Genomic DNA, 144,179 nt, shown 5'->3' with positions numbered 1-144,179 from the left:
ATATCATGTGGTTTCTTTTTTTTTTTTTGGTCGATCGACTCAGTTTGCTTATGTTTCTCCCCCGTACAAGTAACAGAAGATAGCGTGTAAAAATACGACACCACGACGAGAAACGCCATCCTCACTTCATTAATCTAACTCAATGTCTTGCGGTGCGTCACCTACACGGTTGAGTATGGAAGGAAGGGAAATCGAGGATGGTACAATGGTGGTCGTAACAACATGATAAGCATAAATTCGCCATCGAATTGAAGTTTATTGTGTGTCGCGCAAACTTCCGCCTTTTACAGGTAGCCCAGAAGCGGAAGTGATAGTACTGCGATGTCTTCAATTGCCCGAGACCTCCTGCGTGTGTTAAAAAAGGAGGAGATATAATATTGCAGATTCGTGGCACGTTTCGTAGCTCGAATACCTATGGATGACAATCGAAAACATAACAAATAATTTGTAATATAAAACAAGCACGAAGGATGCCGAGAATGATTTTAAAAAGGGACACCCTGTGTGTGGTTGATGAAGAGGAAAATTTTTAAATGGATTACCAGAGCACCTGAATGTTTTGAAATAAAATATTCGAGATCAAAATTATAAAATAAGCAATGAAAAATTGAATCAATATTCTTAACAAACCCTTTTGTCACGCGGTTTGCAATACTTTCAGGAGCGATTCGTTATTTTATTATAGCTTCCTGGATAAATGTATGCAATTTGCATTACACAATTACACTCGTTACGAACATCTGCTAAACGTTTGTTTACCCTTCTTTTTAAGGGCAAAACAAGTTGTTAACAATGTGTGAAATTTAACACAAAATGTAAGTACCTTCCATTCTCCTTAGCTAAACATTTGTACATGACTAACAGCACCCCGGATCAAAGCGCCATAAAAACGTGTTCCCTCCACTGCTGCAGACTCGCGAATCCATCATCGGCGTAAGTCCGTGACGAATGGAGATCCCTTCCCTCAGGGGACCCACCCTACCAACAGTGCCCTACTGGCATGCCAGCACTGCGCCAAAGTGACACTGACAGCAAAACAAAAGACTCCGATTTTAATGAGTATTTGCAATTCATCAGAAGTGAAAATTTAATGAATCGCAAACTTTCCGGAAGAAGTAAACAATGAGTGTTTTCTCTCAATGGCCGGTAGGATGGAGGAGATTCCGGGGATTGGATGGCCGGGTGGTGGAGAGCATCGTTTTCCCTGCCAACCAAGATCAAGAAAGAAGAAAACCGATGTATAAATACACTGTAAATAGGGAAATTTATCAACCGACCCGATTCTTTGTCTCGCCGGCCAGCATTCCTGCGGGTTTTTCGCTGCCTAATCGTGGGGAGCCATTGCCGTCTTTGATGCCGTGCTGATTTTGCATGGAATTCACAAATCGGCACTTTATCGAAGTTTCGTGATTGTGCGTTATGCCTACAGCAAAAAAAAACCCCCGACCCATGCCAATTAAATGCGGCGGAAGTAACGACACTGCGATGAAGGTCGGTTCGGATGGAATCGGAAATGAGTCATCTTCGCGCCTGGCTGCCTTCGGTAATGGATCACAAATGCGATGATGCCGGTTGTTGATGTGCTGTTTTTTCCCTCTATATTGATGTACTGTCTGGAATGCGTTACTCTTATGCGGGTCATCTTCCTGCTACGCACACACAATGGATGGCAATGAAGGTGAACGTCGCGTATTTACGATTAGAATGAAGTTTTATCAACTTTGCATTGAATTACCCCCAAGGATTTTAACATGACATTATCAGAAAGTTTGTCCAAGGTATGTTTCCCACCCCGGAAGAATGTCCGTGTTATCGGGTAGAGCTTCGGAAATCGGTCCTCTTTGAGCTCCATTCTAGTACAGTGTCGTTCGGTAAACTTCCCTCCCGATACTACCGATACACTGTGCACGAAAGGAAGACCCTCACTCGCAGGAATACTCCCTCGAGAGCCTACATCAACCGTTCCACTCAACCGGTATCGGATCGCCGGAATTTATACGATAAACTTAAACGATAAAATTATAAAACTTATTTATGAAACTATATTTTCTCGTCCCCATGTGTGCATGTTTAACTCCACTCGCAAGCTCACCAGCCTTGTACGAAAGCGGTACACCTGCTTTCATGTCGGCACCATAACTCCAAGGGAACTCCACACAAAGCCTTACGAGTGTGAGAGAAAGCGAAAAGGGAGCTAAATATCCAATGGGTAACAAGGAAATAAAAAGGGTCCCTGTTTCTGGCACCTGCACCACGTAAAATAGGTTATGTTGCAGGTGAACGAGTAAAAATTTCAATATATATACGATACATGCACCACACCGAACACCGCTGCCGTCTCTTCTACTGGGGAAACTGCTGCATCGAGACACCGGCAGGTCCTACGGAAAGCCCCAAGGGCTAACCTCTGTCTTTCTGGCAGCATGATTCATGGCGCTCTGCATGCCGCAGTGTCCCGGCATGGTGTTACCCACTTGTCCCGACTGCAGCACAAGATTGCCTGCGGTTGGACATTGCACTCTGTCTGATCACATTAAGGGGCAAAAACCAACGCCGATCAAACTGGACTGGACCATCTCACGGCGGTGGCAGCAGTAGGCCCATCGGTCCTTTCGGGGTGAACGTTTCCTATTGGGATAGCATTATTTGTTCGATTTCATTCTAATGGCTTCCTTGTGTAGCAGGAAGTTTCTGGTTTGGGTTTAGTAATTGCCAATGGAAACTTGTTGTGTATCAATTTGGTGATACACGATTGATCGGATAATAAATATGAAAATATCCGAACATACAGTATATTTAACATCCAATTTTGTCATGCGAATTGCATACTTTGAGGCTTATTTTTTAAATAAGTTAGTATAAGCAAATTTTATGCAGAAAATTTTGTAGCAAATTATGTCTATCTTTGAGCAAGAGTGTAATGTACAGCATCAAAGAGCATTTCAATTCAAACGCCTAAATTTATGCAATCTGTTGGACAGTAATATTTTTATCGCTCTATCGACAGCTTCTCTGCAGCATCAATACCTCGTTTACGTGCTTATCATTCCTAGCTTCTAAGAATTGTTTTTCCTAAACCTTTTTCCAATATAAAGACTGTATACTTAGAACCGACTGATGTTTACTCCGAGCATTCAATTTCATGTTCTGATGTAGGTAAATCTAATAAACTCCTCCAGTAAACAATTCCAACTCTTTTCGCATCCCTCGACACCAGTTATCTAATCCTGCTAATCGTGTGTTGGTGTGCGTTTTGCTTATGCATGTAAACGATAGCTTATTTACCTTTGTGCTTGGAAATTATGTTCGATTTTAAAAACAACAACTCCATGCCTGTACCAACCATTCCCACGTGGCTTAGTTTTACCGGGTAACTGCTACGGCCATCTTTGCTCTATCGTGCACAGTACAAACAGTTCTCGAAGTTTTTCGTACCATAACTTCAAACCAAACAACATGTCCCGGTTTCCCAGGTTAGTTTTTCCATCGCAAATCAAATATTGTAATCATTGCACGAGCGCAAACATTGGCATACTGCGCAAGACGTACTGCATCCTCGCCTCACCCTTCTCGCAATGGACGAAGTTAATCTTTCTGATGGAGGTAACACCATGGTAACGCACGTTGATGAAGATGTTTACATACACTGTTTGAGAGATGGAAAATCAGCCGGAAAAATAATAAAACTCTAAGCACACACGCCATCCAGGTACTTTGTGGGTGCTCAGGAATCTAATGTTTACATTAGACTCAAAAAATCAATCAACCTACGTATTAATATATTTCTTTTTTGAAGAAAAAAAATTATTACACCTGCGATGGTATATCTTAGAACAAAATGTTATCCAAACATTCGCAACACATGTCTCGGACACAGAGCCGGGTGAAAAAGCTTTCAGAAAGCTTTACAGAGGGTGTATGTGTTCCACTCTCTCGAAGAAATACTATCCCATTAGCTCGTATCCCACACGTGCCACTAAACGGGTAAGTCAGTGATCTTTTTCGCTGTGGAAAGTTCGCTAACCATAAAAATTGCTGCAAGCTGGCAGTCGGGCGTGCATAACATCCAGAAGCGTCATAAATATTTTGTCAAGCGATATTGGATCGGTTTGTTGCATGCAGGGGCGTGTTTTTTTCGCCCTTATCCGTTTGCATCAAACCCACACTTACCTGCTACTGGTTGTGTCTCGGACAGCTTTACAAATACCACCTTTTCGGTTGCTTTCCTGGAACACATTTAGAAATATTGCCACCAGCGCACCGCGATGAATTGTTGTGACACTTCATAACCTTTTCTCGAACGTACTCGAGTTGGCGCTCAGTCGAGACGTTTACGATGCATAATGTTGTGATTTCTTTCACCCGTTTATACCATTCTTTTTTCTAAGGAACTCCCACGCAAAACGGGTAGAATCAAGCCATCGCCATTTCTTTTGTTGAGGTGAAATTAGAAACACGATGAGAAAGCCATTTGTTTTGAAGTTTGTTTCGCGATGTCGACACCACTTGGTAAGTGTTTCCGAATCTCTGCTCACATTTACTATTTATAGTCTCATCCACAATTTGAAGTGACACGTTTGGATTGGTTTGTTTCGTTGATTTGAAATAAATTTGACTTTATTGCATTATCTTGAACTGCGTCACAATGTGAGACACATTTTAAACTTGTTTAGGGGGAGATAAAATTAAATTATTTGAATACAATCCGACTTTTTCAACAATTTAAAGCATTATTTTTTAACTTTGAATTGTTTCAACCTGAAAGTATGCAATTCGCTATACATAGATGCATCTACAAGGATGTCGCCGGGTCGCCCGCCATTATTTTCGATTACAATGAGACACGTGCACTGCAAGACGATGCATTCGGCGAAGAAATATGATTAAATGCTGCTCCTTCCACCAGGCTGCAAATCTGCCTCGAAAGCACAACTGCTCCAAATCGATCTTTCATCGCATACATCCAGGCGTCTTGTTCCCGGACAGTATGTGCATGCAGCCGACATGGCGTCATGTTTTGCTCCGAAATTGCTGTCAGAATCGCTAGAATCGCTTTGCAACGGCTTACAACCCCCCGCTCGGTGCAACAATATTGGCCATTCGTTATCCATTATGAAAATGAATGACACTGTACGCGGTGCACGGTTGCTCTTCTTGTTTTGCGTGAATCTGTGTGTTTTTTTTTTTGTTTATCCCACACCGGTGGCTTTATTTGGAAAATATTTTTGCAAGATTAAGCAATTTATTTGCTGCCAACCGTACTGCCAATTAGCGTTCTATTCCCTCTACCAAATCCCATTAGCATTCGCATCGACAGCCACCATTAACTGTGGTGCGGCTGCTGCAAATGTAACTTTAATGGTAACTAATGTGCGTTCAACGCCAACACCCTACCATTGGTGCCGTGCGAATAAATCATCGATGCTACTTTTTTCGTACGTTCTCTAATGTATCATAATATGGCCACAACAGTAAGCGTACAACAACATAAAAAATACTGCACCCAAAATAAATAGATACGAATGCAGCACCCGTTTGCAGCAAGATAAACCGAAAATCGTTCCGGTTTGCTTTTTCGGGATGGTATCACAAACAAACTCACAGCACAGATCTTTACGCTATTTAGCAGTCCCAAGCGTTTCGCTTGACCGATGCATTCGGAAATGGGGTTGGGCCAGCAGGTTCCATTTTTCTACTCTTAATTTTTGAAATGGAGTGTGAAAAACTGAAACACCATCATAATCCCACCGTGGGTTTTGGCACAGCAAAATGGAGCTAAATGAAACGATTTTTTCACTTCTTTTTGTTCTATACCCTCCGCCGTCGTTGCAAATTACAATTTAATGTACAGTTCTCGTGTCACCAATCTGCCTTCACGCGCCATATTTACCTTTGCCGCCCAATGCCAGTGGTTAAATCATTTGTCGTAAGCGGAAAAGGGAGTTTTTTCTTGTTCCGTTTTCTGTTTTTCTTTTTATATTTCCAGTGTAGCACTCGTTAAGTCATAGCATTAGGCTGGTACCACTTAATCAGCGACAATTAACCACCGGTCAGTGTGTTTCATCCGGTTTCACGACCATGCGACCCGTACCAAAACGTTTACCGTGAGAATTCTAATAAGCGATTTTCTTTCGAGCTATCGAAATATGGTTTTCAAATAGTTAACGGTTCAAATAGTAGTAAAACAGAAAAAAATTTAAACGAAAACGTTTCTTTGCTATTCATTTAGACATCAAACTTCTGTAAAAATGTCCAGTTTTTTATGGTTTCAAACGATAAATTAAGAGAGCTCTTAGCGTCAGGAACATTTGGTGCATTAATTAGGGTCGTATATGTTGTATTTGTTTGTGTGCAAAGATCGGTAAAATCGAGTAGAATGATTAGCATATCTAATTTACATAATTATCATTTTAATGGTTGCTTTACTGATCCAATTTACGATAAATTTCTAAAAGAAATACGTTAGAATTTGTTTTTGAACGAAATTCCAAGAAAACAAAGAAGAAACCGAACATTTTGATATGAAAAAATAGATTTTTATTATTCAGACATCTCCGGTATTTTTAAGATGATCAAATGAAAATAGTATTAGATTTACTATTTACCCCCACGATTTTAGCTAATTTTAGAATGATAAAAATTATCTTCTGCTTGCATATTGCATACTTTCAGGCGTGTTACAAAATCTTGGAACATAGCATCGAGAAACGCCTAAGTTTATGCAATCCGTGTTCAATGTGTTCTTATATGCTTCTTGAAACACACGTCGGTTTATTCTAAAATTAAACAAATCATTAGAAATCACACCCAACACTTCCATCGATCTTGAATTTCCCAAACTCTTCAGATTCTATCGAACCGTCAGAATCCTACACCATCACAATAGTGCCATGCCTTTTCTGCACCCGAGATAGAAAACTTCCCGCAACCATGGCAACGAACCGAGAAGCATGAAATTTATTCACATTCACTTGATTAGCTTTCGTCGTACTGCCGATGAATGCTGAACGGGCTGTGCGTATCGGAAAGTGCTGCCAGTGATATGTTCACACTCGACACACGCAAACAGTTCCGACGGCGTGTGACGGCAAACCTGTCCCGCAACAGTGTGCAACAATTTCCTCCCCCAAAAACGAGATTAATATTCAGCCAATAGCATGGTTAGATTAAATTATTGTTATTGAAAGTGTATTTGCCATTCGCTAGCTTGCGAGTGTTTGTGTGCTATTCTACTCACCAGAAAACCCGGTTCACGTACTATCATGAACGCGTGTCGAACGTGAAATTTTGCTGACACGAAAAGCGTAAAAATATCAATCCTCTTTCAGCGGGAATTTGCCATCTTGAAGCGGTTGGTGAAAGTGATGCAAAAAAAAAAACCACACGATAAGGACGACCTCAACAATCGAAAGTGTGTTGGTGTTGGATGGTATAATTGAAAAATTGGTTGCAACTCCGTTTATCAACGCACGGAACGGGGTACGGGATTTTCCCACCGGAGATGGTTCACGCAATCTCACCGGAACACGGATCACGTCCTGGCGGTGAGAAGACATTCAGGTTTTTTGGAGTTTCTTTCAATACAAACAAATCCCACCGGTAGCACCTCGTTCCTTGGCTTGTGTCGTCAAGTTTTATAATAACTTTCCAAGTGTTTTTTTTTTCTCTTTGCTTATATTTTCCACACCTCTTATAGTACACGACGCCACCAAGACGCTCCACACTGTCCGTGAAGAGCTTCGCTAGTTCATAAATTTGACTCTCGACAGGGAGCTTTCAGTGAGGGTTTGCTTTTACGTACACTTTTCTATGCGAGTCCATTCCTGAGAAATGCGAAAAAGTGAAGCGTTTGCTGTGAGTAAATATTAAAACAGTCCACTGACGAGCGGTAACGTTGCGACCACTTCCATTCCGGTCACGTAAGATTTTTCCATTACCGATCCAGAATGTTGGCGCTGCTGCCGGGGAGTTTATGGCCGTGTGCTGCCAGTAACGTACGAGAGCAGGTTTATATGGATCTCGAGGTAAACGCATGAGGCTGGAGTTCTCTTCTTTATTTTGGCGCATTTGGTACAGTTTTATTTGTCTCCGTTCCGTGGAGCGTCTTCGATTGGAAGGTGGGAAAAGTGTAAGCGTAAATTCCATCAACCCATCTGACGTTTGGCCATCTGTAGGCAAGGGACAATACGCTATGACAACGGAAAGAATAGATTCGTGGGCCGCTGACACATTGTGTACAAATATTGAACATTTTTGTGACGTTGAAACAGTTTGAGAATTGGCAGAGTTAGGAAGATAGTAATTTAAAACTGAATTTACATATTTTTCAGTTACTTTTGAAGAACATATCACTTGCAGTCATTCTGTTGCTACTGAAACAGCGATTAGACCCTAGCAGAATGTATACGCCTACATGTATGCAACAAATGCACATGTCGAAGGTACGTTGAAATTTTCTTATCGCAAAATTGAAAAAGTGTAAGCAGATTTTATTTTGATTCTAAATTGATATTTACTTTTATACTTTTGCAATAAAAAATCAATTAACAACATCATATACTGTCCTAACAATTCTTACCCTAACGGTCCCGTGCCTGCACATGATGTTTTTGATTGAAAATAATGCCCTTTCACCATACACGAAATAGGTGCTACCCACCTTATTGCTGACCATTACAAAGCACCGTCACTTCATCCATATCAATTGTTTGACCATTGCAACTCGTGCAACTTTTTCTCCATTACAAAAGAAAAAAATGCAACAACTTCTAGCACAACGGTAGAATCTCACCCCTCCCACACATTGTCTACCTACAGGAGGCTGTCGGCGAAAAAGTTCTCAATCCCAAGGCCCCACATATTTATGGAGAAGTTTATGGTCGAAAACACACGAAACCCAATCGCTGAACGTGCACAACCGGACATGACAATCATCTCGCCAAACGATGCACTAGCAAAGGTTTTCTCATCCATTCTATCGGCTGCTGCTTATCGCAGCAGGACGAAACATAATAACGACCGTGATCATGACTACGTTGGCGCCAAAAAGGGTGACGAACGATGCACAGAGACGCCGACGACGGTTATGATTTCGATTACGAATACCAAGCATCTTGCCGCGCTGTGCCCAGAATACGTGAGCAGTGGGGACTTGGGTTTCGAGGTTCGGGATTGTCGTACCCGGCTACCCTCGTTATGATGGACAATTTCCATTTTAATCGACTGCAAAAGAATGCGTTTAGGAGTGACCGCCGGAACAGGGGACTTGCCTATGTGTGAATGCAGAAAGGATAATCAAAATTCTACCAGCATATGTTAGTGAAGTAGTTTAACACCCGTGCATAATAGTTGCTGCCTGCAATAGAACTATGTTTATGTGTTCAATAACAGTCAACGTATTGATGTTGATCGTTTTAACTCTTGAATGAAGCAGCACAAACGTTCTACATCATTCAACCTCAACGAAGCACTGTTGTTGGGTAAAATTCATGTTTTCTCGCATTCGGAATAATCCATTCCGGATACACATTCCAGCGTCAACTCGAGATCAACTATGATATAGTGAGCGGGTGTGGGCTATTACAGACAAGTTACATCCAGTGCTCCTGCAGTCCTCTAAAACCCACGGAAAACAACGCAAACAGCCGTACTATAAGCTATGGAGACGCAAAAGAGGATTTTACTGGTAAACATCACATCACTGCTGGTAAACTGTAAAAATCTTCAAGGAAACTTAAGAAAACATCATCAGAATGTTGGAAAACCTGTTGAAGATTACTGAAAAATGAAAAGTCAACTCCGAAGTCGAATCCGGAGTCAACTCCGTAGGCAAATCCGGGGTCAACTACAGAGTCAACTAAAGATTCAAAGTCGGAGTCAACAATAGAGTCAAATCCGGAGCTGGCAAACTGTAAAAATCTTCAACAAAATTTAGTAAAACATAAAAAATTTAACCTATTATAAACGTTTTAAAATTAGAAACCTTAGGTGTAAGTGTATATGTATATATCTTAAGAACTGTCAGTTTTGACAGCAATATGAACTGTCAAAAAACGACGTGGAAATAAAGGCAGAACCATTTGAAACTTAAAACGGAGAACATCTTCAGCCTTCAGTAAGTTGATTTTGGAGCTTGTTACACTATGAAACATTTTACCTATGGAAAACTATGAAAACTGTTGGAAAATCCGTTGAGGATTACTGACAAAAATTAAAGCCAACTCCGGAGTAAAATCAGGAGGCAACTCCATAGTCAAATCCGGGTTCAACTCCAAAGTCAACTACAGAGTCAAAGTCGGAGTCGACCATAGAGTCTAATCAGGAATCAAATCCGATGTCAAACTCCGGAGTGTACTCCAGTGTTCATATCAGTGTTAACTCCGGTGCAATTTGAAGTGAAGTCCGAAGTCAAATACGGAGTAAAATCCTTATTCAAATCCGGAGTCAACCCCAGAGGTAACTCATAAGTCAGTTCCAAAGTCAACTCCAGATTCAAAACATTATTAATTCTGGAGTATTTTGGAGTCAAATCCGGAGTCGTGTTCATAGTAATCCGAAACAGCAGCGGATCATCTTGATCCTGCCACTACTGCCAAGCCTTAAGCGGCTACTACTGAGTACACGCGAAGGTAGTTAGAATAATAGTAGCAATTGAATTTTGAAGAAATAATATCACTTACTAAACCGTCTAAACAACCCACCTTGACACCCGCTATCACGCTTCTGTCAAGGATGAGTATTTAATCGTTTTTTTTTTTCTCTCTTTCTGCCCCAGCTTATTGCTCTGTGGGCTGTAAGGAGCAGTAAATAACCCCACCAAAGCAAGCGCAATGAAAACAACATACGTTGGCCCATAAAACTTTCAATGCGCAATTTGAACAAACTCCCGCATGGGGACCCTGCAGCACCGCGCTTGTACAACCTACTGCTACGTGACGTTTTGACTCCGCGCGTGTAAGAGCGTGCGGGCATATGTTTTTTCCATGGCCCTCCTGCTGATCCATTTTGTTGTTTCTGGGTAAAAATATTTATAGAAATACATACACACAAACCTGCAAGTGGGGGCAAATAAATAAATAGAAAAAAAAGTACAAAGAGTAGCGTTGATTTTGGGGTGGTTCGTGAAAAACTGTTCGGAAAAAAGCTCCCTTACTCCTCCGGTTTTTTTTTTTTTTGCTTCCACTTGACAGTACTTTGTAGGAGCGAATAAAAGGGGAAGAAAGAAAACATTACCAAAAACAAAACAAAAAAAACGGAAAAAACCTCAAAACATCAAAATCAAACCGAAAGAGTAACACGGTGCACGGAGATGGGTAAAGGAAAATAATAATAAAAAAACACGCGCGCACACACACACACACCTACATGCCACAGCCGGAAAACTCACAACCGGTCGTGTAGAATGATATACACAAAAGGCCAAAACCGAGCCATTTCCCGGCCTGCGCCCTTTCCCCGCCTTGGGAAAGCCTGCCCGGCAACAGTAAAACAAGCAGCCCCGAGGAAACACGTCCCAACCGCACCGGGGAAAACTCGGGAAAGCTAATACGCGGCACAACCAAAATGGGATGGAATGGTAGGGGAAGGGGAGTGGTTTCGATGCCTTTTTTCTACTATTATTTTGGCAGGATTTTAAGAAGGAACGGGACAAGGAATGGGGGTTGTGGAATGGGAACCCTGCAGAAAGCAGGGTTGGCAATAAAATTTGAATAAATTGCAGATGTTCATGGCGCTTCCTGTCATCGAGCTTTCCGCTTTTCATTTCAACTTTCATTTCCTGTCTGGACGGATGCTTCTCGTTTCGGGTTTCGTCAGTGCCACCGCCAGTCTCGCGGCGGCTGTCCCTTTCCTTATAGATGCACACACCCACACACACTCACCCACACAGATACACTCACAAACACAAGCGTTTGTTTAGGTGGGGAGGCCATATTGTTTTTTTTTATTCGTTTTCGATTTTGTTTTTTCCTCCTTACCTTTTTCTTTCTCCAAACAGCAAGGCCTGGCCTGGAGCGGGAAGAATGCGAATAGCCTACCGAATACTACCCGCCACCGGTAGCAGCTCTTGGTTCAATTTCCGGAAAAGCTGTTCCTTGTTGCCGGAAAACCGGTGCAGGTTTGCTTTGCACCCTTCGGCACTGCGAACAGCACGCCTCCGGTTGGCAGCAGTCGACGGATTCCTTTCATACTTCGCACACTGCCGAGGCACATGCCGCGCCTGCTTGAATTTACTCGAGTCATATGAAGGCCCCTTTTTAAACCGTCAGGTGTTTTGCGGATTAATAGTAGATCCAGCCAGTACAGTCGGACATAAACTTTCCCTGTCGATATGTCGCCCTTCTCATCGATCATTCGTTGGATCTTCTCCAACTTATCTGCCTATGTCGCATTTAACGATCAATTGACAGGTTTTGCCTAGCTTGATACTGGATGGAAACGAAGTAGTAGATAAAACATTAAAAAGCATTTAACGTGTGGTTGTGATGCAAGTTGCAAAGGAGCAGCGTAAAAGCAGCTGCTAAACAGCTGGCAGCGTGAAAACCATGATAGGTTCAAATTAATTTGAGAGACGAATGTACCTTTAGAAACTTAAAGCCTCTATAAGTAAACTACATAAATACTATTTGAAACAAAAATGATTCAAAATTGGTCCACAGTACAATACAGTCATAAAGTATAAAGTGTCAGTTTGTATATGCGATTCAAATTTCCCAATTGCAAAACTTCAAAATTTCCCAACAACACGTTACATTTTAATGTTATAAAAATTCTCATTGTCCAAAAGCGGTAATTGCCGAAATAAACGTAAACAATATGCAAACAGAATTTGCCTCGTAACGTGAAAAGCAACAATCAATCCCGGAATACTTAAAATAAACAATATTATAAAGGGAATTCGATTTACACCAAAATGCGAGTTACGCCATTTTCCATGGCATTCCACGCGAATTACCCCTAAAGGTATGCAACCATAAGCACGATACCTCATCGACGATTTCTAATGGTTTATCAAATAATCACAATTGATATTTTGAACTTTTTCTAAATAGCATTTAAACGAACTGTTCACCAAAAATTCAAAAGTGCTGCAAATTCATTCATATTTAGTTGCACATGCTTCTCCCATAGGAAACAAAATCAATAACACATTTCACAGTGTACACTGTTTTGACAGCTGTCACTTTGACAGCTAGTGCAGCGCACCAGAACGGCAAAACTTTTAGTACAGCATACTTCGTTTGCAGCACGAAATCACTCTACCAGTGTACCGGGTGATCGTGTTCAGGCACGAATGAAGTTTAAATGCAGTTGACGGTTGCCGCGTCCCTTCGCAACCGCCATCGTTTATCCTATTTGTTTCTTTTTTTCCTGTTATCTTCCACTTTCCCACAGCAGGTCGACAGGAAGTCACGTTTTACCGAAACTATTCATTTTTCTCCCCTTGTTTGATGCTAGATGCTTCTTGCACAATACGGTTTTCATCGTTTAGCTTCTTTTGCTTCTTACTTCACATGCCTGATGACTGTCATCTTGCACGATGTTTGTCTTGGTTGAAGCGTTGAAGAAGTTTTTAGCCTCCCCACACATGGGAGCCGCTTTGTTGATGGAGACGCCTTGCCTTCTTTACTGCCGTCTTGCGTCTTCCGAGGCCCATCCCTTCGCTGCTCACTCCTTACGGTAGCCAATTTTCACATCCCAATCGCATTCGTATGCGAAAAATAGACAGTTAGTGGCGTATTGTGACTGCATTTGCATATGCTTTACGTTTCCTTGGTACGGTGTCACGAGGACCCGGACATGCGGATAAAAACACGACACAACTGCAAACAATGCAGCATTTCTCCGGGGTTGAAATAGTTTCAGTTTTTACTTCTGCTGAGTAGCTTTCCAACCCGATGCTGTGAGTGCTGGTGTGAAGTTGCCACTATGACTCATACCAGAAAATGAGCAAACCCAAAAAAAAGGCGGTGGTTGTGTGCATCCCATTTGGCGCAAATAATAAAACCCCTACATATCTGCATCGGGCCCACCGCAAGCACTGCAAACCAATATGTCTCATGTCCCTGGGTTTTTCAGTTATTATCAGTCTATTTTCACACTTCCCGGTTTTTGTTTGTGCATGCCGAGAAAAAAGAAGCTTATCGAACCTGCAAGCTGTCCCTTATCATTTTCCACACCCATCCAAGGTGGTGTGAACATTTGATCAATTTTCCCAAAAAACCACCGGAAACGATGCGAAAGCGAAAGAATGAATTTCCCCACCAAAAAAAAAGGAGACACCTTTATGTGCTTTCAATTCCGTATCATGATATTTAATGCTCGAGTGGAAAAATAAGCTTCCTTTTACGGATTTAGAATGCAATAGTTGTCATTCCGGTTCAATAGCGCGAAAAGCTCGTAACCGAACCATTCGCCATTGCACTCGATGCCAATTTTGTTGCACTCTTCGATTGCACCGGAATAAGCGTGCAACCAGTCAGGTAACACTTCCGGATGATAGTTGCCAGTAAGCAGTGGCATCTACCTGCAGCAAGGCGGGAGAAAAAGCTGAAAAATTCACCGAATTGGATGTTGCAGTGGAAATGAATTTTTGTTACATTTTTATCGTGCGCATTTCCACCGGAACGGGAGGGCCAGTTGCATAATGTTGGTCCCGAAATGCAATCGTACCATTGCTGATGGTTTCCGTTATGGATTGGGAACCCATTTTTGTGGGGAAGATTATTACAGGATGGTAGTAGGAAGGAAGCATTCACGCGATTTCATTACAAAACTTCTGTCAACGAGCTTTTCCAATCAACCAATCGGGATTGGCGATAGAAAAGACCAACAATCATGCTGTAAGAAAAAAAATACTTTTTGTGGGTGATCGATATTTTATCTTTGACATTTGTTTTGAAGAATGTTATTAAATAATTTTTAATTCAGTCTGGCGTTATGCACGTGGGAAAATAATTGTAGCAAGCCAAAAATGGCAGGGGTCGTGATACCGATAATAAGAAGACTCCTTTTCTTTATGTGGTTTAAACAGCGCTTTAGAGAACAAATCTTGAGCAGGAAGTACGAGAAGAAGATGCTTAGAGGGATTGTTGGCACCGCATATGTGGAAAGACAATGGATGAGCCACTACAATTATGAGCTATACGAGCTGTACGATGTACTCACTGTCGTCTAGGGGATTAGCTTTGCCAGGCTCTAGTGGGCTGGTCACGTCATGAGAATGACACCGGACGACCCAGTCCGTAAAGTCCTTTTAGATCGTTCACATGAACAGTAGATTGATGATGGAGTGATGGCGTTGATGAGTCCACCAGAAAGTCCAAGACGACTGCACTCGACCGTGAGTAGATTAGAGGACTCCTGGCTCAGACTAATACCGTGAAGTGGTTGAAGCGTCTGATAGGTCAATGAAGAAGAAAATTTTATAACAATAATACGACTCGTAACACATTGGAGCTCCAGATTGCTCAAGAATACTCCGAATTGCTCTGTGCTGTTCTGCTCAGAACTGATCCGGACTGCTCCATACTTGTCCTACAACTCCTTAACGTCATTTTCTAGAGCCTTAAAGTATATAATCACTCTACTAAGGATCACTCTTTCACTTTGTAAGAGTCACAAAATACTGATAGCCGCCTGTGTGCAGGAATAACCTTGCATAATTCAACCCAGTGGTTAGTGTTGTTCTAATCATTTTTACTTCTTTTATTTCACTACAACATATAAAGACTAACAATACATCATTGTATTCTTCCGACTCTTCATAAACTTTAGGAGCTACTTATACGATTATAATCAGTCTTAAACTACTCTTTCACTCCCGTTCCATCCCGCGTCAATGATGCAAGTTCCTCCGTCCGATGCCCTTACGCATCTGGAACAGCTCCTTCGGCAACTTGTGATTGCTGAAGAAACACTTGTACATTTGATAGGCCGTGTCGCACTCGTCCGTCCCTTCCACGGTGCACTTCTTGATCAGATCGTTCACCTTGCCCGCTTCCAGACCAACCGCAAGCTTCTCCCGAATCACATCCTGCTGGATCGCACCGTCCTCATCGATGAATCCGGCCTTATCCAGAAAACACTTCACGAAGCACTAATCACGGAGAGTGAAGTATAAATTACCATGCACCCGACGGAAAGTAAACACATGCTTCCCCAACTAACCTTCGCCTTCATGGTGTCGACGGAAAAGTCTCCGCTCAGCACGCGGAATGCGTTCTTGGGCAGTATCCCCGTCTCCTTCACACACTCCCGTGCGTTCTGGTGGATGCGCCGCACCTGATCAGCCTCCATCCGGGCACCCTGTGCAAGATAGGAAGCGAAAAAGATAATTTCAATCACTGCTTATTTTAACCAAAATGGGGGCGAAAACACTCCCCCATCTGCACTCTCACCTTTACGACGGTCCCGGTGCACGCAAGTACCACCAGCAGCGCAAAGGTTACGATCGATTCGTTGCACCTCATTGTGATCGTGGCTGTGTGTATTTCCCACCCGGTGTGGTTTATGCTCGCACTTTAACTGAATTTAATTGCCTCCAGCCAGTCCAGCACTCACTCACTATGCGCGGGTTTGCCTCCATTCACAGAGCGCGGTCAACGGTACTTATAGCTCCGCCGTGTAGGTCACACCGCGTCGTCTAAGATGGAGTTCCCTCCCGGTCGGGTGGTGCCGTGGCGCGGCGTGGCGTGGAGGTTTACAGTAAACAATTCAATTTTCATGCTGATTCATTGGGTTCTTCCGCCGGCCCTCGGAGGCGTACCCTTGGCGGTCGAGAACGCGTGCAAGTAGCAAGGTAAGTGAAATGTTTCACCTTTAACCACCCGTGGGATGTTCACTTCTCCTCGCATCATAATTTTGCATGCCTGGTCGAGGTTATCCCTGAGGGCTTTTACCTTCTAGTTTTCTTCGATTTAAACCTTTGAAGTAAAATTGGGATTTTTAATCTAGAACGTTTTTTATAAATATTTTTTTACTTGACATTTACGATTGGTCACAAAAACTTCGGTATAATAACAGCTTAAAAAATAATATTTTTTTAAGTATAATGGAATTGTAGTAGTGACACGTAAGTTGAATTTATGGAAGATTTGAAGGAATTAAAATCTCTTTTATAAATATCATTTAATATTTGAGTAAAAATCAAAATCACCTGAAATATACTACTAAATCTTCAAGAATCTCGGAATATACCAGAATCTTCACTGATTTCCCTTAATTTGTTTTAAAACTGTTGTTGCAATACTTCTAAACTTAAAACTGTTACTTTCGTATTTTTGCAATACTTCTAACTGCTCGTTGTTTGATCGAAAACACCCGAAATAAGATGTCTTTACACTGATCGGAGATTGGAAATGCATCCAAACTAATGTGAATGGTACTTTAGATTAAGATTCTTGTACATTTAACCAGTACAGCCTGGTTGTTCTTCATGAAAACAAATAAAACTACTCATTTCACATTGTACTCTTCATTGGAAATGTATCACTCTTCGTCTGACGATTTGCAACTCTTAAAATGAGCCCAAACGCCAAACGTCGTATGCAGTCCTTTACATACCTGTTGATTGTGGCGCCCTCTTCTGTTAAAGCAATCGAAGCTCCTACTTGAGTGTGCCAAATACGTAGACAGCAATGTTAATGATTTAGTTTTTTATCAGCAACTGCTAACAAATTAAATTTCATCTGATTCAGTCGATGCAATCAGAGGCTAACAGTGCCGGAGACATTTCATATGTCTGATTGCAGAAACTAAAAAAAATTAAAGAGTACGATCTTCACTATATAAAGTTTCATGAACCAGTCAAAATTATTTGCAGTTTTTTTTTACATACCTTTGAATGGGCTAATAATTGAATTGATTCTTCAATGAAAATATGGCTAACTGCTTCTCTAAGGCTGAATTTATCACATCCCTTGTTCTGTTAGACTCATTTCGTAGCTAAAATTGCATACTTTTAGGCGAATTTGTAACGGAAGACGCCATTAGTACATTATGTAACGCAAACTCGCATTGCAACCAAACAAGCCATCCAAGGGTTAAATGAAACCCTCGGTAATTTTCACCCCCCGGAGCATAACTTCATCGCAAACAGGGGTAAATGGTAAAGTTTTGCAACTTGTCTCCCTCTCTTCCCACCGGTAACACCGCAAGAAAAAGTTCCTCTAATAAGCGTAACGCAACCATACAATGCCCTTGGACACAATGAACCACAACAATAATATTATGCCACACACACGCACACACACACGCATGGTGGATGTGTTACAGAAGAACCGGGCGCACAAAATGGCAAGCATTTAGCAAACATGCAAACTGCACCGACCAGAACCGGTAAGCGACCGAACCTCTGCTGCACCTGCTACAGCCACACGTTCGATTTTGATCGTTTTACGTGCGAAATGTAAACTAGTCACATGTGGTTGTGTCACGTGATGAGCATCCGGACCGGATGGAGGCTGCGAAACGTAACACACACACACACACGAAAGGGAAAACTTTCCTTCCCCTCCAGTGAAACGTGATGGAAAGTTTGTGATGGAAAAAAATATTACAACAAAAAACAACTCCCAATGCAAATAAACATCTTCGAGTTAGTGAAATGCTCTTACAGAAAAAGTTAAGAACAAAAATATTGTGATCCATTCGTTCCATACGTGTGCAACATGTAAACATGATTAAAGCCATAAATTGAAAGGCTAACAGACTGTTCGGTTGCAACCCATCAGCTCCGGGTTCGGAGTGGTCCTTAAATTTTGAATGTAATTTGCACCACTTCTGCGGGACAAATTATTGAACTGCGGGCAAAAACTGCATCCATCCTAGGCACCTAGAGCACCACGGAGGAGTAGCCAGTCGTTACACCAATCCATACCACCGTTCAATTATGTATCGCCAGTTGCTACCTTCACGGCCAGGGCCGGGCTTTAAAAGGGCTTTCTCTGGAACCCCGGTTGAAGCTGCATAGGAAATTAGTGTTCGTACCCTTTGACTGGTGTAAATTTGCAGCATTCACCCGCGTGTGTGAGTGTTTGCATTCTTGCTTTGTGCGCTTGGGATCTTGGGGAGCAATGGGAATGCATTCGGACGGGTTTGCCCGTAATTAATGATTCCGAGATAGCAAGTACGGAATGGAACGAACCGGCACACGAACAGAAGTAACATGAACTTGAACTGTTAAAAGCTTGCTAAACACATGTACCTGCGTGCTGGACATAAGGTACTCATCTCTGGGTACTGGGTTTCTGGGGAGATATCCCACGAAAAAGGGTGGGATTTGCTAGTATATAATGCATTGGATTAGGTCAGTGGGCTATCAGAACATTGCCGAGTTTCAGCACAAATCATCGAGCCCTTTGCCATACATCCAATTTCCACAATGAAGCCATCCGTATCCATCCTCACCGTTTCATTCCTGCTCGTAGCATCAGTAAACGTAAGTATACACACTTGGTCGAAATATTTCACCATCTCAGTAATCTCGTTGCACAAAATATTCAATTAACGATTGTTTTTCCTACACCGCAGGCATTCACCTTGCGCCAGCAGAAGATGGTAAGCATTTTCGCGCTCGAATGCATGGCCGAGACGGGCATCGGTGCGGATTCGCTGGCGAAGCTGCGCGACGGTGATCTATCCACGAACGATCGTGCGGCGAAATGTTTCATGAAATGTTTCTTCGAGAAGGAAAACTTTATCGATGCGCAGGGACAGTTGCAGCTGGAAGCGATTGCGGCGGCACTGGAGAAGGATTACGAGCGGGCCAAGATCGACGAGATGCTTGCGCAGTGTGGCGTACAGAAGGAGGATGCGTGCGAGACGGCATTCCACGCGTACGAGTGCTATCACAATCACTACCAGAATCTGTAGATGGTGGGTCATTTTTGATGATTGGCGTCTTGAGCTCCTCATAGCAAATAAAATTAACCAATTTAAAAAAAAGCATTTGGACAAATGACTTTCCCTGAGGAACTGCAGGTGACAATACCTGTAGATAAAAGGGAATCTTCTACTTTACATAATCATCTGATTCCTCCTTGGAAGATTCCCACAATATAAGCTTATAAACGGATAACATCATTAGACTGACGGTATTGTGAAGTGCCATGCGTCACAAAGCTTCATCTCAAAGTAAGATGTATTCAGCGACAGTCACCGCATAAAGCTTACTCGTTCGTTTATCATCAGCTTCACCGCTGCAGCGAACAAGATTGTCGGAGATGTCGGCGTAATGCACAACTGCAAGTAGTCAACTACTGTTGGCCGACCGTCTCTGATTATGCAGTAGGGATTATTATGAGCGGCAGCTGCTATGACTTTTGCTCGTTTTGTCCCGAGCCGTGGTGGCAAAGGTCACGAAGGAAGTGTGCAACCATTGCAGTGAACCATTTATCACCTGCATATGCGAACATTAAACTCTCTCTCTCTCTCTCTCTTTCTCTCTCTACACTTACTTAATGGTATGCAGATGTACATGCTAAGGAATTTTACTACCCCAACAATAAAGGCTCTGTAGTAATGGGTACATATTTTCTTTTCCGAAAATGATGTTTCACACCTAAAGTTAGGCAATGAGGATTTCATGATCAAACAGTGTGACATTGTTTTTAATATAATTTTTATATTATTTTCCTGTTAACAGTTTTATATTCTTGGCTTTACTGTAAGTGTTTGGTTTATTGTTGATACATTAAAAATCGACATGTTCGTACAATTGATTGCATACGTTTAGGCGTATAAATTGTGCTAGGGTCATGGCACTGTTTGAACCGTTACTTAAATCGATGGTAACACTTTTTTTTCAATGTTAAGCACTAATTGCATAAAAAAAAGATTTAAAATAAAATAGTGCAAAACTTTTCAGCGTATACGAACTAGACAAATCACCAGTATAGTTAAAAGAGTAAAATATAATCGTAAAAATCCTTTGCTTTTTCAACGCTAACATTTTGTAGTAACAATTTATACAATGAACTAATAATAGCTTCATTTTGAAAGAAATATTTCAAAAGATATAAGAAACTGATAAAGAAATATTTGAAAATATATGGCTAAATTCATAATTTGTCGACGGAACAATTTGTACGCCTGTGCGTATGCAATCTACAGTTTTATCCGCTTTTTAATGTTATAGTTCTATGTATTTACTGTTACTCTCTCTCTCTCTCTCTCTCTCTCTCTCTTTCTTTTTTTTTCTATTACTTATTATTTTACTAGAGCCTATAAAACCTTAAATTTAATTGAAATCGTACTTATCGTCTGCTTAACATTCAGTTTTCCATTCTCCATCCATAATTCCGTCTGTTGCTGTATATCTGTTAGTACTAACAAGTGTACTAATTAAATTTTCAAGCACATCCGTTTCACCCGCAAAACGCCAAACCTTCTACCTTCTTTTCGTTTACCATTCATCCTGTCCGTCTATGTTCACTTTCTTTGCATGATCAACAACATCAACCAAACAAACCCACAAAAAAGGTGGAAGCAATATTGCCCCTCAAAATGCCCTCGAGATGCTGCATCTATGCATTCCGTGTTTCCAGTGCCGAGATGGGTGGGTGGGTTTAAAGCTTCAAACTTTCGTCCTTCACAAATTCGGTAACGAACCATTTTCGACAACGGGATGTCCATTGTTCCGTACGGTGACGGACGGTTTTCCTATCCCGTCGAAAAAGAAAAGACACCGGATTCCACCTCCCGTGCACTTCGGCCAATTTTGCCGAGCTCGCCTCGTGTTGTGCAGCTGTAGATCTGTTCTCGAGCTGCACTATTTGCATTGTGTTTCGCCTGGCTGCACATCTTCAAAAGGCTGTCAAAATTACCCCGTCAAAGAAAGGGGCATCGTTCGGTCGGGATCTGGGAAACTGTCTAACACCAACCAACCCCGGTTCGGGTTGATCCCGGCGAAGAAAGCGAGTGTCTGGTATTGTCGTGGAAGACCGGAGCACAACGTGAAGACACTCTCGTTTCGGATGTTATTGTTGTTTTCACGGCATGATGATGGAGGGTTGCAGGAATTTGCAAAAAAAAAAAAATCCTCCTTCATAGGGTTCCGGGCGACCGTTTTCTCGCCATTTCGCCAGAAAGGAAAGTTTTCCATGACGAAGCAGTTGCTATGATGAATAGCCCGGTTTTGAGGTATTGCAGTGAGCATTACAAATGACATACTTGAAAAACAAAGCTGACAACAGCTTGGTATTAAAGCGGAGGTTTTCGTTCAGAAAGGAAGAAACTATGAAGAACTCCACGAAACTTCGTTCATCATTATAAACTCATCATAAATGAAATCGAATAACCTGTAATTAACACAATCTCCCGCATGTCCCGTGATGAACATAAGCGAAATCGAACACGAATCAATTAAAGAGCATTTAAACCATTCGGAACTATTCTTCCACTTCACTAACCTAGTCCAGTCCGCAAGGGTTTCATTTCACATCGATTAAAGTTTATCGCACCGATTCCACTTTCGGCCTTCTCGCAATAAGCAAATGTATTCCCATTACGCATGCACATAATTAATAATTGGATCCCTAACCCTAAGATCCCAACCCTATCTAGAAAGCCAATTCAACCGGCCCAGATACAATTTCATGTCACCTTGCTGTGGATCCGCTCGTTGTCGGAGACAAAAGCAATTGCAGCACCTGCACGAACATGCCAACGTGTAGCAATGATGACACCTTTCGGCCAATACACCCATCCAACGTTGATGGAACTTCCATCAATCTATCCCGGTTGCTGATTGAGATGTGGGTGGAGCAAAAAAAAACAAAACGGAACCTCAGCAACGATCTTCACCGTTGGATCCACAGCTTCCATCACGCAGCAGCTTGCAAGCAGAAGGCTGTAAAAGAAGCAACTTTCAGCTGGCTGCGTGTCTCATCTTACACGCCAGTGTGTTACAATGTAACCGTAACAAATGACATGTTTTCCCGTGCTCCGTGACCATTTCCATTCCATCACACAAACTGGGGCGGGTCGGGCCCCAGGATAAGACGGTGACAGACCTCACTCTCCGGTCTTATTTATGTAACCTATTAAAACTCATCTAGCACGGAGAACATTTTCCGTCCCTCCCCCCATAGGGTTCCGAAAGGGGGCGAAACAAAAGCCGACCGAGACGGAATGAATCCATTTTTGCCGGAACAGGCAATATTCACATCAATCGCATCAGGATCACACCGGCGACCTCCGATGTGCGACAACACAGCGCTGTGATAACATGCGTCACGTTTTTGTGCGGCCACAGATTGACAGCTTTTGTCTTCCAGCATCGAGGCGATTGCTGGCCGGCGGTGTATTGCTACGGCCGACCGGCACACAACAAAGCGGATGGCTGGGAAGCATACATTGTACAACGTGTCTTCTGTGGCCGTTCCGACTGCTCCTGTCGTAGCATCAGCAAAGGATGTGTGTTGCAATTGTTAGACTGGAATTAATTATCCCGATTGGATTATTCGATTGCAGCAGGTTTCGACGAAGCGAAATAATCTTTTCGCAAAAGAGAGAGAGAGAGAAAGAGAGCGAGAACAATATTTATTGTTATGTAATATGTAACTTTCACTGAAGAGTATCTCCATTGTTATGTAATTGTATTATTTTGAAAATGATCGTTGCATATCAAGCACATTTTAATCTCTCGTTCAATTCAGTGAAATTTCAGACTACATAATATACTGCAAGATCTGCTCATTTAAGATCAGAACTTCAGAACAAGATAAGATATGGATCCAATATAGATAGTGTATGAAAGTCTGATGACAACTATCGTCGAGCTAATACATTGGGAGCCTTAACTGTACGAACATTTAAGGACAAACATTTTAAGAGAAACATAATAGAACATCGATTATCTCTGGATTGATTATCCGGCGATCGGATAATCCGTGACCCTAAATCTAGTCCTAGGTCTAGTCCAGGTTTTTCTAATGGACGCATCAACACCACCGCTCCTTCTCAATTATCGGTCCATGTGGACGATCTAAAATGACTTGGCACGGGATGGGTCGTTCGGTGTCATTCTCTGGACATGACCAGCCCACCGGAGCCCGTCGAGTTTAATCCACTTTAGTTCGTCGTACACCTCATAGAGCTAGTCATTGTAGCGGCTTTTCCAAATCCTTCTGGACATCTTCGTCTCGAACTCGGCTAAGAGAGTTTCGTCAGTTTTGGACAAAGTCCATGTCTCAGAGGCATATTTCAGTAGTCGAACTATATAAATTCTATATAGACTCAGCTTCGTTTGTCGCGCCAGATGTTTTAAGTAGACAAGTTTCCTTAGGCTGTAGAACGACCAGTAGACAGTCAATGCTGTTGTCCGTGTTGTCCTTTGACCCAAGGTAATCGAATTTTTGGACGGCTTCAAAGTAATGGTCACTTCTCTGTGATCTAACGCTGGGAAAGGGTAGCTCCCGAAACTTCTTGAAGGCCCCACAAGCCACTCCTTCCCAATTCATAAACAGAAGAGTGGTTGGTAGACCAAGTTTGTGAGCTACCGGTACGTCAGGGAGACGGCCAGAAACTAAACCAAGCTGTCAAGAGACCCTACCGAGGTACTTGGAGTGATTGCAAACACACATATACAGCTCAGAAATAGTCTAGAGAACTACCGAAAGTTCGAGTCCAGCTACACGATTAGTTAAAATTAATTAGATTAGATTAGTAACAGGAATTATAGAGCAAGTCCAATTGGAAGAAATTTATATCATCTACCGAAGAGTTCAACGAATGGAAAGTTATTTAAACGATTCCACTTGTCCCGACAACTGTTCAACCATCGATCCCACAGCTATGTTGGATACTAATAATATTGCATACATCTAGGCGTATGAACAAAAAAATTTGCCTTGAACTCGACTCTTTAAAAATTATTCTAATTTCAACAATATAACTTTAGAGCCACTTTGTTCAGGGCAATTTTACACATTCCAAGTCCACAATCTAAAGAACTTTAACTTCTCACAAGTGCGCAATAAGATATCAAATTTTTTGCACATATAAAATAGTTGGACAATTGTAGCAAGGCACGCAATCTACAGATAATCACGTTGGAAGGGCAGTTCCTAGAAAACAAGCGTTTCAACTTGCTTTTAAAATAAACCAAACTCAAACTTTCAGTGTGTGTGCAGCTGTTTACAAAATCCACAACGAAACCCCCTAAAAAAAAAGAACAGCTGCCGATAAGAGCTGTATCGCGAAAAGGTGTGAACCTTTCCAAGCAAACGATAGCCCTCTGCATTTCGGTGGCCTTTGTCCATCGAGCTTTACCGATCGGAATAAAACGCTGGATAACATCTACCGACAGGTAGGGAATCATGGAAGCGTGTAATGGTTGGCGGAACTATCCGTCATCGTACTCGATTGCCATCTTCTTGGAACGTACCTCCGGATGTCCGCATGAATCAATTGCATTCTCCAAAAAAGCCGCACACACTTTGCTTGCCGCGTGTGTATCTACGAACACTACCATCAATGTGCGAAGGGCGCTGATAAGAACCGACCCCGGCTGATAAGCTTCAGACGAAGAAACCCCTTGAATAATCAGTTGCCGATATCACACCGAGGTGGTTGCAACACTCGCTGTTCCGCATAGACATTTTTTTTTCGTCGTACGTATTATCGTTCGAAAGATAACTCGTAACACGAACGGGAGAACTTGCCAAAGCAGGAAGGTTAGTGCTTTTTTTCCAATGTGCGCATTATAAGATCCACCAGTTGATGGAAGAACTGGAGACCGAAGCCTTCGAAACGTCGTCGGACCAGTGTGTGGTTGACGTTAGTGAACTTTGGGCTGATTTTAATCAACGTGCAACGCTTGCTCAGTGTCGATTTTTTCCCGCCAGATGGACCCACAGCAGGAGTGAACAAAAATCAATATCTTTAAATGAGTCGGTGATAAGAACGAACCTTCATTAAAGGAACTGCCACAACAGAAACTTCCCTTCCCGTGGATTAATATTTGTGTGTAACGCTGTGGAAAGTAATTATCTTCCTTTCGCCAAGTGTCGCGGTCTCGTAGTGTCAGTGAGTGAGAGGCTACCTTCCCCCGGCCCCGCCCGTTCGGTGGTCAAATATTTGATTTGAGCTGTGATAATTTTTAATGAAAAGTCTCCCAACCACCGCCCGGCACGATTAGATCTAGCGAAGCTGTGAGTGTCAGTGAAAATGAACCGCACCGTGTTGCTGGCCGTTCTGGTCGTCTGCGTGCAAGTGTTACGCGCACAGAAGGAAGATTCGGTAGTGCCGGAGGTGCGTGTTATCGTGTCGCATCTTTGCCACTTTAAAAAGCCACTGCAGGATCCGACCGATATTGATGGCGATCAGTACTGCGATTGCGATGTGCACAACTTGCCTACGGGTCTTCCGGAGGTAACGATCGACTGTAGAAAGCATCAGCTGGGGGATGACTTCTGGCAGGATTATGAACAGTTACCCCAGGGCACAACCCATCTGGACCTATCCCTTAACGGGCTGTCGCTCGTGCCGCGCCTTAGTGGGGAGAAGCTCGTCTATCTAAACATCGGCCACAATCAGATAGCGGCAATCCCCGATAAGGTGTTCGCCAATGTGTCGCTGCTAGAGGAGTTGGATCTAAGCAGCAATCGCATCGAAACACTTACCACCGATGCGTTGGCCGGACTGGCCAACCTCAAGACGATCGATTTGAGTGGCAATCGGCTCGGTTCGATCGAGGTGAACGCATTCTCGAACGCACTCCAGCTGAACGTGCTCATCCTTTCGAACAACTCGCTCGGTACGTTCTTCAATCGAACCGAGTCGGACCTTTACCTCCGACTCGGGGTCACCAACAGGCTGGCGGTGTTGAAGATGGAACGCTGTAACCTCACCGACATCAACCTCTCCAGTGGCGTTGGTCTCGAGCAAGCCCTGCTCGGTTACAACCAGCTGCAGCAGCTCACCAGGCTGCCCAAACAGCTCACCTACCTGGACCTCAGCGGCACTCCGATCCGAAGCATTCCCGCCAAGTTCCTGCCCCATCTGCTGCATCTCCAGTCGCTCATCCTGCGGGACATGCCCATCCTCTACACGCTGGAACAGTACGCGCTCTACGGGTTGCCGCGCTTGGCCTACCTGGACCTCCGGGGATCCCGCAACCTTTCCACCATCCATCCGCACGTCTTCGGCCAGAACGTTGTGCGCAACGAAACGGACACGGTACTCCAGCGTCTCATCCTGAAGGGCACCAACATCCGCACGCTCAACTCCACGCTGCGGTTTGCGTTCGAGAATCTGCGCGTGCTGGACATCCGCGGTGCACCGTTGCGCTGTGACTGTCAGTTGCGTTGGTTGCGGGAACTTCCGCTCCTGCGAACGACCGGCAGCTGTGCCAAACCGAACGCACTGCGTGCGACCATCTTCGGCAACGTGCAGCCGAACCAGTTCCAGTGCCGTGCGGAACAGTTCTGGATCTACACCGTGTTCAACGTGCTGTTGGCGATTCTGCTGATTGTGCTCGTGTCGATCGGTATCTTCCTGATCGTGAGGGCTATCCGGCCAAAGCCACACGTCCAGTTGCGGATGGTCGGTGCCACGAGTCCGTATGCGCGCGTAACGATCGAACCGAACCGGGCAGAGGTGTTGTAGAAGTGCGGCTGTGGGGTCATCGCAGTCGATGTGTACATAATAACGCCATAAGTTAATAGTTTCTTTTTAATTGTGTGGAAGAGAATGAAAGATTGTGACAATTGGAATTGATTAAAATTCACGTAAGAATAGAATGTAAATGTAAATGTAGAATATGCTTCTTTAAGAGTGAGTTAAGAAATTCGATCCCAATAAAATGTAACATTTTTTTTTTTAATAAAAGTGGTATTTTCTTCTTTCATTTACGGGTGTTTTGGGTTTAACAATGTCACGTTCCGGTACTTTTATCCTCTAATTTCATATCAGCAGCCAATTAATGTATTCCGTTTGTTCTTGTGAGTACATTCGCATGATATATCGTTGAATAACTCCAGAAACTCTTGTACTTGTGGCGGTTGTCATGCACTGACATTCGTTTCTCGAATCTCGATCCAATGATTTGCTTGGCATTCTCAAATTCTGGAGCTATTTCAGGATTCCTGGACGAATTCTTCCAGGGCACATCAAACAATTCATATAGGTTCATTTAGTAATAGGTAAGAATTCAGATTCAAGCGATCAAATCTCTTCGTCAATTGCACTTCTGTGAGTTCAAATGCTGCCACAAATACACTAATATAGGTCTCCAAGGCGATACTATCTGTTCTATAATGAAGGTTTTCAACTATGTAGCTTACTCCATTCTACTCGTTAAGCTCGATGTAATACCTATACCTCTGATGAGTTACCTATATCTCCAAATCCTCAGACTCAGATGTCAGATGTCGCATTCGAATCGACCGTTGAATAATATTCAACACATTGGGTACGTATTCCTTACCGTCCTTAAGTATTTATGTATCTTTACAATATTAACGGAATTCTCCAGCATCTTGATTAATAATCGATCAAACAAACATTTGATTATTAATTCTATGCTTTCAGCGTAATGCTGTGGTACAATTTTCCTACGTTCACTTCAATTCCTTGGCTTTGCAGGTGTCATCGACGTCATCGAACGGACATTAGCGTTCACCAATCGGATCTAATCGGAGCATTGAAGGGAGGATCAATCCGACGAAGGCAAAGTACCTGCTTGACCGTGAAAGCGCCCACCAGGGGAGCGGAGTACCAGTTACTATCGGTGACTCGGTATACGGTGACTATCTCCATGTAGTAGAGTAGTTCTCCTACCTTGGTACGAACGGAACTTCAGATAACAACCTATACAACGAAATCGGAAAGCGTATTGTGGCGAGAAACCATACTTACTATGAACTCCACGAACTCCTACGATCCAGAACACTCCAACAAGACACGAAATGCAGTATAAAGAATATCCTGATACATGCTAGCTTTTCATGGCTAGGAGTTCTGGACAATGTGGGCTGTCTTTGGAGATATCTGTGAGTAGGGCGTGTGGAGAAATAGAATGAACCGCGAGCCTGCTGAGATGATTATTGAAGCAAACATCATGTGATGTGGTTGGGACTCATGCCAGGACCTGGAATAGGACCACAGCGATCAAGTGGAGCTTAACCGGTTGGAGATTGGATGCAACCAAGGAGTGGAGGAGAGCAGCCCTTCAGACCAAGTTTCTTAAGAACTGATTAATTACCTGGCCAACTTGAAGATAATAGGAACACGCCAATGCCCTCCCTATGCGTTCACTGGAAATAATGCTACCCAAGACATGGAAGGACTTCCAACATGCTGAAGAAGGCAAAAGATATTGTGAAGGTATAAGCTTACACAATTCAATAGTTTCTTATAGCAATCTGTTGCTTTTCAACGCAAATGGATGAAGTTGTAACTCCCTCAAACTTCCATTTTTGTGCATTAATATGTTTCACGTTCGACTTCTTTTTAAACTTCCAAGTTGTAAGGGGCTCAATGAAAGTAACGTCCAAAAATCAATGTGACAGTGAGTAACCTTTACCTCAGCGGTCGTAAAACTTCGTACCAACAGAAAGGGAAATAAAACACCCATCAACAAAAAAACCGATTCGCACCGGTCTTTAAACCCCGTTACGTTGACCGGTGGAAGTGGAGAAGCAAAAGAAACAAAAAAACAAACTGAAAAGGGTGGGAACTTTATTAGGCGACGCACAGTGGTGGGCCATTTAATTGGTTGTTAAAAGGAAAGTACATGCAATCGTGCAATCACCACACCGCTGCGGTTATCTGTTGCTTTCCACCAAATTATAACCTCGGGCCAACGCTTCTAAATCCCACTGTGCCTCTCGGGGGTCTATCGCTTCGAAGCTTTCGCGTGGCACCTGCACCTGACTTCTCCGACTGTACATCCCAACATTCCGAAACGGTGGAAGTTTTTGCCTTTTGCTTTTCCAGTCGCCTTGACCCTTCGCGGGCCGGTAGCTAGCCGAAGGCTTCGAATTTCGTCTATCAACATCTTTTTCACCCACATTCTGGCGTTGAAGCTTGATCGAGTTGTCTTCTTTTAACTTCCACAGCCCCCAGAAAGGGGAACACACCTGTCCCAGGCCCTATCCCTTCGGTGGCCCACTTTTGTGGCTGTGGTTTTTATTCTGGTTTGGAATTTGCCCACGTCAACAAACTGGACGGCTCAACCTCGGCTGGAATAGACAGAAACGCACACAAACACACACACGCGCAAGCTAAAAAATGGGGAAGCTTTCAACGGAAGCGAGAGCTGCGCGAGTGCTCATTTGCTTGTCAGCTGTTAGATCGTGAAGATCTCGACGAGCTTGGCAAAGAGATGCTACGCTCACGCAAACGCTCACCCCATCGTCTTGCGAGAGAACTCCCCCCAAAGATGGGTGCGCCAGTCCCGGGGGGACCTATGTGGGATGCCAGTACGGTGTCGGCTGGGATTTAGCCCCCCCCATCCGGGTGTATGCAAGACAGAGACACACCGTGAACGTCCGTGATCTTGCGCTCTTCAAAGCGATCGCGAAACCGCGCGTGAGGCAATTATCTAACGCCACGAGGAGAACTCCGAACTTGAGATGCCGAAGGCGACCGCGCGCGCACGCCCGAGACTTGCCACAGTTTTGCTCGGTTGCTCGAAACCGTACGATCGCAGTCGTTCCCGTGGCCGGCCGCGGTACACGGTCGCGTTTCATTATTTTTTTTTTCGGTGTTGTTTACGCACAGGTTCGGTGTGTTTACATGGACGTGTTCCCTTCAGGTTGTAACTACTGCAACAGTGGCCCACATTTGCACCCCCTTCGCAGGAGGTCGTGATTGCACCCCAAACTACCCCTCAGCAAGAAACCGAACGCGGGTTGGCTTTTAATTTCGGCCACGAGATCTCATTTCCAGCGACGCATTCGACTGCCACCCTGAAACAACCGTTACCGAAACGCGTCGTCGAAGGCGTCAGCTACTTTTGGGGTGTTTTTTTCCCCCGTACCATGCCTACGTAGATCGCATACAAACACACACGCACCCCAGTCGCTTGTTTTGCCTTTCTTGAAAGGTTCTGTGTGTTTGCAAAGTTCCTAAATCCGGGGCCTCTAGAGACCTTCTCTTCACGTTCGGTTCGCTTACGGGGAGGTGACGGCATTGGCATCATTCGGGGTGGGAAACGATTCCCCAAGTGCACCGGTTTGTGTGTAACCATGGTGACAGCAATGTGACGTTTGGCTTTGGCGTGCGAATGTCAGTACACCGTGGTCTACTACGACCAACGACATCCGAACAGTGACAGACGTGTGATAATTGGTGGACCACCCTGTGTTTGTAATGGCCCCAGGAAGATGTAAAGGTGTACACGACTAATTGGACTTCCCGAATTGTTGATGCGAGTGTGAAGTTTGGAAAGTGATTTCTCCCAGAAGCAAACGAGACACATCGCCATCGCCGTCACCTAGAATAGTTGCAGCAACCCGACCCGAATTGCGGGAGACACAATGCGCTTGGCGCATCGAATTGTGAACAGCAGCAGCGCCATCTACCAACAACCACCAAGGGAGCTGTTACGCCACCGGAAACAGCAGCTAGATCTTACGTGCCGTTGCTAGCCGGTTAGTGCCAAACAGCGAACCAATTACCGAACCGAACGGGAACCGTTCGCATAATGCCCTGCCCGGTGTCCTGTTGTTCCTTTGCCGGGCGAGCCGACCACGGTAGCGGAAGTTCCACCGGACCGGACAGCAATACCCACGTAACAGGTACAGTGTAATAATCGAACCAGTGTCACACCGTTGGCCGCTTGTCTCCGAGGCAACGGGCATTGGACATGGCACCAAACACACAGTGCGATTTGCAAACGAGCACTTTGCATCCTCATCGATGACTTCGATGAATGAGCGGCGCTTTCGCTGTACTGGTCGCTGAGATGCAAAGATTATCTTTCTGCTGGCACAGCGAATTGTTGCACCTTCGTGCTGTCGCAGTTCGTTTGGACAGCAGAGTTCTTTTTGTTTTGCAACCTTTCTTTGTATCACAGCGAGGAGAAGGTTTTTTTTTTTTGGGTGGTTAGTAAAACGTGACGAGAGTGAAAATATTATCCCCACCGGTTCCAAACCTGATCGGAGCACGAAGAATGTGTTACACAACCGTCAATTGCTCGACAGGTACTCAAGGCTGAGTGACTCCGGACATTAATTTAACCTCCGTATTTTTTTATGTTATTGCTACAACATTTTACCGGCACGCTTGTTTTACGGTTGCCAATGAAAGGCAACTTCGTTTCAAGCTTACTTTGATGTTAAATAATTCCACGAAGTAAAACACTGCCGGTGCCTTCAGGGTGGATCGTGGAATAGCTATCGAGAGTTCGAGTCGTTCGTGTGTAATGGACACTGTCAGGACTGGCCTCAGCACCAATAAAAAGCCATCCCACCACGGTCCGGACTGATTAGAAACTTGTTAAACCTAACCTCACCAAACATCACTCTACCGCCGGCATAAACCGATACTCGTTATCCAATAAATTCCATTTCGCACCGTACCGTACGGTCCGCGAATTGGGTGGACCACTCCGAAACACACCCAACTCCCATCAGCCGTCCCTCGCTCAAACATCCCAATATCGCGGTGGCCATGTGGCACTGTTCAGCGAGGTTCATGTTCCCGCATGTAGAAGTACCTCCCCGGGTGTACGGCCGGAAACGGCAGCTCCGGCTCCGAATGTAAGGTCGTGGCAAAACTACTCTACAAGACGACACTCTCTGCTCGGTCCCTCCCCCCTTCAAACCATCGTTACACCGTTACGAACATGTGTTGCCGCGCTGTGCACCGAAATTAATGCCGATGCACCGTCAACAAGCGCGGCAAAACGGTTTTGCCTTCTCCCTGGGTCGTATGGGTCCAGTCCAGTAAGTCGGTCACCTAGCAGCTGGGACAGGGTGATGGTGACTGTTGCTTTTATGATGACGATTTTCTCCCAACGCTGCGACGTCTACATATTGTGATCAAAACGGTCCGGTCGACAGGCGGACGACCCGCGACGGGGGTTCGCAGGGAATGCAAATTCGCGACATTGCACCATTCGTTGCCCGGGGCCCGGGGGCAAGCGAGCGTTAAATCGAAATTTCGCTACCGACCGACGGTGTTGTCCGGCGAAACATTCGTTCAGGGATGTTTAGGGACGTTTACAGGACAGGTTGGTTATGTTTCTTAATTAGCCAAACCCCGACTCGAGACCATTCTCGATCGTGTTTAAAGTGCATCGATCTAGTAAAGCATTCATGTTTGCTAGATGAATTATTTATTTGGATATTTTTTTGTACTAAAATTGTACTAAACATATTAGAAACATTTAAAATGTATGATTTTTGTAGGAGAAACATTTAAAATGTAGGAATCTCAATTGGTATAAAACGTGTTGAAAACAAAGTATTAAAAAGAATCCAAACAGTACCGAATAAATCTATCATTCCCCTAAATACTCGTTAGAAATCTTCAACTAGACTCTAAATATAACTTCTTTATAGGTCATGCCTGATATTTTAGTATAGCAAATTAGGACTACCATAAAAAAAATCTCTACAAATAATGCAATTACCAATATGAATAAACGGGTCTGCAAAATAAAGTTGTGCACTTGGTGGGACTAACTAAGGGTTGTGTATTATGAGCTACTCTACGGATGCTTTTATTTATTACATTTTATTTCTGGTTTATTTATTTGTATCTATGCGCAAGCCCTACTGATCGTACATGTTTGCAGTAATATTAATCACAAAATGAAGATGTTTCTTTTATCCGTGAAATCCAGTTTTCCGGTCAGCGGGCCTAGTACTGATGTGCACGGATAATCGGCGTTCCACAGCATTCACAGGCATCGGTCCCTAATATGGAGGAATCGATCCTTATTGGTTTTAAACTCCTAATTTGTAGTATATTTGAGAGTTCGTTTAACATAGGACCTACTTCAAGTTCTCTTATACAGCTTTCAACCTAATGTCTGTGGGTGGGATTAATTAGAGCTTGTGCATTATGAGCTACTCTAGCACAACGATCGTAAGCTAACGACTCGGGACGCACTCTTGGGTCACTTTTGAGCAAACCCAAATTTGGGCGACGCAGACAATTTCCAATGGCTCTCGTCACCAAAATATGGGTGACGCTCTTTTATACTTAGAATAAATTATTTATGAATGTTCTCGTGTTGATAAGAATTATAAACAACAACTCATCCCTCTGTTTTTAATACTCGCTTCAGAAAGCAATTATATTTCATCTGACAGCCAATTCAGTTTAGCTCCAATTTGCTGCACATAAAAACAACCTTTGTCTATTTTGTGCATTACAAAAAGTTGTCCAATTTCATCTTTTCGTGCCCGTTTTGTCATGCTGTTTAACAGCAATCAATGAGATGTTCTCACCCGTCGTCACTAATTAATCCATCCAATCGGTGGATGATGAGAGCCTCCACCATCCACCCGCCCGTTCCGTACCCAGCAGCGGCAAAAAGAAACAAATGCACATAACCCGTGACATATCAACAGTTGCTGCACCAACATTGCTTTTCTTTTGTGGCATTTGTCCGTAAAGCAAAAAAAAAGTTTGTATCTCGCTTGCCGTATGATAAGTTGTGTACGTTCGCAAGCCAGACGGACAAGAAAATTGATGAGAAAATGGACGGAAAAGCGACCAAAGGAAAATGACCAAAACCGGCACCGGCAGGCAGATTCGGGAATGGACACTCTGCTTGTGTGTGTGTGTGTGTGTGTGTGGGTTTTTTGTTCGTCTTCTTCTCGCAAATTAACCTCCCGCTTATCCTTTGACTTTGCGAGACACGATGAACACGGGAACTCGCCAACGACAGCAGCATGTCGTCAAAGTACAGCCACCACCAAACCAAAAGCGTGACGCAACTGTGACCGACAGTGGTGCTTTGCTTTGCTCCCATCCGACCGTTGGGGGGGTGTGTGCCACGTGTCGCTATCTTCCAGCATTTTCCGGCCTCCTTTTGTACTCCCGGCCGGCAGGACTGTAATTAAAAGTTCGTCCACGTTGTCCACGTGATGTCGTCGGAGCTGTCGGCGACAAAAGCGGTGCACAATAAAAACCGACCCTTTAAGGCAGAACCCGAAATGTCCGAGGGCTTCCGAAACTGGCGAACTTTAACCTGCTTTTGGATGGCGGTGTAGTTTTTCCTTCTGCTCAACCCGAGCTCCAACAAACCGTCTCGCCGTCGTCCGCTTTCCATAGGTGGCGCGGGAACATTTGTCGAAACATGTTACAAAATCGCTCCGAAACGACTGTCCATCGTTCCCGAGGTTGTGGGGTTTGTGAGGTTCCTTTTTTTGCGTGAGGATGATATTGAAAAGAATAAATTTCGTGTGCCCGGATACCGCCGTTCCATCCGCCAAACACCGGATGTCACAGGGGCAGCCGAAGATAGCTGCTCCGGAAACTCAATGGCAAGTGTGGCACAAATTGGACCGGTGGGTAGAAGAGAGGCCTGTAATTTAGCACTCTTCCCCCCCATTCCCACCCACGATCATGCCTGGTAGAGCTCAGCTTTTTATTCTACTGATTACAGGATGGAACGCCACGTTCGGTTCGGTTGAATTCGGTCAGCAGAAAATATAGGTTTTAATTAGTCCGGTGTGTCCCCGGCCGGACGAACGTTGGCTGTTGCTGGAGCCGCACAAGCCGAAGGATGAAAATTGGACGACCTTTCGATAAATGGGGGGGGGGAGAGTTTCTGGAACAAAGACACATCCAGTGCATGCATCCACAGCGTGAGTGCATTCGGTTTTAATTAATGTAACGTGCATCTTTTCACTGTGGCTGTGTTTTGTGTGGCCCTGTGATGTTCATGATCGAAAGATGCATTAGAACATTAGTCTATTATGTTGGCTACCAAGAGATGTAATCAACCTGGGGAGTACCCAGAATGGGAAAAAAACAATGTCCCTGCTCTACAGGCTTTATTCAAGCTGCCATAATAGAGGCACGGGGAAAAACGAATGTTCGGGTACTTCTTGAGGTTTCAACGAGACAGAAAACATTTTCGGTCGAATGAAGGCGTTACCTCTTCTACTGCTATTTAAGAATAATGCTAGACAATATTTACCTGCTAATATACACGCTGCTGCCGGTAGACATCTTCTGGACAGAGACAGCAAAGGATGTTTCCACCAGGTACAACAGCCCCCTAAGTTCGGTATAAATGAAGGCTCTAACTATACGTTTGCTTTAGTTCGTTGTCAAGCGTCTTGTGCGGTGCTGTGTTGCTTCACGATGAAGCTTTTTACCGTTGTGCTTTGGTGCCTGTGCGCCGCATCCAGTGCCGAAGGATACGTTTTGTCGCGTCCCAAACGCGAAGTGATCATACAATCGATCGACCCAAGTGAGGCTGATGTTTCTAATGCGTGGTACGAGGTGACATCGGACGATGAAGATGCGGCCAGAACATTGACGCGCAAACGAGACGAAAGAAAGGTTCTACTCGAGCTGTATTACCTCGCGAAGGTTATCCGCGCTTATCGACGGCCGTGGGCCTTTGGGAGTCCCGTGTTCAAGAGCGCCCTCGAGCGAATTACCAACCCGGAGCTCCTCGAACAGCTGGAGCGTAAGCTTCGCAAAGAGAACGGGTTTGAAGAGCTGTCCCGCATCGGATCCGATGGAACCGTACCGGATCGGATGCATGTCCAGCTGGCGAACGATTACCGACTGCTGGCCCCAATCGTGGTGCGAACGTTGCGTAAAATTTTGGCTCTAAAGCACCGCACAGGAGGGTTGGACATTAGCGACAAGGAAGACGTGATTGGAGAGCTGCTGCGTGATCAGCAACGCGAGTGGCAAAGTTTGCAGCAGGCTGTGAAAAGCATAAAAGGCGACGGAGTGGTAGCTGTGGTCGTACCGGAAAAGCATAAAGCTCCGGTATATTACGAAAACAACGAGGTGGAAGTGGGCCATGCAGCACCGGAACCAGTAGAAGTTCATCAGCTACCGATTGAACCAGTGGAAGCGAGTGAGAATGATCTTGATCAAGGATATCAGTGGGCCGATGTGAAGGAACCGGCATGGGAACCGCACACCATCCAGTGGGGACCGCGCCCGCATACTTTCGATTCCGAAACGTACTACAGCCTATTCCCGGGGTACAAACCATCGTCGTCGCTGTGGGAAAGTGTTTATGGTCCAACGGGTGCGGGAGATGTCACCGAGATTGACGATACGGAGAGCACAGCGCTAGACGAACATGAGCCGGTAAACTTAATTGATGATCAGGAGGAGATACCGCTGGACGAGCTGGAACCGGAAGTTGTGCTAGAGAGTGTGCAGCATATTCCCGAAGATATGGTGTTTGAATCGGTGAGTGACAAACACGAAGAACCGGAGCATCTTTCCGTCCAGGAAGCGGAAGTTCATGTTGGCGAGGAGGTAACGCTTGCTCCGTTGGTTAACTTTGAGCTACCGGAGGAATCTGACTCAGATGGCGAGGGAGATATTCCGGAGGATATGGTTGTGGGACAGTTTGTGAGCGGTGATCTGGAAGAGAATGAAGAGTCGGGGTTCGAAGGTGCTACAGATCTTCCTCTCATCGATACGGAACAATCGTCGGAGGCAAACCCTGAACATGACATTCCAGAAGATATGGTATTTGGAGCACTCATAGACAACAGCGAGGATAGCGTTGATGCAGAGACGGAAACGCCTTGGGACAAGGGCGACGACGAAACGGCACCCGACGTCCCGGAAGACATCGCAGAGGATATGGTGCTTGGAGCGCTTGTCGCTACAACCGAAACACCTCCCTACGACTTCAACGCGCAACAGTACGCAAATGCACCGGCGAATGACGATGAGGGTCGTCGCAATACCAACCGCAGAAGGCCGCAACATGCTCAACAGCAGCAACCGCAAGTCCCGGTGGTAATTATACAGCAAACGACGACGGTGTCCGAGGTACCACCGTCCGCAACGGTACTGAACGAGCAGATCGAACGGGCCGCCCGAGAGCTGATCGCCATCGAGCTGGATAAATTCCTGCTGCTGCTGGAGGAAATATCGGGCGTGGATGGCATTTCGGAGGAGTTCGACCGTGCCGACCGGACGCGTATGATCGGTTGGGTGAACCAGGGCTTCTCGCCTACGATCGGGCTGGATCAACGGGATCTCGTGAAGGCGATGTTCAAGCTGCTCAACATCAAGGAACTCAGTCGCGGTCGGATCGATCTGCTCGCCGCCCTGGAGTTCCTGCAGTCGCAGCTGGAGAGTGAAGCACGAGAAGAGAAGCTAGCACCGAATGAAGCGGTGGCCCCGAACGAGGATGATTATTTCGCACGCTATTATGGCGTGAATGGTGCAGCGGCGGAGGACACTCTCCGAAACGCACCACAGGAGGACGTGGTTGCAGGGGACGACGGCACGCCCGCTCCGGAAGTGAATGACGATTTAAAAAGCGATAGTAAAGCCGACTCCGAACGCTAAGGATGAGACGGTGGTAAGGCGCGTACCGCGTATAGACGGTTTTCCGGATGTGAAGCGCAACTTTTGGAAGTGGGTTGGGACGCTAGTGGAAAAGGTTTTTGTGTCTTAGCGTTCGAGTCATGTATATAGCAAAAACACATCGTATTGTAATAAAGAATGCCAATCTTGTAACCGAAACAAAGGTACAAATAAATAACTTACAGCAGCAACGACTCTCTGTAACGACTTTTTAGGTAACGAGAACGAGCCGATTTCAGGTATATCGAAGGAACGGACGCACAAGGGTAATCTTCATTTTATGAGCACATTAGCTCCTCTACCTGTTGGGTTATGAGTCTGCGGTTAAGCCTTGTCCTGCAGATGCATTAGTTTTCTAAAGATCGTCAAAATGAGAACATCTTACCTCTTGCTGTGCTTCGTTTTAATACACCCCGCAATAGAAGGATACATAATTTCACGTGGAAAGCGAGAAGTGATCATACAATCAGCGATCGACCCAAGTGAGACTGATGTTCATAACTCGAGGTACGAAGTGACATCAGAGGATGAAGCAAGAACACTCACGCGAAAACGAAACGAAAGAAAGGTTCTACTCGAGCTGTACTACCTCGCGAAGGTTATCCGCGCTTATCGACGGCCGTGGGCCTTTGGGAGTCCCGTGTTCAAGAGTGCCCTCGAACGAATTACCACCAAGGAGCTTCTTGATCGTTTGGAACGTAAACTTCGCAAAGAGAATGGATTTGAAGAGCTGTCCCGCATCGGGGCCGTTGGAACTGTCCCGAATGAACTGCAGGTACATCTTGCGAATGATTATCGACTGCTTGCCCCTGTACTAATTCGCACATTGCGCCGACTCTGGAAGCTGAAGAAGTCTCATGTTGGTGAAGATAGCAGCGAATTCATCGAAGATCTCGAGCGAGATATGAAGAGAGCGTGGAAAAATAGTCAAGCTATTGAGGTTGAGGTGAAGTCTTTCGAATACCAAAAGCGATTGAGTGTGGAAGTATTTCCAGATAACGTTCTGCAGTACAGTGGGATACAGGAAGGTTCCTCGCAACGAATTCTTCACGATTATGAGTCATCCTACGAAGATACGGCAGTGGACAACGAACATTCAGACGAAATCAAAGAAAGAGGAGAGGATCTTAATATAACTCACCTAGAAAACAGCACTGAAGATGGAATTCTTCAACCATTAAGCATTACCGATGATGAAGATACTGGTAGAAGCATTGTATTATCTACCTCCGAGGATCATGTAGACTTTAACAGCACTGAAGCTGATGTCCCACACATTTCTGATGCGATCGTGGCTCTAATTGCAAACGAGTTGGACCAGTTTCTTCTAGTCATCGAAGAATTGTCCGGGGTGGCCGGGCTCGCCGCAGAGTTTGATCCCGCCGATAGATCCCGCATGATCGACGAAGTAAAGCAGCGCTACAATCCATCGGTTGGGCTTGATCAGAGATACTTCATTGAGGCAGTTCGTACGTTGCTGGCGGTGAAACAACTCTACGAAGGACGGTTTGAGCTGTTCGAGACACTTGATTACATCCAGACGCAGCTAGACTTATTGGAGCTGACCGAGAAGCAAGGTTATGATTACCCGTAAACCCGCCTGCAAATAGAAAACTTTAGCTTAATGAAGAATAAAACTTGGAAATAAACGTATCTTTCGTCTATTAGAACAACCATATTGAAGCTGTTACGAGCATCTTTCTACTATTCCACAATCAAAAATGCACCTGTGGTCACGTTCTGCCACTGCTCTATCAGACCGTTCGTGACAACTGTCAGTTGCAAAGTTGCACAAAGCCAATAAAGCCGTTACACACCACATCGTGCTCATTCGTTGTGCCAATTCTCACCAAAAAACCGATCTATTCCTTTCTGCCATTTAATTGTGACCTAATTTTCTACTCCCCCCCCCCCACCCCCACCTTATCCATCTTCTTCTCAGAGAAACGCTACGGTTGCTACAAGGCGGGCATCTTCTTTGCCCTGGCCATTATATTGCTGCTTCTGGTCGGTTGTCTGCCCGTCTTTATGCTCACTACCAACAACAACCTGATCCTGCTGATCCTGCTCGTGACGCTCCTGTTCATCGGTCTTGCCACCTTCATCTACTTCCGATGGCAGCGAAATCGGGCACTCGCGATGCGACGCACGTACGAGCAGCAAAAGTTTGCCCTGACACGCGTCCATCATTCTTCCGGCCCGGCGGCACCGGTCACCACCGACTCGTCCAAGGATAATGGTGTGGTGGGGTCGAAAAACAACACCCCAACCACACCGTACGGGCTGGTACGTAACGATGTTTGGGTGTGTGGTGATAAATTGTATTCCAAATAATTAACCTAATTAACGTGGACACCGTGTGGCGTACCGTTTCGGTTTTCTCTTTCCTTCCCGCTCAACAGCATACAGCATCCAAATTAAACGAACCATCCAGGGTGGGAACAATGCAACCGGGGACCGGTATCAAACCCGACCCGACGATAGCGGAAGGGACGGTGCAACGATCCACAAAAAGTCCACCACGATATTCATTCATCTGAACGCGGAACAGTGCGTGGACATATAAAAAGGGCAACAAAACAAGGAAAGAATCGGTGTGCTATAATGTTGATAAATAATGTGCACAACAGTGTGTGGTTACCAATAGCTCTCTCTCTCTTTCTCTTCTAATGTTCTCTCTATCTATTAGTAGTTTTTTGCATTTCAAACACGGTTGAACATTAATTGCACACTTTCGCTCCAACGAAACGTTGTTGCCTGGGTCTGTCAATATTTTATACCGCAACCCGGTAATCAAACCTCAAACAAAAATAAATCGGTAAAGTAACATTGGAACATAGTTAGAGACCTAGTTAGGGGCCTATTAATAGGAGGGAAAAAATGGGAAACGAATTCCAAATTTCTGTTTGAAGTTGATCAGGGCCGTCATGTTATTTTTTTCCTCCCAAACGATGCTCTCGTGCATTGCTTTATTTAATTTATATCCTGCTCGGTGAAGCATTCCGCATGCGGTTAATTACGTTAGTGGTGGGCTTACAGGGTAACGTTCAATGTGTTGTCGTCCCTTGTGTATTGAGCTTTTTTGTTTTTCATTCCATTTAAATTCAATTGTTGCTGCTGTCGAACTGCATGCTTTGACAATTAATAGCAACGAGGTACGATAGGTTATCGATCAACAATTGAACAATCCGCGATTGTAATGTAATTTACACTTATAAATACAATTGTTACAATAAATTTATATTTAAAGAACTGTTTTTAAATACACGTTAACCGTTTGACTTTTCACTGCCGAAAGTGAGATTATGTACGGCTTCCCGTATCCAATCGCCATAAAAGTTTACATCCGTACAAACGATTGGTCCCGCACCGCACACCCGCATGCCGTGGGAAACCAACCCAACCAACCAATCAATACCATCGATCGTACCCACGACGGGACCACCGGAATCACCCTGACAGGCGGTCGCACCCGGACTTCCAACACAGAACGCACCCAGATCCGCATGCCGTTCGCATTCGTGCGGTGGATGAAGACTGCACTGCACCACGCGCAACCGTTCGGGAAGCGTATCATCGTGGTCGATCTTACCAAATCCGATCACATCCGCTTTAAACGGGTGGTCGTAATAAGCTGGTAGCAGTGGAATGATAGCCACCTGAACACCGTCCACTAGGAACGGGTCCTCTACCATGGCTAGTGCAATATCATGTGGTCCAGTAGTACCATCCTGTACGTATCGTCTGTGTGCCACCATCCGTGTGACATTTCTTCGTTGACCTTCAGCATTTGAATTTCGCCACACTGTACCGGTTAGAGCTTGCAGCTTTAAGGACACTGTGGCACAGTGCGCTGCCGTAAGAATGTAGCTCGCCGTTAGCAGCGAACCACCGCAATGGTGTACGTAGCTAACAACCATAAGCTGTTGCAACTGCACCATGTAAGGGTACCGATATTCCGGCGCATCTCCACCGACGGCCACTTCCGGATCAAGGTCTACAAATAAACGAGAATAAACATTAAAAAAAACTATTGCGAGGTTTAAGTACTTTAAACGTATCTACATATACACCTGACCAGGGCGAGATTACTCAACAATGCTAGCGCATATACGGCAGCAACCATACTGAAGGTCCGATATTCGAAACCAACCAACCTTTACAAGCTTTATAGAAAAAAAACGAAAGAATCCAAACTAAAAATCTAATTAAACGTATGTTCTCAACATTTCTTAATAACCTCTTAATTATTAATTAACACTTCTTCGCATGTTTGTTATACGTTTGCTTATTACTGTGTGTTTTTTTGTTGCTGTTCTTCTTTATTTACCCCCGTTTGGCTCGGTTACGCTTGATTTGGAGAGGGTCTTATTTTCCCTACCCCATTATTAGCAAAACGAGCTTTGCTGCCGATTGGCCGGTACTGGTATTTAGCCATCTACCGCGAATCTGTTAACAATATCCGTTATCTATCTTGCATATCCATGTTAGCTTTCTGTTATTGTAACGCCACACACACACACACACCGAGTGTTTCGAGTTGTTTTTTTTTTTTGTTTGTTCTGGTTTGTCTCTTATGCGTTTTCTACACACCGAACGAATTCGAATCTGCCCGCTCTACAGGCTCTCCTCCGGTATGTACGTACTCTTGTTATGGAAATAGGGGGCTAAGGAGAAGAGAAAGATTACTATATTGCATTAGTTTATATGGCTTTTGTCATATGTCATAGTATCATGGATCCAATTCGTACAATATGACAAACGGATACGCTACAAACTACACCCCCACGCCGGGAAACGAATGCGTCTTTTGGCTCAATTTCTTCTTTTCTGTTTTTTCTGCCTAGTAGTTGTGGCTGTGTGTGTCAACGTGTCCTTTCGTACTGTTTTACTTTCACGAGCAAAAAAAAAACTATTTCCATATCGTTATGGTGTGTATGGTGAGTGTTTTTTTTTCTAACGTCCCCATCCTTGCTTAATCACCATTTTACAGCTTCCATTTCTAGTACTATTTAATTGGCGACCCTAGCAGCAGCTTGTCACCGTCTCGTGAGCAAGCGAATTCGTCCTTATCCTCTATCCCCTAACACGAACGTAATTATTCCGTAATTTATCAGATTTCACTACTACATTAATGCAATTGTTCTTCTCTACTAGTTTGATTTGTTACATTGTTTACAAAAAGACATTCCTGCCATTTCTTCCACGTATAAAGCAAACGGAATGACGAATTTGTCACCCTACTCTCGCGTATTGCATTTATATTGCAATACACAGTGGTTATTCACCTTCTTCTACTATTTAGAGGACGACAAACGAAAAAAAAAACTAAACAACCATTTTCCTTATTAAAATTTTACCTAAATAACAAATAACTCAAACGAACCCTCTTGACCTAGTCTCCCCATTGTGGGAAGGGCGGTGGCGAACACAAAAACATAAACGTAAAATAAGAAAACAAAACCAATATGCACCATCCTGGACCTGGGGTTGATGAATCATGGAGGAACCCACGCACAAAAACTCGCACATATGAAAACAATCATCACACCCGGAATCGCCGGGTTTAACGCCGGCCACGTCCACCTTTCGTCTAAGGAACACAAAATGGTCAAAAAGAAGTGAGGGCGCAATGGATAACACAGCTTCTTCCGCTCCCTCTTTCTACAGTTCACCAGCACGAATCGCGGGACTCCCACGATCGCTACTGCCCGACGAGGAGGACGCCCGGGCCGACTAGCTCTTGGTGATTGGAATGCCCTGCGGGAGGTTTTTATACAGCTGCAGCAACTGTTCCGGTGGCAGGCTTTGCAGGTAGAGGCCCGGATTGGCGTACAGCGGCAGGTAGATGGGATCGAACGGGGGTGGAAAAGCGGCTCCAGCACCGGGCGGAAGCCCCGCCAGTACACCGGCGGACGGTGGTGGTACGACCGGAATGCGCGGTACCGACACGGGGGAAGGTGGCATTGCCAGGGGCGGTGTTCCCGGCAAGGGTGAACCGGCGCCAACGGTCGAAACCGGAGACACGGGAGAACCCTGGCTCGGGGAGGGTTGTTGCTTCTGGGCGTACTGCTGGTACATTTGCAGCTTCTGCTGTTCCTCCGATGCTTTCTGCTGGAAGAACTTTTGCTGCTGCTGGAGCTGTACCTGCTGGAGCAGCTTGATCTGCTGGCTGAGCGGATGGTTGGCGGACGTGGGTGAATCAGCCTGCGGTGGATGATGTTGTGGGGATGGCGAGTTGGATTGTAGCATGCCTGGTGGCATTATGTTCAAATTTCCCGGGGGCATCGGGAACGGTGGCAGCGAAGGGACGTTGCCGGGTGGAACACCACCCGTACCGGCCGATGGAACGTTGGGTGGTGGCGCGTTTGGAACGGAACTGGCTGCAGCAGCTGCTGCGGCTGCGGCCGCCGCCTGTGAGTTGGATCGTCGCCGTTGCGTCTTCTTCGCGGTCGGTGGTGCTAGCGGCGATTGATCGGCAAGCGTACCGAGAAGCTGCGTTAGTCCCGGTATGGATGACTTCGAGATGCCGGACGAGGACAGTATGCTGGCCATCAGTACCGGGTTCACCTTCTGCAGGTTGGCAAGCGTTTCAAGCAGGTTGTTTGGCGATGCGGCAGCAGCACCCATCAGTCCCAGCTGGCTGGCGGACGGTGGTGGTGGTGGCGGAATGATGGTACCGTTCGTGGAACTGGACGAAGAGGACGACGAAGACGATGGACCGATCGTTACCTTGGGACTCGGTTCCTTCATTGGAGCTGTAACACCACCAGCGCCGTCTCGTAATGGCACAATTTCATACGCTTTCGATTTCTTGTGTCCCATGGAGGAGGATGACGCTGCTGTCTGCTGACTTGGCACCGGTACGGGAATATTCAGCGGGGTCATCATTGGTGGTGGAAGACCGGGAACACCACCAGCGTTGGTGTGATTATTAGAAGGCCCTGGCACCAACGTAATCTGCAGGCTAGGTGCCGTCCGGGAAGCCGGTCCTGTGCGGGCATTCTGACGCACATTACCCCCAGCGGAGAAATCCATACCGGGCAGCGATGGTTGGCTTTTGCCGGAAAGGTTGGCAATGCTATCTACACCCACCATACCCATGCCCATGCGGCCGGTCAAATCGAGCAGATCCGGTGCGGGTATGGGTGCACGCGGCGGTACCAGCTCCTTCGGATCGCCGAATATCTTTTCGGTGCGTGTGTACATACAGTGCGTCTGGAACTCGAGTGGAGTCGGAATGCATTTGCGTGGCTGATCGTTCCGTTTCGCTACCTCTGGCCGTGGTGGGGTCGTGTTCAGTTCGGCAGTGATGTTGATACGCATCGGATTTGGAGGTCCCGTACTTTTGCCGAGACTCGAGAAGATACTGGCCCCGTTTGAGATCGGTGTTACCTCGAGACCACCCTCGCGTAAAATATCCAGCTTGCGCTTCTTCATCGGGGGCAGCAGCGAGGGAATGGGACGCATCGCCTGACCTGCTTGCTTACGGTTGGCGGACGATTCTGGTCCTCCCGACGGCAAACTATCGTTTTCGTTATCACTATCAACCAGATCGATCACTTCCGTTGCTGCCGGTGTTTGCTGCTGTTGCTGCTTGCCGGAGTGTTCCAGATCCATTGAAGAGCGGCCACCCGAACCCCCAACAGCACCATGGCCAAGAAACCCTCCTGCCATCATCATGTTAGCCGGAATCGGGGTGATGGTGGTTAGACTCTGGCCACCGAACAAACTCGCCGATCCAACACCACCACCAAGCAGTGGAATGTTCTCCTTCTGACTAGCACCCATAAATCCTCCAGCATCCATTAGCATCCCACCGGAACCGCCCTTGCGATCATTCTTCATTCGCACATGTCGCAGCGAGCTCGTCTTGGAGGGTGTGGTTGGCACGCACGCACTGGACGTGATGGACAGGGTTCCACTGGTTGGACACACCGAAACTTCCTTTATCGTTAGATCCGGATCAGTACCCTGTCGGTTTAGCGGGAATAGACTCAGTGATGATGCACCCTCGGACGGTGATCCAGCTCCTGAAGCGATTGTGGTGGAGCTTGACTTCGGCGTCGTTGCGGCCGGTTCGATGTTCAGCTCTTGACCCGATTTGTCCTGTTTGAAGCTATACTTGAACTGTCCCGCAGATTCATTCGGGCTTCCGGTGCCGGCTCCCGTTAAACTACCAGGTCCGTTCTTATCATTCGACTGTACCGTGATCTGTTGGATCTGGATCTGATTGGTGATCTGTATCTGGTTCGTGATGTGCTGCGGACTCTGTCCACTCATCGCACCGTGTTGGTGATGATGATTGCTATTTGGCTGGCTGGTGTGATGATGGTGATTGGCATTGTGCGGATGGATCGTTGTCTGGTGTACCGTGATCGTCGTGTGCGGTTGCTTGATCTGTATCTGGGACGACTTTTGATCCTTTTCATCGAGATTTGGACGAACGATAACCGTCAGCGGTACCGATACTGGGGACATTCCGAGATGTACGCCACCATTCGGACTACCACCACCACCGCCGGATCCATTGCTGTCCTCTTTAAGCCCACACTTCCCGTACAGCTCATCCTTCGCCACCAGCTCCCGCTTTACCGAGTAATCCAACCCAGCGTTGCCGTTGTTCTCTATCAGCGCGAGTGATTTACTGTCCGGATCACGCTTCTCCAGCTTTACATCGCGCAGCAAACGAAGCTTACTGTCCAATTCGTCTACGTCCAGCAGCAGTAACGTCGTTTTCCGTTTCAAATCCGAATCTTGATCGGCGACCAGCTCGCGCAAATGTTTCTCGAACGGCAGCACAATCTTCTCGTACTTCCGCCGGCTAAGAACTCCATTGTCAGCACCCGTTCCTTGCAGCAGTTGGTTCCACACCTCCTTATCCGTCACCGCACTGTAGCCACCGATCTTTTGCACCTTCGCATACACCGCGTACAGGCTCACTGTTTGGGAGGAAAGAGAACAAGGTTAGTATAAACTGTGTTGTGTTTGTTTTATTGCGGTAAAAGTATCAACGTACCATTTTTCAGCGAAACAGCCTGGCTGTCCGCATACTGGAGCGCCCGTGGATCGAGGAATTCTTGCAACCGCTGCAGGAACTCACGCTCGGACGAACTCATCCGTTCGTTCACCCGGAACAGATTATCATCTTCCTCTTCCTCGTCCTCCTCGTAGTCCATCTCCTCCTCGTCTTCGTCCGCCTCATCTTCCCGGTCACGATCCTTCGATGTGCCCCGCGCAGACGACGACCCACCATCCTCACCGTCCTCATCTCCCTCCTCTTCATCCTCCTCCGATTCGCCACCAGCTCCGGCAGCTGCCAGGGATGAGTTGGAGGACGAGGAGGACGATTTCTTGCCGCTGCCTGGACGACCCACTTTGCGTGCCGCTTTCGTGGCTGATTTCGACTTCTTGGAGGTTTTCGACTTGGACGTGGATTTGGACCGATTGCGCTGGGATAGATGGTTCCCGGTGCCCGGTTTGACCGTACCGGCGGACGCAGAAATAACCACACTGATCGGTTCCTGCTTCGTTTGGGAGGATCCGCGCGATGGTCGGGGATTGTAGCGCGGGGTAGGATGGAGATCGATAACCTTCTTGCCGGGAGACACCTAAAAGAAATGAGAAATATTAGTAAGCATGTTCTACCCGCTTAAACGTGCATTTTCCTTACTTTGCTGTAAGAATAGTCCGAAATGTCCGATTCGTTTGATTCACTCTCGTCCGTACAGCCTTCCTTCTTGGTGTACTGTGACGAGTCGGACAGCGTTTTCTTTCGCTTGCCGCGTGGCCTTCCCTTTAGCTTTGGCGCTAGATGATTGCACAGCAGCTCGTGTGTTTCCAGCTCTGGATAGTCGAACGTTTCTTTGCAGAACATAATCCGCATGTTGGGGACGGGCGCGACAAACCCGCCAAGCGTTTCCACCAGCGCATTTCGTAGCCACGCGTGCTGAACACCTTCCAAGCGCTTCAGCAGCGCCCGGTAACGACAATACCTTGAAAAGCTTAACACTGCCACTTTCGAGACAATGTTTTCACCTATCGGGAAACAAGAAAATTACAAACAGATCAAGGTTAGCAAGGTTTATCATTCCCTCAACTCAATGTTGTCGATAAATTTGTCAGATCTTGGCTTCATCGTCCCATCTGCAAACCCATTTCCAGAACGGTTACCCTCCATCCGCACTCGTTACCTTCATTTACCAACAGCATAGCTATCTCATCATCATCATCAACATCACCACTTCGCACCAGTAGTAAAGTAAAATAAACACCCCTTGTGTCTACACATGCCTTTGGCACCGTGCCTTCCATCCGCCCGTCCTACTCAAAAACATTTGCCGGCATGTTTTTCGCTGATCAAGCATTAGGTCAACCACATTAGCACACGCACACAAACAGGCCCGCGTACTCGGGTGTGCTCTTGGAGAACCATTCCACGGTGTTGTTTTTTTTTCGGTATCAGCGCAGTTATTGCAAGACTTCTTTTACGGCCGGTCGTGTTTCGCGAAGATGACGGCGCAATGAAATCATGTTCGATTGTCGGTGAGCTGTGAAAGAGTACTGCAGGAAAAAGGAATTCCACATAGCCGCGAATTCGCCCCCAGAGACAGTGTTGTGTCGATTTCTTCACCAACATAGTTAAAAGTGTACATGCGAGAGCGGCGGTAATAGAAGTGCTATCGGTGTGAGATCGAGTGTAGACAGTGTATACAGGCGTGGACGTTTTGTTGCCACAACATACAACGTTGTGGCCTTCCTCCGCCCATAGCAGCAACCATACACACACCCGAAAACGGTGCAAAACATTACGTAGCACCCGGCACGTTTTGCAGAATATAACGACCACAGCTACATATTGGCGCGTTGAGGAATTCGTGAGCAGCGTTAGCGTTGGCGTTTTCGGCAAACGCACACACGTCCCACACACCGCATGTAAAGGGTCGTCGCGTAGCTCTGGATACGCAAAAAACGGTCGCGCCAGTAAGAGTGTACGCGTCCAATAAACAGGACCGCAAGACCGTCTTGTGTGTTCTCCCGTCCAAACGTCCATCTGTAGAGGATGGCTTCCTTACGGGGACTACTCGCCCTGGTGGCGTTCTCGATCGTCGTCCTGCTCGGTGACAACCAACCGAACTACCGTGCCGGCGTTGACGCTAGCATGATCTACACCGGCATAAAGCTACCATTCCCGCGGCATCGTACGTTCTACAAATCGGTCGGCGAACACAAGATCGGACCGAATCTGTACGAGGTCAGCACGATCATCCAGGAGGACATACTGTTGCGCAAACGGTGTGAATGCATGCCGCGGTACCGGTGTCGCGTACCGCGCAACATCTTCTACCTATCGAAGTGAGTGTGTACCGAACACAGGAACGCTTCCTGCCCTGAATCGCCAAAATGAAATCATCCATGAAGCGAAACGTGCTTCGTATTTATAGCCACAGGGCCCGTCACAACACACCAACAACAAATACTCGTGTGCGCGTCGTAGCCGGCAGTGAAATTCTTTCGCGATACACATTTCGGTTCTCCTATCTTTCCGGCACACAAGCGTGCGATCGGCTAATTGATTTGTGCTACATTTACGCACTTCTACCTCTCCGCTTGATGAATTCTCGTTTTCTTCTTTTTGCCTGTTTTGTTTGCTTGCAGCCGCGATTGCCATCATCGGGAAAAAGTGTGCTGCGAATTGCTGGAAAATGCGTTCGAGTCGACCAACGATACCGCGATCGAGCAGATGGGTTTCGTGAACGATAATGAGATTTAAGTCCCGCGTGCGGTGAATATTACTAGCCGGTGTGATCGATCAACTAACCCGAATGCTTCTCCTTATCGACATCGCCAAAGTCCAGCGACGAGTTCTTGCTGAGATGTCGCGTCATTCCGAGGCAATCCTTGGCACTGTACTCGTCGAACAGCGTTAGCAGACCCCAGCTCCATTCCTGCTCGGTATCGATCCAGTTGAGGAGGTCTTCTGCCCGCAGTATCACCTTGTCGGAGATCGCAAGTACCTCGTCCTGGAAAACAGAAGAAGATTAAGGAATTCATTAGTAACATCCATTTAAGCACAAGTTGTAACAATAGATCTAGGCTTTGAAAAAAAAAAACAAAACAAAACTAGCATTTATTACACGTCACTTACATTTTCTTCCAAAACGATTTCAAAATGTATTTAAAACAAAAAATCTGAGATTTTAAAAGCTGATTAAATGTTATTTTTAAAATTAATAAATCTATACTTAAAACGATAAATCATTTAGCTTTCTGAACTTCAATTAAGTAAACTAATCATAATAAAAATCAAATACATTTCCAAATTAAACATAACATAAATATGAACGTGGTTTTGTTCACAACAGTAGCTCAGTTTGTCACAGTATTATTCGAACGTGATGCGCGCCCTCTAGCGGAGGATAGCGGAACATCGTTGTGCGCATCACCCAAGACACAGTTTCCACAATGGGCGCTATTTTGAGTGAGCTACTCCACAATAGGTCGACAAAACAGAATATTTATTCTATCAGTTCATAACTCATTTTCTTCACGAAGGTGTTACTGGTTTCTTAATTATTGGAGCCACGTCTATAAAATAGTTCGTATTTTAATAAATCTCGTCTATATAATAGTTCGGTACAATGCCATGTACGGTAATAATTTATTCAACAGCTTAAACACAGAGGTCACAAATTATTTTTCTTTAATTTTACAACACATGTCAGGATTCATATTGATTATTTGATGCTACCAGTGCTTATAGCAGAGAAATAAAAAACCGAACGAAAAAAAATCCTAACGATGCTCCAAAAACGGCATCCACTCCAATGAACAATCAAAATTAATTGAGAAAAACTCAACGGGAAAGGGCACCCGGAGCGCAGCAATTGAACGAAACGCGTCCGATTTGCATCGTTTCGCTACATGGACTAACAACGCCCCTGTCTGTGTGTTCGTCGGGTTCGGTTCACAAGCTGTTCAGTGTGTTAAATAAAAATAAATTCATCTAATTTTAGACATTAGTGCACACTACTAAATGCTCGGCCCCCTTTTCAAACGAACGCGCAATCAATGCAAATCGCTAATATCAACTACAAGATGGCAACATATTTTGGCTGTAGTTTTGTAAACACGCAACAATGGTGGAATTGGATGCGTTTTGCGAGAAAAAAAAAGAAAACAAACTTAGCCGGTGTTACACACGCACATTGTAAGGACGAGATTGAATACAGTACTTTTTTTCGTGGTTGAAAATGGATTTGTTATTCTTATGTGGTAGTTATTAAATTTATCCATCAATACCAGATCCAATGTACAGATAAAAATAACACTTTGATGAATTAAATTAATTTTCCATTTGATTATCGTCACTCGTGTCCTTCAAAAAATGTTTCCACTTGGAGCTGACAAAAAGGCACACATTAAAGTAAATAAAAGATGACACAAACTGCGAAAATCCGCATCAATTAGCATACACGCACGCATACACATAAAACCGTGGTACCCTTCTCCCTTCGTTTGAGTTCACTGACTCCTTGCTGTACCGGAATGGATGGGCAAGTTCGACGTGCGCACGCAATATTTCCCTCCTCCCCCATCCCAACAATCTGTCAATGGGCTTGGGCTCTGGGGGTAGCCGTCGATTCGGCCGTTTGCGGTGTGTTAAAATGTTAGGCAAACACAACACACAATTCGAAGCGAGGGCCCCACCAGCAAGCCAGTTGATTTTGACACACTTTTTGTCCTAAAACAAAATAACATTCGCAGAATGGTAACAAGAAAACGCACCTCGGGGGTGGTTGAGTGTGTACGGAAATACGGTGCGAGGAATATAATCAAACAGGCAGAGAACGACGCGTAGGCGGTCTGGTTGGCGAGCGCAATGCCAAAAATGTTGGAGAAAAAACGCAAAACGGAGGGTCGGTCTTTTGCACAATGGATCAAACACAATATCTTTGCTGGCGGAAAACTTCACACCCGCGACATATTCGGTGGGATGGAAAACAAAACCTCACACATGCTTGCACTAATAAGGGTTTGAAATAAGAAAAAAAAAACCTATTGAAGCGATTTTAATAAGAAACAAATTGAGTGCGAAATATGAAAAAATAAGAGAAAGTTGAGAAATGTTTAAAAGAAGTAGAAATCCAAACGCAAACATTAACAAGTTGCTAATAATTAATAAACATCAAACGTCAAAATAATACTGTGTGGCAATAGAAAAAAATAAAAAAAATAAAAAGAAATGCAAAAACAGAAGAAAACAAACAAACGAACTGCTAAAAACAAAAAAAAAACACAAACAAAAATTTAAAAAAAAAAAAACAAAAAAAACATCATAAAAAACATAACAAATAAAGGTATGAATACTGAACAATGAAAAACAGCACAACGTACAAAGTGTAAATAATATGTCAAGCCCTACTTAAGTTAAGGTACCAATTGCGTCTTTAACAATAGATTGCATTTACTTCCATTTATAGTTCTATTTATCATTTACTTCTTATGTACAATCCCTGATTGTTCACTCTGAGCTGTTTTGTTTTATTATTTCACACATCTTTTACCCCTAGCCAGGCATGTGTCAACTTTGATCTCATTAAAATGTTTTATTTGCTTAGTTTTAGCTTTTTCCGAAATTCAATCACATCTCTACCGGAGAGCACGATCACAAAAGCATCGAGAGCCCCACATCATCACTGCCCCAAAAAAAAAAACGCCATAAACAAGCAAAAACACACCGCCCTCCGAAAAGCCATAAAATTCTGCACCGGTCCTTAATCTACTTCGAGAGTTGCTGGTTTGTGCTGGGGAGGTACACTAGTGGGTGACCCTCGCAGGGATGAAGCAGGGAGAAAGCGAAACCAGTTACAGTAGCAACAAACAAACGTCTCGATTTCACGAACTATTCACCTTCAGCTTCTTCTGAACTGCAACTCAACTAAACCCTCGCACGGTATTTCCTCTCGTGCGTTCCACACACACAGCGCGGGCAGGGCAAAGTTCCACTGACGCTTCTTCAAATGTTTTGCACTGCATTTCATTCCACAGGAAAAATAGACACTAGCCAGTCGAATGGGAGAGCAGAGGGGACAAAAAATCGACCTGGAACAACGAGAAGTCTCCAATATGCGAAAGGAAGTAATGTCGGTGGAAAAGGTGCGGCGGCATGGTTTGTTGGTCCACATAGTGAACATGCAAAAGGCAAGAAGGAGGCGCGAGTGTAATGTACTGAAAATAGAACAAACTGAGACCATCTGAGGGCTAGCCAGGGTGGAAAGGTTTTTTTTTCTAGTTCGAAAGGATGATCGGTTCCGCAGAGCTGGTGTTTGTGTGTGGAAACAAAAAACGCTCCGAAACAGGGGGGAAAAATCGAGATTTTCCTCTGTCCCAGTTGTTCCTCCAAAAGGCCTTCCCCGTACACTTGAGGAGGTCGAAAAATCGAACCATTCGCAAACAAATTTCGATCGATAGTTGAATCCAATCGTGGGGATAACGCACTGTATTACCGGCGACCTGAAGTGTTGTAAGTGATTGTGCTTTATCACGGAAAGGGAGTGTTACCCCTGTTGATGCATAATGGTTGCTTGTGGAAAACCACTTACGAATATTCTAACGTCTCTTATCAAACTCATAAAAAGGTAAATAATAAACTCGGGCCATTCGTCTGTGGCCTTCCAGTTGCAGTCGAAGCAATTTATTGCATGATGTTTTGGCTAATCAACCCGCACGCCTTATCGATGCCTTATCATCTCGGTGCCTTATCAGTGAGCACGTGATTTAAGATTATGGCAGCAACTTTTGTCTTTCCGATATGCTTTTTTTTAGTGCCAAAAGGTGCCATTGCTGAAGAGTATTTTTAGACAAAAGAGAATCATAAAACTGATAAGCGATTACTTCATCTAATTATGTTGATAGTGAAGCAGAAGAAAAAAAAATACAACATTCATCACCCCACTATCACAACACACAAGAACATCGTAACCGCATATCACGAAAAAAAAACACTCACCAGATAAAAGAGATAAAAGAGAAAATAGCAAATCATCACCAGGGTAAGCACGGCAGAAGCACCGGCACCACATTTCGGTTGCGTGGTGGTGGATGCAGCACGAATGTCTGATCCGTGGAACCGGTTATCGACCTCCGGGCGGTACCAACGATACCAACCATCGCCCGTTGTTGCTCGGGAGCATCGCGTCATTCTGTTTCGCCCAGCATTTTTAAGGACGACATCTGTTACTACAGGAAGGAGTGATGAAAGAGGACGGGAGGAAGGGGGAGGGGAAGGGGGGTAAAAATGGTAAGAGACAAAAAGCAAGTTTTTCTGTCCATCGAATGTGCAACAAAAAGTGCACATCTGCGGTGACGACGACCGAGACAAGCATAAAAAAGTAAGGTAAAACAATATTTATATGCAAAATGTCCTTTAAGAGGAACCACTCTCACCAGTGTGCATGTGTGTGTTTTTTTTTTTTTTATTAACGTGCGATGTTGTTTTTCTGATATAAAACGTCTTTTATTTCAGAAGAACAAAAAATCAAGTGCGCGCTATAAAAAAGAGATGTGAAAAGTGTTCCATTTGATATGGCAAACTAACCAGTATTTATATGAAACTTTGTGACATGCACACATGCAGCTTTTCTTGCTTCTCATTAGTAGTTTAAATCAGAGTCTTGATAAAATTCAACAACTGTTTACATCTTACCACAACATTAGTGTAAACTAGAAATAATACCACTATAAGCCGAAGATTAAGCTCAAATTTAGATCAAAATTTTCTTCTTCTTCTGCTTGGCGTTCAGGCTTGCTCGAATGGTCATGTCAGCCATTTCTGGCTTTCCAGACTTATTTTGCAACGTAGCCGGAGTTTCGCTCATGACGCGCGTCATGACAGACGCAAAGATAGACGAACAAACAAAACCACAAAGTGTGCCATTTGATATGACAAACTGTGCAGTAGTTAAGGCGAATAAAGTAATGAGAACTTTCTTTACTCATTTACACAGTTATTTTAATAGTTATATAAAGTTACTAATTTAAACCTCAATTTATTACAAAATTTATATGTTACCACAATATTAGCATTACAAAGAATAAGCCGAAGATTAAGCTTAAATTATTATTAAGTATTTAGTAAAGTGCATGTGGATTTCTGAAAATAATAAAATAACTAAACCTGTCTTATTATTTTATTGTTGCGCTATTGTTCTACCATTATAGAAGCGATTAATTTTGGACTTAATAAACCTGATAAGATTGCCGTAAAGTCTGCTTGTTTCGGGTAAAATACTGATTTTGTTGACAACATTCATTAGAACCTTGTGACATATGGAAAATATATGATATTCAGCGCTAATTAACAAATAACCTTTCCCGTCCGTAACTTCGAACAGCCTAGCCTATAACTACCTTCATCAATTCAAAACGCGAATCGAACGCCAAACCGGCCATGTGAGAACGACACAAATTATGTGTGCGGGACACAAAGAAATAGCATTTCGCGTTGCATCCGGCAGTATCAATTGCAACCGAGCGGGGAGGGGGGGGTGGGGTGGCGAGCGTTGTTTTATTTTTACACCGTTTCGGCTCGTTGGCGTGGTGGTGGTTGATTGTGGTTCCTGCTCGCGTCCATCGCACACGACCGCCCACTACAGCTCGACTCCCACACGCTGCCCACCGAAACGGAAGAAAGTGACGCTGCACAGCGCAGCAGCAGTACACACATGGCGGTAGTGGCTGATAAATACCGACAAATAAAAAAGACAAAAGCTATGCATAAAATCTCACGCGCATAAGTCAATCGTGAAAATGTGCGCTGCGTACACTCATGCCGAGCGTATACAAGAGCAATACACAGGTGAACTATCTGCCAGAGCGGGGAAGAGTGGAGAAGCGTGAGTGGTAATCATATTTGCAGCAACCACCACGCGAATCCACCCGACACCCGGCCAGCTCCGGGGAGCTTCGTCACGGTATAGGGATAATGGGGCAGCAGAATGCGAAGAGCGCGAGATAATGATCAAATCATTCATCAAACATCCGTTTGCTATTTTTACTGTCAGTGAGATGTTTTTTCCCCCCTACTCTGTTGCTACTTAAAGTCTTATCTGAGCGATTAGCATCGCGGATCGTCTTATTTTAAGGTCGTATTTTTAAGTAGCATTAATTGAGTATGTAACAAATGTGGACAAAGTACGCAATGAACCTCATTACGCTCGTAAACATAACAGAACGTTGTAAAAATAGTAAAAAAAGGAAACTCACATTAACGAAAATGATGCAAATAATTAATAAACAAACAAACAAGATAATGTTGCCGGCAAAACAATCGTGACATTTGTACCGTTTTTATCATCCCTTTTTCTCCCTTTAATCGACAGTTGGGTAAATAACAATACCCCACACACACACACTAGTGTCTGTCATCGGAAATATCAAACATCAATCAAAATGTCATTGCCGTTTGCTTTTATGCGGATGCCACCCTTTGAATGTTACGGGAAACAAAATGAGAGGGCAAAGGTTGAACAAAATTGAAAGTTGAAGTTGCACAAAAAAAAACGCAAATGCATTCCCATCTACCCATATACACGATACAAAATGGGGTGTGTACGAGGGAATAATTATATTGCTTCGAGTGAGTGGAGCTATTTTCAGCTCGTCGCAAAATGTGTAAGTTGCCATAGTTCTGTGAAGGAATAGCGGGGCAACACTACAACTGAAAAGAGAATTTTTCTCCAATTAGAAATCAATCAAACGAAATTAATGATATCGTTCGCGGATCTTGCATCGACTGCACTACTGCACTTGACGCTTTTCGATGACCTATTGGCAGGAGAGAACCCTCGGCGCAACACTGAACTAGACGTGGTATACGAGCTAAATAAAATTTGCTCAAAATCGGACGGGAATGTCGGATGGCTTCCATCCATCCAAATAGCAATATGAAGAAAAAAAAACTCAACCGCAGAGAGAAAAAGCGCAAACTACTGCTTGCCTGCTGCTTACTGCTCTGATTGCACCATACATACAATTAAAACAACAACAAAAACCAGTTCCGATGGAAAGCGAAAAGAGTGGACCATCGTCGTGGCGGGATGCTTTACTCCACACACTACACAGATCCGCATTTGAGACGAACGGACGCAGCAGCGAGCAAAGTTTTTCTTTTCATTTTCTGGCTTCACCAAACCATTGGGAGCGGAGATTAGCGGTTTGGGAAAGGGCACGCAAGGGGGGTAGCGTTGCTGCTGCTTGCGTCTTGGGTTTCAACGCGACGGGCACCACGATACGCGCGCACCCGTAACAAGTGAAACCGTACAAAAGCAATAAAGCAAAGGGAAGCGCAGAATGCTGCGTAACACGCGTAACGGTAAGAGTAACGCAACCTTCCTTTAACATCATCATCAAAATATGTAACATAGTATTGTGTTGAAAATTTTTTAAACACTTGCTTCTATTGAAATGCGTTTATAACTATTCTAAAAATAAGTTCCATAACCTTTACGCAGTTGTTATTCAAAGAAATAAAGCAAAGGCTTACGTCTTTTGCGTAGCCACTTTAAGCATAATTAATAATGCAAATAAATTGATGAAACGTTCCGCGTTCGGTTCGGGGACAGGGAAAAACGGGGGGAAAATTTATGCGCCTTGACCTATTTCAATAACCGCCGGTGTCGTGGACTTTTCTCCAGCGCCGAACGAACACGCTCTGGCCACGATCATTGGCGAAAAAAAAGGGTCACAAACAAACGGACGACAACGACGACGACGACGACAAAGTTCAACCGAGCAAAATATTTCTTCTCCATTTACGTCGTTTAGTTAATATTTGTGCAGAACCTGGGGGAGAAAAACCAGACCGATTTTGGCGTTTTTCCCCTCGCTACCCTTTCTATATGGTTTGAGTTTACACAACTTAAGTTCAACAGACAATATTTAAACGTTTTTATATTAAATTAGACTTAAAACTTTCTTGTTCCCATTATGTTTACATAACTGGTTTGAAAATGGTTAAATTTTAAATGATGTTGTACCAAATGAACGAGCTGTTGAATACAAAAAAAAAACACTTTACAAAAATAAAGCAAGAAAAATAAGCATCTCAAACGCTTTCTGGATATATGTATTGCCATATTTTATGTAAGAGGTATTACGGTTTAATCACTTGCATTTAATTTGAATTTTTATCAGAAATGAGTTGATTTTTACCTGAAATAATTTACGACCATTCAAATATTTCCAAATGCTGTGTTTCTGTCCCATCCATCACATTAAAACTGATAACTTGCATCAATGTAGAATTGAGTGCCTTATGGTCTCATGCTTTGGCCTACGTTCTGATACCCCGACGGGGTGGGGATCGAGGCTCATCTGGACCGCTGGACCGCAAGTTTTAACATTCAAATTCTAATCATTGTTGATGTTTGAAATTTTCGCAGTTTTATATTATTTCCATTGGAAAAAAAAAGTATTTTCAACAGCTGTGATGAGAAATTCAATCAATAAAAAATTAAAAATAAAATACGATAAACAATACTCTCAATGATACTTTTCCGGCCTTTGTTTGCATTTCGCATGTTAAAATACTTTGTTTGTGTATGAGCTGACAAACCTCTTTGCCTATTAAGTGGTAAAATAAAAAAAAAAAGTACAATAAAATAAAGCCTACCTTAGTCATAAAACACTAATACTCAAAGTGTAATAATAACTCAAACACATTCGAAACCTTAACTGTGGCTTATGTATATGAAACAACGAGAGCCGAAGAATTAATCGATTAGATTCCATTCTTCTTCACGTTCTGGATATTGATTTCTTATCAGTTAGTAATGCAAATGCTAACGAGTGTTCCGGTACTAAAGCATAAAAAAAAATCTGTCATCACTTGCTTCGCAGTTATTTTCATCCACCGTGAAGAAGGGTGACCCATCAAGCAATGGGGTGGGGAAAGAAATAACGAGCAGTACAGCGAATGGGGGGTAATGTTTTGTTTGCGTTGTAGTTATTTTGCGTAGCATTTCCTGCTTTCAATAGTTCCCCCCCTTGTTTGTGCGAATGTTGCAGCTCTAGCACAAAGGAATGATTTTCTTTGCTGGCTCTTAAATGGACCGAAGAGAAACAAATTATCTGAACAATGGAATTTTTGGTAACAATTCTATCGCAATTATCTCCGTAAGTGTATGATTTACACTAAACAAACATATTCATTCTTTCGGAACACTTTCTTCTCATACGGCAATGGTAATAAAAGTTGATAAAAACCAGACTCCAGCCAAGTGTTCCCATTTTGGACGAAAAAAAAAACAAGAAAACCTTAAAATCACGTTCCACGGAAATGGAAATTTTGTATTTACAACAACAACAAAAAACCACATCATCTTCACTGTCACAGGTTTAATGTCGTCTTAAGAAGGGCCTCGCTTTTTTTTACTCTCTGATGGAATGCAACACAGTTTGAGGCATGCGAGAAACAGAGAAACCAGATAGAAAAATTATTCCACTCCAAGCACCGAGTGACCCATAGCCCCGGACCGAGAGCGAAGAGGAAAGAACGCAATAAATTAGTTTTCTTGACTTCCCTCCTTCCTTGCGCCCCGACGCACGGTTTTCTCTACCCCCGCCGTCCCTGACCCCGTTTCCCACAACCCGCCGTAGAAGAAGACGAGAACACATATTTCGGAACACCCGAACCCAAACTTGCGCGCGCGATGCAACCCGGGGCTCGCGAGCGCGCGCCCCGTCCCCGCTGTATTCTCGGCTCGCTCTCGCATGTTGTGGCCGTGTGGCCTTCAATCGCCGGTAAAGAAGCGAAAGACCTGCGCGGCCCCTGCAGTGGTGGCATAGGAAATCAAACACGCTAGACCCCCCTTCGGGCGAGTGTCGCGCGCGAGGGCGAGAAAGAGCACGCCGCGGTGCACAAGTGGGCATTGCAGTTGTGTGTATGTGACTGTGTGCCTATCTTGTCTATCTCTCGGTCCGTCGGAATACCCCGGCGCATATCTTCCTCCCATTTCTAGCTCTTCGAATGCCCGGGGTTTTACGGATCTATGTTTTTTGCTGTTGTTCTCTAGTCGCATGTTTAGCTTCAATGCCTCCTCTTCGTTACAAGCCAGCCATGGCCATATCGTTGCTTCACTTCCCTACCAACCATACATACCCGCAAAATACCATTTCCGAGTCGAGTAAAAAAATAAAATAAAATAAAATAAAACAACAGTACAAGCTTTATATTTTATTATTCATCGATGTTTCTTCGCTCCATTCTTCTGTGCCTCATATCGGTATGCACGCGTGAGGAGTGAACCCGCAAAAGCCTCACGAAAAAAAAGCAAACCCAACGGAGTGATTAGGAAAAGCGAGATGGGCACCCACCAGCAAGCATTTCGCTTTTGGCAGTTCAAACCGTTCCATCAGGGGAGAAAAAGTAAAATCGCACCCGCCACAGCCCAGCCCCGCGGAAGGATGGCGACGGTAGCGCAGCGGCATGTACTTTATTTTCTAGTCTCGCGCAAACCAACGAAAACTTTACCACCTTATCGCTTCCTTTTTCCTTAGACAATCGCTGATGGCAAAAGTGGAACACAGCAGGCAACACGTACGAAAATTGCTGCTCGATGGCATAAAGCGCTGTTTATCATTTAGTTTGGACAATGATAAAGCGGTTGGAACTGTAAAGAAATAATTAGCCACGTTACTTGATGTGTTTCTGCCCCCAAAAAAGTGAAAGCTGGTAAACATGTCACCAAAGCCAGTCTCCAATCGTGTAATATAAACCAAAACCATGAGATCATGCCGAACGATCGGCAATGTACAGGGTTTTTTTTTTGCATTAGATAGTATATGGATAGCATAACTTTACTGCATCTGCAAAACTTGATATGGAATCGTGAGCACAATTTAGTGAATGCCAGTATCGGTCAGCCTGTTTACGTATAGGCGGGTACAAGAGTTGAGATTAGAGTTGAGGACAAATATTTATTATTATAAAACATAATTTTTAATTTTTATCTATCTATCTATTGATTCTATCTATCTATACAACCCTGTTTCCCATCAACAATTCTTGATCGCTCTTGAACACCTGACAAGGGCAGGACCTTCAACGGGGTATTTCAATTATGAAAATTTTATCAACTTCCCTTTCTTTAAGCTGACCTCATGCGGACACCAAACGAACAAGCTGCGTTCAGTAGGCAACCCCCCCCCCCCAACTTCCAAATAAAGCAAAAACCGCCGGACGGACGTATTTTTTTTTTTTTTGTAACCACTGACTGACGACCGCCGTCAACTTCATCAAACGGGCTCTGCGAGAAAAGAAGAGTAGCGAGATGAACGAAATCGCAACCTCATTAATTGCCAGCAGGTGAGAAATTGCCGCGGCCCATTTGAGTGTGCTTTAGGTGGTGGTTTTATTTTTTTCTTTCCTGCCTTCTGGACGTACGCGGGGAAACAGGAGATTGTGTGCCTTTTTTTTACTCATTTCTTATTCTGTCTACTTAATGCTTCGGAATGGACGTGTACGCGTGTGTGTGTGTGTGTGTGCTGTTATGCGTTCGAGAAAGTGGGTTGCAGTTTTGCCCCGATACTGGCCCGTATTGCGATCTTATCGAACTCATCAATGAGCGCTCGGTGTTGAGATGATGATCTGCATCCTGCTTCGCTCTCACTTTCACTCGCCTGGCGCAATCGCTCTCGCTACAGCGGCGGCAGATGAGAATAAATTAATGTCAGTGCTTAGCAACCCCAACAACCCGGTGGAATTTATTTGCATATTTATAGCGTAAATCGATGTTATAGAAATAATTATTGCATATAACTCCCATTTGCACAAACAAATATAAACAATTAATTGCAGTAAAACTACACAAGCTTTCACGACGAGCTTGACGTCCACTGCAACCGTAACTTATCACGTGTGGGGAGATTGTATCGGGGCTGGTTTTAATTGTGTATCTGGGCGTACGGTAAATTTCAACATTCAATGTTATTGGAAAGCAACCAACAAGTGAAAACGATATGTGCGCGCAAAGGAGACATACACATTAAATGCAAGGTTACAAAAACAACATAACTGAACGCACCACACCACCTACCGTACCATGCAAGCGACGTGTAACAGCGAGCGGGCATAGGAAGGGCAAACTGCTGATCCATTTTTCATCATTTCTGAGGGTGAGAAGCATACGCTTTTATTCCCCATGGTCTATAAACTTTATCTATATAGAGCGTTTTTTTGTTGTTGCTGTTGTTTGTTTAACTGTTTCTTCAACCAGAGACGCAAATAAATGCATAAAATGATATTTATTTCTTTTTTACGTAGTTCAACGCCGAGCGCTGAGCGGATGAATGAACGAGATAGTTTTATTTTAATTTATTTTGCAATAAATGCAACAAGTTTTTTAATGAACGTTCTACGAAGGACCAACCCAAATAAGATAACATCCACAACTTTTTGACAATACGGCACATGCCGTCATTATGGAGCAATAAATAAATAAGATCGTACACTGATAATGCATAAAGTCCATAGAATTTAATTTTTTTGTGATATAAAAAAATAAATCTTGCGTTGTTCATAAGCTCTTTAAACATAATTCTTCACTAGATTATGTGTCCTAAGCCAAGCCAGTTCAGGTCAATGGATTAAAAGCCCAAAAAAAAAACTAGTGCTTCCAATCAAAACATTGATAACGCTAAATTTTGACTCCATCACTTTAGTAAAGTGAACATTTTTATTAAAGCATGCTTAGCCAATGATCCGATAACTGATTGGAAGTGTGCCACTCCACAGTTCCCATTCGTCTGTCCAAGAGATATCACATTCCTTTCGTCGCATCTCTAGCCCTCCCGTCTGCATCTTTGCCACTTCAAACACACAAACACATACCCGCCTCCGTAGACTGTCCGAGCCTCCACCGGGCCTGGCACTTGTATCAAAAACGGTTCGCCATTCATCTGCCCACGATATGCCCCTTTAGAAATAAAGCACAATTCAACATTGCACTGTTGTTGTGTCTGTTGCGTATGCGCAAGAGAGAGAGAGAGAGAGAGAGAGAGAGAGAGAAGGAGAGAGAGAGATAGACAAACCGCTTCCCTCAGCGAACGAAAGATGTAAGAACGAGTAAAAACACCGGTGCGTTTCTTCCGTTCCTTCGCTTCTCACTTTACACTCTCGCTTTACAACCCCTGGGACGGTTTTATGCTTATTCGCCGCACTAGGTTAAAGCATTATTCTCTCGTCGTTTTTCACTCTCTTCTGATGCGCGTTCTCTCTCTCTTCTTCTCTCTCTCTCTATCTCATACTGGATGTAGTAATCATATACACCCCATGAACCGCCAGCAGGTTTTACTTTTTTTCACCGTGAACGAACAAACCCCCCCGGGTTGCACTTCTCCTTCCTTTACAACCACCCCCACCAAACAACCCCTTTACTGGTGCGTTTATCGAACGATCTGCTCCTCATCCAACATCGACCAAGTCAACCGGATGATGTGGCTCCGGACAACGACGACGACGACGGGGACATAGCATAATGTGCGACTAGGGTGGTGGTGTAATGGTGACGTGAAGTATGTGTTTTTTTTTGTTGTATCGTATAATGCCCACAGTTAAGCAATAACAACACAGAAAAGAACGTACTGACTAGCTGGCTAGTGAAGGTGGGCAAAAACAAAAAGTAAATGAGAATAAACAATCAATTTTTAGCTGGTTGTCGTTCAGCAACATTTGCTTCACATGCAACAAAGCAATACAAAATCTTTTATTAGAGCTAATAAGCTTGTTGTTTGACAATGGTTATTAAAACTATTTTATGAAAAGTATCTTTAAAAAAGTATAGATTTGACATTAACACTAGAACGACCAAGCGTTTTAAGCGCTTTTTCAAAGATGGCTAATTAATTAATCATTTCCAAGATTTTGAATGTGTTTTAATATGTTTCGGAGGTTCGACTAAGTAAAAATACATAAGCTCGGAAATAATTGTATAGTTCCAAAAATTAAATTGATGAAAATTAAGTGTACCATCAGTCAAAATGACTCGTTCAATAACGAGTACAACACACATCACGAAAACAACACATATCAGCACAAATCATGCTGACACTACCGTGTACTCTGAGACTGTCTTAAGCGAAGAAGTAAATAAGGAATAAATAAGCAAACTGAAATAAATATTATTGTCGAGGTTATTTGACGATCCCTGGATATCACACAAACGGGCGAAAAGGCCTCATTTGAAGGGCCGCATTTTGAGCGGCAATAAATTTCACCTTTCGAAAAACCCGTCAATTATAACAATATTTAAAAAAGAAAGTGATTTGAATGCTACAATTGAAAACGTGTCCAAATTAATGTTCTTTGTGTTGATATTCACACCTGGCGCATTATGTTCCACATCTAGAGCATTCATGGGAGATTTACATACATTTTCGAGTAGATCTAACATACCACTCAAACTCACAAACAAACACACACACGCACTCTACCCTATCGGAACCATTTCACGTGGCACTTTAGGCGTTAGGATCTGTGCTATCAATTTGTGCCGTCGTTCCGCTGATACGCGCAAAGAAAAGGCGTTAGCATAAAAAAAAAACGTGGAACGTCACATTCTCGGAAGGCAAGAGGAACAGAGCGACGAGAGATTAGAACAGAATGACATCATTTGCGTCACCAAACGCCTCCACCACCAACCAAGCAACCCCAAACGAACCACCCTTTCGAGATCTCCAGCTGGCAAAGACAGTTGGGTTGAGGGATTTTGGGGAGGGTTCAGTTCTTTGCTATGCCCCTGGAGTTGTTGTACGTTTCGTTTCTTCAACAAGCGATATTTCCGCTTCTCGTTTCGAACCGTTGCTCTGTGTGTTCTGGCGCTTCGGCAGTGGCGTTAACTTTGCCTTTCGCTCACGTACCCACCAATAGGGCACGTACAGAGCTATCAGAGCAACTAGAAGAGCAAGCTATAGCAGGGGGTTGGAGTCGGCCAGGGGAGGTGTGCGAATGGCAGCCTCTTTCAATAAAGAAGCAGCAACAGCGATGGAAAAATGTGCACAGCTTTTTTCTAAAAAACACTACCACTGAACGGTATTGAACGGAGAGCAAACAAAGGAATCGTTCGTGGCACAACCCTCGAAGAAGATTAGCAAAATTAGACCACTTTTTTATGGTATCCTCAGTTGGGAGCTTTAACATGATTTGAAAAATGAAACAAGCAAACCAATTTAATTGAAAATGTTTGAGCAAATATATTTCTTCTTAATTTAACATTAAATAACTTTATTTAAATTTTGTAACTTCGGTAAATTACTCTTTTACCACTAAAACTCGCAATCGTTTGACGAGTTTTTGTTATATTAGTGGTTATTTAATTTCGAACCCATTTTTGGACCATTTCGAAGAACTGAAGTATTTTTTCCAGAATTCTTAAAATGTATGTTATAAAATAAATTCATAAAACTAGTAATGCATCCACTACGGCATAACTGGGTCAGGAATTCATGAAATTAAACGTTCCAGACACAATCATAGGTCTAGTAGTGCTTCAGGCAAAATATGCTAATTATACAGTACATAACATAACTATAAGTCCCCTTGTTTTTTTTAGAGCTTAAGAAGCAATCAAGTTAAATAAGAAGAATAAGTTAAATAAATAAGATGTTTTAAGAAGCTTAATTTACAACTCCAAAAATCACAATAAACGAAGCTAAACATCGAGATTCAGATAATGTAATGGCAGAAATCAGCAAAAATTGCAGAAATTAAAAAAAGCCCCTTACTAAAAGTATTTTTTTATCTTTAATATAACTTTTTTTGGATCTAACTGTTCCACATTTTAATTTCCAAACAAAAAAAAAACACAAACAAGCAGCCTTGAAATTATGTTACACACTGTATAAATATAAAAAATTTCCTTTTTTAAAGTAGTTTGAACTACGCACGTTTAAACAACCATTTGGAGACACTTCAACAAATTGTAGGAAAAAATATAAAAAATTTCCTTTTTTAAAGTAATTTGAACCCCGCACGCTTAAACAACCATTTGGAGACACTTCAACAAAATGTAGGAGTAATAAATGTAACTTTCCAAAATCTCAAACTGCACAACCCACTTTCCCTTCCTAGCGCGAATCGTGCATCGCACACACAACGATTATCGCGCACGGGGCCTGATGTAATGCTGACAACAAATCAAAACATACCACCACCATCACCACCGACTCTCCCGGCTTTGGTGCTGATAATGAAGCTGAAGCAACAACACTTTCAGCATACTTAATATGCTTATCTGGTTCCCGCCCGTGTTTCGACTGTCGCTGAGTATCGCGGCAGAAACGGAAGGCAAATATAATTACTACGCGGTGTGTATGTTATCTTCGCTGGCACAACCCGGAGCCCCGGGGCAAAGCCGGCATTCAATCTTATCTAGTATGGGCGTTCGTCGTCGTCGATTCGCAAACGTGTGTGACACACATATTACATGTTAAAGTGTTTTAGAATTCTTATTTCCTAGCCGCGATGGTCGGCCAAACATTTCGTTCTGTTTGTCAACGATCAGTCGTCGTTGCCGTGTGTACCGGTGGTGTTTCGCTAGCCGAAGGCTCGTACTGTGTTTTGATTAGTGGTAGTGGTCAATGACAGCAATACTTCAAACGCTTATCAATCAGCTAATCCCACCATTCGGAAAAGCTCGAGGATATTGTCAGTAACATTCGTTATCGATCGCACTCTGTAACAGACTGCTACGCGTCTTCCTATTACATCAGCCATCGAAACAAATTTCATACACGGTCACATACAGGGCCCTAGGTAATGCAGGGGGTAAACGCCGCTGAACTGCACTGCCTAAGGTTAACTGCAATTGACACGACCAAACGAGAGAAAAACAGTCCGTGTTTCGTGCACCATATGCATCAAAGAAGGGGACCTGCCTCGCCACAATCCAACTCATTGATAACGGGTGTGACGATGGCGCACAGCAATGTAATGTGAGGTAATAAAATAAAATTAAGAAAACTTAAACGAAGTAAAAAAAAGTACACATTGTGCACACCGACGGTACCGAGGCGTGGAGGGGAACCGGAATGAGAGCATAAATTTTCATGCTTCTCCGGTTGCCCGGGCCCGGGTGAAGTACATTAAACGTGGCAGTGAGGTTCATTTCGGTTCACTAATGGTAATGACGCACTGTTGGGTAGTGTCAGGGAATAAAAACTTACATCATGACAGACATGACCATTTCAGTTCCACTTCATAACTCGTCAAAATTGAGCATAAATTACGATCGTTTGTTTTTTGTAGTAAAATATAAATAAATCAATGATTATTTGCTATACGTTTTATATGTCAATGTTTCTATTTTCGAATACATCATATGAATAACAACAAGATCTTAAAGCATGAAACAAAATGTGCATTAAGCAAATAAAAATTATGAACTCAATTACAAAATAAGTAATTTATAAAATAACAGTTTAATAATATTTAGTAATCTAAAAAGGTTAATATAACAACAAATCTTTCAACTCATTCATAAAAGAATGAAAAATTTAAACACGCAACGAACAACCGCAAACCGAGAAATTGAAAGCAAAGAGAGATAAAAAAAAACAATACGCTTGAGTCAGCTTTGATTTGGTTGTTAGCAAGAGCGATATGGCCGAGAATCAGAATGAAATTTGAAACGACACACATACAAAAACCGCCCTAACACATCCTGCCCGTTTTTCTTGTGTTGGAATTTTTCGTTCGTTCTTTTCCGTCAACTGGCAATGTTTGACATCAGTGACACATCATTTAAATTTGCTGCTCATCTGTCGCACGCTGTACACATAGCAAATATCAAAAGCGATGCGTAAAAGACAAGTTGTCAAATTGGTTCACTATGATAATTGATAGCAATTAGCATCATTCTCATCACATGCTTTAAAATAAGTTTAGCAGCAAATTTCTTCAAGTTAGTACAGCGAGTTAAACAGAATAGACAATAAATTTAGTATCCCAGAGCACCCGACATGGTTTACTTTCACGATTAAGCTAGTTCATGGTCAAGTTCTTGACCATTCCCAAATCGAGTTTGATCGGTGAAAACGCTACTCAAACTTACCTCGCCGTGGCAGTTACGGCCCAGCGGTGTATTTTCCGGCAGAAAGTACAGCCGGAGGGCTATCAGCAGGCACTGCTCGTTCCGATCCTTCCAGACCATCCGCAGCTCGGCCAGGCACGCGATCGGCGAGTCGGACCACGGTCGGACCGGTATGCAGTCGCCCAGCGCCAGCACCAGCGGTCGGTAGTGTTGCCTGCAAAGACGCGGGACGGAAGAGAAAAAAAACACACACATCAGAGGCAACTCCAGATTAAGTATGCTTGCAGAAGGAACCAAACGAGTTTTGGGGGTTTACTCTTCTACTCTATTCTTCGATATTTGCATTGGGATTTACGTGCGATTAGTTAAGCCGGGGTGGGGTTGGTTTTTTTTAATCCGAATGCAAAATCCTAACGGTGAGTTCCGGTTTGTGATGTTGAGGATCCTCTTCTCTTTTAACATTTCCTGTTTTTTTATCACACTCGTCTAAGATAAACGCATTTAATGCAGAAATTAATTATTTAACATGAACTAATGAAGATATTAGTAAATAAGAAATCAAAAGAATGGAGTAAGTAAAGATGTAAGTTCCAATAATTAATATTATGAATTTGAGCCTCATTAATTTTAAAAATTATTTTAAAACACAACACCAAATAGAAAATTAGGCAGATTGAAATGAAAACTAAAATATTAATGATACAATAAAAAGATAATTAAGAAATAACAACAAACCCTGCTAAAAAACTAGAAGCACTAGGATTTATTTATTTGTATAAATGTTCTTAATTCAAAAGCTAAAATAAACCTAAAATCATATTTCCGTTGGGTTCTTTCAATTATTATACATTATAAAATCATGTTTAATCTTTTAGGATATTCACCAAACTTGAAAGATTCATAAACTTTTGAAGAGATTCATGAATTTTGATAGATCCATGATTTTTTTAATGATCAATGAAGCTCGTGCTGTGCATAATTCCTCACTAAGGATATATTAGAATAACGCTTCACAAAAGTTTTATTGAGCACAACACTAGAACAAACCAACATTTATACGACAACATAAATGTAAAGCCCGCAATTATGTTCTAAACACCTATTGATACCAAAAAACGGATGCATAATTCATTGATTTACATACATGTATGAAAGTACGAAATAAAAATAATTTAAAAAAAGAGCACATTAAACGTCTTGATAATTTACGTTTTGAAAAACTCTTCCAAAGATCAAAAAGAACCCCACTCCCCAAATCCTAGCATAATACGTAACCCATATATACACAATTCATTAACCCACAAAGAACTTCACCGCTTGTATCTTTGCTACATTGTTAGCACAAAGGCGTTTATAGGGCACACGTTTTCCACTCCCTTATTCCAACCCAAGCGGCAAAACTCAAGTCGAGGTCTGTAAACACACACACACGCACGCACAGAACACACGACATAGTGAATAAGCCCGCGTGTGCACGAAAGCACAAATCAATAAACGGAACCCACCACTAAACGAGCAGCGCGCGGAGAGTCAACCGATCCCAACCGCCGTTGGTCAGCAGAAAATCAAACAAGACAAAGTGTTTGAAACATTAGCATACCGGCGAATGTTGGCAGAACGTAGAGCGGAAGAATCTAAATTCAAATAGTGAATGTGTTTTTTTTTAAAGGAAGGTTTTAACACGGAGCGCAGCAGAGGCAGAAAATAGAAAAAAAAACAAGGTTATTTAAAAAGTGCCCAGCTCCGCTTATTGAGAGGAAACATGCAAAAGTAGAGAAGAAAAGATTAATTAAACACGAATTTTGCACTAACGACCGAGCGGACGATGCGCAAACTAGTAGATTATCGAATATTTCACCACATTTATAGGGTGTAATTAGCATAACTTTCCTATGGCCGATAAACAACATCGTTATGGTAGTGTTTAATGGGTGTGAATTAGTTAACGGCAATAGTACGACCAATTGCACAAAGATAACAGCTCAAAACACAGCAGAAGTGCCGGTTTTGTTATTTACATACAACATGATTAAGATGTTGATGGAATGTAAACATTACAAATAATAACAATTATAAAGAGTAAATTGTCTGTAGTAAATAGTAAGACTGTAAGTAAGCAAAGACGATTGATGTAAAAGAAAAAGTGGCAAACAATACTAACAAAATCTAGAAAAGCGTACAAGTAAAGCTACCAACAAGTAGTAGTAAACGAAAGAAATTAACTCGAGATGATAAACGATTCCACACTAAAACAATAAAAATAAATGGGCACCCGGCCGGGGGCCCAATACTTACTCTCGATCAACGGACGTTAATCGGCAAAGGTTGTTGTTGATACCGGCTCTGGTGCTGGTACCGTTGCTGCTGGCAACACTGCCGCCAGCACTACCACCACCTCCGCCAACGCCACCGACGCCATTTTCGCTGACACATTTTCGTTGCGTTTGTTTTGGCTTCGCATGGTTGCCATTTTGACTCTTTCCACTGGTGCCACCGTTGGCACTGGAGCTACCGTTGTTACCGTTACTATAACTATTGCTATTGCTATTACTAGTACTGCTGTTACCACTATTTCCACTATTACCACCACTACTGCTGCTACTACTACTGCCGCCGGTCGTCGACGTACTACTACTGTTGGCATTGGTTTGATTGCACTGGGCAGTGGAAGTGCCGCCATTGCGGTCCTTCAACCGCTCGTCCCGTTCCTCCCCGGCTGGTGGCGTTTCACCGTCCTCACCAGCCGATTTGGCCTCGGTGACAGCTGCTGTGGAGGAGGAATCCGGCGAGTCGGTCGTGCCACCCTCGCTGGGAATGTCGACGGATGGGCGTCGCCGATCGTGGCCATTGCTGGTAGTGCTGCTGCTGCTGCTGCTGTTGGTGGAGGTAGTGTTGGCAGTGCTGTGTGATGGGCCACCAACACTTCCGCTGCCGGCAGCGGACACTGGTAGGCTGGCTACGGACGAAGCGGACGAGCTAGAGCCACTGCCCGGTTCGTGCGTTGCCTTCTGACCGAACGTTATTTTAACGCCCTTGAAAAACGTGTACGAGCCATGGTAGCCGCAGGGTCCACCGACGACCTGGAAAGATTTGAAGAATGAAAGAAGATGTTTTAGAAAACATGTCGATACAGAAAAGATTATCGTACAATATAAAACTGAGGAACATTCGACAGGTAAACCCAGAAATCCAGTGCAGCTTTCCAACATTATTTCTTCTTTAATCTTTTGCCTATAAATTTTATTTATTCCATCTTAGGTATCTAACATTAGTTCACACTATTATTATCCACAGAGTACATAGTCCAGAGATATCTTATCCGCAGAAGCTTTATCGAACAAATCCCAAAATGCCCAATCTTAATGGGCTACATCATCTGAAAAGTGCTCATCATCCGAGAGATCTCTTCGATCAATGTCCAATTGTGTCTGCAGAAAGTCGAGTGCCTCCAACACATCCGGTCGACCCCTTCGAAGCTGCTTCGTCTTTAGCAGCCGTCTTAGCGCTCGAAGAAACTCCCGCTGATCCAACCCCACTCGGGGAGAATAGAACTGCTTCACCCAACCGACCATACGGGCGCGGTCGGACCGGTCAAACTCTTTCGAAAACCCATCCACACCGGACAGGTCCTCCACGCGGAGCAGAAACTTATCCAGCTCAACGGCGATCAGCTCCCTGGTGATACGGTCCACTTCGGCCGTTAGTTGAGACGCCACCGGTGATACGGGTGGACTTACAAGCACCGGAAATGGACGTACTTTACTGGGCAGAGGTTTCACCGGTGCTGCAGGTGGTGTTTCGGAGATCTTCGTGGTGGATTGCTGAATTATTACGACCGGTGTCTGTGGTTCTGGCAGTCGGACCGGTGTTCTTCGCTCCTCTATCTCCCATGAAAGATTTTCGTCGTCCTGAGGTCTGGATCCTCTAGCATCACCCCAGTGATAGCCACTAGCGATTGGATTCGTAGCCCAAACATCTTCCGTGTCCACATTCACCACTTGTACATCGTCAGGAACTACTTCAATCGGTGCATCGTATACTCCCGGCACCAGGTGCACCTTATTAGGATAGAGTTCTAGGGGTTTGACCAGTCGCACACCAGCTCCCTGCAAACTGTTTGCCATCTCGCGTAGTGTCTGCCACTCGTTTTGGACATCCCACTGCAGCTCGTACAGGAAGTTACTCTTCTCGTCGGGTTGCAGATTCGCCGGTACCCTCTTGAGGCTCTGCACTCGCCGTAGGGTGCGAACTAGGACGGGTGCAAGCACACGGAAATCATTCGCCAGCTGGAACTGTAACGGATCCGGGTCAGTTCCGTTCGTGCCGATGCGGGAGATCACTTCGAACCCGTTCTCTTTGCGCAGTTTTCGTTCCAGTTGCTCGAGCAGCTCCCGGTTGGTAATGCGTTCGATGGCGCTGTTGAACACGCTGCTACCGTACGCATGCGGAAGCCGATAAGCTTGCAGCACTTTCGCTAGATAGTACAGTTCCTTCAGAACTCGCTTTTCTTCACGCTTCCGGCCAAAAGTTCGACCGTTGTCTGTGGCATCCGAATGGTCGTCGAGGTGGTGATCGTGTGTCTCGAACAGTTCCGACAATGCTGTTTCCAGCTCCCGATTGTGCCGCGTTGATGATGATGAGACAATACAGACGAGGATGCACCAAAGAGCAACCGACAGAAGAGACTTGACGGTCTTCATCTTTGGTGACAGTTTTCACCAAGGTATTCGAATGCAGACTGAACGCAAGCCCTGTGCCGAGTGTCGAATTTATAACCCGCAAAACGAATCGGAGATAGGGCTACCTTCTTAAACAGGTATTCCCACAACAAGTTTTCCCTGAGAGTGATGTTTTCAGGTAAAGACTAACGTTCGATGTTTAATATATTTACATTCTTCAAACATTGTTATGTTTTGTTGGTACACAAACATGAATTTCATCATGATCAATTTGTTTTCAACAACTTCAAATCTCATTTATTGCTGGCTCTTTTAACCTTCAAGAGCGGCTTTCAAGATCTCCGTACCGTACGCAAACCGGAAAGTGATTATAATACCAACCAAGATCAACCAAGGATAATAAGGTCTATCACTGGTCCATTCTGTACGCGATTGGAAATTCCACTTCTAAAACGTCTTTTGCGTCCTTTTCCCGCTCCAAAGCGAACACCTAACAAACCAGGTATAAGAACAAGTAAGCACATCATTACCTAAATATCCGCCGCCGTATCTCAGAACCCCTATTACACCGTTTTTCGTCGGGTCAGTTCATCTTTCAATGTTTTTTTTTTCTTTTCCTTTTTATGTTAGCATAAAAACTCGCCTCATCATCCGGAACTCCTACAGCAGTTGCAGGGGGGGTAAGTGGCGAACCACCAATAACGTTACACGCCCCATAAAATTCCATTACTCAGCCTACCACAGATGGGTAGAAATGAAGAAATGAGTTTTTGTTTTGTTTCTCTGAAGGGTTCCTGGTTATCCTGGTGCGACCATTCTGACCGAGGAACGGTTTCATCTGTCACGAAGAGGCGTCACAGAACGGCAATAACCAGATACGTAGAGCAAGGCTAATGAGCTGTGCCACGATCTCGTACCTGTGGTAAACGTCTTCCCAACAGCGTGCCTCTCGAAGGGGGTAAGAAAATGATTGCCTTCCATCCATTATGTCGCCATCAGCGACGGAGACAAATACGTAGATCGCAGAGATGATCAAAACCCAGAACCAATGCGGAGGTCTCGAACAGCATGTTTGGACAAATTTCAATCCATCGTTCACGGGTCGAATTTATCGAAACGAATGTCGCATAAATTAAATTTGTATTAATAGTCTCCCCTTGGCTAATCGAGGTTTGACGTCGTGAGGAAATCGATATTTATGACGTGATCGTGACAAATACCATTCGAAGATGTATTTACGACCTTGACACAATCTTTCGGAAAAAAAACAATTCTTCTGGCTAATACAAGAAGATGAAAGAAGAATTTGTCAGTTAAATGGTATTCTTGTAAAAAAAAATCTGTTGAAACATTTCTATAAATCCTTTGCAATACCACAAAAATGTTTATTTATTAGTACTGCGCAAAGAACACCGGATCACACGCTATAACAATCATAATATATTTATCAAACATGTACCACCTTTCTGCAGCAGGAACGCATTGTACGGTAATGTCGGGCTGCATTTCCGACGGTTAGTATGATTGGTGCTCAGCAAACAAAATGTAACTCCAACACAAAACCTCGGATGCCTCTGAACGCCAATTAGCTCTTCCCATTAGCCCATTGATGGTGTAGAAGGTTGCGTTAGCGTCAGCGCGGAGAAGCGTAGTGACAAAAACCGTAAACAAAGAACCCCACTCGAAGTATGCCACAAGAAAAAAAAAACGCGCTCACAGCACAATCTGCTCATTGTGTGTGTATTTATATGCTGCTAAAAAGTTGTTCTACTGTATTTTGCCCACTTTGTACAGGTTTTGTAGTGGCGTTTATTATGATGGATGCGTGTGTTGAGTTCGCTTTGCTTTTAACGGTCGTGTCAATTAGCAAATGTTCCAGGACGACCCGTCATAGTTTAAACATATTTTAACCACAATAACACTGGTTATTGCGAATTGAATTTTCATCAATTACAATGAAAATTCTAGATTCAAATTTCGTAAACGCAATACATCTGATTTGGCACGATTGTATCACTCAGATGTACAGACAACCATTTTATTTTTGCTCTTCTAAGCTCATGGTAGTATAGTGACACTAGAACGACAGGAATCAGCGAAGTGTCACTAGGACGGAAACTAACAATATGCCTGGTTATGGTTTTAAGTTAAAATGTTTGCTCATATACCTTTTTAATGACGCACCATCACATCAGGAATTCTATATGACCAACTTTAGCCGATGTTTGGCAACAATATATTGCTGGTTATGCAACATTTTGACAAATCCATTCTTCCTACTTATAATCTAACCCGCATAATCGAATGTTAAACATACTGTTCCCAGAAAACATTCGAAGGCCTTCAACATCGGTTCGTTTGTTTATGTTTACCACGGATTTCACCACGTAAACTGTTCTGCCAGTCAGCAAATCCTTCTATTCAATCGATAGCTCACGTTAGAAAGATTCAAATTTTGAGACGAAATCTGTCAAACAATCGAATAAATGTCGATAGTGACAAAAAAACTAGAATAAATCATCATGAAGGAACAATTACTTGAAGTACTTGAGGTGCAGAATTCAACAACAATAAGCGAAATATGAGTTTACGTTGTCAAACAACTTAGAAATTGGGTTCGTTTTGAGATTTGTCTAGCATTTATCGATTTGGATAAATAACAGACTAACTTGACTTGTTAGTTTGAATGGAAATCTACCGACGTTGAGGCTTCTCAACGCCAAAACGTATACAAAATAGTTGAAGAAATCTTAGACTCCCATAGACAAATTGGAATTTTACAACAACAAACAAGTCTTTATTATTTAACTCTTAACGAAATTGATTTGACTTCAAGAAAACGCAAATTTGCAGAGATCTACGATTGTAACATTCTTTAACTTTCAACCCAAACCAGTCAAAATGACTAATAGGTCGTTGTTAGTCATGCATTAGGTAAACTTAATGCGCACTTAATACGGCTAAGATAATAACCCTTTGGCTCCCCCCCCAATATCAACCTCCCACACAACAACAAGGCAGTGTGATGAAATGGCACGATCTATTTAATGTAATCTTCATCCGCTGTGTTACATTATTTTGATAGATAAAGAAAAAAGCCTTCCACAAAAAGCGCAGCGCACGATCGTCATCGATAAATTCAACCCAACCCCGACCGACACACACGTACACGTACGTATGCTCCGCTCCTTTCGCTCTCTATTCGCTTGCCACGAAAAGTGAACCGCCCCAAGGTGTGTAACCGGAGACCGCGGGCACTTCGCTCAAGTAACACACGCTCTGCTCTCATCGCTCTGTTGTTTTGGCTGGCAGCATCGGAACGCCTCACGGGAAGGAAACGGAACGGAACGAAACGGAACCAGAAGCGACCCAAGAAACGATCACGCCGTCCGCCACGCAGCTTGGCCTTTCCTGGTCAGTGTTAATGGGCCATATGTGTGTGTGTTTCAGTGTTAATGTTGCGTTTGTGTTGCTGCATCGCGCAAGTTGTCAAATGAAAAATGATGCACATTCTTATTGGAACAATTGCAGCGGTTTGTTAAATGGATTTTTATTTTTTTCTTTCTGCTTGTATGTTCCCCGTGTGTGCCAATAATGTACTTTTAATGACATTTCACTGTGGCTGGTAGCATTAACCGTGTGTTCGATGGTAATCCACAAATAGCTAATATCGTTTCAGAAGTTCGTAAGGTTTGTTATTCAATATTTTTAAACAAGTTTTAGTTAAGTTTTTACTTTGGCAACTAAACAGTGCTTATTTTTAAGAAACATTACTCCTTCAATCTTTTTAATATGTTCGTGTATTTTAACATATTTTCAAGAAATCATATTTGAAACACTAAATTCATATAAAACTACAAATAACAAACTTTCGAAAGAATTCTTTTACTAACACGAAACATAAATCAACATAAAATATATTTACATAAGGTATACACATAGTTTTATATTAATAAACATGAGCAGGGTTTTTCGGTTAATTTTCCATCTCAAGGTCTGTTTTATTCTGACAGTTCGGCGTCAAAAGGATTTTATATGTAAGGTGGCTTTTGGTCAAGGTTCATAATTTTAATTTTTAAAAAATATTGACCTTTATTTAAATTTTAGTAATATGTATGTAAATTTATTAAATATAAAGGCTTTATAGTGTAAAAATATTCTGGCTGAATTTAGATAATATCCTTTAGAAATCCGTCAATAAATTGGAAATAATTTGACCCAAACTAGTACAACTAAGATTTTTAAGTAGTAAAATATTTAAAATGAATCAAGAATACACAAATTTTGAATAAACGAACAAAGAACGCCAAGTAGCAAAAAAAAACTACCCTAAAGCAAGTGGTTAGAAATAAAAAAGGAACGCATTTCAAATGAATGAAAGTGAATAAGGCAATAAATCGAATACAACAAAAAAAAATTACTCACTCAGCTTAAAAAGTGAACGCTTCGATTCAAAACGCACATTGAAAAATCAATTCTTATTCGGCGCACTTTCCCCGAGTGCGCCCTGGAGCGGTTTTATAGACATTTTTTCTACACCAAAGATAATTAATGTTCAGCTTTTGTCACGAATAAAGGTTCAGTCTGTTTGTAAAACTCCTCATATGCAAGAAACCTGTATGCGTGTACCTTTACACACAAGTGTGTTCTTCATCGTGTCGGAAGAAGGAAAAAAAACCAAGCGATGCCAAAGGTGTCACGTTTGTACGTTACGTAAGCAGGCAAACAAACCCCCGAACCAGTGTGCCGACCAACCGTCGCACTGATGAAATATACAAACGGCCACCGCGCTAAAGCGCATTCGGAAGCATTTTATACAAAAAAAACCCAAAAGGTCGACAAAAAAAACGAACAATTTGACACTTTTTTGAATAACCGATTTCAACGCCGTAAGCCGTAACCGCAAATTTACTCGTCTATAAAAATAAAACTAATCGCAACCGATAAATATATATGTATTCCGTGCACGCAAACCTCTTCTTATCCCGCCAGAAGTACTTTAAGCAACAAATCCACACACATACACCGATGCGGATGGAGAGATCGTAACGAGCGGTAGTGCGATGAAGTGATAATCGAGGCGTGTGTTGTGTTGAAAGCGTACGCGCACACGCGCCGCTCGGCCCAGAAGCATAATAGCAGAGCATAACGCAATCAACACACTAACGCTCTTCCCCAACACCCACCCCTAAACCCCGACCAGGATCGTCGTTCTTTTTTCTTCGATCTTGATCTAAAACTAATGCAACGAAAACCTCCTCCAGCAACGACATCCATCGCACAACCCTGTGAAAAGGCGTAACGTTAGTTCATCCCCTAATGCTCACTCACACACCCATATACCAACCGACACAACTGTCAAACGGGAAAGTCAAATGGGTCTAAAAGGATGACCAGCCCCCCCAATACGTATTCCCAATACAACCAGACCAAACTCGCCCTCCCCCCTCCTTCCAAACCCTTCTCCCTCCAATCACACCCAATACATATTGTGCACTTGATTTGCACATTGCTTGGGGCAGAGGGAGGGGGGGGGGTGTTTTTTCCTTCAATGCCATACGATGTGGCTTTAGAAGGAATTAAAAGGGCTAGCTTGCTAGCGGCGCTGTGAAGTTGCCAAAGCGTCCGTTATCATGCAACGACGAGAACTGACCAATGCGCTTACACATCGTTAAATGTACCTCTTCACTTCTCGACAACATGCCTTCCCACAGAAGGGGGCAAAAAAAAACAAGATGTGACATGTCTGTTATTTTAATTTTCGTTCGTGAACGGGTAAAAGAGGGACAAAACCTTGGAGTTTGCAATAATAGTTCATAAATTAATATTTGTTATGTTTTATCAAATCAACTACTACTATTAAAAACAAACAAAAAATATACATTTTTATATGATTAATTAATTTTAGAATATTTTAAAAATAAAATCGTTTTGAAACGAATTTATATGCATAATTTGTTCAAAATTTATTTCTTTATTTTAAACAACTAAAACACACACAAAACACCACACTGTGCGAGAAGTTGCTCGTTTTGCAACCAAAAGCTCCATTTGCACACCATATCATTTGCCTCTCACTGCTTTATCCACATTTAATTCAACTCTTGCTCTTTAATTCGTTGCTTTATTCATACTCACAAAACGCAGAACAAAAAGAGAATCTTCATCTTTGTACTAGATTATGGGGATTTTTTCTGAATCTGTTTCTTTCTTGGAGTCAATTTTGGAACCTGGCGAGATTGGTTGGAAGATCTGGTGTGAGAGAGAGAAATAAGGCCGCCTCTTACCCTCCCTCGAAAAGACAACCCTTACACAACTACCCTGCCCGATAGAAGTGGACATTGCCACGTTTGGTAGCGGTTTGGAGGTTAATGTGTTTTTTTTTTATTTCTGCATGTATCTCCACTCATGTGTGTGCTTTAGACGTTGTATTCAAGGTTTTCGAAGGTGCGCTTCAATGTTTAGAACCGAAAAGCAGTTACTTCTTGCTGGGAAATTGTGAGACTACAATTAAATCGCCTAAAACGAGCCATTTTCGGTGATAACTTAGCTGTAATAATTAACAGTAATTAGTCATTTATGCTGTATTGTGTGTATCGTGGACATCTTTTGGTACTAAATCAAATTAAACAGTAGTGCACACCCCCGTGCCCATCGCAGATTAATTTAAATTGTGTTAGGTCGCCTTTTTTCCAAGCCGCATGCGGTTTACTTACACAGCACTAGCGCTACACCTCGTGCGGGATCGTGTGCTACTTGCCATAATGAATATTCATTAGCAAAACAACAAAGCAATGTACAACGCAATAAGCGGGTAGGAAACACGATGATTTATTTACTCAAAAAAAAGGTACATTTTAAAATTGTTTTTGTTGTAATTACCCTGAAGAGGCACAAACAAAACACCTCTCCGAAGGAAAAGCATATATGCAATGCTTAAATTAATTTATTATTATATTGTTTTGTTTGATATGAAAAACAAAAATTCTCACTTTCGTAATGTCCAATTTGCAACGGGATAGAAGATATCAACGAATAAAACCACCAATGTCAAGGGAAACCCGTAAGAATTGTTGCCAAAAGCCGTGAAAACAAGAGAACTGCCCACAAATAGCGACATATCAGGCAGCACCGAACCGAACGGACCAGAGCTCATGAACGGAATACGACACACCAACAAGCACACATACACAAAATCGATGCGAGGTCGAACATTCCGTCAGCATACGGCAGCAGCGGCACAAATACGAAGGTTGTTTTTCGACCCGTTGTTAACGACGAAGAACGACCAAACCACCGAAAGAACGGACGGTACAAGAAAAAAAAACACCATCATCGAATAAGAGCAAAACGCATTCACACGCGTGGTCGTCCCCGCTCTTTATAATGCTTCACAATTCAAGGGTAATCGCCGCTTGACGATATACGCTGCTGTGGCTTTTACGTATGGACCGCGGTGTCAAAGTACTAAATCCTATATAGTGAATACATTTCCTCTATGCACATTGCATACATAAAATATGATTCACGAACACACCGCTCGCTCCGCATGAAATGGATTCGGGCTTTGGAGCAGAAGATGGACCAATTCTTCGTTATCCGCTCACCAGCTGTGCAGGGTTATCGGTGCTGGACCAATCCATTTTTATGATATCCGATGACATCAACCATTCCTTTGAATATGCATTAAATCAATATATGTAAGAAATGCACTTAATATTAAAAATGACAACTTATAACTTAATAAAGTACTTTAAATCAGTGTGCAAGTACTTAATAAAGTACTTTCCCTTATGCAATCCATTGTTTTTCATACGCTTTCGTCAGTCATATGACTACTTTGTTTAGGTAATACAAATTTATGGATGTTATAATTGAAAACCTCTTACAAAAGAAATTACCATAGAACAAAGAAATCGATCGTCTGGATGTAGGACGTTTGAAAGGTACAATATCCACCAAATCCATACGAATATATAAATATGTATAAAACTACCACAATAATGTAGTCCTAAACCCACAGCCCAAATAATAAAAAAATACCTATTTGAATAATGTACCCTTTATTCTGTAATTCACATTTAATGGTCATATGGTGCGATAATTTTGAATTATGATGAAAATAAAAATATTTTAGAAAAACTGTGTAAGTTTGGTGTAAATAATCTTCCATAAATCATCAATAATATTAAGAAATAAGAGCATTAGAGCTATGGTCCGGTCATTGTTCCAATGCGTGTTAACATTTAACGTGGAAGAGAACCCCTGTAATAAGCGTAATAGCAGGGGTATGGTTTGAAGTGAAAGAATTTGATGGAATCCATTTTCTTGTCCATTTTATTTACAGATAGATGCTCTCAATTTTGCTCAAGGTTTATTTGAACCGTCCTGGTACCGCCACCTTATACCATCACACATCCCCCGGGTGCACATTATCCACCGAATGACACTTGCCCAACACCCATTCCTCCTCCGAAACGCCCCCAGCAACCCGCTACCCGCTCAATTGCAAAACACAAATCAAACAAAAAACAAATTGCAACTGAGCTGTGCAAGTGCAGGTGCACCACCGTCCGTGTTCATTCTCAAGGGCTATGAAATAAGACGGGTGAAACAGATGTTAAACAAAAAAAGTTCAAGGTAACAACTGCACGTTTTGATGGAAAAACAATCTACCAGAGATGAGTCATTAAAACGACAAATTAAATAACCGATTAGATGGGCTCTAATGAAAATGCCAACACTTATTCTAATATAATCAACATATTATTACATAAACGCACCGAAAACCTCCGCTTGAAAAGGGGGACTATTATCGATGCGAATCGGATTGTTGAAATGTCAAAAAATTAAGCAATACCATCCACTTCGGGCAAAACAATTCGCCCGAGAGCTCTGAGGGGGAGAGTGAGTGTGGGGACCTATCTCATTTTCTTATCCATCGTTGAGATGATTATTTCTTCGCTCTAATGATTCGAACTATTCTGCACTGTTCCAACTGTTTGTGTCCGTGTGTGTGTGTGTGTGGAGCAAATGTAAGTGTGCCTGCATACATACCGGGCCCCAAGCTCGTCGTACTACTGCTATACATAAACACCGAACAACTACATAGCCGGCTCAAATACATACAAATAGCTCCAACGTACTCTCTCTCTCTCTTTCTCTTTCGCTCAGCATAAGCCCATCTCGCTCACTTCTATCGTTCATCTCGCTTCTCTCGGTCCCATAACAACCGGGGCGCACCAACTGGCAAGAGAGTAGCTTACCAATTTCCACCCCTACGAAAAACCACCCCCAAACACCCCTGCCCCGCTTTACAACATCATTTCTTTTCTGCTTCAATCTTATTTAACCATTCCTTCTCGTTTGCTCGCATATCGATGCGTGGTGGTTGCCTTCTCGCTCGCTGTAAATCGCACGGCGCGTATCGTTTCGCACCCCGTCGTATCTATCGTGTTTCAACAGTTTATGCTATGGGGCTTTATGTAACGATCTATACTCTTTTGCTTCCCCCGCTAACCGACAAACCCGGCGCCCCCACCGTTGGCCCTAAAGGCAGCCGAAGGGAAGTTACTTGATATGTGTGAGGAAATGACAAACAAATTAAATTGCCCCCAATTTAACATCCTTTCAATAAAAATTTGAATAATGTTTTATGATACATTTCATTCAATTTTAGTTAAATTCTAATCTGAGTAAGATATTTTCTCTTCAATTTACACTAAACAATTTACTTATATTATATAAAAAAAAAACTTTGTTTAGTATCATTATTTTTTTTATTATATTAATAAACCTTCTTTTCTTCTTCTCTGCCCGGTTAACTTATCAACTAAAACGTATGGAGCACCGTGAAACCTAGAAAAGGTTGTTTTTTCTCTCGTCCCTTCTTGTTTTCTATCTCTCTTCCTCCCCTTTCTATCCATCTACCGGTTAACTGGCAATGGTATGTCTCACCCTTCTCAGCAACACCATCGTCGTCCCCCCGAAACAGCCACCCCTTCAGTAGTAGCAACTCCACAACCCCAGTTCCCCTCACGTCCATCGGTCTCTAGGGTGGGTTTCGTTCAGTTCGTTAAATCGATTTCCGGAGCCCGCTCTCTCGATACAACCCCGGGACTGGACCGGCTTCGGTGTATCTACGCCGCCAGTTGAAGCAGGTTTTTTTTTTGGGAGGTGGTGGTGCGGCGGGCATTGTGTCCAGGCAAATAGTAAATCCCACTCGCCGACCATTCCCACCCACCGCACCACCACCACGGTTCAAAAAGACCCGGTGCGAAGAGATATGAATAATTGAAGTATGGCGGAAATACGACATCAATAAGATTTTCACCACCGCACCCATTTTTCCAAAGGAACGAAAGAAAAAGGGGATGAAAAAAAACTCCTACCCACACACACACACACGCACAAGTGACAGCATGAAAATGTGGCACAAAATTAAAATTGCACGCACGGAAAGGCCTTCGCCGCGTTGGCTCGTTACGATAGTGTTTGGATATTTGTTGGAGGAAGTGGAGCGGACAATTCTTGAAGAATTTGGCATTAAAATAATCGCCAAACAGGTTTCATTTACGGTGAGCTATTTTTAAGGTAAATAGAAATTTAATAACAATAAAACAATAAGATTTAGAACTCCTATCTTGGTGCAAATCGAAAACAATCTTATTGGGCTTGTACTCAGCTTAAACTCTAAATTTGATAATCAAAGCATTTAAAATTACAATTAAAGCGTAGCAACTTTTTCCTATCAACTTAAATTATATTTAAACTAACACTTAGCAAAAATTTGGCCTAATAAAAGCCTCCCCATATGATTAATCCCGCAACGAACATCACTTTAGTTTGATGGTTCATACATTTTAAAAACCCTCAACCCGCACGTAAAAAATTTAAACAAGCAGTCATTTACTTGTCAGCCGATACATCTTTATCGTAAAGTTCGCTAAATAACCCATAAATACTTATCGGCTTTCGTACCGCAACCAACCATCTCGGCTGTTTCTTTTCCCCCAACAAACAAAACGATCGAAACGATAAATGCAACGTTAAAAACGCAACACTCCCGTGCTACTGCTGCTTCGCGGCTCCTTCCCTTCCGTGTTATGCTACCAATGGGCGCACTGGGTTTCGATGTTGCCTCTTGCTGCCTTCTTTATGCGCGCTACCATTAATTGCGGGTACGCCGTGCGCGCGCGGCGTTGAGAGTTTTATTTTTGGAAGCGCAGAAAAGCAAGAAGCAAGATTTGCTTCTAATGCTCCTTATAAATGTTTCACACACGTTTGCGAAACATGCGTGGTGGTGGTAGTAGCAATAGTAACCCGCTGAACACAGGTTTAAAAAGCACGTGGTGCTTGTGTTTCCATTCGTATTTGGGTGTTAAATAAAACAGCGCAACTTGTCTCGAAAGAACGCAACGAAGAACCGTGCCGGAGATTTCTTTTCGCATCGAAAGCGACCAATTGACACATGTGTTTGACAAACAAGTTGAATCGTTAGAAGCGATTGCCCGCTTCCACCCCCATCATGTGGTATCGCTCGTTCCCTTTTCCGTACATGCCAAGAGACATCCGAAAGGAAACAGAAAGACACCGCGCGTGAGACGTGGCGAAACAGTGATGGGAAGCTGTTCTTATCTTATCTCAAAAACCCTGGAACAGTGAGAGCTGTACATGCCGGTTCCGTTTGTCTTCGTTTCGTTTAGTAGGTTATTAATACGAAACCGACGAAACGGTAACGAAATTTTGATAGGATGTGTACATATTTTCCACCCAAAACGCCACGCAGTTGGATTTGGTTTATTGTGATTCTGGGTCAAACCACAAAATACACACAGGGGTGAGATTTCAACAAAGCAAAGCCGATATATACAATGATGTTTATAGTAAATATAATTGCCAACCCACTTTAATTACCGCCAATACATTACAATCACCTTTACAAACATGTTTAACATATTTTGCAACTTTATATACAAAACCCATAAGCGGCCGTGCCTCTGAATGCCGAGCAACACTGACGTGTTGCGTGTTCAAACATTTGCACAAACGTTAAATTAAAAACTTCTTCACCAAAGAGTCAAAGAGTTAACTCGAAATGATGAGAGCAACCGTGGGGCCACACGTTTCGGAAACAAGTTTAAAAGCCATCCCCCGCTTTGCAGCCCCTTAAAATTCACATCCCCCTGACGGTACCGTTTGTCTTGCTTTATTCGAAGAAACCAAACGTCCGAACAGGATCCACCTGCTCTCCTTTTTGTTGGATCGTTTCGTACCAATTTTCTTATTTCTTTTTTCTCTCTCGTTCTCCCTCTCTCTAAAGACAATACCACATTCCATTCGGATGAAACTTTTGATCGAAAAGTGCTGATCGAATGCGAAACACGTAAAAGGTTCTGGTGGAATTTAATGGAACTCCATGTATAAATAACGTTATTAACAGAATGTTCAAGGGGATTGAAATAATAACATATTATAAATAATACTTAAAACATCTCAAATAAAAACATATAAACACGAGACCCAGCGTGAATCGTTTAAGTTTCCAACGAGCCTTTATTGCATTAAATAATGATTGTACAGGAACTTGTAAAATTCTAAAATGTTACACTAAATAAACATTAATTGGAGAAGAGTAAGTAATAAACAATAGAATAAATTGTTGAACAATCGGAAACAAAAATGCTAATAAAATTTGTCTTGACCAGTCCATTATGACACAAATACGTAAAAAAAAATTACTTTTTATTATGAAATTATTTTTTTAATTTTTCCTTATGGTTTTGATGTACGCAACGTGTCAGACAAAGTATCTACATTAAATCAAACTTAATATGATATTAATTGGAACGAATTTTCCTAGGAATTCCCGTTCATTTCAAATAGCAATTTATTATATAAAAATCTTGCATTACAAAATGACTAAAATTGCAATAAATGTGTAGCAAAACGATTAGAACAGAAAACTTCAAACTAGGAAGGAAACGCCCCAATGATGTTAACCAAAGAAGCTTTTGATTGTGCAAGATGCCCATCGGAAAGAGAGAGCGAGAGAGTGAGAGTTTGCGAACAAATTTTCAATATCGCATTTCCTTGGCCAGGGTTCGCTTTCCCCGGGATTAGGCAGGAAGAAGCAAAAGGGACGGTGGTGATGGAAAAGCTTTGCCGCTACAGCTCAAACTCAAAATTCTACCCCGTCTCTTGTCTAAACGGCCATTCCCCCAAAGCCACCCACTCACGTTGGGGCTAAAGTTTGTACCGGGTTCTGACGAGGTGGACGAGATATGAAAAGGAATATTATCTACAACCTGCTCCCCTCGCGCGACGGTTAAACCGCCCCATCAAAACCAACCCCTTCATCGGTAAGTTCCAATTTTCTCTCAAGTTAAACATTCATCCCTTCCAAACCGGGCGAATGTTTCCTGGCGCACACCGAAAAACAAGTCGTGCAAATAGCACAACGGTGGCTGTGTGTGTGTGTCTGTGTGGCCTTATGAAATCGAGCACACGTACAAACGAGACACACACATACACACACACCAACATCATCATCATCTCGCAACAGGAAAATCATGGAAAATACTCGCAAAATCGGGTGTGAGACAGAGAAGGGAAGAATGATTGAGGTGCTGGGGGGGAAGGGGGGACCACATACAAAACATGGACACTTTCTGGTTCCGATTTACTATTTCCCTCGCTTTTTGCCAATGGCAGCAGTGGATTGATAAGTGTCAGGAATGGCAAACTTATCACCAGATGACAATAATTGCTATAAAATTTAACTACTTTAACTTTTAAACATAATACGCTCATGCTCATTTCCCTTCGTTCTCGCGCAAGCATGAAGATTAGTACAAAACCATTAACCGCCACAATCTAGACACCTTTCACCGGTACCCAGGCACGAGTAAGGTACTTGATAAAGCATCCCCCATTTACGGTGGGGTGCGTTTGTGCCGTGTAGCACAGCTTTCCATCCAATCCATTTACGCTTATGCGTCTCCGAGCAAACCATCATGGTCGCTTATAATGGCGGTGGAAAACATTCACCATGAGCAACATATTTCCAAGGCTTTGGACTTTTTTTTTTGTCCTTCTGCCAAGCGCCATCCACCCACAGATATTTATTCTTCTATATTTTTTGCCTTGAACCTTAGCTCATGCTAAACAGATTTCGTATTATTTTTTGTTATTTCTGATCCTGATAATGAACTTTGTTTCATTATAAATTTTAGATTCATTATCATTATATTCTGCAAGTTTTATCGCAATTTTTAACATATAAGTATTTAAGCACACCAATCAATGTTCAACAAATATTTCGAAGAGTTAAACTAAACCTAAACTACGATTTATAAGGGGTTTTTAACATATTTGATCTATGTTGGTTCACTTTTATTTCTTTTATGAGAAAAACGTTTGATAACAGTGCAAGATTTTGTAAAACCCCAAACAACATGTAAATCCTAAATAAAATTTTGCTTATTTTATAATTTGAACTAAAAATATTTCAAAATTACAATATATATACTATAAATATACAAATAAGAACACATGCCATAGGTGTAAGTCTTTTTTCCAAAAAAAATTATCAATGGAAATGCGATAATTAAATCACATATCCAATATTTTTGTAGTTCGTGTTCACTGTGTTATAACCATTATTGTTATTAGTGTTGGTAGTGTTCTGTAAATTTGCTATCATTTTTGCAGAATTATACTATGATACACAAATTTTTTACAACAACAAACATAATATAAATATTCAATATTTTACAAAAAAAAATGCAACAATAAAGCAATACGATTGCGTTTTTTGTACATAAAATAAAGAATGACAGTGACAGTCAAAAGACCGATAAAAAGTTAACTATATCAAAACTATATTCCTATATCGAATGGTTTGCTTTATACACACTTCACCGATTTGTATACTTTCTCTAATTTATGACTCATTGTTTGTTGAATTATAACATTACAACCGAGCAAACACGAACCCTCTTTTTCCTTTCGCTTCTTTCCCCTTCCCTTCCCCCTCGGATACCTTCCATCAAAATTGAATGAATAAAAGCTACATTCAAAGACGGAACGCGCAAGTAATAATACAAGATTTACCGTAATTCTTCCAACGAGAGCAAAGCGCATACAATGCTGTACAAATAAAAAAAAATCCGCCAGAAGAAACGAAAACGAGACACACAAAAAAACGCCACACAACATTAAGAAAACGACTGCAGCGAGGCAAACAAGCTAAAAAAACCCCCACTCTGCATCAATGATAGGGCAAACCGACCTCCGGATGGTAAGTGCAATAGGAGAATAAGTTAAAAAGCGATCTCGCAGCGTGCATCTTCGCATCACACACAGCATCACACGGTCTTTCCGGTTTTGGCAATGGGCACACACACACACAAAAGGCACCACCAACCCAAAACGCGCACATTTCCAACCCACAAACCGGACGGTAAGCTGACAAACGGCAAGGGAGAAGGAAGAGGATAACAGAACACTTCGGTCCTTTGTGTGCATGTGTGCGTATCTTGCCCGTAGATCCTGCGCGTCTTATCGTTTCCTCTTCTAGAGCACGCTGCACTGCCTGCTTTTTTTTCGCTCTCTTCCCATCCGATATTTTACCGGTGTGGTATTATTGATTTTGACTGAAAGCCCTTGCTGACGGCGCGATGTTTACGCTGTGCGTGACATTCCCTTTTCGTTCTGTTTTTTTTAGTACGCCCAACCAACAACGACATACAATTGAATGCAAGCCGTTCCCGTCTTCACATGATTACCTGTGTTACAAAAGCAAACGTTCAAAGCTGCTGTGCTTGATTGTACAAATAAAGATGTAAATGAAATTAAATAATTAAAGCAATAAAAAAAAAAATTACCTTCCCTGTAGTTCATGCACAAAAACGTAAGTAACAAATATTATTATTATTATTTACCCCAGGTTTTTTTTTTATTATCTCACTTTGCCACGTACACTATTAAAAAATTAAAATTACGATAAGCGATTCGGTTTTTGGCAATCAATCCATCGGGGGGTGGGTTTTTATTCATTTACAGGTGGAAAGTGAACGCGAATAGGGAAATAACAGAAAAAAGGCACTTTTCCTTTCCGGCCACAGCAAAAAGCTCCGTAGCGAAATAATGCTATTTGCATAAATCTGCAAAAATACGCGCGCGCGCTATCTATAGTTCATAGCCCAGCCGCAAAAGGCGCACGAAAAAACACGAAAACAGAACCCATTTTCAGGAGAGGGATGAAATAAAATATCAAAATCGCCAAACTCACGGTAAGCCCTAAAACCGACGGCGCTGGTGAATGCGGGAGACCTTTCCCCCCCCCCCCCCCCCCCCCCCCCCCCCATTACACGGTTGTATTTGCATTGAAAATCAATTCGCCTCCTTCCGGGCAGCCCTCTGGATGAGTGGTGCGAGAGAGCTTGAGGGTGATAAATGTGACGTAAACTTTAATGCGTTATTTTTGCTCACCATCACCGCGCATAAAAGTTTAGTCAAAACAATATTTTTTCAATTAATTTTATTAGGCATCTCTCTCCCTGACAGCTGCTACCAGTAGAGGCCGCTACGACGTCATTATGAGAACCGTATAATGTTCAATGTGAGTGCAAAGCTGGTCAAAAGCAACCACATGGGTTAGAGTTATGCTTAACGAATCTTTTTATATGGGTCTTTTATATGAATCGTTAGCCAGGAGTCACTGAAGTCAGGAATCGACTCTCAAAAGATTATTTTCAAATTTCACATTTCTATTTTACCTTTTGTTATTTTTAATAATTATTACAGGTAATTTCTTTTCTTTAATAATAGGGAGTAATGTACAAATATTGCACAAAAGGTTATAAGTTTGCAACTAACCACTATTAACTATTAACGTTTAAATAATCATTTAAACGTCACTCACAGTAAAACGTCGATAATCCAGGGTTTGTTAAATCGGTGGCCGAATTATCCTTAGCCTTAAAAAGACAACAAATGACAGTATCCTTGAATACATTTAAATTTTCTCCCAAAAAATCCATGCATTCGTCGGTCTAAGGTGTTAAATAATAGTAAACAATCAATTTAAGGATAATAACTATATTTAACTATAATGAACATCGATGCTTTTACTGGGATTAGTCTGTAAATTTTTAAGAAAAAAGCACATTTTATTTCACTGTGCGGTGGTTAATTAATATAAAAGAAATGTTTAGATGTTGTTTGATTTTATAAGAATATTGTAACATGTGGACAATAAACAGACAACCGATTTGTTGTCGGAGTTAACAAATAACACATCGTGTAGACACACGGAAGTGTCATTTATTAGCAAACCGGATAAAAAAGACGACCGGTTAAAAGGCTCCCGGATAATCCGCGTTGCACAGTATCTGTGTTTTTATCACAGACATTCCTCCTTCAACTTCAAATATTGAAGTCAAACGAAATCATGGCATACAAACCAAATATCACCAATCAATCGGTGGAAATTAGCTAGTTTGTGACCAATTAGTTGCCTCCCGGTAAATGAGCATCTTACTGTATTTCTAAGCAACTATACCATGAATGTAATAGAAATTTTTGCAGATTAGAAGCTGAACACCTATTCTTTCGCCTACTGAGACAGGAAGGCACACGGTGAACAACTATGCATCGAGTGACAAAAGCAGTGCACATATGCAGTGCACCCCATTTTAGCTATCCCATTCCACCCTATCTTACTCTTCTCTTGATCCTATAACCCCCCCCCCCCCTCCCCCCCCCTCTCCCTCTCCCCAACCCCCTTTTGTCAACCCATAACCCACGATCGATACGAGACAACACGATGCCCCTTGGACGACCGACGGGAGAACAGATGAAAGTAAATGAGCAATAGGTTTATGATGGAACCCATTCGGGAAAGGCGCTGGTATGCTAAACCGAGTGAGATCAGAGAAGCTTCCTCCTCCCGCATCAACCTCCTCCTCCTCCTGCTCCTCCTCATCTTCTACTTCTTCAACCTTGTTCACGCTGCGCTAAAGCTGACCGGTTTTCGGTGCACTTGAGCGGTTCTCGTTCGTTGCATATATTTAGAATGTTTCTCAACGCCCGAAACACTCACTGCACATTGCACACCCTTTGGTCAGCAGTGGTGTGCGCTGCTGACCGCCTATACTCCGGCGACACTGCTGCCACACACCGTACTTATATCATTATTTTACTGCAGCTCGTCCCGATGATGCGAGCGACGTTCATTGCACACATTCGCCACCGATGCAACGTTCTGGATAGTGGAACATCTATCCCCGTGTATTGTGTGCAAGCCCCCAGAAGATGGGGGTTTTTGTTTCCAGCACAATATAGCCTCGGCCCCAATCAAAACCAATTCCGTTGGAAGTTGTTTGCACTATTAAATATGTGTGTTACAATTTCCGGAAAAGGTTTTTTCAAATGCCGAAGTGCGTCGTGTTGTTTGCTGATGAAATGTTTTAGTCAAATTTCAAGTGAAACGGTTCACGGTGGGCACACCGTACACCGAGAACACTTCTCACAAACATGGGAAAAACGTTTTCCAGAAAACATTCAGATAATAACATTTGCGTGGAATTGTTTGCATATATTAAATTGCAAACAACTGGAAGCTACTCTACTTTGACCTATGACAAACTTCATTGCAATTCTAAGTACGGCTACATACTATCTTCTAACCAAACACTACCAAGAACGCATAAACTTATCAAAACATAATATTGTTTTGACATATGTAACGTGAATCATCGTAATAAGTTCCGTCCCACAGTGGATTCTGTTCACGTCAAAAGATAAATAAAACAAAACACAAGTGCACAGGAGTTCCAATTCGGCCAAACCATTAAACAACGTCAACGACATCCTCAAAACGATCACACAACCATTCCATGGAAATATGCTTCGTGCTCAATTCTCACCCCTGCGATGAAGTGAAACGATAACCAAATCAGCTCCACGCAATGCCCAACTCACCAACAACTCGGGGAGGTAATTTGAAGGTGTGGGAAGGGGGGGTCAGATAGGGCGAGGAAAAACTGAGGCTCGAAATCACCATCCCCACACACACACACACACACCGCACGGAGTCACATACAGCGGCCTCTCTTCTCTTCGCTAGGAAAATCAAGGTTTAACGAGATGTGGAAAAACTGTGCAAACAACAAGCATGAGAAAATGAATTCGCAATACACCACACACACACACACACACCACGTGAGCCTTGGTGAGGATAGAGTGAGATCAAACCCAAACTAAGCAACCACCAGGATACCCGTAAACCAGCAAGTGAGAGCGAGAAAGAAAGCATGCATAGTCCTAGCGATGAAGGGAAATCATGGAGGAACCCCCTCCCCCCTTCCCACGAAAAAGGTGCTTCCTCCGCTTGTCCAAAAAACTCTCCCCCGGAAACTCTAATCGGAATTTATATTCACCGACAAGGCAGCGGGTAATGGGAAATGTCCGTCCCTCCTCCTTCGTCCTTTCCGTGTGTCCGATGGTATGAAATCCTTTTCTCTTTCCCGTTTGTTAAGTTTATGATAAACATTGCCCAGTTCATTGGAATGAACTTTCGTAAGTTCTTTCTGCACTAAGTTAAACTTATTAATATTTTTGCATTTAATTAAACCTGCCCATTAATAACTAAGCGAGGCGTGGAAGATCTTTTGGCGCGTGTTGTTGTTTAAATTGAATATAAAAGTGCGTAGCATCCGGAAACAGTCATAAAAGCTAGTACAAAGCAACAGGAATAGTAGAACATTGAATAACATCGATTAATTAACTAAGGCAACCGTCATCTTTTGTTACAAATCTCGTTTAAGTAGAAATTGTTGCTATAGCTAAAGAGTTCATCCGTTGTTAAATGTGTCGAACAATGGTCAATAATAACATTACATTAAAATATTTAAAAAAATATATATACAAAAATTTAAAAAACGTTATACAGTCCCGAGTTTTCCGAGTCACTCGAGTTACGCGAATTCGATATACGATAAGTCAAAATTTTGACAGTTCGTGTAATATCCTAAGTGGGATTCAATTTTGTATTTGCCAAATTTTCGAAATCAAAACTTCTTCCAATTTTGCATTATAAGTCATTTATAACAATGTCGACTCGATTATCCGTGCTTATTGATTAACCGACAGGCCCGGATAAATACCATTCTACTGTAGTATTATTTAATTTTGGGCGTTTAATTTTTACATAATCTCTAATTAAGTATTTTTTTATATCTAATTTACTTCATTATTTGATCTCTTTACTTTAATTACCACTATAAACCCTTCAAAACCGTAATTTTGGTGTAGAGCTGATTCGAAAAACTTCCCTCCCGAAAAACTCTTCATCAAACAATTTCGCTTTCTTACAACAAGCTTCCAAACAACAAACATGGAAGAAATCGGATGGAAAATTGTGTGCTGGAAAAATTAGGATGTGGAAAGGAGCTGTGAGAGCCTCACCGGGGCCGGAACCGGGGCCATGCCAGGAAAATGTGCCCCAAGAAAGCAAGTGACTTGTGGAACAGTAGCGCCCACAACAACGCACACTACGTTCGGGGGGTCCGGGACATACACACAGACACACAAACACACACACTAGCCGCACAAGCTCTTCCTGTTGTTGTGCTGTGTTCGATTCATTTTACCGAGACGGCAGAACCACAGAAGCACAACCCAAACGACCACGACGACGATGACGACGATGGTAAAAGTTTCAGCAAATGGAAAAAGCGGAAAAATCGATATCATTTTACGTCAAATCCAGAGCCCACTGGAGCGGCACAATGATGTATTTGTATTTGGCAGTGTGTGTGTGATGTGTGCGTGTGTCTGTGTGCACCGAAGGAGTTTGTGCGCGTGTGCACGTGTGTATGTGTGTCCAGAAGTGGGAAGAAGAGGCAGCAAAGAAGCCGAAGGACTGTTGCTTCAGCAAAAAGGTCCTTAAATTGCTGAAAAACGGGATTAAAGAGTACCAAACAAATTTGACAAATGCGAACTGTCACAGGCTTGAGGGTTTTTCCATCATTTTCAAATTTATTATCTATTTAAACTCTTTTCACCGTAAAAAAAAAATTAATAAATTTAAAATAAAGACACTTAATGAACTCTAACTTACAACATATTTACAAAAAAAACCATCAGAAGAAATGTAGCTAGAGGAAATTATTTCATTGATCATACTGTTGAACGGCACAAACATCCATCCCTTCCATTCCAAGACACCAATTGCCACTTGCCGATTTTCAAATTCTCAAATCAATGTCAACTACTTGAACACTTTTCGTCTTCAACCCCACCCAGATCGAATCGTGCTGGGGATTCGTGCGCTTTTTCTTTGGTTGAAAACTAGGACAGGAAGATCGAATTTTCCTTTGTGCGAGTGTGTGGGTAACTTGCTTCGGTGGGTGTGTATCGTCATTCATATGCTGCGGAGGAACCGTTCGAAAATTATTCGTGAATAAAATAGCAAAGATTGTGTCGATCTCGTATATATTAGTTCAGCGCAAAAAACCCCCAGGAATGCTCTTTCTTTGTTCCATTAGTTTTATATAATATATTTATATAATATACATATTACGTATTAAATAATTTTCCCTTCCGTTTCAATTCAAATTAAAATAAAATCATTTTCTAATAAATTTATTATATTTGACGATAAATCTATTTTGCGCTATAAAAAAAGCATCTAGCCGCGGCAAACATTGCGGCATAGCTTTAATGTACCCAAAATAAAATAATAATAAAAAAAAAACCGGCTCCCAAACCCCTTTTTCGAAAAGAAACGGCCGGGCGAGAAATAAATAGCTCGTCCATACAAATCGATTGTATTAAAATATTAAAGCAATTTTCGAAAAAACTTTTATCACCAACCCCTTGTGCTCCGTGGGACCGGAAAGCTGTAGAAGGGCAGGGGTGGGGAAGATCGCCGTCATCACACTTGGACTCCCTGTCACTGTCCCCTTCCCCAAAAGACGAAACCCACCGCGCCCTTAATGTCGTTTTGGGGGGGAGGGGAGGGGGGATGGGGTTAATGCTTTGACCAACATAAAATGGAAGCGAAAGGAAACGCTGAACGGGCAACAGGGACAGCAAATCTGGAAGCGCCTGAATGAACTTTGGCAAGGATATGCGCGCCCTCTGGACCAGCGAAAAAAAGGTTCGAGTTTTCTTTTGCCACTCCAGGGCCATGAACGGGGGTTCGGTTGGTTGGTGGCGTGTGGTCCAACAGGCCACGGTTTTGCAATCGCGCGCACGTTTCGCAAACGAATTTCTCGAAAACGATGCGATGGCAAAACTTTTCCCGTTTATCATTTACCCACCGAAAGAATGTGGAAGTAACAACAAAACCAAACCAAACAAGACAAAAAAAAATGGGGAAGTATTGCAAACCCGAGCACAACAACGAGATGAAGGAACGAGCCGAAAACAACGCACGCCAGAGCAAGCGAACGGGACGCTATAAGCCGCACTTGGAAGAGAGAGTGCGCGAGAAAGAGAGCCACAAACAATAGGCGGTAAGGGCCCGGGAAATCACGCGGGAAACGCGGGTAGGAAAACACAGAGCATCCGCCGTTGTGAGTGTTGTGCACCTCACTCGTAACATCCTTCCTATCCGCTCCGAACCTAGGAACGACACTCCAGGAGCAATAGCGCGCGCGATCCACCTTTCATGACACACCGGAGAGATATGGATTTATGTATGAGAGCCGCTTGTAGCCGTTTTATCGGTGTGCGCTGCTTTGTGCTTTTGCATACATTATTGTTGCTTGGTTTTGGTTCATCCTGTTAGCCCAAGCATTAGTGCGGACAGCCTTTTTGTCCGCGACCGGTGTGCCACACAATGGGTTCTGCGGTTGTAATAGGATTTGCTATTAATTCGTATATGCACACTAATTGGCATGATGATTGCAAGTGAGCAAGATGAAAATACGAAAAGCCAAATAATAAATTGATCATCAAATAAAAGAAGGCATTTGTTTTAACTTGCGCACTGTCTCTTCCTATAAAAAATAAAATCATTTTCCGAGTTACGCGAATAATGCGTGACAAAGACAATCGCTTTTCTCCAATTCCCTTTCTGAAATCGTTTAAATGTCGCATTAAACGATCGAATATTTATTTTTACCTTTGCGAAGAACATTCAAAATTAATATATTTTTATGTTTATCTCAAAAATATGTGCCTAATTTAACCCAAAATTTTTTTATGATTATACAATGTAGCTTGTTTTTCACGAAAAATTCAAATTTGACAAATTAAATATTGAAATGCACATATAATGATTACAGGAACTGCCAATGATTTAAAATACGCGTATCTCGAATTCGCGTCAATCGAGTGTCGCTTAACTCGGGCAAAGACTGTAATCATAAAATATAAATTTAGTTTTAAAACCCATATAAACAATGTTGTTAAATAATTTTAACACATTTAACGCTCTCATAACAACTTTACGGTCTTTTTCTTGGATATAAATATGCCTAAAAACTGACATAATCTCAACGTTAATTACTCGAGGTAAACTATTTGTGAATTCACACACCCCTTCAAGGAGATTCCCAGTTGAGATTTGAACCCAGCGCCCATTCGTTTTGCTGAGCCATACACTTACCAACAGTGCCATTTCATCATCCTCACCAACTCATGCAAATTAGCGTATATAAATCATTTACGACCTGTTTGTTGCTATACGAACAAAAACTCACAATCACTAGAAAACCGCTGTGCTATAAACAACCGAGCTGTCAAAACTTATTTGATATCGCCTTGTGTGCACCAGCTCCAAACCAATATTAATAATACTAGACGGATATGACGCAATGAAAATTTCGTACTTTTAAGATATAAATTTTTATGACAAGACTTTAGCTTTAGATTACGAAATCAAAGTGTAGAAAAATCCTAATCAAAATCTGTTTTTTTAATTATGCTACTAAACAACAAATCAGCAAAAAAAAACTCCAAGGCTAATAATCAGGCATTATAAATTAAGTGGCCGTCAGTTTCGGTGCTCACTTAAGCGTAAAATTTATAATCTGTCTCAAATTGAGTACATCGTCACACCAATTAGTCAACAGCGATACGCTCAACCGGTGCAAATGATATATGTTTTCCCCTCAATTCAGAGATGTGTTAAGTATTAGATAAACAGTAAAAGTTTAAAACTCCTCCAGTGTAGTGTTCGGATGTTAATACGAATTCGCCATAAAGCAAGAGATGTGTAACGATGGTCTTTTGGCTCCCCCCAGTATCGTCTCGCAGCCGTTTTGTTGCAATCCATTAAACAACCTACTTCTGGAGCCGCTGAATAGCAGCGGCAGACATTTAAATAACTATCCCATATACGCACACAAAGCGTACACGTTACCCATTTCGGTATGATTTTTATTATATCCTTCAAGAGGCCAAAAAAAACGCTCCCCTAGAAATACTGCTAGAACATTTTATTTCCCGGTTTATTTTTTTGTCCGCTATGCTTTAATGTTTGCATTATTGATTTCTTTTCAAACCTTTTCCCGCTTTAGGGATTCACTTTCCGCTCTAGGGTATAGAGCAGATGAATAGTCGTCGTCGTCGTAGGGCTTTTTCTTCCGTTTGTCACACTGCACACACGGGTTTGAATTCCTTCAAACCGGGACCGATTTGACTAAAACATGAATGTGGGAGAATCGAAGCTTTTCCTTCCGCTTTTTTCCCTCTACTATACACCTCTCCCCCCGGCAACCCACGCCCTGTAGCCGGGGAATTAGTTTTCGTTCAGCAAAACCACGCGACGCTATTGTGGACGGAACAGGGAAGACCCGCGTTCTCCGCTTTCACGATCGCTCGCTCGCTCTCTCTCGCTTGGGAAAATTGGTTTGGAAAACCTTCTCGGATTTCCAGTGGGAAAAATGTATCAAAATCAAGCTGTCTGTGTTGGTACTACGAAAGTACTGCTCAACGTTGGAGCTCTTGCTCTAGTGTATGGTGCACGACTATGGCGAGCGAAACGAGAGACAAACATTTATAGCTGCCCGAAATGGCAAACGGGAGAAGGGCAGCCAGCCACCCTGGCCCCCCCCCACATACTGACGGCATGGAGAACATTTCAAAATACACCGGAACCGGGAAACAGCACTGCACCGCACAAAAGAAAAACGAGCGCAGAAGCAAAAGTTTTCCTTCCGTCCTTTTCCCACTGACAAACAACATGGTGTGTCCTTGTTGCGCCCTGTGTGTGTGTGTGTGTGTGTGTGTGTGTGTGTGTGTGTGTGTGTGTGTGTGTGTGTGTGCGACTTCTCCGGGGAGCGTCACAAATATCCTCTTGAGGGAAAACACGCTAAATGACCCTTTCGGCTGGGTCTACTGGGCTAATCCCTTTGTTTTGTAGCTTAAAGTTGAATTAAAACTATCGTTTAACACTAGTAAAGAGAGAAAGTATGTAAAGACCTTCTATTTATTTAGTTATTTATTTGACACTAACGGGCTTTTGGCCGTACTGTCAATATTTTACAAACACTATTCCCCAAACAAATATTTGCAACATAATCGGAAATAATACAAAGTTGTAATAGCTAAAACCACCCTCTCGGTGTAATGTTATGATGAATGAAATGTTAATGTGCCACCGAATGCATGCAGTGAGCAGTGGGAAATGAAACAACTGCAAACAAAACGCAAACCATGTTATCACGCAACCGTTTCGATGACTTTGCAAATCAAAAATGCGCATTCATTCGCTACAATGTGTGTGCATATGGCGTCCGGTTTTCTGTGTCTTGAGAAACAATTTGCCCGAAAACAGAAATAAATCTCGTGCAGTGCCACGTACGCCAATTGGGTTTAAATGCCATTTTTGTGGCAGGACAAAAAAAAAACCGAACACAAACCTTGAAACGTTCCATCGCAAAAGGGAAGCACCGGGAAGGGAACAATCGTACACACGTCATAAAGCCACTAAAACACACGGAAACCCTAGGGGGTAGAGCTCCGATGGTGATTCGATGTGACCTTCTTTCTCTCGCATAAAAGCCCATCGCCCATAAAGCAAACCCCCGATTCGATTGGAGAGCCATTTTTGTCTCGCGAGATAACGTGAGAGAGAAGTCGTTCCATCAAACTTGCCACATTTGAAGGGTACCGAACCGATGTACCTTACCACCATCATCGTCACCATCGGCGCGCGGTGGCAATCATCAAATTGGACAGTCTCTCTACCAGCATCAATTTATGAATCTACTTCTCGCCTGACCTCGCCAGATTGTGAAACACTCGGTCACAATTACCACCGCCCCATTGGCAGCGAGGCAGAGCTCTCCAGCATGGACAGCTCTCAAACATACGGTTCGGTCCTCTAATACGCAGAGCGCTGTCCTTCATCCATCACACGCAAGAACGGAGCCCTGTGCAACTTAGTTGTCTTCTGGCGCTCCTAGTTTTACGTATTGATTTATTCGTTTGATTTGAACGTTATTAAAACCAGAGATGAATGTTCCTACAAACCAAAATTAAACGAACGATCTTATCATACGCATTTAGCGTGCAAAAAGGGCCAAACAAACACGCAGACAACGCACCGCTGTCAGTTGAAGCAAACAAGTGGGCGTTATAAACAACGCAAAGGGAAGTCGGATGATTAAAATCCTGCGAAAGGTCTGCTCCATCATTCGCACCGAAACGATCTTGCGCGGGGTGAGATTATTATTTGCGACAAACGACAGACAGAGAAAGTGACGATAAAGAACAAGTGTGCGTGCCTGTTTTGAGGATACCAAATGGTGTCGCACTTTGGAGTACGACGAGTATGCTTGATAGGGCCTAAAAGGTTGGCATCTACCATGGAATCATTTTTTTAGGGCTAGAAAAGTCCTTTTACTAGTAAACTTAGTCCCATATCTCTCAATGTTGAAGCAATTCAATGCACTTTTTGTAAGTAGATGTGTTACTGGGCTGTGAAGTTCAACTGCGAAGTTCAACTATCAAGTGGAAGTCGAATATCTGAGGGTAAAACAGGAAATTCGTTATCTTTTTCGAACTTTTGCATAGCAAAACCAATTCCAGTTGCAGATCCTTCTCCCATAGAACCCCTCCTTCAGAAACTGAGAACGCTAAGGTATAAAGGTAGGTTTTGAAGTGTCATTTCAATATTTCGATTAAATTCTATTAAGTTAATCTCCTTTCGTGTGGCACTATAACCTTCTTTCAGACATCTTCCTTGTGGCCTATTTTTAATTGTGACAATCCTTGGCCACTGAAGAGGCAAATTTTGTGTACTAGGCAATTGTTCTGGATGAGATTCCAGGAAGTCCAGGATCAGTTGGAAATATCTTCCTTCTTCCTTTCGTAGTGAAGAATTAAAATTTTAAATTTCATTTCAAAAATATTTCCAAATAAAATATATTTTTTATGTTCTAAACTTCCAATATCACCATTCATACACATAAGATCTCAAAAAAAAAGCTTAAACGCTTCAATAATCGGCCTGCTTCCGAAAACCAGAAAAGAATATATAAAAATTCAATTACCAATTAAGGCACACAACATACGGGCTCTGTTCTCGCTCTCGTGTCACCGGGAAACGTTCTGCCTTTACAGTGGGTCTTGTTTAGACTTTTCTTTTTGGACCATCGGTGGACACCCCTTCAACCTTCCTTACCACTTTGTGCCCCTGATGCTGCAACTTGGTGGTACTTATAGACGGTCTCTCTTTTTTGTTCACAATTTTCACACCGATTTTGGTACTACCGTGACCAAATACACACATAGACACAAACAAGCACACGCACGGCTAGTGCCGAGTACGGTTGGCCGATTAGAAGCGGAGAGGATGTTTATTTCCCCCGTCAGCTTTCGAACGGTCTTTTTTTTGTCAGGTCTTTCCACCGTGCAAGAAGCACAGCAAATGCAGCTCTGCCACCACATCCATACGTTATATTCGATTCAACAATCAAACATGCCGTCGTGTTGCCGCGATCCTGTCGTGCATTGATTTTGGTAGAAGAAAGCGCTCGAAACCTCAACAACCACCGAAATGGGCGAAATGGAGTTGGAAGAGAAAGAAATAAAAACTGGACGGACTAGCAAAAAAAAAAAAACGGCCAGACCTTCTTCTCATCCCCAGTGCAATGGAATGTTTGCCATTCCTGAGGGCGATTGAGAAGAAAAGGACGTCTCAATGTTTTGGTGGAATTCTAAAACGGTGGATTACGCATTCTTTCAAATGCTTGGGTTCTTTTCATTATTTAATTCGTTAAATCAATAATATAGCAATAAGTAGTAAGTGATGTTGATTTAAATTTTATCTTAACATTACTATGACCATAGTTGTAAGGCAACAAAGAATCATAAAACCTGTTGACATTAATATAAACACAGCATCCATAGAACTGAAATCTAGGAATTCTGAGGTTTTATAGAACGAATTCCGAAGCGTTCTAAATAAATACCAACAGCTTGATAATTTGCACAATGCACACCGATACATTACTCCGAATTATGGTAAAATTATTCGTTCAATTAAACATTCGCATTCTATTTACCATTCATATTTGTTTCCGTGATATAAAGGCAAACATTACGCGTAACCAATTTTCAACAACCTTTTTTTTGGTACATGATTCATTAACATTACATACACGCACACACACACGCACAAATAAATCCAGCGACACATTGCTTGATGCTTTGAAAACCATCATAAATGCATATTTTCCACTGCACATCAAAAGCTTTTGCCAATGCTAATTAAAAGCCATCCCCGCATCCGAAAATCCATTTCATTGCGAATGATAATTTTCATAAAATCAACCATCCAACCGACCGATCGATTTGAACAAAGTGAAAGCCTATGCTTTACACAGCGGAATTCAACGGGCAGCGGGTGGGATTGGGGCATGTACGATTCCATCTGATTCTGACACGTGTAATCATTTGCACAATTAGTGGGGCACAAATGCGAAAAGGATGTTCCAACGCGGCGTGAACGTCACTAGAACCTGGAGTGTGTGCGGACCATGCGAGCTTCGGCTTTGATAAATGTGTTCTCTTTTTGGAAAAATTGATTACATTTATTCTAAAACGTGGATTGTGCACAAAGGCATGCATATTCGGTATTTTAAGCTGGGAATGAATTTTATTCTGTTGTAGCAAAAAGCAAATCCACCTGTTGTTTGGTTGTGGTCGTTAAGAAATTGAACATCGGTGTGACGTTTACTAAAAGCTTCCAAAATTAAATACCTTATTATAAATACATCAGTTGGTTGATTCGATTCAAGTCGACAATTGGAACTAATTGATGAGATAATTCTTGAATAGAATTTCTTGAATTTACTTCCACAATTGTGAACACACAAGGGTTTTATATTGATATTTTAACCTCGCTTCAATCGACTTGCTTTATACCCGTATTGGTAGCCCGTGAGTTAGCAACACGTCCGTTCTGGGTTCAAATCTCAGCTGTGTTTATATGTCTGTATTCCAGTTTTATCACCTTTACTTAACAGTAAATAAACTCTTAAAAGAGTGAATAATGTGCCCATCAAGAAGAGCTCAACTTTGTATAATTCACGAGAGACAAACAACTACAGTAGGCCCCCAAAAAATACTTACACGGTGGTGATGGAACTCTGATCGGTCAAAAATGTTGATAATACCCTCAAAATAGTTATTTTTATTTAATGTTTATAAATAAAAAAACGCACACTCTCTCCACACGACAGGATCGATTAAAAATCCCATCCAGATCAATCCCCCGTAACAAGGACTGACTTTCCGACTACGTGGTAAAATAAGTCTTGTGAGCCAGAACTGACAGACATGACTTATTAGGTTGTTACGCCAAGAAGAAGAAGAAGAAATAAAGAAGTCGGCTTTCGAAATTCCATGTAAATCAGGATTAGACATCAGAGAGTTAGTCATTATAGACATTAGAGATTGATTACACAACAGAGATTAAAGAAATTGGACAGCTATGTTAGTTAAAAAATGTCGAGAATACCCTCAAAATAGATATTTTTATTGATGTATTTCATAATAAATAAATCAACTTTCGAATGTACATGTATGCCAGAATTACGCATACTCGGAAATTCGAGATACGTGGATCTTCGCTCTTCAACATATTAGTACCTCGGGAACTATACAACAAAGAAACCCAAATCTTGTTTCGACTGGAAAAAAAATTGGAGAACTAATGGACATCAAAAACACAAAACTGTCCACCATCATCTTCAACTTTCCCAAACCTTCAAAGTGCAATAAAATGTATATGTAAAGTAGTTAGTAACACTGGTACATCATTTATTTCCTTTTGCGCAGTGCAAATGCGAAGCAATTCATAAAGCAGTAAAGTAATTTACACAACATGGCGAAGTGGTACACCCGGCCGGTCCAGGGAAAGCCCTTCGTTTGTCCATTAAAGAACAGACATTAGGCTTGATTGATGGGGCAACCGGGCGAGCAGTATCGATTTTACTGCAAGCAAGTAATATCCAAATGGTACTAAAAATAGGTTCCAAGTTATTTTTCTTTAAACTTCAAACTATTGTTACGGTAACCCCTTCGGCGTGGAGTTTCTGGAACATAAAGTGATTGTTGTGCAAGCTTTCGTTACAAGCGATTGATCCGATGCATCAACTCTCAGTGCTCTTACAGTCGTTCGAACACGTTCGCGTGGATGCAAATAACGAGCCACTGCTCTAGAAGGTGAGCCAGGTGCAATAGAGCAACAAAATTTTATAACCCGCGACCTTAAACGAGCGTGTGACCATGTGGCCAGGATTTTACGACCAACAAGCAGCAGCACGGACACGAAGAAATGTCATTTGCAATGCTGGACAAATCCAATAATTTAAGCTATAATCATATATTGCTAATTAAGAGAATTGCTCCGTTTCGCTTCCAGAGCATTCGAGAAGAAATGTTAAAGGTGCTCAAATTAAAATAATTTACCCAAGTGGTTCCTGGCCTTTGAACATTTGCTCCGAGCGCAACCCCCAAGAGCAAAGACCTCCAGAAATGTATCCTCCAGATCCCGAATGCATCCTCCAGATCCATCAGAATCACACAGACAGAATGAGACCCCCGGCGGGCATTATGCAATAAAAAGCGCCGAGATGTTCTCTCCCGTCAACGTACCTCTTCACCACGCCGCACCTCATTGGGGGGTTAAGCCGTGACAAAGGGTTGATGGCTTAAGCGACATGACGGGCACAGGCGGGAGATCCTTCCAAAGCCTCGGGACCAACACAACAAGGAAATCGGCAGCTTCGCTAGCGTTGCCACAGCGTTTGCCGTAGGCAAAATGCATGCACCAACTGCCAAGCCCCAATTCCCCAATCTACCCGTACAGAGAGCGGCGTGCAAGAATTTCTATCCATCATAAGACATTTTATGACCGAGAAGAACATGGGCTAAAAATGGCCAATGGCAAACCCAACCATCACCATCACATTCGGTGTGTTTTCGCATGATGTTTTGCTAGGTCATAAAAATTACGACAAAAAAGATCACCCCCCCCCCCCCCTCCCCCCCCTCCCTCTGACTTTGGGGCGTTGGGTCGTGTATGTGGTTAAAATGGGAATTCAAACTTTCGGTTCAATCCGCTCTGCGCAACTTGTCGGCCTAAGCAAAGCGTCTTGGCGGTAACAAAAGTACACTCTTCTGAAAGTTAGTCGATTTATGATTTATGATTTACTGCGCCGTGGGTAAGTTTTAAGTTTCTCCAAAGCACATTCTAAATGATTTGGAACATTAAAATTAAACCGGCTGCGGAGCTCATTTGTGGTGCTTTTTGAGAAGGAAATTAACCGGCTCGGTGAGTGAGGAACCTGTTTTTTTTTTTTTTTTTTTTTGGCCGAAGACCCACCCCATCGCGCTTCCAAAAAGAAACTTTGCATTAAAGCTTCGCAAAACGATGTTTATGGTCAGAAGGTTTCGAAATTTCGTAGAACAACCATAACAAAAACGAAACTCATTTGCAATTGTGCCGCTGCGAGAGCATCTCATCGGCGAAGACTTCATAAAGCAACGCCAGGCGGAAAGGGGGATTGTAAAATACTCGCATTATTCGTTTCGTTCTAGCCGGGACGAAGTGTTATCCTCCATGTTTAGATCAACATCCAGCATCTAGCAAACTATTGATTAGTGCACCAACAACCTATTTCAAAGGGGGGTTCCGAAACTTTAAAGTTGTTCCGCTTTTACGACGCTAATGGAGACCTTTTATATTATTCTGAAATTTTCCAATTTGCTATTTTTATTGCGAGCCCATAAATGGAGACACGTGTAGCGGTGGAGAGGAAAAGCAGAATATTGTTATTTCACCCTTTTTTTTCTTAAAGAACATTTTATTATGTTTTTAAACTCAAAACTAATTTGAACATAATAATGGTGTGGTGTGCCGAAATGGCAACAGGAGTTTTTTTTCTCTCTTTTGCTCCTATGCAATCTCTTTCCATCATGGGAAGTTGTCTTAAGGTGAAATATACCGCTCAAAAAGCTCAAGGTTTCAGGAATACCCGGTAGAACTTGCAAATCAATACGCCGACAACTGTCGTAGTTATGGTCTAAAGCCTAAGGTTTAAACTAAGTTATTGCTCAAATGGGTTGCTCTTACAACAAAGCTTCATTAAAAGGTATCCAGAGATTCTCCAACAAGGAGACTTCCAATTGATTCTTAATTTGTGGAGGATATTCTGGAGTTATTTCGTATTGGAGATTTTTTTAGCTCAAAACAAACACTAACACCAACAAATTTCCATTGTAGAAATGGATTTCTAAACAATAAATGTCCGCCATATTGTCTTAGACTTATATTTTCTAATTCTGATAAGTTATGTCACAGAATTGGAGTATTTATAGCCCTCTGAAATAGTTCTTTGCCGTCTGAATATAAGGCTGTCACACGTTCTCGAGACTTGAGGGTAGTTCAAATTTCTTAAACGGCTTTCAGTAAAACTTATTAAAATGTAGACCTAGAAATGCTGAGATGCCTAGTAGATCTTTAATCTTACGACCTTCCTGATATGGGCAAACAAACAAAAACTTATTCTTAATAATAGAAACAGTTGATAAGGTAATTTTAAAGAATTGACACCTCATCAAAAGCACCATTAAAGATTTAGAGAAATGTTTCATAATAGGTTTTCCATGTTCTCGTCCAAAATTCTCAGGTGCCACTAAAGCTACAATCAAAAATCATTTTCATGATTTGCACATGATCTTCATAGCTGATGTAACTGCCTGCTCAGCTGCACCGCGTGGCATCAAAATTGTTTTTTTTTTTGCCATCTCAACTGAAACCTGCTACGTAAACTTTCAACTCGCATGGCCCGCAACCCGTCAACTTGATAAGAGCATAGAGTTAGGGATGGAAAAAGGCAAGCGAACGAAGAAAACAATACAAAAAAAAACCATACACCCAACACCAACCCAACCGGACCGCAGCAAGTGTGTTAGCATCTCCACACAGCCACACTCGGCGTCTACCGGACCAACCAAACCGCCACGAGAAATGCAACAAAGCACGCAACGTTTTGATAAGCAGCGATTGTGGCTTGTGTCGTGTGCGGGCAAACATTTGCGTTATCAACAATGTACGAGTGTGTGTGGTGTGGTTTAAGGAGCGTGAAAGGGGATGCAACAACAAAATCGCCAAGGGTCGTCTACAGGTTAACGCAGAAAAGGGACTGAAACTAATGTGAACTTATCTTCTCCCAAAACAGTGCTTCTCTTCATGCCATTTGTTCGTAGAGTGTCTTTTTTTTCACCGCTTTCCTGGGGTTACGGGTGATCAAGTGCGACATGGTGATCAGATGGGGGGTGTTCTGCAAACTGCGCACGAAATCAATGCTGCTGCGTCACATCACGTGCTTTTTTTCCTTCGAAACAATACTGTTCAGCGAGCGACGATTGTTTACATACCGAGAAGAGGAACATGTAAGTGTTCGTGTGAAACAGGGCCGTTGAATTGCAAACGGTGCAGTCCGAGCACGGATTCCAGTTAATTGTTCGATAGGCAATTGCAATGCATTTGCTATTTAAAGATAAACTAAATATAAAATAATTGCTGTTTCAAAGATAAATTAATTACTAATTCATCGATAAAGTGCCTCGAAATGCCAGTTTAATACATAATATCTGAACCCATTTTATATTGGAACTTCTCGAAAAGAGATGAGATGACCGCCTGCATCTCTGGCTCCTCTTCGAAACTAATTTACTGCTGTTGCGCAAATCGTACGCTGGTCGCAGATCAACTCCTGAGACTCTTCCTCGACGAATTCGCTCACATCTCGCTCATCCATCTCCAGACCCATGGATTTTCCTACAGAAACAATTCTTCTTCCTAAATTGATACTTTGGGTTTCAAATTCTTCGAAGGCTCCTTTTAGCTACAAGCTCAGGCTATAGTTTCTTCCATGAGCAGATTAAGGTCCTCGTTGTAAGATCCAAGACAGGGCTGATCAATTATTCTGAGGTTTATCACGAAATGTGACATCGTGAATTCTCCAATGGTACGTGATTGTGTTTACCGTCATCTTAAAGCATCGTATCGTATCTGAGGAGGGGCAAACATGAGATAAAGACAGGAATCTCGTCTCAATCTCAAGGAATCGCATAGCAATGCAAAACATCCCTCGCAACACGGTTGCTCGTATCGCAAAGTACTCGTATCTCGAGGATCCACTAAAGATTGCCAGACAAAGTGGCGGCAGTGGTGCCAGAAATGAATGTGGTGACTAATCAATATTTTGAGAAAAGTTTTTCATATGCAACTTCAGTCAAAGAGTCATTCAAATCGTTACTTGACTCCCAAAATACTTATAATTCCTAAAGGTTTCCTGTATTCTCGATGATTCAGGGGAATCCTGAGGAGTTCTTAATCGTCAGGTATTTCTGAATTCCCAAGGAGTTCAAAATCCTCGGGGATTCCAGAATCCTTTAGGGTTAATGAATTCTTGGGGATTCATCATTTATTTCAGAACAGCGATTCAGGGTTATTCATTCGGTCCACATATTTAAGTCCATTCCCGAATTCCCCCAGAATTTTCCCTTAACATTAGTGAAAATTAGTGTAAAATGTACACTTCAGGAGCAGGACTATGTTATAAATCGAAAACTTCATAAAGCCGCAGGCAAAAACGGCAACCTCCAATACGCATTTAATTTAATAATCGAATCAGTGTTTCCATATTCCATTCGAAAAACCGTCAATTACGAATAAACTTTTCTTTGCTGTTTGTTTTTGTCGGTATCATTTCCTGGAAAATTTCATCCAACCCCCCACTAACGCGGCAAGTGTGCGCCTCTTATCACTTTGCCCGCACGTCAATATAAAACTCCCTCGAATGCCCACCGTCACACACTTTTCCTCCTTCCCATTTCGCGCTTTGCTCCTCAACACACACACACGAAAATGGCTCTTAAAAATGTCAAAGCTGTCATTTAAACAACTCACCCTGATATCCATAATCGGGCCGCTTCCGTTGATGCTGGGATTGCCTTTGCCTCCCGATGATGACGATGCCGCTCCGTGGTTTGTTTCTTCGTTGCGTTCCGTTCACCGGTTCAAATATTGATGATGTTATTTCCCACCTGACCCGAAACGGTTTACTGGACCAGAGGGCGGCAACACAACTGGACGTTCTGTTGAAGGGTGATGCGGTTTCGCCTTTCGCCGTGCTGCTAGTCTTTTATTTGCCTCCGTTGTATTGCAACCAAAATAAATCAACTGTAATTCGCGTGCTACGGCGAGAGAACCGACTCCGTCGCCACTATAATATGAAATCTCGCTATAGTGAGCGCATTAGGCTAGCGAGAACAGTGGTCGCTCAGTACGAACGAGAGCCAGTTTCTCCATTTGCGTTACAAAACGAACGAAAAAAAAACCGGCTTTTATTACGCGCGCGAGTGTACGAGTAAGAAGAGAAAGGGGACAAATTCCTGTTTTTTCTCTCTTTTCTTTACTCCTTTTTTTTTTTGTTGCTCCTGGTTAAACGGGACAATTCACGATGAATGTGTCGTTTTGACAGCCGGCTCCTTCACGATTCGCGGGTGAGAGATGACAATGCGCTGATGCTCACGATGCTGTCGGCGATTTTTTTTTTTATTAATGTGAAAAGCAATAATGCACTCGTTTGTAAAATGCGGGTACACCCCCAAGCTACACAACACCACCACCGCTACCCACTGCCGGCGCTTAAACCACCTTCACTGGTGTGTTGTAAATTCATTAGCGGCGCAGACACTCACAAGTGAGACATTTAATGATAACTTAATTGAACTTTTTTCTTCATTTATCTCATTAGCTTTTCCAACAAAGCAGGCCACACTCTCTTCCCTTTAGGGAAGGATTCAAACACATACACACAAGCGCACACGCACACACACTTCCTTCTTCACACGGCCTCGGAGAGCAACTGCACTACGCACTAGCCGTATTCCATTCCTTTTCCGGGCAGCTATTGCTATGGATTTTGGTTGCACACTTGATTGATCTTATTTGCACGAAACAAAAAAGCGTAATTTTTCACTCTTTTTTTATCACACAAACAAATGGGAAACAATTCGTTTGCCACGCACACAGCACCACACACACACGTCACACGCCAGAGAAGGTTCTGTTCTGAAGCGGAAAAGAAACTCATTAATTGGGATCAATTTTCTGTCTCTGCATATTTAGTGCGTTAATTGTCATACTTTCAATGGGTTATTGATTTATTTTGGGGGTTTTAATAGAAAACACCGCCTGAATTATGTTTTCGAATTAAAAAAAAACACACACACATATATATACTCCTACAACGGTATAAAGTGTGCGACGCAACGGTGTTAAGTGGAATTTTGTTGTTTTTTTTCGTATTTAACACCTTTTTATTTATTACTCTTTGGTCTATTTGTCACCATTCCATGTGAACAACGCACATTCAAAGCGAGAAAATGCTGCAAAACGCATTGTAAAACTGTACACACTCGATCACAAAATTTCAACTAATTATTTGTCCGTTGTTTTGCTGTGTGGAACGTTACCGAGGCAACACAACACCGAGAAGCAACAGCAACAATAAAAAAAATAGGCACACATGCTCGCCTATACGCCAGCAGGCAAGAGTGAAACGACGTAGGCTCTGCGTTTGTGTGCGTTTGCGTGAATCGAAATGAATATTTAAGCAGCACAGCGGGACAAAAGCGACGGATTCGGGGAGTGATTGGGTCAAGTGGGGAGCACATATACATTGTATGCACTCGTTTATTACTTATTCTCTCCCGCGCACACACACACGCACACATGCATAGGCAAATCAAATGTTCGTTCTCAAAAAAAAAACCACAATAATTCATCGAACATTGGCTAGAAACAAAAGACAGCGATAGTTCGTTTTATTTCGTGACAAAACACTCAAGTACACTAACACATGTGCACGCATAAAGAACACCGTTGACGGAAACAATTCACACTGGGAATTGATGCCGAGATTATCGCGTTTTATATATATGCGCTACTCACTACGGTGAAGTGACACAAAAGAAAGACAATTTTTGCTCACATACGTCACACGTTAAATGCGGTTTCATTCTCCGGGCTCGTATGCCATAAATATTAAAATGATAAATGCGCACCTATTTTCTCCGCTCGCAAGATTGAAGCGATTAGTGTGATGAAAAATTGCACACAAAAATCGTAACAAAAAACGTTAATTGATAAGCAGAAAAACAACAACAACAACAACAAGGTTAAGTGTGCAACAACCGGCAATATAATCACACTCCACTTCATTAATCAGAATGCCATCCTCCTTTTACTTCTCCTGGAAGCGTACGCAAAGAGGAAAAAACATGGAGAGCAAATTGCACCGAATAATAAAAAAAAACTACACACAATAACTGCACACTGTACGGCAAAACCCTCCACACACCCCACGTATGCATTTATGCGCGTTCAACATAATGCTTTTATTACACATCGTCGTTCCCGTTCGCACCGATGGCGATTTGTACGGGGTGGGTATTCGATTCAACCGTTCGCGCTGTTTCACTCACGCTCACTTTCCCTATTCTCACTTGTTTTGCTCGCTCTCAGCTATGTTAAATGACGTTACACACAGTTCGTTCGGTGCGGATGGGAAACGAGAGTTGCGGGTGGGATCTTGTTTTTCCTCTAATGCTTAATGTCCCACCCCTGCTTGCACCCTCACCCCCTATCATCTCTCACGCAAGAAAACAGCCCAAGAACGTCTCTTCAGCTTACCCGTGTAGGCCTGCCGGACGTTCTGTGCTTCACTCCAAAACACGAACGCACTTCTCCAAAACAAAAATCACAAAACGCGACCCGGCACAAACGCAAATTTTGCTTTTGCTAACAATTTTGTTTTGTTTAATTATAATTTTGTGATCGGATTTTTTCTTCCTTCTTCACAATTGCGTTTACGTAGCGATTAATACAGAACCACTTTTGATCCGAGCGCGGACGCACCAGCCAGCACGTCCGTTCGCTTCGACTGTTGCGAGAGAAAAAAGCTGTTGTGCTGGTTCCGCAACACAAAAGTAAACCGCGTGAGTGAGCCGAAATCTCACCATCATTAAGGCGTACCTTGACTGGTCGCAACTGCTCACAGTTGCGTCGATGATTTGGGAAAACAAAATTTATTTTCCTATACACATGCTTTTTGGTGAAGCTGTGAAAAACTTTCCTAGTGTTGCCCATGAAAAACAAAAATTTGGGTACAGAATAAAACAGAAAAATGCAAAGTTTAAGTTGTTTTTAAAGCTGCCTTATTTATGTGTGCAGTCCTCTATACATTAATATTGCATAGAGCAATGCCTAATAATCATGCTCACTTCTAACTCACAGCATACTTTCGGAGAGGTTTTTTACTCTATCTCGCTCAGTTTCGCTCAATTCCGCGTATTTGGTTTGGGACGATCTGGCTGAGATGAGATAACTCTCTTCTCATGTCACATTAGTGAGCGCACATTGCTCCTCACGATAGTGAAAAAAAAATCAAATCGCGAAACATGGAAAATTTATACAGCTTTAAATTAATGCAAACATGACCAATTCACTGATGTTTGCGAATATATTGAAATACGCTATTTTAACAACATTTCCTGGTACAAAAACATTGAATTTCCTGAGCAGCTGATTTGAAATATACACCTCCAACTTGCAACCCTTGTGTTTGTATTCACCTTGGCCACTAATGTCAAATTTCTCCGCCTGTCAGTCAAACGTCAACAAAAAGCGAAGAAAAAAACACAAAAACCTCTGAAGAGTCTGGAGAAAACAAAACGCCTCCCTTGTGGTAAAGCGCATTAAAATATCCCTTTTTACGTCCAAACCCATTCAAACGTATTATAAATTAGTATAATAAACCCTTCCGGTCTGTTCTGTGCTTGAGTTGTGTATGTTTCAACGCTAAAATCACCCTTTAAGTGTTGTAGAGTTCCCCTGTCTGGCCGCTCCTAAGATGTCGTCCAGGTGTACATTTTCCATGTGAAAATTTTTAAGGCAGCGTACACAGTTGTGTTTCCCTTGTTTGTTCACCGTAGCCTAAAAAAATGGCGCCCGGTTCGAGCAACAATCAGAATAATAACCGGCAAACGGGTACCAAACCGAAGTCGAAATCGTCGAAGAAAAATTCCGTTCCGCAGGAAATCGTTGCCCCAACCCGGAGGGATCAGCTCCAGCAGCAGCTAAATGTGAGTATCAGATGTTGCACGAACGTGCGCACCCACACACCCAAACACACGGGGGCGTCGTAAAGCATCGGGGGAAATCGGCAGGTTAATTATAGAACCGGGAGGCCCACATTTTCGCGCATCTCGTATCAGATGAGAGCTCGAGAGCGCGTACGGGTCCCGATCGTGCACACACCACCAGTCTGTGGCAAATCGGCAACCGACGAACGTGACTCTGACGGCCAATGATCATCGGAAGCGTGGTTCTCTGTTTGATCGCTTTAGTGACGGTGTTTTTACTTCTAAAGGTACTCGTCGATTGGGCGAACGTTTCCGGTGCAACCTCGGTGGTGCCGAACAACAATTCGCAGCAGCAGCAGCAGCAACATTTCAGTGGCACACAACAACCATCGACAAGTGGTCAACAACAGCAAGGACAAAATATTCTTCTGAAACCCCGCAATAATAGGACACCTGGTGAAGGCACCTGTTACGAAATCGGTGAGTAAAGCGTGTCCAAGGGACGGTGATATTGCCTGGATGGTTCTTTCTTTTCTAGCCGTTAAGTGTTCGTTCGTTGGACCGTGTCGTGCCGTTCTGCGTCATTCTAGGACGAAAATACACCGCATCAAAATTGAATGACAAACACGAGGCAAATCAACGCCATTAGCTACCTGTTTTATCGATTTGGAAGCTGCCAGACGGGAATTGGAATCATTGCGAGATAAATAGTCGCACACCGAAGAGGAAAACACACTTTTCCATTTATCGAAATTTTGGTGCAAACGTGCGATGCAAAACTCCCCGTTTATGATCTAAATTTAGCGTCGTTTTGCTTGCGTCAAGGTGTGTAACGCACACCCGCCCGCCGAAAACATACGCTCGATGGCCTTCAGGCCGGTGCTGTCGGTGTGTTTGAGGATGATCTTACATTCAAACGGGTGGTAGAAAAGATTTAGTATCTTTAACGCGGGACACGTTACAGTATGTGAATCAACCCCCATTCAGTGGCATTCACTTATCGCCACTGTTTCATTGTTATCATTATAGCGATATATATTTGAAACAAAAGATAATTTTTTTTTCAATCTCCTGAAACATTGTTTCTATTTTTATCCCACTCTCCTTACAGATAATTTGTCGCTGCAAGATAACAGCCGCTACATACCGGTACGACCGATTGTGCGACGAAATCTGCTGAACGAAGGGACCGGTGGAGAACAGAGCGAACCGCACAACACTGCAGTCGGGGTGGTCATACCTACGACACCTAATTCTGCCCTGCAGCAGACCTTCCGCCTAAACGAGGGTGCTTCAGCGAGTGGTGTTGCTGTCGGATCGACACACAGCATTAACAATTTGCTTCATAGTGGTGCTGGCGGTTCAACCGTCACCGGTATTGTGCCGAAACAGCAGCAACACATCCTAAACCATCTTCTGCTGCTGCAGCAACAGCAAAACCAGACGGGACAACCGCGATCGACTTCCTCGCCGTTGAGCTATCGCGTACCGGATGGTGCCTCTCAAAATCAGTTGAACTTAAACAAAAACTCTAACCATCAGCAGCAGCAGCAGCAGCAACAACAAAACCACCACTTACTCACAGCTGCGGCCGTACCATCGACCTCTTCTGGATCGCGTTACGGTTCCGCTACACTACCGTTCAACTCAACTACCAACGGTACAGTGGAGGACACGCTGAATCAGATACAGGAGTACATCAAACTGACCACTAACCTGATCTCATCGGTGCAGATTGATAACGTGAGTGGTGTTGTACGGCGACAACCGACCGGAAGGAAGTATGGGAGACGAGAATTGTTACTTTGTGCCGATTAACTCCGCCACGCTGGAGGATGTGCGGCACTCCGAAACGGAGGTGCGTTTATCTGTGTTTATCCCTCCCGCACCAGTTGTTGTGTCTTATACTTCGTGTGGAATTGTGCAACTGCTACTTACTGCTTGTCTTTGTGACACACTACACAGCTTGGGGGATGTTTTGGCCTGCTGTTTTGGCTTTCTCTTGATTTTTCTTTACCCCTTTAGCGTGTCATCAGTTAGTCCTGTTCTACACGAAGAATGGGATTTGATACCGGTCATGTCGTGTGAAAGACTGACGATTCTAACACTACACCATCGGGTCATCCTATCAGGAACTACTCCCAGATGGTGTTTAATGTCGCAATTTGTTGTAAATGCTAAAAGATAAATGTTTGTTTAACAGCATGTGGTTCCTTTTTATAGAATAAGCTGTGTGCTATCATTCATAATTTCGAAAGGATTGTAGGATCGAAACTGAAACACAACCGAACCGCTTGAAGAGCTAACTAATACTGACTTTATTCAATCTGTTCACCATCGCAAATGATGTTGCTACGTTACAGTAGCGATGTATTGTCTACTAGATTGATCCGCCATAGGACCATGGAGTGACATGCCTCATTCTAAAATTTAATGTTCGAGAACCTCACTGTAACAATTCTCCTTCTTACTTACCTCTTTCGATGTTGGTACTGCTGCAGACCTAATTTTAAAAGAGCCTAATATTAACCTTTCCGCTCCGCTTACTTTCCAGCTTAACGGTGGTCCTCGGCCCCAATCGGTGCAAAGCATCAGCACGAACCAATCGACCACACCAGTCCCACCGTCTGCCTCCTGTGACGAATTGCGCTACCGTATGGAATCGCAGTCAAAAAACATGCAAGCACTGAAAGAGCAGCAAGCGCATCTGCTGCGCCTCCAGCAGGCGGCCCGGCAGCAACTGCAGGAGATGGAATCCATTCGTCAAATGCACACCGCCAGCGTAGCACCACCGATAGAATCATTCCAAACGGTGGAACAGGTGCAGGACGGTATCGGTAGCATCATGGAGCGGATGCGCGTACTTTCCACCTTCATACAGAACCAGCAGGAATTGAGCAACATGCTCGGTCCGGATAATGATACCGATGTGCTGGCCGATCAGGCAATGTTGCAGCAAAAGTTTCAGGAACTGCGCGATAAGAAGAGTCAAATGCATAATCTCGTATCGGAGCTGCAGAATATGAACCTGGACGCGAATCGACAGTTTGATGGGGAACCAGGGCTCGAACCACGGAATGTACCGATCGAACTGACGCACGCACCGGCAACGGCATCGGACGCGAGGAATGCGACGAAAATATTTCTCAACGGTGGTGGAACTACGATGGAGGGTACGAACAGTGGTGCGGTAAATCCTGTGGCCACCGTCGAAGGTATGTCGGTACCAGCGCACCGACTGGTGGGTGATGAGCAGCGCAGTAATGGTGCACAGTCGGGCGCGGTGGATGAGGACGAGGATGAAGGCCCGCTGAACGACGAGGAAGCATCCGTACTGACCGGGACGGCCGATATGTTGAGCGAAAAGATCAATGAAATTAATGCGATGAAGTCACAGCTCCGTCGGCTGAAGGAGATGATGGATACGGTGAAGCTGATCGAGATGAAAACGGGCCAGGAATCGATTGATGAGGAGGATGAGTACGAGGAAGAGGATGCCCCGGAAGATGAAGAGGAGGGCGATGATGAGGATGATGAGGGGGCGGCAGCGATTGCCATGCAGCAGCAGCAACAACAACAACAACAGCAGCGTTCCAGTAGAAGCCGTTCCCGTTCTATGAGTTCCGCACCGATCACGTTGCTTCCCAACGGTACGACGATCCCGAACGATGCGGACGGTAGCGAAATGTCACACCAGGAACGGGAGCATCTGAACAAACGCGTCGAGGCACTGCAAGCCATGACGCAGGATTTGCGCGAGCAGGCCAAATCGATTGCAGCCGAACGCGATCGGTTAAAGCACGCACGGAACGATCTGCACAAGCGTCGGAACAATGTGATGGATCTGCAGCAACAGGCGCAGAGTCAAGCGAACGAAAAGCTCACCAATCATGTCGCCTCGTTTGTGTCGATGGCTGGCCCGAGTGGACGCGCACCTGCGGGACCGAAAGAGCGCCAGCAGATGGAACTGAAGGCCGAGCTGGAGCAGAAGAAGCTTGAGCTCGAGCGGATTGAGAAGATGACGCAAAGCATCAAGAAAAACACGGAACTATCCCGTGCCTCGGTGGTGGAAGGTGTGAATGCCCACGAGCAGCAGGTAACTCCACTGCCGAAAGCAACCGGTCCATCGTCGGTAGTGTCATCGTCGGTTGAATCGTGCAGTGGCGGTGCTGGATCACATCATCGTGGTACACCCTCGACCCACGTGACCATTCCACCTGCTCCGGCTCCATCGGCCATTAGCGGTTCGCTGCAGAACAACACGGCCGGTAGCAATGCGACCAACGATTCGAAGACGAACTCCGCCGACTCGGGTGTTACGTCGGACATATTTGCCCATGCGCAGCTGGAATCGGCCAGCTATCAATCGAGCAGTACGCGCAGTTTCCCACCCCCGATGCCGGACATTTGCAATCGCAATGCGGCCACTGATCGGTATCGGTTGAAGCGGAGCGATCTTGATGCCGATGGTGCACCGGCTGGTGGTGGTGCTGGTGCGGGTCCGATCGGGCGTGACCATCGCGGTTCTTCGCCGTGGCCAGTGTTTGGCACCAGTGGCGGAGCTGGTGGATTGTCCAGCTCGAATACGGGCCCACACAGTCCACACTATGGACTTCCGTACAGGCCGGGAATGGATGATCTTTCGCACCATGCGGCGGCTGTCGGTTATGGGGGCGGTGGAGGTGTTGGTGCGTACGGAAGCAGCTGGAGCACGGGTGGGGGTCCGTACGGTGTGGCGGCAAATTTGTTGCCACCGCATGCTGCCACCCCGAATACACCGCCCGATCCGATCGTATTTCAGCACATCATGCAAACGCAACAGATGCTGATGAACTCGATCACACAGTGCAACCAGCTGCTGTGGATTCAGCAGCGTGAAATCAACAATCTGAACAATGCCGTCCTGTTGGTAAGACATTATTTAAAGTTCCTTTAAGCGGAGATACAACATTCATAAGCTCGAAAAAAAACTTTTCGAGCATGCTGGCTATGTGTCTCCGCTTAACAATTGGTTCCTCACTAATTGTACAAATTCTTTTGCAGCTTCAGGAACGGATACTCGGCACCAACAGCAGCTTACTGCTGCACGAAACCCATGGCCCACCGATGGGCGCCGCGTTGATTAGGGCGGAATCAACACCACCCAACGCCTCGAATGCGGCCACCACGGCTAGCAGCATGTACACACGGGCTCGTTCCGAGCAACCGATGATGTCCTATCAGCAGCAGCAGCAATCCTCTCCCTATCATCACCCTCACACCCATCTCCATACGGCATCCCATCCTGCATCAGGCGCTGCTTTACTACAGCACCAGCAGCAACCAATGCAATCCTTTACCCAACCGCCATACAGTCCGCTTGCCGGGGTGCCACAAACTCACCCCATGGTTTCACCACAGCAGCTTCCCCCAAACTCACAATGTCTGGCGAATCAACAAGCGCAGCGTAACAATACTAACCCCGGACAGGCCGGACTACCCCCGAGCGGGGCCCATGCGGGCCGGTTACGTTCCAGTGTGCGCCCGCTTAACATTAACACGCTTAACAACGCGCTTTACGACGATCAGTCCGGCACTGGTGGTGGTACTGCTGGTGGTGTGCTCAATGGCACGGAAGCCAACACCGGGCTGGGAAACGAGTACGGTGGTACCGGTTCGATCGCACCGAACATGATAAACAATCTGTGCAGTGCCGGTTCACAGCCGGTCACACCGACACCGGCCGGTACAACAATGCATGGTCAGCAGCATCATCACCACCAGCCGCACACGTCCTCGTTACGCTTCGGGCAAAATTACAACAATCTCAACAACACGGTCACCAACAACCTATCGAACGCAAACATGCAGAACAATCAGAATCTGTACAACCAGCAGCAAGATTCCTCCACCCAGCAGCAGCAACAAACGCAAGCCCTCAACAACCAGGTGCTGCCGGGTGTGAGGGCCAATAACTATTGGGATAACTTCCGAAGGTAACTACCCAGTTTAGTGGCAACCGTTGTACCATTTTATTCAGCAATTTTTATGTTACTAGTTTATTAGAACGTTGAGTAGATAGTAGTCACTTTGGTAGTTAAGTTTATGCTAAGGGGAACAGTACTTCGAATCACTTTGACATGATGCGCCGTGTTGCCGACTTGCTTCTATGCCCGCCTGTCACACGTTTCATTGTTCGTTTGGAGCTTTTGTTTATGTGTTTTCATTTGTAAACCATCCTCCATTGCGCGCACCTTTATCCGATCTCCTTCCGTTGCTGTTGATAATTATACGTTTTTCTTATACTTTGACGATGCTCACCGTGGTGGCGAGAAAGCAATTTGGAGAAGTTCCAAACGGTTGCAAGCTTTAGATAGGGTAGAGATTTAGGAAGCGGAAGCTAGTTCCGCTAACGCACTGTTTTGATACGAACCCATGGTAAGTTTGTGTGCATTCTGTGTTTGTGTGAGTGTAGTTTTCCAAGTACGATAACATGTGTGTTAATTGTTGTAGCATGAATTTATTATTTTTGCCAATAACTTTAAGTAACGATAATGAAGTAATGAATTCATCTTATTTCGTGAAGAATCCAAATTCATATTCAAACTCTTTACATTTAACCCATTTCCAAAGTTGCTACTAATGCAAATTTGTTGGTTTGTATTGTTTGGTGTTTGTGGTCGTTTAAAAAGTGGAAACAAATTCTAATGCGTTCCGTGTTTTTCGCTCTCTTTGTAGCTACTCAAGACAAAATCTCCTATCGAGCAACAGCTGCAAAAGCAACGAAGAATCATGCTCGCAAACTGGCAGCGCTGGTGGTGGCAGTGGTAGTGGTGGAGGCGGCACAGCAGGAGGAACAGGAGGATGTGGTGGTTCCGGTGGCACAGGAGTTGGCGGTAGTGGTGCAGGTCCAGGAAATACCGCTGGTAACGGCGGTGGAAGTGGCTGCAATACGATAAACAATCAATTCCAGCGTAATAACAGCAATGCTTCGAATCAGTACATGAATAACCAGAGCAACAAGTACCAGCAATCGATCAATATTACCCGCAACAACTCGCTGAGCAATACGAACCAGGCAAACAGTACCGGTTTGTGTCAGGATTTGGAAAGTTCCGGAGGGCAGCAGATTCTCGGCTATCATCCAAATCAGGAACAACCACCGATCGATGATTGCGGTGGACAGGTTGTGGATCACCATCGGCAGCAGCATCCGGTGCAGGTGCAGCAAACCCAATCGTCTAATGTTGGAGGACACTCCGTGCATGGGACGAGACATTCGCAGCAACCTTACCAGCCATCTATCGCGACCACTCGTCAATCGCACCAGCCACAATCGCAACTAGTCGGAACGGGATCGGTTCAAACACAAACGGCAAGCCATTCGTACGCACTACCACACCAACCTTTACAGCAGTCGACTCCGCAGCAACAACACCCGGCGTCGTCTAGTATGATCGGAATGCATCAGACTCCTGCCGGTCAACATCAGCAGCATTCGCAACAAATTCTACCGCAGCAGCAGCCACAGCAACAACAGCACTCCCATCACGCACCCTTGAATCAGTCCAACTCGCTGGATCTTGGCGAGCTTCAGTTCCACACGAACCCGATCAATCTGGGACTTGCGAACAAAACACACCCGAAGGCGAGCGGACACAAGAAGTATCCGCTGTCGTTACGCTCCTGTCGGGATGCGGGTTCCGGTGGTGAAGGAAGCAGCGGATGCTACGTGTCCGGTGGTGGTGATATGAATCTAGCCTCCACTTGCACGTATCAGCATGATTCCAAGTGAGTGATCATAATCTGGGCAAACAGGGGGGTGGGGAGGAAACTAGTTTTAAAAGTAGTTAATATGTACTTCATCTAAATTTAGTTCTTAGTCATTTATTCTAATGCCTTATTTTTACATTCGTTGTAGGTCCACCTCAAAACTGTTTGAAGCACTCAAAGAAAACGTCTACCAGGAGGTGAAGAATCTCATCACAGCCAACGAATCTCGGCCCCACTTTCTCATACAGCTGTTCCGTGAGCTGCAGCTGATCTCGTCCGATCCGCTGCGGCAGCGCACACTGCAATCGATACAGGAGCTGTACAACCGGTACATCGAGTCGACGCTGCAGGAGGAAAACCATGTGAACAATGTAGGAAGTAACAATTTGCTAGCGTCCACCGGGCTGTCAAACATGTCGGAAGGAGCGAACAACGGCGGTGAAGGTATAGTGAACAGTGAACCACGAACCACTCCACCGCGCGATGCAAGAAACGACGAGTCGGGCGTTGAGTTTGAAGTGATTCAAAACTACACGAACCTTCGCCAACAGCAGCAGCAGCAGCTGGAGCAACAGCAACAGTACCATTATATTCCTGCGAACGGATCGGAACAGGCCGGAGCGAATCCGCAGTCCTCTTCTGCCGGGGGGGAAGTTTTAACCTCCTCCCTGCCGAACTCTTCTACGTCCGCTAACACACCACCGGGTGCGGGACGCCGACTTTCTGCAAGCCGTCCGCACAACCAAGAACAGCTCGTCCCAATAGCGGTGGCCAATTCGGAAATCATCAACATCATAATGGGTGATATCGTTTCGGTGATAAACTCGGTCGATTACATTAACGATTCGGTACTGTTCAAGATTGCGGGCGTAATCTGTAACCATGCGGCCGGTGGTGCACCGGTGGATTACGGTCCGCCGGTCGGGGGTGATGCGGGGCAGCAGCATCACCATCATCATCACCATCAGCACCATTACCACCATCACCATTCGCGGTCGGGACAGTCCCCGGCAGCTTCGTTGCTGGCCGCCGCTTCATTCCTATCGGCGCAAGAGGACGAACAGCCGGGTGAGCTGTCCGGTGGATCCAGAACGGCAGGGGTCGGTGGGGGTGATGTGTTTAGCCGGGAGGATTTTTTGCGCCATCTGGAGAGTTGGAATCGAACCGATAAGGATGAATTTATTTCGAATTTGGAAAACTTTCTGAACAACATATTGCTGCGTTCGTCCGCGGTGGAGGGTGAAGAGGGCGAGGAAGAAGAGGACGCTATTACCGGTGGTCCGATCGGAGGTCAGCAAAATCCGGCGTATGTGGATGATGTACAGCCAGCAGCGAATAGTTGCTCCGCGCCGATAGGTTATGAAGGTAATCCGACCAATCAAGGCACAGATGGTGGCATAAATGGAAATGGAATGGCACCGTTTGTGGTAGGAGAGCAACGCCCGTTGGAATCGGCGGTTGTCGTCAGTTCCAGCTCTTCCAATGTGGTGTACTCTTCGACCACGTACGATCTAGCCGAAGCGGATCAAGTGTGCGATATGGAAACTTCCACGGGCAATATGGCTGCGGCCGGTTCCGGGGGAGCAAATTCCACGATGGATCATCCCACTGGTGGAACTAACTTTGACGATGGTCGTTGGACTGTAGTTGTGCAGAAGAAACCGGCCTCTGTAGGGGATGAACAGGCTGGGACTAACAGTGTGACCAGTGACGGACGATCACAGCCAAGGATGGGAGGTTTGCAACAGCAGCAAATGCACGGCAGCAGCACTGGTGGACCGAGTGGTACCAATGGAACTGTACCACCGCCGGGAGCATCCGGTGGAGGTAACAATGGAAACAACATCAACAACAATTGGCAATCGGAAGAGGTCGCGGATGAGCATTTGGAGCAGACGGAAGTAAGCGCACAATGTTTAATGTTTTGAAAGAAAGTAATTTACTGAGCCTTTTTTCTGCTTATTTTAGGAACATAGTTCGTCATACTATTAAAACAAAAGGTTTCGACCGTACCGGAAGGCATAATCCAGACACGCTGCAGCACACGTGCGGCTATAAATATAATCGTGATTAAAAACAATATACCCACACCCCCACACGGCGCATCATATATCCTCCTTCACAGACTTCAAGAAATGCAGAATGCAAGTAATTTGAATTAAAATAAAAGCACATCTATTAGGTGCCACCACTAAGCAATTGCAATTGTTTAATTATGTTTGTTGAGAAATTGGATATATTTTGCCCCTTTTGGTTGTTAATCGGTGGATTAGATCAGGAAGTATGTACTCAATTCGTTCTTATCGTTTATCTCCTAAGAGTCAGTGGGATATTACTATATGATCACCTTCAATCGAGATATTGTAGCAAGTTCCATTATGCCACAACGAGCATTGACAGATGCACTTTGGAAAATCGAATAGCCCTATTTTGTTGTCCAACACTGCTAGTATTATTGCAAACGATGTCCTAACGCTATATCGGGTTCAATTTCTTTCTTCAATTCGATTTATTACAACAAAAGAAGGTATAAGGAGCCTACAACAAACGGCACAATTGCGTTGTTCCTTGTGCTTTATTTTCTTTACAACAACAAAAAAACACCATAGTGGGAGCACATACAATTGCAAAATGAGACGTTGCTTGTTTTCCGGGACACATATATCACACAAAACAAACATCAGTTGGGTAAAAAAATTGGGGAGCTATTATGTTCGTCCTGGGCGGAACCTTTGGTTCCACGCCTAAACAGCCAAATGTAGTTCTGATTTTGTTTCGAAAACGCCGACAAAAAAAAATCGTTCTACAAATGAGAGAAAAAACAAACGCTTAACTCTATTTCCTACCTTATTGCAGAGCTCACTCTATTCTAGCACCTTACGATGTGCTAGCTTCCTTCATTAGTTGTTAGTAGTTTAATCGAACTGCTTGAATCATCGTCAACGTTCGAAGCGATTGTTCCATTTCCCTAAGTCTATAGTTAAGTACACTTCCATGTGCTCATTTACGTACTAAGATTGTTTGTTTTTAGTAGTCTATCGTAGTATAGCAATTAAAATAAAAACGGACGAATTCATTCGGAAAGGCTTTCGCCTTCCGTGTGTGTAGGTACATCGTAGAACGTAAAGTACAGTCAGTTTGGTGAAGACGATGGATGAATGCGACTACCCCCCGAAAACAAAACGCACCGAAAACAGACAGATCGGGGGTGTTGTGTACTACGGGGACGGGGGTTCTCTATCGTTTAACAATACTACATGAAATCTACCTTCCTTGCCTAATCAGTTACAGGTGTAACTGTGCCCCTTATCAGAACAACAGAAACGTTTTTAAAGCACTCGCCGGTTGGTCGATAGTAAGGCCACTTTCCTACCGGTAACCGCCACCAGTACCGTGCAAACTGTGGAACAGATCCAGATCCCACCCGTGGCGACCCTTCTTGTCGTGCTCGTACCGTGCGGTACGATCCAAACAAACCGGAAGCCCTGGAACACTGGCTGGACACGGCATCGCGACACGATCGTCCCTAGCACCGATGAAGCTGTTCAACAGTATGTCCCTCCTCTGAACTTAACGAGTTGTTGAGTGTGTGTATGTGTGTATGCGTTTTTGTGGGGATGATTTTTTTTTTAAAATAAGATATAATGCAAAATGAAAGAGAGAGAGAGAAAAGAAGAAAACGAAAGAGAACTAAGTGAAAGAAGACTTTAAAAGGATTTTTGTCGCGCTAGGCGTTAACATTAAATGAGGTTAGCTTAATGTTATTTTTTCAAATTAATACAAGAAGACCACAAAATGACGGGTGGGACGGGAGGATGGTGAATCATGCAAAAAGTCTGGCCCAATGGCGGATATGTGTGTTACGTCAACAAACGAGAGGGTGGTTAAAGGTGTCTGGTAAGCGTCATCTGATTAACATGTCCGATCTGCTGCATGTCTTTGCACATACATTCAACTTGCTCGATCGTATGAGATCATCCGTCCGTTCGTCTGTCCGTGTGTCGGCCCTTCCTCTACTAGATCATGTGCGACATCATGCAGCGACTAGTGTCGAAATATTTACTCTTGCTTGTTGGCTGCTGTCCGGCGGGATGCTGAATGTCCACGGTGTGGAATCCATTCGGGTTAGATTGCAGCGTCACGGCGGGATGTTGCTGGGCAGGCTGATCCTGACATTCCATCGCGTCAACGGTCGGCTCGTGTATTTCTACCTGATGCTGGTACGACACTAGCGGTGCGTCGTGTGAAGGGAAACCCAAAAGAAGAAAAAGATACATTTTATTTTTTTTTCCATGGTGGGTGTGCACGCCTGATGGTACGTGTTGGTAGGGTGGTTTATAAAGGAAACCCACCCCTACACACCAGGCGTGGCACGATATTTAAAGGAGACGCCGAGTCAGAAATAGCTTCGAGGCATCATTTTGATGGAAAAAGTTTGGCAGTAATACAGTGTGTGCTTTCAACGGTGTTTTTCAAATACGCTACTCAATTAAGTATATTACATAAAAATGAGGTGAATGCGATGAATGACTCCGAATCTTTATTATAAACATTTATCAATTTTTCAAAAATCATTTACCGCCGTAGATTTAAGGTTTTATGGGTTTTGAATCCATGAGGTATCAAAAATTATTGAACGATCATGAATCTTTAAAAATTCATAGTTACACTAATTATCTTCCATACCCAATGGTATGAATGTAACACATGCTATCCTTTCAGGGTTCCAAAGGGGGAATCCTTTGCAAATTACACACAGTTGACACATGCTTATGGCACACACTGTATATGGCTGTCGCAACCAACCGTAATTGAAAATGTTTCAATCAGGGTTATTTTGGGATTATATTTTAAAATTAGCATTATGACATCACTGCAATTGCGTTGCGCCCAAGCAAATCGTTCACCTACCTCCACTATTGCTTCCAGGAAATGGGCCACTCGTCGTTACCGGGAAACCCCCCATTCCGGCGTTCTGGTCCGTGTCGGTTTTTCGCCGTTTCGGATACTGTTGTCCCACCGCCGCTGCCAGCTGTACATTCGTGTCCATTGCCTCATCTTCGTGCTGCAGTGGCTGATTAAACTCTTTACGCTTCTGTGCGACCCGTTGCACCGGGAACGGTTGTTGCACATGGAAGATCCCGGTGTCATCCCCGTCGTTGTTATTGTTATTATTATTGTTTTGTTCACCGGCATCATTACAGCTGATATGGTGTTGGTTGCCATGGAAATCGATTGCCGACAGGTGACCGTTGACATTTGCCGCTGTTGCTGGGGGGTGGCAATTGTTGTTGACGGCAGCACCCGGAAGAACGTTGTTATTGCTCGTATGTCCGCCAGCTCCACCACCACCGTCACCACCTGTTGGAGCTAGTGACGGGACAAATCCATAGTAACCGTTGGATGACCCGTTAAAGTAACCGACGGGTTGGAAATCATCGCACATGGCAATGGTTCCTCCGAAACGATGGTACTGCTGCACCGGTAACTGTTGTGGCTGGTGGGACTGGTGTTGTTGTTGTTGCTGCTGCTGCTGTTGCGCGGCTGGTGATTGAACCCGGCCGAAAGGGCAATCACCCGCGGTTATGTTTTCACCGCTAGCGCCACCACCACTGCCTCCGACGACCGGGTGCTGCTGCTGCATCTCGTGATGGTACGCCGCGGTCAGCATGTCGGTAATGCTCATATCGTTGGCGGAGGTGGTACTGTTGTTTCTTCCGGGTGGGGGTGCAACACCACCCGCGGACGGGCCGATGGCAGTTGGGAACAGTCGGTTCTCGTTCCGATAGAACGACACGCTCTGATCATTATCCAGCGGCAGCAAGTACGAGGCACTATTGTAGCTCGCGAAAACCATTTTGGTTACGTGTGAAAAACAGCTTGGCTTACGGAGCAGGAAAACCCGCCTCGCAACCACTTGTAAATGTGGAGTGAGTGTGTGTGTGCGTATGTGGTGGGGGAGGGCGAATAAATGTTTTCGCGTTCGTTGAACTTGCAATCGATTGCGTGCAATTGCGGGGAATGCACTGCGTACACACACGCGTCTCGACTAATGGTTTTGGGAGCGTTTTTCGTTTGTTTCTGTACCGTTAATTCACTGTTTCATGCACAATTTGCGGAACTAAACGAACAACTTTTTCATCTGCACAAGAAATAACGAGAATGCAACACAAAAATGAATGTAGGCAAGGTTGGACAACATCGGCGACCTGTCATGCGATGCAATGCGCTAACATAATTTGTTTCCGTACAAAAACGTTGTTTCAATGCAATACACAACTGCCCTCGACACGTGAATATTATCTATGAGAATCAATTACGGTTTAAAGAACGTTTCCGAACCGTATATTATCCTACTACGTACAATTCCCGAATAAAAACTGCGGGGCCGATTCTCGTTGTGGTCGCCATGAACACCGAATGAACTCTGTGCCCGCGCTGCTGTCAAACGTAAAACGAGCTGCTGTCAAATTTGAAACGTGACTCTCACTTTCAACAGTTTTTCGCAATTTATGCAATGTACAAAATCCACAACAACATAATTCTCATAATTATCATTTGATGTTTGTTTTTATTTTATGTTTTTTTTATAATAAAAACAACTATTTTTTCAATTTTGAAAATTTGCATTTGCTTGACTAAAATATCGTTTCTTGCACTTTCTTGAACTGCGCAAATACAATCAAATCAGCTGTTTTCGTGACAGTTCCAGCAAAATTCTCCTCTACAATCTGCGAAAACAAAACAAATAAAAATGAATTTCATCACACGAATAGTGGGACCGCAATTTCGACAATTGGTGTTTAATCAAACACCTGTAAGTTGGCAGCGAGTGGCCGTGCTTTCCAACAAGAATGTGTTACTTTACTCCACGAAAACATCTAAACCGCAAGAACCCGGCATCACCAGTGCTGCAGCAACCAGCAGGAAGGCGAAAACATCACCAAAAATTACTCTGATTTCTTCCGATGAATCGATATCGATAGTGAATCTGGATGAGGCAGTAAAAATATCCACCCGGCGTAATTTAAAGCTTGTGAAGATCGTCGATCTCGACACTAAAACGCAGCGTCCGGTGTACAGGTAAGAAACCGTGACAAGTCTTCACAAATATTTCCTCAATATTACAATTTTGTTCTGCAATTGTAGATTAATGACCGGCGCGGAATATCTAAACGAAGACCTAAAGCGACGTGAGGAAAAGAAAAAAACCAAACAGGATGCATCCGTTAAGGGCGACAAGCTGTTGACGATTAGTGCTCGCATAGCCGAACACGATCTCGCATCAAAGATACAGAATGTGCTAAAATGGTTAAGCAAATCGTACGAAGTGCGTGTCGTTGTAACGGGTGACGGAGCAGGCAATAAGGCAAAGCAAGAGGACATTGTACAGCGCTTCGAGACGAGTGTAAAAAACACCGGCAAGATTGTGCAGAAACGCCTGCGGGATAATGATTTACGGTTTAATATTACACCAACCACGAGTAGTGGCGCCGCGGTGGGTAAGAAAGGATTGCTGGATGTAAAGGATACATCAAACGGGTTAGATCAACCGCAGGCTGTTCGTGGACTGCACACCCGGACCAGCTCGATGGCGTGACAATCACAGCGAAGGGACGGAGAGCCGGAAACTGCCACGAAACGGTACAAGGTGACGGGTTGTGTTGCCTTCGTGCTGTTCGCAAAGTACGCTTTCTGGACCTATCTGCTCAGGGGCGACAGATGACCATTGTAAAGTAAGGTAAGAAAATAAAGTTAGCTCAAATATAGACTAAATGGAAGATGAAACTTGTTTAACACTTTGCTTTGCCAGATGTAAATCCGATGATGAAGCGAATTCAATTTCGTTCCGATGTATGCTAGCAGAAACCACCTAAGCTACCGCCCAATGTGGCTTATCAAAATACACAGTCAGAAGTCAATTAGTGTGAAACAAAATTAGGATCAAGCTGGCTTACGTACTTCCGCTGCTGCGCGGATACAAAGAGTATCGCGTTACCAAACGGAAACGAGAGTGCATCAGTTGCATCGTAATTAAATTATTCAATTCCATTTCCAATCGAAACACGGCACAAAGGAGAGGGATCGACACGTGGCGAACTCGTGGCGTGACTCGTGATCCATGCGCCCACCATTCGACAGTTACCCCGGGGGACAGAAAGGATATTTTGTGAGATTTTTGTAATTGCATTATTTATCACCCAAAACAACACGCAGTTGGTGAGCTAATGCCGGTTGACACGGTTCCGAGTGCATTGATGCGGTTGTTTTAAATCTATTCTCACACCCCCGGCACAGCAATGGGCAGGATTATTCCGGTCGAGTGATGAGGATTGTGACATTAACTAGGCCATAAAAATGTACAAAAATTACCCGCCAGGGTAGTCAATTTTATCCAACAGAATAATCACACTTAGCTTGTACCGCTTGCAAAAGGCAATAACTCGTCCACAAGCGTTCACGTGCAGTGCATAGACGCTTGGAATGTTCCGGTGTGCCGGACAGACAATAGCATTGCACGTTCGCCACCGTAATGCATTCAAGTTGAAAGTAGATTTTTGTTTATTTTGGGCAGTTCCATATACTGTTCGATGCAGCTTTACTATCACGATACCAGTGGACTTCCGACTTCACATTTTGAGGCTAACCAAACTCCTATAGCACCGAACTCTGGACTGCCGATAGTATAAAAAATGCAAAAGGATTTCCAGTTCCGTTTTTTTTTTTTTGTCGTTCCCGAATGCCCGGGACGATCCCCGAGCGCACGTGGTTGCACACTCATTCTCTATGCATTAGAAAATCTATGTTTTATGGGTCAATTAAACAGTACCGAAAAGTACCAGTGTTGTGCCGTGATGGCACTGTGGCACTACGGAAAGCGTAGCAGCACTTTCTATTGAATGGCAGGAAAATCTTGGGCTAAGCAAAGGAGAAAGCAAAACTAGAGGCTTATAAAAGCGAACATTCGAATGTGTTTGTGTAGTTTTGTGTGCAATAATAAACATTTTATGCTGACTTCCCAATTCTTGCAGCCCACCGGCAGTCGGAGGTGGTTCTGTGCGGAAGATTTCTACTGACAAACGTTTGGTTCAAATTAAATTACCCTCCCCAGAAGGCGAGTCAGCAGTTTCAAGTTTTATCCTTGTCGAGTGGTCAAACAAACGATATTTGCCAATTCCGGTTACGTTTCGTTCGGCACAGTACGGTCATTCGTCTTCGTCCGGAGGATCCTTTCACAAAAAATAAACCGTCAGTCGTCTTATTGACAGGCATTAAAATTGTCCATTATACGGGGGAGCACGGGTTGACTTGCCGATGCCTGTCACGTTTCCACCGAACACCATTGCGTATACCGGATGGGGTGATTAGGCCACGCTGAAAGATTCAGCCGTACGCACCCGTTCAGCTGGAATGATTAATACCGGGGTTACTTGGCCCATGTTGTTGTTTTTTTTTTGCTTCCAGCACTCAGAACTCTAATCGATACTAAGCTCCGCATGGTTGATGAGAGGACACTCAGCGAGGACAGCACAAAACTGCATAAATTCACATCAGGCTAAGCGACTAACTGACTCTCCACTCAAACCCGTAAATCGATCAGTAGCAACTTCTGGAGATACTTGGAAATTAATTTAATTCGTGCTTTGTGCTGCCCCTGCTGCAACGTGACCGACGTGGGGAAGCACCCGGATCTACGCATAATAAACCCGGACTGTGAGGAATATTTGATTAAAATACTGCTCCACTTCCTCACGGCACCAACTCCGCACGTAGACAATCATTTATGTGGTAGGCTTGGATTTTTTTTAGTATCTCCTGGATCTAGACCACTGCTCACTGAACGATAAATTTCCTCCCGGCTTGGACCAACTGCTGACAACAGTTAAAATATTCAATTGCGAAACCACAAACGGTTTGGTGGAGGAACGAAATTTTGGGTGTCGCTCCGGAAAAATCTCAAGCAAGTATCAAAGTTTTGTACGCAAAAAAAAGTGTTCAAGCCACAGATGGTTGAATGTTGTGGAAGCGTGCTATGAAGAAACTCTAGGAAATGATGACTGTCTGAAAAAGTTGCCAAATTCTAAGGCTTTACCCTGTTCGCCTCGTTTTCCTGGTGTTTCTTTATCCAGAAATATCCTCAAAATTATACCCTGCAAATCCTGAGCCCGTTCCGCTCTGATTCGTCTTCAGATTTTTCTACTTATGCTCGGTATAGCGTCCTTGAGATGGTATGCATTCGACAGCTTTGAATGTTGGGAGAGCAGAAACGGTACGGAAATGCTAATGTGAATGCTGCTACTGCTGCTTAGAGCAGAGGACGCAAAACCGTACCGGGAAGAATTCATTTGTTGCTTTTACGCCTTATAAACTTTTTCCATTTATCCCAGCATTTCGTTGCTTCTTTTTTCATTACGTTTCTTGTTTCTTGTTGCTGCCCCTATCGCCGCTTCTTGGTGATGTTTAACATTAATTATGAGCGTCAGATCTAGCTGGATTTATTGTGCTGTGTCTTGCGAGTAAAGCTTTCATTTTTCCGGTATATTAGGCCTCTCAAGAATAGCCTCTAAAGGAGTGTAGTAAAGTTAATGGTGCTGCCATCTATCAGACATTCTTAGAAGCTCTCCTGCGAATGGTCAAATGTCTCATCTTTCTGGTGCGTTGATAGGTACCCCTTTTCCCTTGTCGTCTAACGCCCCCATGAGACTTCCACCATACACGCAGGCACCGTTTAGTGACGCTACTTGGGTAGTAATGAACGGCGTTATTTTTATATGCCACTCTGCACTTTACTTTAAGACCGTAAAAACCCATCACGCAACGCGTGTCAGGCGTTACGGAATTGGGAATGAAATGGCTTTTCGTCAAACACTTCGCACGCGGGGCCCCGGGGCCGTGACAAATCAAACTTTATGTCCCGAGAAGCAGGACGATCTCGTTAACCGGGGCCACATTTGTACTGTTACATGGCACATTTAGACGACGGAAACATTCACTTTTATTGAGTTATTCTTTCCCCCGCCCTGGTGGGGAACGGTTTTTTGGGTATTTATTTGGGTAACTGATACATCTTTGAAGTTCGGAATCGAAGATGGCGGCAATCGGGTCTAGTCTGGCTGGAGTGCACGTACAACCATTCCAACCCATTGCCATACTTATGCTTGTTGCCGAACTCCTTGCGAAAGGATCAAACTAAAGCCTTGGACACGCTGGTAAGGGACAGCAGGAAGTGATGAAAATTAAATGATAACATTCTGACAGTGTCGATACGGTCGAGCCGCACACAAAAAAAAAACCCCTCCAAGTGCGTATATCGTCATGTCGTTAACGGACGTACATGGAATCGTAAATGAGGCGAGATGGAGACCCCGGAAAATCCGGTTGTTGTCTAAACATGGGGAGCGATACTAACCTCCACGTTCGCAGGCTACATGGTTTTGGGGAAGGTTTGTCAGCGCCATTTTTATTGCCGTGCCATCCACGAGAGTGATGAAGTGGAGGTGTATTGATTGTTTATAGGGTCGTACATGGGGCCATCTGGTGTTTCTGGTGACAAGCCCATTAATGCCACGCTATTTGTTTTTATGTGCCTGACATTTTGCCCGCCCGATGAACGATGGTGGCGTTGAAATATCGATGTATTGATACAGGTTTCGGTGAGCAACCATTAGCAAATGGTAGGGGTTGAAGTTTAGAAACAGCTTTTGAGGATACAATGGCAGAAGGGAGTGCAAATGGAGGCTGCGGCAACCTGTTTCCATTAATCTAGCAATTAAAGTTATCATGTTTGGAATTTCTTCGAAGTCTAATAATACAGAACATTACTTCACAAAAGCGCTACCAAACAATTGTTCTTCTCAGAGTACAGGTTGACGAAGCACCTATTATTGTAATATTTCCACGAAACCCAATGAATGAAAGCTTCCAAATTCAAACAAAAGCCAACGTAAATCACCCAGAATACAGCTCTGACAAATGATCCACTACGGATTAATGACATATTAAACCATCTGCAAACAATGGCGAATAATGTTCAGATTCTGACGAAGAAATAAAGACAAGCCTCGGTGTATCCAATTGTGGGTACTTTCACCGCGCTCAAGTACAAAGTAAGAGAGCACAGTACAGCCGCCATCTTTACGTTAGTGCGCGAATGAATCACGTTTAATTAGCACATAATTTCCGTCAAGTTGCGTCGTAAATAATGGGCTGTGCTCCGTACCCCGTAGCGCTGCTCCGGAAGCGTTACGGGATCGTACCGGCGCCTAAAGGTAGACTATCGTTTGCCGCTTTCTCACCACGTGCTCGGAACGATTTGCCGCGTTACCATGGTGATGGAAGGTTGATGGCACGTGAACCTCAAGGTGTATACAGGTTTAAATTGCGTTAAAATAGATACTGTCGGTTTACCGGGCGTGCGGTAAAGTATACGGGCCCCGGGAAAGACTTTTAATTTACGACTGCAAAAGTTCTTGGTTTCAGAATTTTTTATCGTTCACTTTTTCTTATTGGGCCCCTTTTATATTTCCCACCCTTGGGATGATCTTGCTTAAACGGTGAAGGATCTCTGGTAAAGTTTCCGTAATTAGGATGTCGCCTTAAAGAACAAAAAAAAAAGTGCTCACAACGCACCCATCCATTTAAAACATCCGTTTGAGGTTCTTACTCGTTCTCTTTTTATCTGGCTTGTGTCGGTGAGTGCGTTCGTTGTTCCTTGGGCAACGAACATTTCGCACGTCTGTATCGGGCGCACTGGGGTGCAATATTTTTACGACGACACCGGCAACCACACTTATATTTAGCTTTGATTTACCGGCAACTTTTCCACGTAAACACCTTGACGCCTGCATCGCGGCAAACCGTGGTACCCGGTGGATTCCAGGGCAGTGAGTAACATACTTTGCTGCAGAGGAAGGATTTACTCCGAGCATGCAACGATTCGTTTTCGTTGCTGTAGCATCTTTAGCTTCCAGATCACCCAGGGTAAAGGATCCTTACCGGTTTGCTTCCACCGTGTTATCATGGACAACCGGGAAACGTGTGGTGTGGTGGATACAGGACACACGTTAGACCACAACCGTGCGGGTGTGCAACGTATACCGGGATCGGGAAATTTCCATCAAATCTAATTTATTTTACCGTCAACAGCTTTTTGTGTTATTGCACCCACAGGGTAATAAAAGTGGATCATCTTTTCGTTCGCTTCCGTCCCACCACTGTCCATCCCCCGTACACGACCGCTAGGAAGGGTTTGGTTTTATGTTACGAAAAGAAATTGAAGAAAACGCTAGCAACCAAACCCACTCGTTCGCCCCCAAAGTAAAATGATAAATAAAAATGAAGCAAAACGGAAAGTGTACTTGAAAGTAAATTCGGAGCCACTTTTGACTCGCAGTACACTTGATGCTACTGAATAAAAAATACAGCAAAAAAATGTACTGAAATAGAAGATGGGTGAAGAAAGGATTCGCAACCCTCCGGTCTGGTGCTGGTGTAAACATAAAAATGGAAGTATCGTAGCACGGGCTGTGGACAGAACGGAAATAGATTCGGTCCATGCCGGGGGTACTCTGCCACTTGAAATTTATCTACCAACCTCTTCGTCCACTAGCTTCAGCTAGCTAGTTCACAAAACAGACAACGGCGACTTTCTCAAGCGAGTAATGGCAAATACTATCCGTGGTTAGTTAGTTTTGAAATTCCCATTTTGGGATTTCGCTCTACTTGAGGGTTGTTTTATTCAACCATACACACAAACACACATAAGAACACAATGCAACACATTTTAAAGCTGTTTGGTTGGCGATGTTAGTGAGCTTTTTGCTAGGATGCTCTCGAGTAAGGTGAGTGTTTTCCGCCTCCAGTCCGTGCCGGCGATCGAATGGAGCATGGCCCTGTAACGAAAGTAATATTGAAAATGTTGTTACAGCACAACAATGGCATTGTTTCGAATTGCTCTGAACAATAGCAATGGATATTTGGTCAAATTATGGAACACTTGGGACATACCAGGAAGAATGGACGGTCAAAGGATGGAACAGCTTTTTGTTCCTCTTAAAAAAATTATGTTTCTAGGAAGCAGTTCAGTGTAAGTGAGTCATTCAAGATGGAGGGAGTAATACTAACATGATTAATATAGCCTGTTTGGTTTTTTAGTCAACGAGAGCTAGAAAAAACTGTTGGAATTGTCAACTCAGAATATGGTTTTGATTAGCCTGATAACGCAACACAATCAAAACCACTCAAAAACTGGGTTGAAGAGTTCAGAGCTATTGAAGTCAAGATGATTTTATAGGACATTAAATGCATTCATTCTGCTTTTGTCGGCATTTCATTGATAAGAGGGTGATTTTTGGACATGAATGGATTGAAGACATTCACATAGTTCCGTTTCATGATGGAAAAACATTAAATGCAGTTGTTCTTCGTAGAACAAGCAACATCAAAATAGAGCAACAAGATTGAAGAAGCCAAGTTGATTAAGACTGAACAATACGAGGTTAAATTAATTGTACCTAAGGGAGGTATTGAAACAAGAAACATCGCATAAATATACTCAAGAATAAAATTATCCCAATTAGATGTTATTCAGTTCAGACAATAGTTGAATCAAAGGTTCATCTAAGTCGTCGAAGTCTGATGAGCACCTTTGGAACTTACTCAAGAATTCAGCACGAAACTATAAACAGACACAACTTATGGTAAACTGAACCAATCAGAATGAGTAACTTCACTGAGTAAATAAACACCAAACTCTATTGAGTTCCAAAAATATTGAAGAATATAGCGTCCGGTACTGCAAGTAGTCCCTCTGTCCCACTTACCACGTATCTTCCTTAACGTACACCTGCACCGTTGGCTTCGGGAACCCGTTGAAGTTAGTCGCAAATGTCATGCCGTACGCACCGAGATTCTCGAACACGATGTAGTCCCCTATGTGGTGCTCCGGATACTCCACCTCTTCGCACACGATATCCGTCGAGTCACAGGTAGGTCCCCAAATGGTGGTTGGGAAGATACGCTCGTGCAGTCGCTCTCTCCGCACCAACGGAACCGCACGCTTCAGATCTTTAATCTCACGCAGACTGAGCCAATCAAACAGCGTCCCGAACACACCATCGTTGATGTAGTACATCATCTGTTGCACATTGTCGACCGCATCTCGTACCACCTTCTTACCCTGTACGGTGGTGAGAAGCGTTACCGCTGATCCAACGTAGAACCGACCTGGTTCGCCCAGAATGTACACTTTGTCCCCGTGTTCCGGGAAAAATTTCTGCAGTCCTCGCGACACTGCTGAGGCGTACTCATCGATCGGTTTGTCGTTGTCGCCGGGAAATCCACCTCCTACATCGAGCAGCCATAAGTGCATTCCAAGCTCATCCTGAGCATAATCGAACACCGAGCGTGCCGATTCAATGGCGTGATAGAAACAATCTGCATCTAAACTTCCACAGCCAACATGAAAGCTCACACCAATCACCGTAACGCCGAGTGCCTGGGCACGTGCTAACAATCGACGTCCATCACCGCGTGCATCGCATCCAAACTTTTTGCCCAGTGCAATCAACACTCGGTCCGAGTCGTGCCGGATGCGTAGCACAAGTTCCGCTTCCGGGTATTCTCGTGCGACCTTCGCCAGCTCATGCTCATTATCGAACGTCATACGCCGGATACCGTGGGTTTTCGCAAATGCCAGCGCTTGCACAGATTTGATCGGGTGAGCAAAGATGATGCGGTCGGGTGTAACGCCCAGTGCCAGTATGGTACGCATCTCCGCCTCAGACGCACAATCGAACCCGGTTCCTAGTGCCGCTAGTGATGCCAGTATTGCTGGATCATCGTTACACTTCACGGCGTAGAACGGAGTCACTCGCGGCATAGACCTTAGCCAAGTCAGATGCTTTCTTACTAGATCGTCTAAATCCAGCAAATGAAGCGGGTGTTCACGCGTACCACCAGCTATGATACGGTTTATCTCCTCCTCAAGCGAACCAGCAGTTGCCGGGCGAATTGTCACATTTTTTAGCTCGGAAAGGTAAATATCTTGCGGCGTGTCCATAATAGTACCTGGTGATCACTGCGACCCGACGTTGCACACTGACTGGGATGAAAGTGGTCACCACTGCTCTTGTGGTCACTGGGAGAGCCCCACTCTGTAATCACAGCTTAATCACCAGACAAAACTTGACAGCATGATAAGAGACACACTTTGCGGAACGCGACAGATTTCTTCTCAAGAGAAATGTCCAGCTAGTGTTTGCTAAGGGTTTCTTATGACAGGTCCAAAAGTAAAGTGTAAACGAAACACTACAATTGTAATCAACGGACAATTGTTTGTTTATGAAAAAAAACCGGTGTCCCTGATAAGATAATCTTCATCATCCCGGACCGGCGTGGAAGAGTCAATAGCATTATCGGCTATTGACTTACTTTACTGGAAATTGTCACATCTGTTACGTGTAGAACGAGAAAAGAGTTAATAATTTTATCACCTTGAGTTTTTTGTTTGCATTTAATTACGAAGGGTTCGATAAAAGCGAAAGGAATCTTTTAAAATGTGAATAGTTGTTGGAATTGCATACTTTAGGGCGCTTAGTCAAGATTCTTTTTTATTGCCTAGATTCTGGCTCCAAAAAACGAAACCAATTAATGTGTGTGGTGAAATTATTTTATAATAATTATTAACAATTTATAACAATTAATTTAATAATTATTTTATAAGCTTTTTTATAAGCGCTAGTAAGGGTCATCCGCGACTCGAAGGTGGAAACCTCTGGATCCATCCTCTAGTCAACCCAGATTCTGTCTCATTCCATAATAGTTCACGGCTCTCCTACGTAGCCGATGCTTACCAAATAATTGCGCAGGTGGCGGAAATCCTCGGGTTGGAGTTTAACGAGGCAAAACCAAGTTGATGGTGGCAACAAGACAAGAACATTGTCCAAAACTGACGAAACCCTTTAGCCACGTTCGAGAGGGAGATTTTCAGAAGGTTTTATGACCTCGTATGTATGGAAGGACAATGGAGGAGCCGCCTCAGGACGGATTATACTCACCAGATCAGCTGTTGGGCTGGTCACGTCATGAGAATGACACCGTACAACCCAACCCTTAAAGAACTTTTAGGTCGTCTACATGGACACAGGAGGCGTGGTAGGCCTAAATTGAGAGAGTGATAGCGTTGATGCGACTGGTTTAGTCGATACCTGCAGCAGGTCAAGATCGCGCGTGATAAGTCAGATATAATTATTTCGCTTTATTCGAACAGCTTCATTGTTTTCTTTCCCTGAGATCTTTTGATGTAAATCTGCGATAGAGTTTGCTCACAACTTATCGCTCTCGAAAGATCGTAAAAACAGTAACTGATATTCAAACAAACAAAATGGCAGATAAAAAAAACCTAGTATATTAAGCTTGCTGCTTTTATACGCTAGCTCCGTTAAGGTTAAAGAAGAGACAAAAACACCAGAAACAAAAACATATAAGCCGATTGTTTGTGGGTTTCTTCTCTTGCCGTCATCGCTTCTCACCAGCTAAAGTACTGTTTAATCTTTGCTGCAGCTAAATCTCTTCCGATGCTGGTCTTAAATCCCATTTAAGCACAATCTACTTACTGTCTGCTTCGATGAGATAAGATGATGGTTCCCATCAGGAGCTGGTCGGGACTAATCCGCTTTCTGCCGGTGCCGTTGCCTCCGTTTTGCTATCGTCATTGTGGTTTTATCCGCTGGTTCTACCACACCGTACTGCGCCGGTATCGTGCACATCATTCCGGCGCGGCACATCACTCACCGTGAAAGGTGAGATGGAATCTTCCACCGACGGAACCCTTGTCTTGGTTTGATTTGATAATGGTGTTATTGTTGTTGCCTGGGTTGGCGTCGAAATACAAATACGATTACGATCGGATGCGGCAGCTTGCACCGGAGCACGTCCGGTCACGACTGACGAGATGGCCACTTTGTCATGCATCGTCATGGGGTGGTAGCGTTGTAATGTAATCGTACAACCCTTTTACCACGTTAAAAATAGGGTTCCTTAACTCCTTCCTGATCGTGTTTAACGGTCGACGGGTACTTTTTTGAGTTCGATTGAATTTTTTCCACCATTTCCTGTCACATAAACCGCAAAAACACGAAACAAGAAATGGTTTCACAAAGGACAAATGACGACACTAAAGCACTGCTGCATGCAGTACTGGTCAGACTCAGACATTCGATTTATATTGCTACATTACCGATTCCGGTAAAACACACAAAACACTTTCCTGAGGTTAAAAAAACACACTCACTTACACTCAAACTCGTTGATACAATACTTCCAAGATGCAGGCAAACGATCGGGGGTGTAACTTCCCTTCACGAATATATTTATTTCCGTCATGTTTCATTCGATTTCTCTAACCCCGCCAGGACCTCCGGTGGTGCTCGTTGTTCTGGGGCGTGAATTTGGACGTCATGCTGGAACAAGTCACCATACTCACACAGAGTCTCACCGAAGGTATGTAACCATCGTAATAGCTATTGCGAAATGTGTCAGCTTTCCTTCTTCGATTTGCTTTCCACCAGTCCAAGGTCCAAAGCACTTTTCCTTCTGTTCAACCCATCCAATGGTGGAGAGTTGAGTGCATTTGCTGTTGCTCTGTGTGCCACTTGTGAAATTGTTAAATTGTAGTCGATATTTTGTACCGTTCTCGGTCATCGTATCGTTCGTCGGCAGTTTGGCTGCACACAGAACGATTCGAACTTGCTGAGTTTTTACACCACCCCGGGAAGAAAGTTGTCACGGCAGGACGGCTGTTGTAAAGAGAATGGCAAAAAAAAAATAAACACTGGGCAGTTCGAAAGGGGAAAACAGTGCTGAAGTTTCGATTCATTTTATCACGTGCAAAGAAAATGAGTTAAGTAGTAATTTAGAAAAAATAAACACATTCTCGTTTAGACAGTGGTTTTCAATAGTTTGGTGCGAAACTAAGAAATATATTGTAATATTAGTTATTAAAAACTAAGAATTGGCAATATCATTAAACGTAATTGATTAAGACATCCCACAAGGTTTTGTGCTTGATTTTAAATTTAAAATAGTGCGAAATTGTGGTTCTTCCAAATCCGTACCTTACAGGGTTTTCGAGCTCTAGTGCTAAAAATGAAGCCATTTTTAAAATCTTAACAACCGAAATTGGAATGTGTGAAAGTAAAATTTGATTCTTTCCCACTTTTTGTATATTGTTCACCATGAAACTGAATTAAAAAAATGGATAAAAATAAAGTTATTTTCAAGATTTGTAAATAAAAATTTTAGAAAGAGATTATAGAATATAATATGCAGGTTATCCTACTTATTGTTAATTCAACAAGATAGTTTTTATTTTAATACAAAAAATCACAATTATACTGTTTAAAATTAGTTATAAATACATTTCGTATGGCATTTGACTCTTTTCTCTAAGAAGTTTGCTGAGCCCTGGCAACCTTTTACAGGGGTTTTGAATTTAACTCGCCAAATCTTTATTACCATTATTATTAATCTTTTTATCACAGGATTTAAAATGAGCTAGACTTTTCGGCGAAGTAGATCTGAAATCGATTGCACTTTTTGCTTGAACTCCTTATCTAGCTCGGCAGCTTCTAATTCAACTTGAACATAATAACTTCCTAAGAGCATTCAAATATGTCTCATAGGGAGTCAATCATTAGTCATTAGTCAATTGGCATCAAACAAATCCAGGTACGTACGTTCTGTACTATAAAAAATAACCTTCAATACCTTCAATAGGAATACATTTTCTATTTGTATTTATTTAAACTACAGTGGAATGTGGTAATGCAGTTACACGAAAAACACGTTCTCGACCATGAAAACCCAAAAATCTTAGTTCTTACAAGCTGATATACATTTTTATGATAAATTGTACAAAAACCAGAAAAGTATTATACGAAACTATAAGCAAAGTGCACCATAAAAACAAAGCAATCAAATTGGATTGTTGCAATAACGCGGTATGAACCGAGCGCGTTGAGATGAAGAAACTAAATCCTTGGCAATGAACCATCCAGATATACGGATCACCTTTCACTTGTACCCTGCAGCCAGATGGAAAAGTCAGCGAAACATTTATTCTACTTATCTTACACCATTCTTCTGCTGGCTCGTGCTCGTCCGGGGTTTGGTATTTTCTGTGTATTTTACTTTCCATCTTTCTGCACCTTGCTCCGGTACCAGCGAGCTTGCAGCGACGTTTAACGTTGGATTATCCTGAAGGAAGAATGCAGCAATAAAATAACACATTGTTGGGATGAAAGCAGGCAGGAAGATGGTAAGTTAGAATTTAGCATCAGGTCGAGCATTCCCATTTTTCGCTTTCGCCTCGTGGAAGCGGCAAGGAAACTTCATCTCGCAAGAACGATCTCATCGTATCCAATTTTAAAACCGATCCGACCGGCTACAGGAAAACGGCAGGAATCGACCGAGAGCGAATGCCGAAAATTGCGTGCATAATGGGAAACGGACCACGGTACCGTGTGGTTTTGATTTAACGGGCGGCTAAGGACATGGTTATGATCGGTTGCAAACTCACGGGAATGAAATGAAATTGAATAAAAGCGATCCAAGTGTGCCGCGGGGATAGAACTGTCAGACGAAGACGAGTCCAAGTGTTCTTCCTTCTCATTTGCTCGGCTCACCCCAAAGTAGGCCGCTTTTGCAGCAAGAGATGGCGTCCGGCAGTGAAGTTGCTTCTGACAGGTACAGGTTCATTAACAATGGGGGTGCGTTCAAGAAGGCACTTTAAGTCTAAGTGAGTGTAAATGAACGTGCAAATAAAGTATAACGAGTGGCGAGAAAAGCTACCCCATATTAAACGCAAGATAAGGAAAATCATTTGCCTCCAAAAAAGAAGCAAGAAAAGATGGCGACGTCGTGGTGGACAAGTGAAGGAAGCTTTTTATAAGTGGTTGATTGCTTAACGACCCTACGAGGGGAGTTGTAAGTGCGATTCGTCAAACAGCAGCACTGTTCAGTAAGGATAAGCTTGATATTCAATTTAACAAAAAGGGCACCACCGGGAAGGGTGGTCCTCTTCCGGGTGTAGAATAAATTCACCGGAAAGTGGAACAATTAGTCTTATAGACGGGTATTTGAATCGTTGAATCATTGTGCGCGTTATGCAAGAATAGGTCGTTTATTGCAGGAAAGCTTTTAACTAAACTTCAGCATGAAGCTGCATGTTTCTGTGATGTTCCATTAGGATCTCATCGCCCTCATGCATGTCACCTTCATAATCTTCCAGCCGGGATGCTTTTTCATTAGTTCTGCCACCGGTAAAAGTAATTTAAAAGCTCATCAACTGTCAATGGCTAGTTTTGCTGTGGGTTGGTAATGTTGTGTTGATTATTACCATTGCTAATCGTAATCCTACTCGGTGGTTCACGGTAAATTCTCCCCGGGTGGTGGGTAAATGATTTAATGTAATATTTTCCTATAACGGACACGCGGTATGCCTCGGTATGGAGATAGCTGGGAGAGTAGACGTTTTGCTCCAGTTTTGCACGCTGCACACGCCCATTGCAATTACAGCTTCAATTTAATTACATGCACACGAGTTGGAGATGCGACTGTGGGGGAAAACATCATTGAATTCTAATTTTCAGTCGAACAGGCTTCAACGAACGGGTGGTTGTTTTCCGATGAAGCTGAATTAGCATTAATTTGTACATAATTCAATCATACCAATGAAGTACACCGTTTAAATACATGTACCCGGAAATGTGTTGGTAAATGTCCGAATAACAGCGTAATATGTTTATCCTTGGTGTAATGTTATGCGGACATATTCAATTTTCAATGTTAACTGCTGCCAGCTATGATAGAAAAGATAACAAGGCAATTTTGTTGAACGGATTGCATTACCTTAGGCGTATTGATGTTTGATGTTGTTTGTTAAAATGTTATTTTTTTATAAATTATTGTATTTAACTAAACTGAAATCCGAAGGTAATTTAAACAGTTTAAGATATCAATTGATAAGTTAACTGTGAGCAAACAGATTTCTGGCTTATTAAGGAACATGATTGATTATTGCGCCTGAAAGTATGCTATTTTAGTCTTTTATTTATATAATATCATTTAACGTGTTTGACCTTCGATTCGACCACTTTATCTGTAGCCAAATGTCGACTGATTGTACCAAACCACATTCGCTGCATTTTTTTCCCTGCAAATCGGCCCTTTGATCCCCGTGATCGCCCATTTGACTCTTGCCACACAGCGGTAAACCCAAACACGCGTGAGAGTAAAGTTCATCAGGGACTGACCGATCAAATAGGTGGGCGTTGTTGCAACGCTACATAAAAACGCACCATACTTCCGAAATCCTTTTCATGTTCCTGTGGTTTGAGCATTGTTCACGGGCTAATTGGAAGTTGATGTAACATTGTGGCCAACTTCAGCGAACGTTACGAAATGTATCATATCGAAACACAAAGCGAAAGCCTGGTGGTTCATAATCGATTGTTCTACCATCGATTATAATCACAATAATGGCTTGCGATCTGAACCACATCAGGGGTTGAAAAGAAGAAAATTAATTATTAAAATCATATGCAGTAACATTCTTCTACCCCTCTTTGCAGTTTTTACGTACTTGCCCTATTGTTCGGTTCGAGTATGCTCGGAAAACAAATTACAATACCGTGTTCCATAAAAAGTGCTGCAAAATATGACATTAATAATTAATTCTTTATTTAAACGCCATCGTTCTCACTCGGGGACGTGCATCAGCTGGCCAAAACAGGAAGTGGAAAACGGCATGGTAGTCGCTGTATCAGCAACATCATTAACGGTGCCAGCCACAAAATGTCAAACTCAGTCCCACACCATACACACACCGCATGAGCCAAGCACCGTTGCTCAAACAAAATTGCAATTAACGAAACCCTCTTTATCGATCATTTAAACATTCACGCTACGTAGAATGGGCCGGCAAACAGTTTTCAGCGACGTGCAAACGGGCTCCAAGCTGCATCCTATTGCCCGCAACAGGTACGGAAATGAGTTTGAATCTCATTAAAATATTTATTTAACGATAGAAAGATAGTAAATGTTCTGTAATAAGCACAAGTAATTAAAATGCATTGCATAAAATTACAGCAACCGAATGCATAATGACATCGGCAAGCAAAGTGGCAACTTGATTTGTTATACAACAGTAACTCGTTAGAAAAAAAAGAATAAAAATGCTTGAAATACTTCTTAGTAAATTAAAACATGGTTATAAATACTTAAATGCTTACCTTTAGACGTTTTGAGGTGTTGGGTAACGAAATGTATCTTATGTAAAATGTAATTTAAAGAATATTTTCACATGCCTACCTTTAGGCGTTTTAACGCGACAGTAGAGCTCAATTTATCGTACACAACTAAAGGTATGCAATTCGCACCACAAATCACTATTGCATATTCTGCTAGTCACTTTTAACAAGAC

The 144,179-nt window shown here is 43.4% G+C and overlaps 11 protein-coding genes across 11 annotated transcripts; 6 read left to right on the top strand and 5 right to left on the bottom strand.

Annotated features, from left to right (window-relative positions):
- Positions 1–15,835: 15,835 nt before the first annotated feature.
- Positions 15,836–16,469, bottom strand: LOC128718632 (general odorant-binding protein 56d-like). The gene is made up of 3 exons (XM_053812254.1): positions 16,398–16,469; positions 16,168–16,305; positions 15,836–16,096 (listed from the first exon to the last, which is right to left on the bottom strand). Exons 1-3 carry the CDS (start codon positions 16,467–16,469, stop codon positions 15,836–15,838), a joined length of 471 nt encoding a protein of 156 aa, XP_053668229.1.
- A 2,912-nt stretch (positions 16,470–19,381) lies between these two features.
- Positions 19,382–19,872, top strand: LOC128710438 (general odorant-binding protein 69a-like). Its single transcript, XM_053805490.1, has 2 exons — positions 19,382–19,438; positions 19,531–19,872. Exons 1-2 carry the CDS (start codon positions 19,382–19,384, stop codon positions 19,870–19,872), a joined length of 399 nt encoding a protein of 132 aa, XP_053661465.1.
- Positions 19,873–26,169: 6,297 nt separating this feature from the next.
- On the top strand, positions 26,170–27,609 carry LOC128708870 (leucine-rich repeat neuronal protein 2-like). The gene has a single exon (XM_053803850.1). The coding sequence runs from the start codon at positions 26,170–26,172 to the stop codon at positions 27,607–27,609; it is 1,440 nt and encodes a 479-aa protein (XP_053659825.1).
- A 4,042-nt stretch (positions 27,610–31,651) lies between these two features.
- On the top strand, positions 31,652–41,027 carry LOC128709026 (uncharacterized). The gene is made up of 3 exons (XM_053804010.1): positions 31,652–31,745; positions 40,430–40,773; positions 40,890–41,027. Exons 1-3 carry the CDS (start codon positions 31,652–31,654, stop codon positions 41,025–41,027), a joined length of 576 nt encoding a protein of 191 aa, XP_053659985.1.
- A 729-nt stretch (positions 41,028–41,756) lies between these two features.
- LOC128718630 (tryptase beta-2-like) lies at positions 41,757–42,873 on the bottom strand. Its single transcript, XM_053812252.1, has 3 exons — positions 42,869–42,873; positions 42,553–42,614; positions 41,757–42,484 (listed from the first exon to the last, which is right to left on the bottom strand). Exons 1-3 carry the CDS (start codon positions 42,871–42,873, stop codon positions 41,757–41,759), a joined length of 795 nt encoding a protein of 264 aa, XP_053668227.1.
- A 1,350-nt stretch (positions 42,874–44,223) lies between these two features.
- On the bottom strand, positions 44,224–73,276 carry LOC128718629 (uncharacterized). Its single transcript, XM_053812250.1, has 7 exons — positions 71,948–73,276; positions 70,872–71,656; positions 68,598–68,790; positions 50,309–50,510; positions 48,161–48,525; positions 47,507–48,098; positions 44,224–47,429 (listed from the first exon to the last, which is right to left on the bottom strand). Exons 1-7 carry the CDS (start codon positions 73,274–73,276, stop codon positions 44,224–44,226), a joined length of 6,672 nt encoding a protein of 2,223 aa, XP_053668225.1.
- On the top strand, positions 49,550–50,260 carry LOC128706882 (uncharacterized). Its single transcript, XM_053801825.1, has 2 exons — positions 49,550–49,842; positions 50,146–50,260. Exons 1-2 carry the CDS (start codon positions 49,550–49,552, stop codon positions 50,258–50,260), a joined length of 408 nt encoding a protein of 135 aa, XP_053657800.1.
- Positions 73,277–112,804: 39,528 nt separating the features above from the next.
- Positions 112,805–122,689, top strand: LOC128718628 (uncharacterized). The gene is made up of 8 exons (XM_053812249.1): positions 112,805–112,945; positions 113,233–113,425; positions 114,057–114,688; positions 115,500–117,854; positions 117,989–118,920; positions 119,663–120,715; positions 120,846–122,598; positions 122,666–122,689. The coding sequence occupies exons 1-8, from the start codon at positions 112,805–112,807 to the stop codon at positions 122,687–122,689; spliced, it is 7,083 nt and encodes a 2,360-aa protein (XP_053668224.1).
- Positions 122,690–124,066: 1,377 nt separating this feature from the next.
- Positions 124,067–126,554, bottom strand: LOC128709165 (uncharacterized). Its single transcript, XM_053804149.1, has 3 exons — positions 125,609–126,554; positions 124,761–124,925; positions 124,067–124,266 (listed from the first exon to the last, which is right to left on the bottom strand). Exons 1-3 carry the CDS (start codon positions 126,552–126,554, stop codon positions 124,067–124,069), a joined length of 1,311 nt encoding a protein of 436 aa, XP_053660124.1.
- Positions 126,555–127,451: 897 nt separating this feature from the next.
- LOC128707785 (translation initiation factor IF-3) lies at positions 127,452–128,297 on the top strand. The gene is made up of 2 exons (XM_053802742.1): positions 127,452–127,780; positions 127,847–128,297. Exons 1-2 carry the CDS (start codon positions 127,452–127,454, stop codon positions 128,295–128,297), a joined length of 780 nt encoding a protein of 259 aa, XP_053658717.1.
- Positions 128,298–134,480: 6,183 nt separating this feature from the next.
- On the bottom strand, positions 134,481–136,757 carry LOC128708262 (ornithine decarboxylase-like). The gene is made up of 2 exons (XM_053803222.1): positions 135,520–136,757; positions 134,481–134,589 (listed from the first exon to the last, which is right to left on the bottom strand). The coding sequence occupies exons 1-2, from the start codon at positions 136,755–136,757 to the stop codon at positions 134,481–134,483; spliced, it is 1,347 nt and encodes a 448-aa protein (XP_053659197.1).
- Positions 136,758–144,179: the final 7,422 nt, after the last annotated feature.

The sequence above is a fragment of the Anopheles marshallii genome, chromosome 2 (genome assembly GCF_943734725.1).
Source record: "Anopheles marshallii chromosome 2, idAnoMarsDA_429_01, whole genome shotgun sequence".
NCBI lineage: Eukaryota > Metazoa > Arthropoda > Insecta > Diptera > Culicidae > Anopheles > Anopheles marshallii.
The sequence above is the reverse complement of the archived record's forward strand: the minus strand, read 5'-3'. Positions and strand labels throughout refer to the sequence as shown.

Coding starts and splice junctions, on each gene's coding strand:
- LOC128718632 (XM_053812254.1), bottom strand. CDS start 16,469: ATGAGGTGCAACGAATCGATCGTAACCTTTGCGCTGCTGGTGGTACTT. Junction 16,306..16,397: donor GCACCGGGACCGTCGTAAAG/GTGAGAGTGCAG, acceptor TATCTTGCACAG/GGTGCCCGGATGGAGGCTGA. Junction 16,097..16,167: donor TCGACACCATGAAGGCGAAG/GTTAGTTGGGGA, acceptor CTCCGTGATTAG/TGCTTCGTGAAGTGTTTTCT.
- LOC128710438 (XM_053805490.1), top strand. CDS start 19,382: ATGAAGCCATCCGTATCCATCCTCACCGTTTCATTCCTGCTCGTAGCA. Junction 19,439..19,530: donor TGCTCGTAGCATCAGTAAAC/GTAAGTATACAC, acceptor CCTACACCGCAG/GCATTCACCTTGCGCCAGCA.
- LOC128708870 (XM_053803850.1), top strand. CDS start 26,170: ATGAACCGCACCGTGTTGCTGGCCGTTCTGGTCGTCTGCGTGCAAGTG.
- LOC128709026 (XM_053804010.1), top strand. CDS start 31,652: ATGCCCTGCCCGGTGTCCTGTTGTTCCTTTGCCGGGCGAGCCGACCAC. Junction 31,746..40,429: donor CAGCAATACCCACGTAACAG/GTACAGTGTAAT, acceptor TCTTCTTCTCAG/AGAAACGCTACGGTTGCTAC. Junction 40,774..40,889: donor CAACCACACCGTACGGGCTG/GTACGTAACGAT, acceptor CCCGCTCAACAG/CATACAGCATCCAAATTAAA.
- LOC128718630 (XM_053812252.1), bottom strand. Junction 42,485..42,552: donor CGCCCTGGTCAGGTGTATAT/GTAGATACGTTT, acceptor GTTTATTTGTAG/ACCTTGATCCGGAAGTGGCC.
- LOC128706882 (XM_053801825.1), top strand. CDS start 49,550: ATGGCTTCCTTACGGGGACTACTCGCCCTGGTGGCGTTCTCGATCGTC. Junction 49,843..50,145: donor AACATCTTCTACCTATCGAA/GTGAGTGTGTAC, acceptor GTTTGCTTGCAG/CCGCGATTGCCATCATCGGG.
- LOC128718629 (XM_053812250.1), bottom strand. CDS start 73,276: ATGAAGACCGTCAAGTCTCTTCTGTCGGTTGCTCTTTGGTGCATCCTC. Junction 68,791..70,871: donor TTAACGTCCGTTGATCGAGA/GTAAGTATTGGG, acceptor GCGTCTTTGCAG/GCAACACTACCGACCGCTGG. Junction 48,099..48,160: donor CGGACTATTCTTACAGCAAA/GTAAGGAAAATG, acceptor CATTTCTTTTAG/GTGTCTCCCGGCAAGAAGGT.
- LOC128718628 (XM_053812249.1), top strand. CDS start 112,805: ATGGCGCCCGGTTCGAGCAACAATCAGAATAATAACCGGCAAACGGGT. Junction 113,426..114,056: donor AGGCACCTGTTACGAAATCG/GTGAGTAAAGCG, acceptor CTCTCCTTACAG/ATAATTTGTCGCTGCAAGAT. Junction 118,921..119,662: donor TATTGGGATAACTTCCGAAG/GTAACTACCCAG, acceptor CTCTCTTTGTAG/CTACTCAAGACAAAATCTCC.
- LOC128709165 (XM_053804149.1), bottom strand. CDS start 126,554: ATGGTTTTCGCGAGCTACAATAGTGCCTCGTACTTGCTGCCGCTGGAT. Junction 124,926..125,608: donor TCCTGGAAGCAATAGTGGAG/GTAGGTGAACGA, acceptor ACGCACCGCTAG/TGTCGTACCAGCATCAGGTA. Junction 124,267..124,760: donor ACAGCAGCCAACAAGCAAGA/GTAAATATTTCG, acceptor CAACTCGTTAAG/TTCAGAGGAGGGACATACTG.
- LOC128707785 (XM_053802742.1), top strand. CDS start 127,452: ATGAATTTCATCACACGAATAGTGGGACCGCAATTTCGACAATTGGTG. Junction 127,781..127,846: donor ACGCAGCGTCCGGTGTACAG/GTAAGAAACCGT, acceptor CTGCAATTGTAG/ATTAATGACCGGCGCGGAAT.
- LOC128708262 (XM_053803222.1), bottom strand. CDS start 136,757: ATGGACACGCCGCAAGATATTTACCTTTCCGAGCTAAAAAATGTGACA. Junction 134,590..135,519: donor TACGTTAAGGAAGATACGTG/GTAAGTGGGACA, acceptor CTTTCGTTACAG/GGCCATGCTCCATTCGATCG.